At 41.8% G+C, this 144,179-nt stretch overlaps 3 protein-coding genes and 1 pseudogene across 9 annotated transcripts; 2 read left to right on the top strand and 2 right to left on the bottom strand.

Moving 5' to 3' along the window:
• Window positions 1-68,321: 68,321 nt before the first annotated feature.
• Window positions 68,322-68,771, bottom strand: LOC138377378 (S-phase kinase-associated protein 1 pseudogene; annotated as a pseudogene).
• Window positions 68,772-81,903: 13,132 nt separating this feature from the next.
• On the top strand, window positions 81,904-110,775 carry NFE2L3 (NFE2 like bZIP transcription factor 3). The gene is made up of 4 exons (XM_069462036.1): window positions 81,904-82,783; window positions 101,820-101,999; window positions 106,576-106,659; window positions 108,748-110,775. Exons 1-4 carry the CDS (start codon window positions 82,208-82,210, stop codon window positions 110,020-110,022), a joined length of 2,115 nt encoding a protein of 704 aa, XP_069318137.1. The 5' UTR covers window positions 81,904-82,207; the 3' UTR covers window positions 110,023-110,775.
• A 3,752-nt stretch (window positions 110,776-114,527) lies between these two features.
• Window positions 114,528-124,812, bottom strand: HNRNPA2B1 (heterogeneous nuclear ribonucleoprotein A2/B1). 5 transcript variants are annotated; one of them, XR_011231787.1, is made up of 13 exons: window positions 124,623-124,811; window positions 121,720-121,755; window positions 121,512-121,622; window positions 121,197-121,343; window positions 120,721-120,931; window positions 120,446-120,547; window positions 120,284-120,364; window positions 119,711-119,773; window positions 118,265-118,384; window positions 117,911-118,033; window positions 117,106-117,188; window positions 115,603-115,738; window positions 114,800-115,071 (listed from the first exon to the last, which is right to left on the bottom strand). XR_011231787.1 is itself a non-coding variant. In XM_069462350.1 (12 exons), exons 1-11 carry the CDS (start codon window positions 124,626-124,628, stop codon window positions 117,127-117,129), a joined length of 1,062 nt encoding a protein of 353 aa, XP_069318451.1. In that variant the 5' UTR covers window positions 124,629-124,811; the 3' UTR covers window positions 114,528-116,949; window positions 117,106-117,126. The 5 variants fall into 5 exon arrangements, 4 of the variants coding, with proteins under 4 accessions (XP_069318451.1, XP_069318453.1, XP_069318452.1 ...); XM_069462350.1 differs by having other exon boundaries at window positions 114,528-116,949; XM_069462351.1 differs by lacking the exon at window positions 115,603-115,738 and having other exon boundaries at window positions 114,802-115,071.
• A 387-nt stretch (window positions 124,813-125,199) lies between these two features.
• Window positions 125,200-136,249, top strand: CBX3 (chromobox 3). 3 transcript variants are annotated; one of them, XM_069462354.1, is made up of 6 exons: window positions 125,200-125,605; window positions 127,040-127,091; window positions 129,849-129,991; window positions 132,197-132,359; window positions 134,622-134,716; window positions 135,042-136,249. In XM_069462354.1, the coding sequence occupies exons 2-6, from the start codon at window positions 127,068-127,070 to the stop codon at window positions 135,166-135,168; spliced, it is 552 nt and encodes a 183-aa protein (XP_069318455.1). In that variant the 5' UTR covers window positions 125,200-125,605; window positions 127,040-127,067; the 3' UTR covers window positions 135,169-136,249. The 3 variants fall into 3 exon arrangements, with proteins under 3 accessions (XP_069318455.1, XP_069318457.1, XP_069318456.1); XM_069462356.1 differs by lacking the exon at window positions 127,040-127,091; XM_069462355.1 differs by lacking the exon at window positions 125,200-125,605 and having other exon boundaries at window positions 126,967-127,091.
• The last annotated feature ends 7,930 nt before the right edge of the window (window positions 136,250-144,179 follow it).

Genomic DNA, 144,179 nt, shown 5'->3' with positions numbered 1-144,179 from the left:
TTTATAGAAATTTTGCTTTTCATAGCATATTTCTTTTATACTTTTTTTTTTACAATGAGCACAAACAAGAAAAAATAGAGATATGTATCTTATGCTGGTCTATACTTTGCCTCATTTGATCCTGTAACTACCTGGGGAGGTATGCAAAACAGGAGAAGAAACTGAGGCTCAAAGAAGATCAAATGATTTATCCAATGTCACCAGCTGTCAAAGAGCCACCTCAGTAATCCAGTCCAGTATATCTGACCCACAGTCAGTGCTGCAGTATACTATGTCTCTGAACTAAACTTTTAGCAATAACATTAGCCCACCCTTATATGAAGTCATGATATATCTTTACCTGGAAAACCATACAAGAGTTATGTGGTTAGACCCCAGAAATATGTTAAAGAGTTGGAAAAGGTTCAGCGAAAAGAAACCAGAACAGTCAAGGGATGGTGTGATTTCTACACATCAGATGGATAGGGCTTGGATTTTAAAGCTCAGAGTGTTTAAGACTAAAATTTAAAAACCATGGAAGAAATATATGCATAGGTGAGAGAGATCGATTCTCTAAGTTCCAGGACTCTAAAATGTGAAGACACGATTTAAAGCTTGAAAATACTAGCTTTGAGTTCCATGCAAAGTTATTATCTGTAGAAAGCATTTCACCAAAGCTGACACAGGTGAAAATAAAAATAATTGACATTTATATTAATTCATAAATGCTATCTCAATAACTACATAATCTGAGAGTCCACGGCCAGGCTTGACCTGCCACAAAACACCTCTCAGAGTGACTGCTGAGACAGAATTTGGGGCCATGGGCCACCAGTATGACTCAATGCCACATTTATGATTATCTTTTTATTCCTTTTCCCTTCCCTGAGAGCAATAAGACTTCTTTTCTAATATTTTGAATCATGTGTTTGGGTTTAGATTTCTTTCTTCAAAATAGATCATTTAAAGCTATTTGAATTTGCTTTCATGTTGTTGCTGAAGACAATATCCCATTTTATCCGTCAGATTGCTGGCCCCTCTCCTATTTGGCATTCAGCAAATCTTATGACCTTCAGTTATTCTTCTCTTGGATATTGCTATTTATTATGTTTATTGCATTTTCAAAAATTACTCTTAACATTGAACATAGTAGAGTTAACAATATCATCATCCTAAAGATCTCAGACTACACTTTATTTTATATTCAGCTTTTGTTAATTTAAACATAATCTAGGCTTGGTTAAATCCATGTATCCCACAATCTGTCTGGAATTTTCATCTACTAAAAGATTAAATCCTGGATTTACTAATATATAAATTATATGTTAGACTCTATTAGTTTTTGTTTTGTTTTATTTTTTATTTTGCTAGACAAAGTCTCACCTTGCCACCTGGGCTACAGTGTAGTGGTGCCATCGTAGCTCACTGCTACTGCAAACTCCTGGGCTCAAGCGATCCTCCTGCCTCAGCCTCCTGAATAGCTGGGACTACAGGCACTCACCACCACACCCAGGAAAAGAAGACTGCACAGTATTCTGCTTTTTTTCTATATGTTGACAAAGACAGAAGTAACATTTTAAGGGACTGTGGAGAGAGGGATCAGTGATAGGCTTTTTTTTCACTTTGATTCTGTCCTGTCCAGATCCTCCAAATTTGAATTCTCATATACAATTTAGAGAAATGTATAATGACATACATCCACTATTACAGTATTGTACAGAATCTTTTGACTGCCCTAAACATCCCCTATGCTCTACCTATTCACCACCCCCCAACCCCTGCCAACCGTTGATCTTTTTATCATCTCCATAGTTTTGCATTTGCCAGAATGACATATAGTTGGACTTGTACAGTATGTAGCCTTTTCAGATTTGCTTCTCTTACTTAGTCATACCCACTCAAGTCTTCTCCATGTCTTTTTATGGGTTGCTAGCTCTTTTTTTCTATTATTGTGTGTTTGCATTTTGTTGCTGTTTGATCAATTCTTTTTTTTTTTCCTTTTATATTTAGTTGGCATGTAATAGTAGTACATAATTATGGGATACAGAGTGATATGTCAGTCCATGTATACAACATATAATGATCAAATCAGGGTAATTCACATATGTCCATCACCTTAAATGGTTATCATTTCTTTGTGTTGGGAACATTCAAAATCTTTTCTTTCAGTTTTTAAAAAATATACAATAGACAAATATTGCTAACTATATTTATTCTTTAGTGTTATACAACACTACAACTTACTCCTCCTATCTAGCTGTAATTTTGTATTCATCAACCAACCTCCTCCCATTCTCTCCTCCCCCTTGCCTTTCACAGCCTCTGCTAACCACATTTCTACTCACTGCTTCTATGAACTTAAAAGTTTTAGCTCCCACATATGAATGAGAACATGCTGTATTTATCTCTCTGTGCCTGACTTATTTCACTTAACATGAGACTCCAGGCTCATCCATGTTGCCAAGAATGATAGGATTTCATTCTTTTTTATGGCTGAATAGAAGCCCATTGTGTATACATGCACCACCTTTTCTTTACCCATTCATCTCCTGATGGACGTTTAGGTTGATTCCATATCCCAGCTATTGTGAATAGTGCTGCAATAAACATGGGAGTGCAGACATCACTTCAATATACTGATTTCCCTTTTTTTGGATAAATACCCAGTAGTGGGATTGCTGAATCACATAGTAGCTCAATTTTTAGTTTTTTGAGAAATCTCCATGTTTTCCATAATGGCCATGCTAATTTACATTCTCACCAACAGTGTATAAGAGTTCCCTTTTCTCTCCATCCTGAATAATATTTCATTGCCTGAATGTACCAGTTTATCCATTCACCTACTGAAGGACATCTTGGTTGCTTCTGAGTTTGGGCAATTATGAATAAAGCTGTTATAAACATCCATGCACAGGTTTTTGTGTGGACATAAGTTTTCAGTTCATTTGGGTAAAAGCCAAGGAGCACAACTGCTGAACTATATGATAAAAATATGTTTAGCTTTGTAAGAAATTGCCAATCTTCCAAAATAGCTATACCATTTTGCATTCTCACCAGTAATGAACGAGAATTCCTGTTGCTCCATATCCTCGTCAGCATTTGGGATTGTCAAGGTTCTAGAATTCAGCCATTCTAATAAATGTGTAGTGGTATCTCATTGTTATTTTAGTTTGCAATTCTCTAATGATATATGATGTTGAGCATCTTTTCATGTACTCACTTACCATCTGTGTATCTTCTTTGGTGAGGTATCTGTTCCTATCTTTTGCCTATTTTTAAATCAGGTTGTTTGTTTTCTTATTGTTGAGTTTTAAGAGTTCTTTGTATATTTTGGATAATAGCCCTTTGTCAGATATGTCTTTTTCGAATATTTTCTCCCAGACTGTGACCTGTCTTTTCATTTTGTTGACAGTGTCTTTCACAGAGCAGAAGTTTTTAATTTTAATTAAGTTTAGTTTATCAATCATTTCTTTCATGGATCATGCCTTTGGTGCTGTATCTAAAAAGTCATCACCATACCCAAGATAAAACAGATTTTCTCCTATTTTATCTTCTAAGAGTTTTATAGTTTTGTGCTTACATTTAGGTCTATGATCCCTTTTGAGTTAATTTTTAGTGCCAGAGGTTCAAGAGGGACAGAGGGAGAGCTGAATAAGTGAAGGACAAAGGATTTTTAAGGTGTGAAAATATTCTATATGATACAGTAATAATGGATACAAGAATGAATTTTGCTTTTGTCAAAACCTATTGCATCGTACAACACAAAGAGTAAAAAGTTATGTAAATCATGGACTTTAGTTAGTAATAATGTATCAATATTGGTTCTTTTTTTTTTTTTTTTTGAGACAGAGTCTCACTCTGTTGCCCGGGCTAGAATGCCGTGACATCAGCCTAGCTCACAGCAACCTCAAACCCTTGGGCTCAAGCAATCCTACTGCCTCAGCCTCCCGAGTAACTGGGACTATAGGCACGCACCACCATGCCTGGCTAACTTTTTCTATATATTTTTTTAGTTGGCCAAATAATTTCTGTTTTTAATAGAGACGAGGTCTCGCTCTTGCTCAGGCTGGTCTTGAACTCCTGACCTCGAGCGATCCAGACGCCTCGACCTCCGAGAGTGCTAGGATTATAAGGCATGAGCCACCTCGCCCAGCCTTTGGTTCATTAATTTTAACAAATATACAGCACTAATGCAAGATGTTAATAAGGGGGAAACTGGGGGAGAGGGCTCTAGGTGATTTCTTTGTACTAATGTCTTCTCAATTTCAATTTTTTCTTAAATCTCAAACTGTCCTAGAAAGTAAAGTCTATTAATAAAAAAAAAATTTATATATCTTTCCAGCATGAGGATGCTGCTGCCAATGCTCTGAGTCCTTCCTCTAGGAGTGAAAGTGAAGAATTAATGCTTTTCTTTTTAACTCTCAATTTCTTTTCTTTGTAAATTACCCAGTTTTTAGTATTCTGTGATAGCAGCACAAAATGAACTATGACACTCATTTGTACCAATTTCTAACCAAGTGAAACCATTGGAATTAGCCAGAAGAGAAAACGGGGGATGAGGAAGCAGCATATTGCTGGTGTTTAAGGAATGCCTGCTGTGTGCCAGGCTCTGAGCTGGGCACAGGGGTGCAGAGATGAATATGATGCAGGCTGTTTTCAGGGACACAGAATGATCAGATGTATAGAGTGTAGGCTTGGGACAGACCTGAGTTCCCATCTCTAGTCTGCTCTTACTTCCTGTGGGCCCTTGTTCGAATCATTTAACCTCCATGTGCCTCAGTTTCGTCATCTCAAAGGAATAAAAAAAACCCAAAAACCTACCTTTCATCCTATTGCCAAAATTAAAAATAATATGTACAGCCCTACTAGGGTGTCTGGCACAAAGCAGATATTAAATAGATGATGGTATACAATGGATAACAATTTTCTATTTTTAAAAAATTTTTCTTATAAACAGTATCAAACATATACAAAAGTGTATATACACACACACACTACATATATATATAACTCTGATGGCCCTCTGCCAGCTTTTGTATGACTCACAAGTTAATGGTTTTACATTTTCAAATAGGAAAAAAACTAAAGAAGAATAATATTTCCTAACATGTGAAATTCATATGTAATTCACATTGATGTCCATAAATAAAGTTTTATTGGAACATAGCCACACTCAATCTTTACCTATTGTCTATGGCTGCTTTTATGCTACAATGGTAGAGTTGAGTACTTGTGACAGAAACTATATGGCCTGCAAAGCCTAAACTAGGTACTCACAGGGTCCTTTGCAGGAAAAGTTTGCCAGCCCTGCCTTAAGAAATGGAAAGTTACCATTACTTTTGAAGCCTCGGGTTGGCTGCTCACCCCAAAATGCCTCTTCCCCCTTCCTTTCTTTCCCACAGAGTTAATCTTTACCATGTCTTAATACTTTGTTTTTCTTTTTTAGGTTTTCATTTTAGGTTTTTCATTTTAGGTTTAATATCTGTATCCTAAACAAACTACTTCTTGGTTTCATCTGCCTTTGACCTTCAGACAAAAGGACTCATGTCTGCCTTTTCTCCCTCATGCGGGGGCCTTCCTTTTTTCACTCAACATCCATGTTGACCATGTAGCTACAGTCCATTCATTTCATTTCACTGCTGAATGGTATTACGTTGTACAAGTATACCTCAGTTTAATTCTGTATCTATTCTCATGTTGATGGTCATTTGCATTGTTTCCAAATCTTTGCTGTGAACATTCTTCTGCAGGTCTCCCGGTGCTTAGCTACAAGAGTTTCTCAGGATCTATGAGTGGAAGTACTGGATATGCATGTATTCAACTCTACTTAGGCAGTACCAACTTGTTTTCCGAACTGGTTGTACTAATGTGTGCTCCCATCCCAGATGTGAGAGTCCCTCATTGTGCCCAACACAAGACATTGTCAGACTTTTAAATTTTTAAATTTTTGCCAATTTGATGGGTGTAAATAGTATCTCACTCTGGGGCCCCAACCCAGCTAGAGTGCAGTGGAGTCATCTAGCTTACTGCAGCCTCAAACTCCTGGGCTCAAGCCATCCTTCTGCCTCAGCCTCTGGCACAGCAGGGACTACAGGCATGCGCCACTGATACTCAGCTAATTTTTCTATTATTAGTAGAGATGGGTTCTCACTCTTGCTCAGGCTGGTCTCGAACTCCTGAGCTCAAGTGATCCTCCCTCCTCAGCCCCCCAGAGTGCTAGGTTTACAGGAGTGAGCCACTGCACCCGGCCACCTATGTCAATTTTTATATTAAGTAGTTTGTTTTTCTGCTCTATTCTTAGGCATACTGTTTACATTCTGGATACTAACCTTTTGTCAGTTATATGTGTGCAAATATCTTTTCCCAATTTGTGGCCTGTCTTTTCAATCTCTTTATGGAATCTTTTGATGATATAAGTTCTTAAAGTCAGTGGAGTAAAATATATTCATCTTTTCCTTTATGGCATAATTTTTTAATGGAGATAAATATTTTTTAATTAACTCTTGATGCATCTCCCTTAATTGATAAGTGCTTTCTTTTCCTGCAGCATAATATTCTCAAGGCTAAGCCATGAGGCTTAGTGTCCCAGGGAAGAAAAGGGAAAGTCCCATCTAGGACAGAGAAAGAAAGCAGAAGGAAATGACATTAAGAGAGAGTTCCCACCAAGGAGAATGGGGACTCTGAAGCCCTTCCAGGAGAAGTAACAGAGAGAGATTTGGAGATGACTTCACCTGAATCTCTCAGAGACTCGGCACTGCCTCGTCCCTTGGGCCTTACGCGGGCCATGAGAGCACAATGCAGAATAGGAGAGAAGCTGGAAGTAGATAGGGCTTGTGCCACTTCTTCTCTGGAACTATGGAAGAAGGCCAAATTCCCTTGCCAAGGCGTACCACAAAGAGTTCGAAGTCTCTCCCAGCTCCCTTGTAGCATGAAAGGGATTGAGATGACCCAGTGGCTCTCTCAATGGGTGACACAGAAGCTAACTAACCACCAAGGGCCAACAGGACTGCCATAGAGCTGGCAGGGCTAGTGTCAAAGTGACCATGGCAGAGACCACAGAATGGATAGAGTATCTGCAGAGCTGGCAAGGGTCAATGTGGAGCTCAGCCAGCAAAAAAGAAGCCTACCAGCTCCTGATCAGGCCAGGAGTCAGGCCGTGAGTTGTGCCAGCTGCAGCCTTTAGCAGGAGGTGCCAGCAGGATGCGTGGAGATGAGGAGAATAATTCACAGTTCTGAGAAGGCCGCACGAACACAGATCACAGCACAAGAACCATCACCTGAACCAGCCATTCTGCCCCATCGCCATGAGGATGTGTGAACCTTCCCTGCACCTGACAAAATTTGGGGAAAGGATGGGAGGAAAGCTTTAAAAGGAGAGAAACAGCTCTGCTAAGGGAATTTGGTTCTTGAATTTGACTAACTAAAGACCAAGCCAACCAGACACAGTTTGAAGAGTTATGTTCATTGTCACGTTTAAGTAACTCCTCTTCCTCCTTCCCCCCACCACACAGCCATCATCACAATGGGGCCTTGGGACTAAGGTGAGAGCAGTTAGAGAAAATAAAGGAAAGCTATTTTTTTCTTTTTTGCACATTTGAGAGATTCAATGTGCATTTCTAATCTGTTTCAGTGATCATGATTGTGGTCCTCATTGTATATGGGGAAGCCAGACATGCAAAAATAAAGATTACAGTACAATCTAAATACATTAATAGAGCTTTGTACCATATACGCAGAGCCCACAGAAGAGGGAGAAATTAGCTATATCTGTCAGTTTTTTATTGGTTTGTAACAATAGTACCACAAATTTAACAGCTGAAATCAATACACTAGTCCCGTTTTATCCATGTTTTCAGATACCTGCAGTCAACTATAGTCCAAAAATATTAAGTGAGAAATTCCAAAAATAATTCACAAGTTTTAAGTTGTGCGCCATAATGAGTAGCATAATAAAATCTTGCACCATCCCATTCTAAGCTGCCCAGGAGGTGAATCATCCCTTTGTCCAGTGTATCCACGCCGTATACACTACTACCCACCCACTAGCCACTTAGTAGCCGTCTTGGTTATCAGATAGAAAAAGCATAGTTTATATAGAGTTCAATACTGTCCACAGTTTCAGGCATCCACTAGGGGTCTTGGAAGATATCCCCCACAGACAAGAGGAGACTTCTGTACACATTTTATAGACAGTGTTTATGGGTCAGGAACCCAGGCCTAACTTAGCTGGGTCCTCTGTAAGGCTACAGTCAAGGTATTGACCAGGGTCCTCATGTGAAGGCTCAACTTTTAAGCTTACGTGGCTGCTAGTAGCATTCAGTTCCTTGTTGGGTGTTGGACTGAGGGCCTCAGTTTCCTGCTGGCATCAGCTAGAGGCCACATGGGCTTCCCCAACATGGCTGCTCCCTTCATCAAAGCCAGCAAGGGACTGAGTTGCTTAGCAAGACAGACATTAGAGTCTTACGTAATGTGAGCATGGAAGTCACATCCCATTCCCTTTGCCACATTTTATTTATTTTGTTGTTGCTGTTGAAACAGAGTGTCACTCGGTATCCCTGGGTAGAGTGCAGTGATTGTAGTCACCGCAAGCTCCAGGTCCTGGGCTGTGAGCGATTCTTTTGCCTCAGCCTCCCGGGTAGCTAGGACTACAGGCACGCGCCAGAACGACCGGCTGGGTTTTGTGATTTTGTGTATTTTTTTTTTTTTTTGTCTGTTTTTGTTTGTTTGTTTCTTGTCTCTAGAGACACAGAGTCTCACTGTGCTCAGGCTGGTGTTGAACCCCTGAGCTGCAGTGATCCTCCTGCCTCGGGCTCCCAGAAAGCTAGGATTACAGGCGTGAGCCACCACACCCAGCCTGCCACATTTTATTGATGAGAAGAAAGTCACAGGTCCTGCCCATCCTCAAGGGGAGGGGATTACTGAAGGCCTTAGAGTCTGTCTGCCATACTCTGCAAGGTGGGAGGGAGAGAACATGCCAGATGTAACTTCTCAGAGGAGACACAATCTAAGCTAAGTTTTGAAGAAGGTTAAGAGCTCAGGAATTGCTGGGCAGCCCCAGAACCTAGACTGTCTAACGCCTTAGGAGGTAAAAATAAATGTTCATGAATGACAATACTGACATCAGAAGAAAAGTCTGACCACCCCAACAAGAAAGAAGATAGTGTTTTACATAAGGCAGAACCAAAAATAATTGTCAAATCTCATCTCGATAGCAACAAATAACATTCAAGACCTTCTAACATATTAAAACAGGAGAGGCCACTGCATTAATGTCTCAGCAAGCCTCACCAGGAAGCATAATGAACATCAAGGGCACTAAAAGGACAGGAGATGACCTAATGCAGGAAGCTCCCTCAATACGGTATTTATACAAATGATAAATAGGCTTCCAGAAAGGAGAAACCAACTAATGTTGATGACTAGGGAAATAAATAATATTAGAACTTTACACTGCAGTAGCATCTTTCATCTGGGCTCCTAAAAAGGTTTAAGAGTAATTAACATTGGGTGTTGCATAAAAGCAGGCCCATTTTTTTCAAACAAAAATATGGATTTTTATGCCCTTTAGCAAAAGGAGCACATAATGCTCTCCCAGATAATGAAATGAAGACTGGCTGTTAGCTTCTTTTGAAGAATGTTTTGTAATTGTTTCCGAGGTTCTAAATTCATAACGAGCTGAGTTTGAGGAAATGCAGGGTGGAGCCACATTTTTTTCTGCATATCGGAAAAGAGGCAGCAGTTTTAGCTCAGCTGGAGTGTGGGGGAATTAAGGGTTAGAAACAATCCCCAGTGGAAAATCCGCAAGGAGACAGGAAACAAACTGCTGGTGAAGAGGAGAATTGAAGGAGGCAGAGAAGGGATTTCAGCAAGGGTAGGTAGAAATGGTAGTTACAGACTTACCAAGGGAAAAACCCAGGTAGGTCTGTGACTCTACATCTAGAAAGAGATTTTGGAAGAATTCAGATGGAATAATGACTTATTGCAGCATGACTGATGGACAGTGAAAGCAAGTGGGTACTCGCATAAACGCAGGAACAACGATTAAAACTGTGCAGTAATCAGGTTGTTTGGTGATGGCTACAGTCTACCGGCAGTCAGCAAAGTCGGTTGCTCCTGTTTCCTATCAGACGGTTTAACAGAATTCTGCAGGGATTCCAAATACATAAAATGGGTACAAAACTATACGGTTTGGGAAACAAATGAATTAGCATTATGTTGAAGTGAGGTAACACCTTGATTTATTTGAAAACACGAATCATTGAAGGGCATCAGTCCTAAGGGGACAGGAGCAGTAAACTCTCTGTAAAGTTGCCCTTGACACGTGAAGATGGCATTGATGACATTCGTAAAGCATCCAGTTCTTGTTGAGCCCTTTCCTGGTTTTGAAATATTTTTGTTAGAGTCCTTATGCATCTCAAAAGCTCTCTGCTTATCATACCACTTCCATGTCAGAGACAAGTAAGTCCATTTTTAGCTACGTGGGAGCAAGCATCTATTCCTGGTGGGTGGCCTCACTGTGCTCCCAGATCTCCCTCGCCATCTTACCATTTTGTGTAAAACGAGGCTCCTTGTGGCAATATCAAATCCACTCACAACCTGGGTGTGTCTGTGGGAAGCCTGAGTCTCACAGGGACACTAACACCTCTGCTGGGAGGCTTAGTGGTTCAGACAGGAAGTTCCATCCCTCAAACCCAAGTATCCTTCGCCGCCTTCCATTTTCTACTTCTCCCTCCAGTCATGTGAATCAGTTTGCTGCTTCAGCAGCTGGCCAAGGAGACAGCTTCCAGTACCCAGTTTTCCACATGACAGCGTAAGGACCATCATGTGAGCCAGTGGTGCAAAAGCATAAAGCTCCCAGGCCATCATTCTGTTTAGAATGGGGCAGTGCCATATCCGTAAAAAGGCCCATGACCTTGTGAGCTTGGGTGACAGCTGTCATCATATACAAGGAAGATACAAAAGAATTTGGGGAATTAGACACCATTTATTCACTAGCTCCTACTAGAAGAAATGACTTTTGAATTAGTGAACTAAAATATCCTGAAGAAATAATACTGATGTTTAGACAGGCAGAGGAGCATGAATGTGGGAAGATGCTTGGCTGATGCTTGGAGGGTCAGCTGACGTCTTGCATTTGATTTACCAATATAGAGTTCTAGCTGGGCATCTGATACACAAACACAGGGAACCAAAGCTTCAGAACCTGCTACTGCTTTGGACTCAGCCCCCACCCATGCCTGTCTCCAAAGGGTTCAAGTCCTATTTGTCCTCTAAGATCTGCCTGCCATTGACAGCTTCCCCAGGCTAAGTGATCCACCTTCCTCTGAAACCTCTCACTTTCTACATACCTTCCTCAAGACATGCATCCCTGCGTCTGTCTGTTCTATTTCTATGGCGTATGTTCTTTTCAATCATAAATAACTTGAGGGCCCTAGCTCTGCACTTTACACATAGTAGATGCTCAGTAAACACATTGGAAAGTAGATGAACTGCCATTTAATACATACTAAAATACAAGGACCTACCTTCTGACCTGTCCAGATGTCACTTATGGAGTGGTGCCTTTGCGCTCAGGCAGGCTGCCCTGTTGCTGAATTCTTTTGGCTATACAGTACTGTGGTGTGCTTTCTGAAGACTGCATATACCCAAATTCAGCCCACTTTCAGTTTTAAAAAATGGGATCGAGACCCACATTTTCCTGAAATAGATGAGTCTGGGTCACTATTACTAGTATCATGCTTTGTAAGATGTTAAAGCTCTTTCAAGTGCTCAATACACTCCATGCACAGTTTTATAACCTCTCTGAGGGCAGGAATTGTGCCTATTTTGTTAATGTAATTGTTGCCTACATATTACCTGGTAAGGCTCTCTGCCCACGCTGGGCAAACATTGACTAAGCGTATCATTTTATTTTAACACAGTTAGATATGAAGCTTTCCCTTCCAAGGAATCCCTTTAACAAACAGCTGCTGAGTTAGGTCACCAGACTCAACATACACCTTTCTTTACCTGCCTTCTAAGTCCCTGTGAGCCATAGGATTCATTTTCCCCTGCCTAGAGTTGGCAATTTTGGTTATTTCTTTTCCAGGAAGAAACCAAAATATCTGGGCTAAAATAGATTTACAGTTTGGAAACTAAGGTTGCAATGACGGATTCTGTTTGTTAAAAACACCCTGATAGGCAGCCTTCTCCGTAGAGGTAAACTGTCCATTCCCATGAGTTCTTCTTTGCTCCTTCCTCTACAAGAATCCATTTACTCTGGTTCATTTACAGACGGTTACTGTGGTTTTTCCAGGAAACCGCTGCCTGGCGAGGGAGGCAAACTTTCTTGTGTACAAAATTAAGGACCATTTGTACAGAAACAGACATGAGTAACAGACTATAAGCCATATTAATGTCCTTATGACTATACCTGGGCCTTCCCAACAACAGCGCAGTGTTGCCAAACTCGCTTTACTTTGTGTTGGCAGAGCCAGAGCCATAATATATAGTTCTTTTTGTCTTGGCATCGAGGCTGGCACTCCTGCCAGAATCTACTCTAAAGGAAATGGGCGAGAGACAATAAGTCCATTCAAATGCACTAGCAATTTCTTCCAGTGGGGATTTTTCGATTTCTAAATTGATACAAACTTTAAAACCACCTATTTTAGAGAGGGGGGGATTTATTCCCAAAAGAAATATCAATGTATTTCTGACATCTGTTCCCAAAAAGATATATTATATTGCCAGGTTGTTGAGGAGAAGGTGTTCAGAAACAAACAAAAAAAAATCTAGAGAGAAGTGTCTCCCTTTCAAAAGGATATAAACACACAATATAATTGATTGGCTTCATTCAGTCAGCTGTTTAATCCGTGGGGCTTAAGGACTTACGTAAACTTACATTACTGCTGTGCTACTGTCTCACTGGTTCTATACATTTTTATTTATGACCGTGTGTCTTTGTGAGTGAATAAAAAGGTATGGTTTCTAGCAGCAAACCTTACACCTTCCAAAAAGCGAAACCGAAAAATCCTTGAAGGACCACCTATAAAAAGCAAAACTTGTTTGTTAACACAAAGTTCAATATTTGCCTGGGTTGGCACAATCCTCCTTGGAGGGGAAGAGGGAGGAGGTGGATATTTCTGGTTTTATGAGGCAGAATTTCAGGTAAACCACAATGAAGGTACTTGTATGCTCTTCTGACTTCTAGAGAGTAGTGCCCCCTGCTGGCTGAAGGAGCGAGAGCCCTGAATGGACACAATGGCCGTCATTTTGAGACTCCCTGCTTTCCCCAATTCATTCATTCATGCAGCGGATATTTGTTGAGGCTTACTACGTGCCAGACACTGTTCTAGGCTCTGGAGATAATCTGTTAAAGAAGGCAGACAGGTCTTTGCCTTATTGGAGTTTACATTGTAAAAGGAGAAACAGAAAATAAAGAAATAACTATAAAATATAACGTCAAGTAGAGACTGATAGTATCAGAAGAGCTATGAATCACAACAGAGCAGGGGAAGGAAGTGGAGAATGATAGTAGGAGGATGCTATTTTAGACAGAAGAGGAACATGAACGAAATGGAGAAAGCAAAGGAGGGGAGGAAAATCAGTGGGAGGAGCTGCCGGGCAAGGGGCGGAGCAAGTGTGAGAGCGGGGGCGTGGTCAGGGTCAGGGGCGGGGATGTTGGGGGAAGGCATGGGCATGTCAGCAGTACAGAAGGCCAGGGTGGCTGAGTGATGAGGTTGAGAGTTACAAAGAAGCCTGATGATGCAGAGCCTTACATGGTGACAATTTTTGATTTTACAGGAATCCACTGGAGAGGTTTGAACAGGAAATTAATTAAATCTGCTTTCCATTTTAAATAGCTCATTCTGTGTGCCACATGGAGAATTAACTGCAAGTGTGAAATCTGAGAGGCCCATTAGGAGGCTATTGATGTGGTATTTCAAACAACTCAATCAATGCATTGCACCAAATTCCTGTTATTTACAACGAGGTTCAGAGAAGAACAAGACATGATCTCTGCCCTCAGAAAGCTTTCAATCAACTTGGGGAAATAAGATATAGACACACCTCAAATTAATCTTACAGGAAATAGGAGGCAGTGAGTGATTGCTAAGTCTCTTATGCACGAGTGATAATGAGGAAGATGAGGAAGATAATGTGACCAGCAGTCAAGCACCAGCCTGAGGCTGTTTAGCTTACTGGTTAAGAGCACAAGCTCTAGGGCCAGGCTGCTGGGGTTCATAGTTCTGGTGCTACCACTTACTAGCGGTATGACCTCTAACATGTTATTAACCTCTCTGTGCCTTGATTTTCTCATCTATAGAATGGGTCTGATTATAGTACCTACCTCATAGAGTTATGAGAAATAAATGTGTTAATGTTATACATAATGTGCTTAGATCAGTGCCAGGCACTTTATATAAGAAATACTACAGAAATGGAAGGAATGTCTCCAAAGTCTTTATTACTGCAGTAGTTCAGATGTGATGTGATAATGACTGGAACAAATATCAGTTGTGAACCAGGACAAAAGGGGCAGATATTTCTGACAGATGAACTCAGAAGGTTTGGTGACGATAAGAAGGTACCTGAGGCATATGAAGGGGTTCCAAATGAACAGGAGATCTCAAGCATAACAGTTAGGAAGACAGGAATTGGTTTGAGAACCAGGGCAAGCTGGATTTGAGGCATGCTGAGTTTGAAGTGGACAGGTGATTTGAAACGCCAGACTAGAGCTCAGAGGAGAGATCAAGGGTATCCCTACAGATTGGCACCCTCCCTATGGGCGCTATCTCTGAAGCCACAGAGATGACTGAGATCACCAAGAGAGAAGTGGCTGAAAAAAGAGGTCTAAGAATGAAATTCAGGAGATGTGACCATAGTTCTGGATTAGGAGAGAGGGAAGCATCAGACCATTAGGAAGAGATGCACATTATTATATTTTAGCGAGAATATTGAGAAAGATGGAGAAGTTACTGTCAAATGCTACTAAAAGATGAAGGATGATTAAGGATGCCTCTGGATGAGATAACTATGAAGTCATTGATGAAGTCGAGGAAGGGTTTCCAAAGTGCAGTTTATCCTGAGGACCCCTGCTAAATGTCTGTCACGGACGCTAAGCTGTGCCACCTAGATTTCCCCATCAGGACCCAAGGTGTTCTTCCCCCAGGGAAGGCTGTAGGCTGAAGGCTCCCAGCAGCCTGCCTGAGGAGAACCAGCTTGTCCAGAGTCAGGGCCCTGTCCTGACATCCCTGAGCAGCCCGCATCAGTGACTGGTTGACTTGGGGGTATAAAGGCCCAGTCCTTTCCCCTAAATAGGGACAACTCAGGGGGCCACTGCAGCTTCAGAGCTCACTGTGGAATTGGCCGAGGCTGAGTCACAACACCCTGCGACTGCATTGCTGCCACCTCCCCTTGCCCAATCCTGCTGCTCCCCATGCCCCCATGCAGCGTTGACACCAATGAGAATAAAGGAATCCCACGACACTGAGCAGAGTGTGCTATCTCTGAGTCAGAGTCGCTTCCCCAGGCCCCCAGCGGCCACAGTGTGTTATAAAAGTCAATAAAAATGAAAATGATAACATCAGGGAAGAGTTTGACACAAAGAGATCAATATAGAAACAGTATTTAACAGATGAATGAAAATAGTCTTTTAGAAATAGAAATTCTGCAATTTAAAGGAGTTAGATCTGAGGAAAGAGAGTAGGAATGGGCTTTTCTCCAGGACCCAAAACCCATCAGACTTGCAAAAATGAGCTGGTGCCACTTACCTTTGGTGCAAATAGAGTGCCGGGTTTCCTAACCCGATTGATGGTGCTGTCACCCGTATGACCTCACAATCTCTTTTAATCTCCGCACTCTTGTCACTTTGCTGCCATCTGGAGAGAGGATTAATTTCATTTGTCCCCCAAGGAGATTAATGTATCCAATTGGATTCCAGCACACAGAGGGAGGCCATTCCCTGACCCATCTGCACCATCCACGCACAGGGTGCAAAAGCCCCTTCCACTGCCCCCAAGAAACTCTGAGGATCCGAGACGCTGGAGAGACGATGCCTGCGAAGTTCCCTTGCATAGTGGGCCGTCTCTCTAGTCTCCCCGGAGTTGAGAGATCTCACCATAAAACCAGGCGGTGGGCGGGATTACAGTTAAGTAAAAGAATGTTCCTTCATACAACTAGACACACTCTCCAACGCTTCCGGTGCTGGGAAAGGCAGGGATCCACGCCTGTTTGCTCACCGCTGCACCCCCGAGGAACCAGTGAAGTGTCAAAACACATAGTAAGTGCTTGATTGTTGAGTGAATGCCTTAAAAACTGGTGCAAGGCAGATTACTAATGAAATAAATAAAACAATCAGTAAATCTGGATTATAAAGATGGCTAGAGACAGTTTGGCTCCTTGTAAATGCTGCCGATGCTGGGCTCCTCTTGCCATCACCAGTAAACGTCTAACTCCATAGCTCCCTTGGTGACCAAGTTGCCCAAGGTAGATCCTTAATAAAAGCTCTTTGGATTGAGTTAAATTACAATCAAACCTCATCGATGGAGGCCCCAATGCCTAGGCTCTTATAAAAAGGCATATTCATTGGTGCAAATACCCCAGGGGAAAGGGAATTATTGAGCACAGGGGATATGTGAGTTACAAGGAAGAGAAAGACAGGGACAATTTCCAATGATGAGAAGAAAGGAATCCAAAGGGTAAGAGTCTAAGGAAAATGATCAATGTTCCACATTAATGGAACTATTCTGTTTAAAGCTGCAAGAGTTGGCCCGCGGGACCTCCATAAAATTTGCTATCTCAATGAATCCCCACAAAGTGAAAATAATGCATGCTAGCTGTTCTCCTTGCCATTCTAAGGACTTTACATGTATTCTCACGTGACCCTCTCAGTAACTCCTAGTGTTGGGTTTACTAGTACTGCCATCCCCATTTTACAGATGAGGAAACTGAGGCTGGAGAAGTAAAGTAATTTGCCCAAGGTGGCATAGCTAGTAAGTGGAGCCATGGATATTTGAACCTGGACAGTTTGACACGGGGGGCCATGCTCTTAGCCTCTTCACTGTACTGCCTTCAACAAGGACAAATATTCCACCATATTTCCACCTCAATCTATGGTCAAGACCAGTATTGTTTGGTTTTTATACTCTTTAGAAAGAATGCTCTTCGAAAACCATCAGATGACACTTTATTTATAAAGTGCAGTTAAGGCTGGATGTGGTGGCTCACACCTGTAATTCTAGCACTCTGGGAGGCCAAAGCAGAGGATCACTTGAGGTCAGGAGTTCAAGACCAGCTGAGCAAGGGTGAGACTCCATCTCTAATAAAAATAGAAAAAATTAGCTGAGCATGGTGGCACGCACCTGTAGTCCCAGCTCCTTGGGAGGCTGAGGCAGGAGGATCACTTGAGCCCAGGAGTTTGAGGTTGCTGTGAATTAGGCTGATGCCATGGCACTCTAGCCTGGGCAACAGAGTGAGACTCTGTCTCAAAAATAAATAAATAAATAAATAAATAAATAAAGTATGGTTAATATCTAAGACTCTACCTCAACACTGTGGTTCCTAAGGAACAATATTTTTAACACTATGGATGTTTAAAACAAAACAAAACAGTGGGCCATATTTGAGAGTAATGTGGAGGGCTTTTTGTCTGTTTCCTTCACAGCTAAATCTCAAAGGCCTAGAATAGTGCCTAGCACATGGCAGGCATTCAAATATATTTGTTGAACTTGTGATTGAACCAAAATGAGATAAACATCCCCTACAGGGGTCCCGCATAGACCTTATGACACAATTGAGATCCCACCTCCAGGGCCTGTGGGTTCTAAGGAGAACCCACATTACTAAGTCTCACCTCCCATTTGCCTTGATATTTATATAGGAATCATCCTTTGAGCAGTTTTGTGATGGTTAAAGAAAATCACATGACTTGCTAAAGGAAGAAATAAATAGGACTAGAACAGAGATCTTCTCAATTGGCCAAGCAAAGATGAAGGTGTAGTAGAAGTTTTCTTAGTCCCATGAGGCCAAGTTCAAGAGTTGCTTCCTTAATCATTTGATGACTTTGTAAGTGCATACTGAGGCAAGATTGCCTCATGGTTAAGAGGCATGAGCTGAATGACCAGGCTTGGGTATGTTTCTTAACCCCTCTGAGGCTTAGTTTCCTCATATGTAGAATCTGGGTAATATAATAACTAACTGTATCAGTCAGGTTCCAGCCAGGAAAGAAGAAACCACTCCAGGCATTTCAAAGAGAGGGTATTTAACATGTGGAATTGGTTACCTAGGGGATGGAAGGGCTGAGAAGCCAAATGGATGGTGAGACAATCTGGAGATTAGCTGCATCAGGAAGCCACTACCACACACAGGGTTGGAGAGACAACCAGAGCAGGAGGTGATACTGGAGTCCAAAAGCCAGGGCTAGTAGGAGCTAAATCTGTGGAGAAGACACAGCTGCCACAGGAGCCAGCTCAAAGAAGGGACAAATACCCTCACTTCGTCCCTCTTCCTGCCCTCCAGCCTTTGCCATCACCTCTTAGTGGCTGAACCTAGTGAGAAGCCAGAGATTCTTTGAAATGTTGAGCCCTGTGACGCAGACCAGAACAGAAAAGGGGCAGAGAATGGAACTGAGAGCAGATAGGCAAATCATCAGCTCACAACCTTATGTCTCTGGCATGCAGTAGTGCTTGATGAAAGTTATCATTGTTACTATCTACAACAGGCCCTGGGCTGGGGTAATAAAAAAGACATAGATTCTGCCACCAAAGAGAAGCCAGTCTAGTCATAGTAGCCCATTTTTTAGCTAAGATACATTCCATGGGCCTCTGAAGGGAATCTTCTAGCAGGCTTTCTCCCACCATATTGGTTCAGGTAACCAACTTCAGAACATGAATATTATCCCATCAGGCATCAATGATTCTGGAACAAACAAAGGCCAATATTGGCCTATAAATGTTTTCTCTCCTAGAATAAAAGGTGTCATTAAAAATGCAAACTATTTTTCTGTGACATATAGAATGATCTCAATAAAACAGGCATTGGCTCACTCATCTTACCTGATAAGGGGTTAATTTAGTGAGTATATCACTTATACGGCTGACTGCATGTCTGATTTTAAAGTATTTGATGCTTTCCTAAAAAGGCAATGGCTTTACCATTGGAAGCTCATTTTAAGAATTGTTTTAGGAAAAAATTTTCTCAAATAAAACAGGCTCCTCACTCTGATGACATGAAACCTTGGATGAAGGGGTTCATGACTCTGGTCATTAGCAGAGTCCATGGATGCTGCCAATTACAGACCAAGAAATCTTGGCTCTCCCTCTCTTCCTCGTTGTCTCTGGCCTTGGAGTCGCAGAATATCAGAGCTGGAAGTCTGAAAACACAGCAACGTGCTTAGCTAAGACATAGAAACTACTCTGAAAATGCCAATGCCAAGTTCTGCTGACATTCATAGTTTATAGAAGGATAAAGTGGAAATTGAGACAGTAACTTGACCATGGCAATGGGGCCCCACTGCACCAGGAAAGCATCCAATATTCCTGCCTTCTCATTCTGTCTTCATCTACTAGGGGACATGTAGAAAACTGGCTGTTGGGGGAGATTTATATTTTTCGATTTTGAAGTAATGATGCCATCTTAAATATCAGACATTCTGGAGCATTTTAACTAGGAAAGACACCAGAGGGTATAATCTGTATCTTCTGTAGGATGACTAAATAAAATAGCTGAGAGCTTTAATCTCATCTTTAAAGAACATGAATGAAAATAATATTTTACACAAAGAAAAAAAGGTGAAAAGATGGAATGAAGCTCCAAAATTAGAGGTAAAATGGAGCTAGATTAATGGCCTCTTTCCTAGACAAAGTGAATCAGTTTGACAACTCAATGAGTCAGAAGTTGCTGAAGACAATGGAATGACTTGCCATTCTCAATGCTGATCCAAAACCTTCCAAAAAGGAGAGTTCCTGGACCCAACAAATTCCATCCTGATATTGTTTCCTGGTTCTGTCTTTCTGGTCCTGGGTATAAATGATGTTGCAAGTCCCATTAGTTAGGCATGAGGTACTGCCAGCCCATAATTACAAATGCTTCCCCTCCCAGCATTCTGTTACATCGAGCTGTCAGTGAGTTTCATCTCCAAATTGTAATGGCACTATTTGCTTTATTTGGTCTTAGGTGATATAGGATGGATGCCCTTCTAGAAAAGCATGTGCATTTAAGATGGCAGAGCAAGAATGATTTATATGGGGCATAACTCCTTAGTCTGTCAAAAACCTGGCAGAATCTTTCTGGGAAACTAATTGCAGCCAGTTCCTTCCACAGCTCAGAAATGAACTATCGGCATCTCTGCCAGCCATCATAAGATGCAATCTACCAGCCATAAGAAGACAGGAAACCAGATTCCTCCTTCTCAACACTTGCACATGCCTGATAATGCTAAGTCGCTCGTAAGCCAATTGTTGAGATTTGAACCTCCCCTTTACAAACATTCACTAATTTCCTTTAATCACTACAAAAATCACATTACCTTTCTGAACATTGATTGTGCACACAAAAATCATTACAGCCACCCAGGCACAGCTGCTATGAATGTCAGGTCTGTGATGCCCTTGTGTTTTCATAAAGGACATGGAACAGGTTGCTGGTTCAATGGGAAATGGGAGAGGAAATGATCTGTCCTAAACATCAGAGACATTTTGCATTCAGAGTTACCCTGTTCACTGAATGTTCTCACTGTTTTCTTCATCGTGGTTCTTTCTCCCGTGTCTCCTCCCCTGACCACCCTTCGATTAGCATGAGAAACACACTGAATTCCCTGCTTGTCCATGAAAGCTAGTGGCACCAAAGCTAAGAGAAGGGGCACAGTGCAGAGTAGGTCTCCCTGCAAGACCTGGAGCCTTCAGAATATCTCTAGGAAAGGCCCAAATTCAATCTTGTCTGATTATCTAGACCAGTAGTTATCAAGGGGGGGTTCTTTGTTTCCCCCACAGACATTTGTTATGTCTGGAGACATTTTTGGTTGTTACAACTGGGGGTAGAGGGTATTACTGGCATCTAGTGAGTAGAAACCAGGGATTCTGCTAAGCATCCTACTATGCACAGCTCAAGCCCGATAACAACGAATGGTCTGACCCAAAATGTCAATAGTACCAAGGCTGAGAAGCCCCGATCAAGATTTTAATCAAGGTTTGCAAGTAAGAGGATTTTTAGGCAAGTGGCTCTCTCTTCCAATTGGCACAAATCCCTCATGTGAGCTACACCCCAAGCAGAAGCTCTGTTTAGGCCCTACATTTGCCTGATTCAGCAGATCACACTTTAATCATGTAATTCAATTTTTCCTCATTTTTTTAATGTCATTTGGGCCCTTTAATATAATTTGGCAAGCTATTATAGTTGTTACAGCTGCTAGTTTTGCCCTCAATACTGATTTCACTTATGACCTCAGCCGGAATAAGATTTAAAGTTTGAGATGATGTAAGTGAATAAGGATTATTAGATTTATTCGTATGGCAATTTAAATAAGAAACTGCCTGGCTTAGAATAAGTGGTAAATGAAAAATGCTAGTGATTTATAGACCTGTCCATTTTAAAGATTTATATGATGTGTGGGATGATTAAGTAAGAGACAGGCCTGATTATATGAAATATGTAATTTTTGTAAATGCAATATTGGAAGCAAGCTGCTAAACAGTGCTGCATAGCAACTCTCAGCTAAGCAATTTTTATTACACGATTATTGTAAACTGGTATGCAGAGTCATGTGTGAATCACATACAGAGTCCTTGCTGTAATTCTGTTTAGCCGGATGGGAGTGTGTTCATAGGAAATACATCTAACTTCAGCCTTGAAGCATCAGTCATATCAGTACCCCAAAAGGCAGGGCAGGCTGGGGATTTCAGACTGTCAGGCCTGAGCAATCCTCTTTTGTAAAGGACGTGGCCGCCCTGCTCAAGTCTCAGCACTCCAACTTAGGAAATGGAGATGGTCCCGTTGTCGTATTTTAGTGACACACTGTGGGGGAAATACTCAGGACTCCAAAGTACTGCAATCAGAAAAAGAAATGAAAGACACTGAGATACAGTGTCCTTTCCCCAGTATGAATCTTCCTCTAACCTGAAAACCCAGCTGGCTCGGAGGGATTCGCCCATTTCTCAGGTTGCCTTCTCCTTTCCAGAGCCTCAGAATCCTATGCAGAGAGTCGAGGCCAGGTGCCTCCCTGAGGTTTGTATACAGCTCCAAAGTCAGCCCAAAGATGGCGTGGAGGAATGAGCAATGGTTCAAGTCTTATCTCTTAGGATTGGGGAATATGTAAGAAATATTATTAGTATTTAAATTATTTTGACAGTTGCTGGTTCAAACAAACAAAAAACACCTATTTTAGGAGAGCAGTGAGACCTGGATAGTAGTCATATGTCGTCCACGAACTGAGTGTGGGAACTTGGGTAAATTGTCCGCCTCTGTAAATTCAGGGTCATAACTCCTTTAGCCACATCTCAGGGTTGGAATGAGGTGCTAAAGGGATAATTGAAAGGAAAGCCCTTTACAAAGCACAGGGCAAAGCTTTAGAAGACAAAACAGAGGCCAAAGCAGGAAACACCTTCATTCATAGACATTTAGGGAAGCCCTGGAACCCTGCAGAGCCTTAGGGCTGCCAAGAGGAGCAAGCCACCCAGTCCTTGGGAAGCTCAGGGCTAAGTTTGGGGGTGATCTAAACTCTGAACACTGCAGTGTTTATACAAGAGATTAAGTGCAGAAGATGAGGTGCAGTGGTGAAGGTGAGCTGAATTCAGCTGTGTGGTGAGGGGGCAGCTGGTAGCAAAGTAGAAAACTTCAGGAAAGAAATAACATCTAAACCTGCTCTTGCAGAATGTAGAAAAATTACACAAAGAGAAGGGGATTCCCAGTCAATCCAGATGTATGACCAAGCTGGCCCTGAGACCACCATGAGGAGGTGGAGATAATTGCCAACATGCATCTGGTTCGGTATCAGGAACCAGGGACACACACATAGTCAAGCTTCCTGGAGGAAAGTGACCTTTTGAGGTGGCAGGGATCAGAAACTGTTACTTAAATTCCAAGCTCATATTGAAATTTAGTATACTTCATAAAATATATGGAATCTTTAACGAATTATAGCCATCATACCATTCTTTCTCTGATATAATGTTTGTATCATTTACTGATCAAATATACTACTTTTTAACTTTCAATGGAGCCATGGATTTTAATAAATAATCAGAATTCCCCAATATAGTGATTTTAATAAGATAAGTATTTTCTTTCATTTAAACAGTAAATGTTTTGGTCCAGAGTCCTGATGAACTGATTATTATTTCTGAAAGACTCGTGTTGCTTATCTTGATTAAATGTGATAGCATAAAGGAAGAAGGAATTTTATTTAGGCCAAATGAATTGAATTTTTAAAATGCAAACTATATCTAATTGGTTAGCTTAGAATTTATTTAATAACCTAAAAATCTTATGTCCAACTTCTCCAAGACGAAGACAATAACAACAAAAGGAACCCAGCCTGTCAGATTATGGTTATCTGTGCTCAGAAAGGAGAAATATTTTTAGCTGCTAACAGGAGACATAATATGGAGCAAAATTATAGGTCAAGATGGAGAAGAGCAAATTAAATAATAAGATGCATTTGTTTGTTTGAACTTTATCCCCATTCCTTTTTAAAACTCTATTTGTCCAGCAAAGGTAGGTTTTGGATTTATTTTCTGACTACTACATTAACAGATACCCTAACACCTTCCTGATCAGTTTCATGAATTGATTAATAAGGCAATCATGGTTTGGGAAAGCTTTTATATGCCACCTGATATTGATGCCATCTATAAAAAGACGACCAACTGAGCACCTGATACACAGTAAAGGCAGGTTCAAAAATTGCAGTCTTAGAAAGATAATGGAATGACCATGACCTCAAGTACTTTGAGCTAAATAGCAACTGTCAACTCTTGATAGCAGTATTTGACCTCAGAGGCAGGTGACAGAAACCAACCTGAAACAGCCATTTTCTCAAATTCTGTTAAGGATAATAAACCGTGATGGGGGAAATCACCCACCCTCTTGTAATCAATGACCTAGAAACGGGCACCGCAATTTGAGCAGAAAGCAGCAGGTCCAGGAATTCTGGGAGTTTGTGAATTTATACTGAGGATCCACTAGATTTTGGCTGGGTTTTTTGTTGTTGCTGTGATTTTGCTTTGTTTTGATCATTTTTAGTTCTTCTCATGGAAAATGTCAACATACATAAAAGTAGACAGAACAGCATAATAAGCCCCCACCATGGAGTTTTAACAATTACCAATGCAGGGCCACTCTCTACTCAGACATCATATCCTTCAGCCATAAATTTTATATAAATATTTAAGTGCACATTTCTTAAATATCTAAGTATATATTTCTAAAAATACTTTCTTAAAACACTAATCTAAAACCATTATCACTACTATTAATAACTCTTTGATTTTATCAAATGTCCAATGTTTACTTTTCCCAATTGTCTTCTAAAAGCTTCTTACAAATAAGGTCTGCCTAAGATCCACATGTAGCAATTGGCTGCTATGTCCCCTTGAGTCTTTTTCTAGTCTAAGTTTCCCTCCCACACACTTTTATTTTCCTGGTTATTCATTTATTGAAGACATGAAGTCATTTGGCCTAGGGTTTCCCACATTTTGGGCTGTGCCCCCTGTGGCCTATTATTTTCTGGGAAGTGGTAGTTAGATGGAGGCTCGATTAGATTCAGGCGTGATGTTTTGACAAGACTGCTTTATTGGAGGGGTCATGGCCTTCCACGAGAAGTGTCCTGGAGTCTGTCTGTCTCTTTTTATGATGCTAGTGGCCACTGATGATCCATGGGCTCTGGTATTATAGGCTGTTTAGGGGAAACCATTGACCAAAACGTAAAAAAGGTTTTGTTTTTTAAAAAAAAAAAAAAAAAACTAATAAAAATACTTTTCCTCTGTGCTAGGCACTGTTTTGCAGCTTACAGTGCCTCATTTAATCATTATAACGCCCCCATGAGGTGGTGATGGGGGCGGGTTTGAAGCCGGTCGGTGAGCCTCCCAAGCCCATTCTCTTAGCTACACAGAAACAAATCACCTTGAGAAGCGTATGGGCTACAGAGGAGAGGCCCTTTTGACCTAGGTAGTATGAATAATTGAAAGAGACAGAGGTGAAACCCTAGCCAAAAAATGGTTGAATCTGAAAACACAAAGTATACGTTCTTACAAGACTGATCAAAGTGCCAAATAACTGTTAATTAACTGGCAAACACAATCATTGGAAGTGCATATCATTTGATAGAGGATGTGAGTTGAACCGTAACAGAAGCAGCAGCCGTATAAGACAGCCTGCATCAAATAGGGCTGAACTTGCACTACGAATGTCACCAAAGGGACTAGAAGCTATGATGCTCTGTTCAAAGTCTACTCTGCTCTTTGCACAAATCAACTTAGAGTTACGTTACCCACTCTCAGTATACAAGGGTTGCCAAAATTAGAGTCCTTTCATTAATCTCTCATGCCAGGGAGAGGTGGCTATATATCACTCCAGGTTACATTGACAGCAAGACAATACCATTACATTTCCACGGTGCATCAAATAGCATTTCTCTCAATTCATTTGCTATCAGAGTCTCTATAAAAATGCTTTACAACTAAAATATGTCTCTCTGTCTCTTAGACTTTAACAAGACTTGTGTCAAGGTAAAAAAAAAATTTTTTTAGTATAAACGAAGAAAAGTATGAAAGCTTCACTTTAAATGGCATCTCTGAACAAATTTTAAAAATTAATACCAAAAATAAAATGCTTGTCTCATTCCCATCAGGGAAAGGTGCTTTGTGATTAGAAGGAGAAAGAAGAGGAGAGAGAGGGAGAAGGGAAGGAAGGACAGAAGGAAGGAAGGAACAAAGGATGGAGGGAAGGAAAAATGGAAGGAAAGAAGGCAGGCAGGGAGGGAGGAGGGAGGGAGGAAATGGCCTAAATTCACAGTATGTAGGATGCTTTTATTTAGAGTACTTAGGAAATTTAAATGTGTCAAAATGAAGTAAAACTGGGGGAAATGAAAACTAAGTACCTAGGTGGAAAGTGATGCTTTGTCATTAAATGTATTTTTGAAAATAAAATGACCAAGCAAACTCAAAATTCCTTCTTCTTCCTATAGGTTCATCTCTCGCAGTTCACTTTAAATCACTGTGCATTTGTTTATGATTCTAACTAGAGACCGTGGGTAATTTATAAGTTCTCATGGAGCACCCCCCCTACTTCTCTTGCAGTGTTTACCAACAGGAAATGATAGAGATTTCTGTAAGCTGTCTTCTGAAATAATATTCTTTCCCAATTATTTTTAAAGTAATGTAAAATTAATCATGTTTGATAGTAAAAGAATCATTTTTTAAAAAAAAAATAGGATGCTGCATTTTTTGTAAAGAAAAATAGCAACAAGATAAAAAAAGTCGGACGCCTTGTAAAAATAAAAATCAGGGACGGGATAAAGTCAAGAGACTTCTGCTATCATCATTTTACAGCTTTTGCTACAGCGGAAGAATGTCTTTCCATTGCCCAGATTCACACGTTTGGTTCTTTCATCTCACATAACTCGTTTTACGAGGTGTTTCTGTAACAATTCACTAAATGTTCGTCCTTGCAAACAGTTCTGCTGCTCTGTTATCCAAGATCCGGAACATAAATTTCGATAAAACGATATGTCTCTTAACTGCACTGAAGACACCATCCAGGGAGGAGAGGTCTCGCCAACAATGCAACAGCAGGAACACAAAGCCGCGCGGTTCAGACAGGGCGCGCCGCCCGCCCGCTGCAGACAAAGGAAGGACGACGCGCCCACCCCGCCCGCGCATGCCCGTGGCGGCGGGAGCAGATGTCGCAGCCGCAGGGCTGCAAGAGCACAGGGCTGCAAGAGCACACAGGGCTGGAGGCTGCCAGGCCTGGGTGAAAATGTTGCTCTGCTGCTCGCCAGCTGTGTGATTTGGGGCAAGTGGAGTGATCCCTCTCAGCATCAGTATTCTCATCTGCCACGCGAAGAAAATACCACCTTGCAGAGTTATTGTGAAGATTAAGGAGAGAACACAGGCACAGCTGCTTAGTAGGTGGTAGATGCCCAGTGAACTGTGTTTGCTGTTCCATATAGCATCATAGCTCTAGTCATCTTCCCAAATACCTAAGGGGTAGCACCATAACAACATCGCTGTCCTTACATCAACGATGTGGAAAATTAAATTGAATCACAAATTTAAACAATACTCATCCCTCTTTTACATAGTCTTCTAGCATTTGGGCTGTCTGCGAGTGGGATGCTGTAAGTGGGTTACCCACTCATGTACCTGGGTATTCAAGGCTCCTTTCCTCTGTTCAGACAGGAGCAGAAATGTGAATCTGTGGGTGTAGTTAATGAGCACAGGTCTTTAAAAAGCAGCACAGAGTGAATGGAGCCACCAAACTGTTCGACAGCGGGAAGTATATATAGAGCTCCAAAGTCAGAACCATCCAAAGTTTCATTATTGAGCTTAACATTATGTATTAATCAATTCCATCCTAAATCCCCACCTCTGAGGCAGATACGGAAGCCAATTATAATGCTTCCCACACACCAGCCAATTTGGGGTGTTGTTCAAATATTGATGAGGTTCAAAGTCTGTGTGCCAATACGAAGATATTATAAGCCACATCTGAAAACAAAACTTGACCCTGGAGGGAAAAAAAGGTCAAAGACACACATTTATGATATACATTTCCTTTCTGAAAATACAGGGGAATGTCAAATAATATCACTTAACTATTCATTTTACCTTTTCTTTCCTTCCAAAAAAAGGAAAAGGAAATTTCTGAGATTATAAATGGTCTACCTATATATTGATAAAATCTGAGAACAGAAAAAAAAACCCTAAGAAAATAAAAACACAACAGGGCATTCCATTGTTTCTCCAGGTTTGAAAATACAAGCATACACGCTTATCTAGCAAATAATAATCATAATAATGATAATAGCCTTTTGACAAGGAAAGATATTTCCTTGGGAAAATTCTACCTTAAACATGGGCCTGCCAAATATTCTTCTTCCTCCAGCTGCCGTTACCATGAGAATACCACAGAAGCAGCTCTGGACAGCTGGATCTACAAAAAACAGAATCAGGTGTCCTCCCACCTTTCCAGAAAGACATAACTTGGGCTGAAAGTGAACACATCTACATGAGAATGCATCCGATAGGCCAGAAACATCTACAATAATTAACACAAGATTAAGTGTCCTTAATGTATATTTGGGGAGGAGGGCAGACAGAGAACAACCACAAGACACAGGAAGGCTCAGGGGACACAAACAGCTCAGGAAGCTGCACTCTGTGAGAAGACTGGCTTTGTGCTCCTCTGCTGGGTCCAGGGGCTCAGAGTCTCAGCTGAACCACCCATTGTAACTGAAAAGACCTCGGAGCCGATGCAAGGTCTTCCCATTGGCTATATTCCACACAGGGGAGCACCTGGCATGGTTGTTACTTCCAGGGAACTCTGAGTGGGCCAAGGAAGGAAGTCATCTCCTGCACCCAGCCCTCAACTCTTCTGTCACAGCTGTAGGCGAAGAGCCCCGGGGGACATCCCACATGACATCCACATCCATCCCCTAGCCACATCCAAGCCTAGTCCAGGGGGCTTGGGAAGCCCCGGGGCTCTCTGGTCAGGCCAGCCTCCCCTATGGCTCTCTTCAGGTGTGGCTGAATCTCTCTAGTGCAAAAGTTCTTTCTCCCACCTCTCCAAATGCACTACACCCATCATCCCAGGCTAAATGCTTCAGGGTCCTATCTTTGAATTGCCCTGTCCAGAAACATCTTTTAAAATACAAATACATTAAGGCAAATTTTGACAATGCACTTTAGCTTGTGCCATTCTCTGAGGAGATGGGAGGCCAAGGGAGAGGAAGAAAGGAAAACCACCCAGGGAGGGGCAGTCTAAGTGGGGGCCCAGGAGAGGCTCTGAGGGCTGAAGAGTAGATTCCAATGAAATGTGACAAAAAGGAACTTCAAGTGTGAGAAGGAAGCTCTGGCTAAAGTCCATCCAGAAGGATCTAGAATAGGTTGGGCAGGCCTCTTATAGGGCATATTCCATTCTCCCATAATTTGTCCTATTTTCAATGAGCTAGATCAGGGCTTGGCAAACTCTGGCCCACAAGCCAAGTCTGGTTTTGTACCTATGAGCTAAGGATGGTTTTTACATTTTGAAATGAAGAGGAAAAAGAAGAATAACATTTCATGACACACGAAAATTATATGAAATTCAAATCTCACTGCCTATAAGTCAAGTTTTGATGGAACATAGCCACGCCCATTCTGGTACCTATTGTCCCTAGTTGCTTTCTGCTTTAAGACATTTCCACAAAGCCTAAAATATTTACTGTTGGGCCCTTTACAGAAAAAGCATCTGAGTCCCTGATCTAGATAATGGTTAAGAATATGTGCTTTGTGGCCAGGGCTCTGGCTGGGAGCTCTGGACCCTCACTTCCCAGTTAAGCCACTTCATTTTTCACCTGTAAAATGGGGACAAGTCCTTGTAGAATTAGAGCGAGAACTAAACTACGTGTTTCACACAGGGGCTGATGCATAGTAAGTGTTCAATACGTGTTAGCTATTATTGTACTTATGTGGTTAGACACTGGCAAAATATTATTCTTCCACACCTCCCTGTCTCCCATTCCAAGTTAGAATACATCTTGTTCTTGAATAAGACTCTGGAAGGTAATCCGCTTCAGTATGGCCACAACTATCAAAAGCTTTCAGGCAAATATTGAATAACAGGAGTTGACAATCGCTTTGCATCAAGCTCTAAGCTCTAGAAATTCAACTTTCTATTTATTTCCCATGATTTAAGCAAAAGCAAGTAAATTATCTTATAAACACTTTAACAGAAAAAGTTAATTGGGGCAGAGAATTGATATGACTCACAATAATTCTGAGAAATTTACACAGGAGCGAAAATAAATCACTGTTTACAGAGCTCCCTCACTGGGGTGAAAACAAGAGGTACCTTGGGGTAGAATCTCTTGTGCTTTCATTCAAGAATTTCCAGTTTTTTAAGCGGCTCATTAGTGTCCTCTGAGGCACATATGAGGGATTAAGTTAGAGAACAAACATTGGGAGGAACAAAGGTTAGAGAACTGTGAGGGCAAGAAGGAAAAGGAAGGATTATTGAGGGGGTGAAATGAAGAGGAAGCCAGGCCCTAGCACAGGAGGCTCGGTTACACTGCCCTCAACCAGATGCTGACCTTGGCCCTGTCACCAGATACTGCGACAGGTCAGGAACGCAGGCTGATGATGGTTGTTACTCTCCATGCTTCTAGCCTTTGGATTAAGATAAGAGAGCAAGGGACAGAATTCTAAGTATCTGGGTAGGGTAACAAAATACTAGCAACCATATCATGAACTAAAATACAGAAAATGAGCCAGGCCATCTGCTAAGTACTTTGCATGCATTATCTCATTTAACCCACCTAATCCAGTCAAGTAGCTGTCTTAGCTCCATTTTTAAAAGGAGGAAACAGGATTAGGAAAATCAAACTTTCTAGAACTCATACAGCTAGTGAGCACTAAAGATGGAATTTTTAATTTAAACTTTCTAACTGGGCAACACATGCACATGAAACTAAATTCAAAAGATGTCTAGTGAAAAAGAAGCAAATAAATCTCCTTCCTTCTCTCCCTCCATGGAGGAAGTTGCTACTACTCGTTTCTTTTGGATTCATCCAAAGCAATTCCATGCATTAACAATCAAGTGTGTACAAGCTCTTTCACTCACAAGTGGTGGCAGAATAAACACGCTGTGTTACAGCTTGTTTCTCCCCCTCAATGCCTTAATAAGATTTGTTTAGAAAACTTTCTGCACCAGCATATGGAATGCTGGGACCTGAACCAGACCACCCAGCACCCACATGTGTGCCGATGACCATTTTGCTACAGCACCGCTGGGCACTAATGGGGAGGTAGACAGCAGGTGCTGGGGCTAACCTCAGAGTCTGGGCTTGCAGGGGGGAATTCTCACTGAGCACCTGCTGTTTCTAGGGCCTGCAGGTAAATCCAAAGAGAGGCAAGACCTAGTCCTTCCCCTCCATGCATTTGGAGTTAAGATACATACACCTAACATCAATCATGCAAGCAGAGAGTTACCCAGTACAGATGGTGTCAGTGAGGCTCAGGGTGGGAAATCTCGGAAGGTGAGAACCACTGGCAAAGGAAGGGGGCAGCCCAGGTGAGAAGGGAATGGCATGAGAAGAGGGGAAGCCAGCAGCTGGGAAGTGTGTTTGGAAGGCCCACAAGGAAGGTGCAGCCAAGTTAAGCGAAACCAGCTTTTCAGCCGTGGTGTGACCACACACTGTTGGTTGTGGATTGTATTGCAAGTACTTTGCTATTAATAACAGAAAGATTCTCAGCTTTTTATCCACTTTAACAATACTAGGTGGGGTTTAGTGCTGCTGTCAGGGAAGTGGCTCCCAACTGCAGTGATTTTCAGAGGGTTTGTGCACCTCCCCGCCCCCGGGACAGGTGGGGAAGGTGAAAAATTCATTTGAAGGGCTACTCTTCCAGGGGCTGAGAACCCTCTCGTTGCCCCAGATATTCTGAAAGTACGTTAGAGGGAAGCAGCATATTTTGAAACTAATTCTACGTCTACTTCTGGAAAGCCCATCCTAGTCACCTTCCTTCGAGAGCAAGGTGGTATGCTCTCTGCTTGCATGAAAGTGCCTCAGCTGGGCTCTGTACCTGGTTTGGGGAGATGGACTCTGAAATCATTTGAAAACGATGAAGAGTAGAACTGCAGCTTTTGTCAGATTCTTGAAAGAGACTCTTAACCTGGATTTTGCACCTAAAGACTTCATTTTTGATGAAATAGAACAGAAAATGTCAAAGAGCAAAAGTATGATGGGTATGTTTGTTTGTTCACTGGGCATATTTGTGGGGTGTGTGTGTGTATGTATAAGTAGCCTGAGTATCAGTATAACATGGAGACATTACACTGAGCTATGATTCAAAGAGTTTTAAATGTACTGCTCTAAAATATGCTACTCCTCAGAATACAGCAACCTAGTCCTGAGAAATCCAAGCAACTGGACCACACCCAGGCGTGCAAATCTCATGGCCAAAGAGAGTTCAACTGTTAGGTACATAGTGAGGGATTCCAGGTCGCCTAGGAACAAAAGTGGGTGTTGTTGCCCCCATTGTGGTTCTGCCCAACCCTAATTCTCCATACCTGGGGGAGGAGGGAATACCCTACGAATCTGCCAATCAGAACTTGGTGTGCCAGCTGCAGAAGAACACAGAGGACTCTCTAGCCCACAGGCCAAGCTGCATGAGTACCATAAAGTCCGAAAAGTGACCTAGAACCCACATGTGTAGTTAAGGCTCAGGTCATGTGACCCCCCCCAACTGTCCAATCAAAGTAGTTCCATGGTGACCTCTGAAACATCTGATAGGGAGGTCCCTATCCGGGCACTATAAAACAAGACCCAGACCATAGCCAAGCTCTCTCTCTTTGCCCCTCCTTTCCCCGCCGTGCTGTGACAATGTGTCCTGTCATCATCTGTGACGTATGTACCATGCTCTGTAAACCTATATCTTGTTCTTGCCCTACAATCCTACTTTTCTCTCCTCAATAAACCTCATTTTCCTGCTTGCCTAACTCTGGCATGTCTGGTCATTCTTCGTCCATGAGCGTGCCAAGAACTGACGGTTTCAGACTAAAACCTGACACAACTTCATTCAGGAAGCCACAATGATGAAGGCTGAGAAGGCAAGGGAACGACGCGATTGGTGGCTGGGGCCACTGAGGGAGTGCGTGGGAACACCGTGCTGCAGGACTGAGAGACAGGGAGTTGGCGCCTAGCAAGTCGGCATTGGTCACTCAGGCCAGACCAGCCAGAACTGAGTAGCATCTGCTGCCTCTTTCCGTGAAGCCGAAATTCTGAACCAACAGGGAATGGGCATCTGTAGTCGAGTTGGGTTTAACACAGGTGGGCCGGCCTCTGTGGGCCCCCAGCTTTAGTGTGCAGAGGTATCCCTACTAGTGAGACATCCGGGTTTCTGAGTCCTGGCTCCAGAAATTCTGACTCCTTTGAGGAGGGGGGAGAAGAGGATGTTCACAACCTACACAAACTTGGAAACCTCTGAAAAAACAAAGCATTCCATTTCCATGATGGCAGCTCTGGCAGTTTCCATCTGTCAGCAAGAATATATTAAGAAAGTATACAGGACTAGGAGTATGCTAGACACCGACAGGCGTGTTTGGGGGTTTTTGAATGTATCTTAGGGCCTTGTGTTAAGGAGTGTATACATGAGCTCTGTGTGTGTGTGTGTGTGTGTGTGTGTGTGTGTCTGCGCACATGCACATGGGTAATTTAATTAAGGAAGGGCAGGAAAATAGGGAAATAAAAGAGGGAGGTGACAAATAGATAAAGGTACACACGTCCCTCTCCTATAACATTTAGGGAGCAAGATCACGTTCTCCTCTACTCATCTAAAATAACAGGAAGGGTAGTGAAGTAAATGAGGTCGGGGAGTTCCTCAGAGGCCCTTCCTTACGCCTTTGAGAGTAGAAGGTGAGTAACCAACCGTCACAGCACAAGCGAGAGAAATGTCAGATCAGGACAAGGAGATCACATATGCAGGCCTGGGGGGAAGCATGGAGAGAGGGCCCATCTCTGCCTGGCTAACATGTGACTTGAGCCGTCATTGGTTTCTCCAACAGATAACAAGATAGAGAAACGGCCTTTAGAGCTCATTATACAGCAGAGGAACTAAAGCCCAGATGTGGTCAGTTATTCACTCAAGGCTTTTTGGATGGGCCGGGCGCGGTGGCTCGCGCCTGTAATCCTAGCACTCTGGGAGGCCGAGGCGGGTGGATCGCTCAAGGTCAGGAGTTCGAGACCAGCCTGAGCAAGAGCGAGACCCCGTCTCTACTAAAAATAGAAAGAAATTATATGGACAACTAAAAATATATATATAGAAAAATTAGCCGGGCATAGTGGCGCATGCCTGTAGTCCCAACTACTCGGGAGGCTGAGGCAGGAGGATCGCTTGAGCCCAGGAGTTTGAGGTTGCTGTGAGCTAGGCTGACGTCACGGCACTCACTCTAGCCTGGGCAACAAAGTGAGATTCTGTCTCAAAAAAAAAAAAAAAAAAAAAAAATGGCTTTTTGGATGGAGCCAAAACTTGAACTCAAAGCCCCTTTGATGACCACATTTGACCTATACTATTTTGGGGGGATGTGAATGGCTGGGTGGCCACATATATAAAAATAAACAAAACTAAGACCGGCACCTACAGCACAGTATGTACCTGGAACATGGTAGGCGCTCGATAAATATTTGTCAAATGAATTAATGTCCTGTTTAAAAGATACACAGTGTTGGCCCAGATGTCTGTGAAGGGCTCCAGTCCAGCGCCTGATGGCTTCTCTACGAAACACACCTGCTAATCGGACAAGCTGTATTGATCCCTTTTTTATGTGCCCAGAACAATAAAAATTACTAACACGCACTTGCTCCACATACGCTGACTGACATAATCTTCACAATGATCCCATGAAGCAGGAACTTTCCTTATCACCATTTTCACAGAGGGAAACTGAAGCCCAAAGAGGCAAAGTAACATAGGCCCTTACTTTATAGAACATGTAAGAAAGATTCTAGAACAGTGAAATTCTAACTAATGAATGCTGCATGGGATTTATTATTCAGATAGAAATGTGGATGTATTAGAGCAATAGGAGTTAGCTTATAGGAAAAATCATGACAGGCTATTGGAGAAGGCTCATGGTGGAGGTGGGATTTGAGCTGCATCTTAAAATACAGGCCAGACTGAGGGGTGAAGAGGGAGGCGTAAAGGATGAGGGAGACGGCATAAACCAAGGCACAGGGCCAGAGAAAGAGGGTATGCTCAGCGACCTCCTGCCTGGAATGGAGGTTGTGCTGCAGAGAGTAGTGAGAAGGCAGTTGGGATACGATGGGGTAGAGTCAGGTTCGAGAGGCTTAGACCCAGGCTAGGGAATTGGGTTGTTAAGAAGCCCGTATAGTTTCTTGACCAGGAAATAACCCAACAAGAGCTGAACTTCAAGGACATTAGCCTGGCAACAGTCTGTAAGAACAGTGGGAGAAGGCGGCAGCTTGAAGGCCCAGAAACCACTGTGGCAGTGGCCATATTAACCCAGGTCTGGTGACAATAGAACTGGAGAGAAGCAGGCACACCTGTGAGACTGTACTGTTAAACATTTAGGAACCATGCTGAGTCGCTCCTCTAGGCCAGGTCCCATGCTAAGAGCTTATAAGCTCACCTTGTTGCATCCTCACAGCGACCCTGGGAGGGGGTGTTATTGACCCCACTTTAAAGAAAAGAAAACCAAGGCCCTGACTTCAGAGCCTGTGCTTGCACTGACATAAACAGGCTCCGGCGACAAACTGGATGCCTCCACTTCTTATCAGATACACCTCCTTTTGGTTTCTTCAAAGCAGGGAGGCCATTGGAGGCCATGAACTCTGAGGTTTGCCATGTCTGAGCTAACGGTGGGACGTGTTTGTGCAGGGAGTTGAAAATACTAGATGGAGAACAGAGTATGTCTGAGCTTGGAGGCTCCTGCCCAACTGAAAGATGGTGAGTGTGGCCAGGAGGGCCCTGCGAGAAGAGAAGAAACAAGCCTTTATCAACCATCCTCCACCTTTGCATCCCCAAATCTCATTCGATCCTTATGACGTCCTAGAAGTGGGTACTGCTTAGGCCCTTTCAAAGGTCACACACTGAGTGTACAGTAGCTAGTACGTAGAGAGGCTGGGCTAGACTCCAGCCAGACTCTTTCCACCCCGGAAACCATACACACACATCAGGATGCCTGCTGGCTGGTCGAGGAATGAGGACTCCTCACAGAACTGCTCCCAGTGGGCCTTTGGCTGCAGACTGTGAGTTGCAAGGAGTAAGCAAAAATTCGCCTTCTTTGAAAGAATCCTGGTTCTCCAATCCAGGTGTAGTCAAGGAAAGAAAGTCATCAGTAGATGGCATGTGTAAGTTTTCTTCTCTTTTATTGAACATTGTTATTCCATGATTAGATAACAGATCTTTTTAAAAGGAGACAGCATAAATTGTGACAGATTTGTCCCTGTCTTGCAAATATTCAGGGAGGGGCCTTTGGAACTTCTGGAAAAGTAAGTCTGCCAATCCACCAGCAGATGTCTCTGTTTTGCCTAAATGAATAGGGCTCCCTCTGTTCTCAGCCACTACATTTCAGATCCAGTTAAAGAAAACCCTTTCTTAACTTGTCCCCAGAGGTCCCAGCGTGCCTTTGCCTAAAAGAAAACAATTTCCTTCCTCCTTAATTTTTAAATGGAGAAACATAATGAAATAATTTCTCTCCCTCCTAAAATTCAGCATTCAAATCTCATATCTATTTCTTATAAATCTTCTAAAACCAAGCTTATTTAAGTGGTTGCCAGGGGGTGGGGGGAAGGAGGAATGGCGTTATTATTTAATGGGTATAGGGTTTCAGTTTTATAAGATGAAAAGAGTTATGGAGATGGATAGTTGCACACATTATAAATGTATTTAATACCACTAACTGTAAACTAAAAATGGTTAAGACGATAAATTTTATGTTTGTGTATTTTATCACAACTTGAAAATTGGGGGGGGAAACTCCAACCTTATACTAAAGAATATGCCACCCTCAACTTCAGTCCTTTCTGTAAATCCCACTCATGAATTGGCAAGATTCGCTTACGGAAAATAGATTCATCCCAAAGAGAGAAGTTTAAATTCTGGATGCTCAAAGTAAAAATTTCTGAATGGACCACCCTTTGTGAATAATTAAATAAGCTCATCTTGAGTGGAGACAGAACACCTCCTCCTGGAAGTCCTTGTGATAGAAGAGATTCTGGAAAAGAATTTAACCTTATGATGGAAGTAATTTTTCATTTAAAATATTCTTACCATCTTGATCCACAGGTTCTGTTGCTTTCTTCCTTTTATAGCTTTTCCCCTCAAGAACTCTGGATTTATTATAAATATTAAGTAAAAATAATCACTAATATTGACTGAGTTTTTTTTCTCCCTAAGCAAACTGGGACCCCGTTTTCAGTAGATCCAGGTGGGCCTTGAAAACTGGCTCCACCCCCCCGTTAAAGCAAGCCCAGTCCTGCTGGAACTCTTTTTCAGTAAGCGTGACCCTCTTGAGACAGGGAAAACTTCTCATCCAGGACCTCTGAACTTAAAGTGCCAAAACTAAAAACCTGCCCCAAGCAAAGTGTGCCTGTCAAGATTCAGGTTTCTATGGTAACAACTTTTTACATCCTGACCCCTAAGCCAAACTCATCAATTCCTATTTCATCACTTAAAAATACACGTACACATGAAAGGAGCACTTTAGGAATAGGCTGACCTTAAGGGAAATAAAGCCTCAAGAACTTCCAGTAATTATTCAGAAGATCTCAAAATTCCACTTAAAATTCTAATTCAGTTCAACAAAGCAACTTATATTGAAAAATACATTTTAAAATGGAAGGGACGTCAGGAGTCTCAGCCCAAACATAGCTCTGGTCTTTTTCCAGCTGAGACTCTCATTACTTACCTCTTCTGTGTGTGGGAGAGAGTGTCGCGTTCTTTGATGCAGCATTGATCCAATTATCCTATACTAAGCGTGGCTAAATTTCACTTATGCACTATCATTTTCCTTTGTATTCAAGGAAGACGCTGCTGATTGGTGTTATTTTCTTGCATAACCCCCTGTTCTGGCTCAAACTGTACTAACGAGGGACCAGAATTTACTGCCTTGTTGGATGACAGAGCCTGCTGTGCTTTGGATATTTCCTTCACTGGAAATAACAATGAGAATGTGTCAATCAGCTGGTATTCCCCCACCAATGGCATCTCACTATAACTCTCCTTTTTTATTTTTAGCTATAATGTGACAGGTGAATACCATCCATCTATTCCAATGTTGCTCCCCTTATTGAAGCCCGTAGGGGAATTTAGAGCTGGTAAAAGTTGCTAGTGACAGAGAAGGCGGCAGCTAACATGGTAGAGCTGCTCACAGAGTGAGAACAGGCCTGAAAAGTCCTGGCTGGCAGATGTCCCCCACCTCCCTTCTGTACTTGAGGCAGGAGGAAGGCCCTCGAGCTCTGTAGCTATGCTGTCCAAAGAACACGTTTTTCCATAGAAAACTCTGCTGTAGCCAAAGGGAAAAAAGGGTGGAGACCTGGCAGGGAGCAGGGGAAGGGTGTGATGTCGTGGTCCTGGTGGCCAGACAGGACTGCTTAGAGTCTGTCACCTGTAGCTGTGTAGTCTTCAACAGATCACTTAAACCCTCAGACCTCAGTTTCTTCATTTGTAAAATGGGAATAACAGAATCCATCTTACAGGCATAACAGGGACACTTTTCTGCAAATAGCAAATGTATACATCATTTGGTAAACATTTTAATGGAAAAACACACAAATTATAAACCCTGAATTTTCACAAAGCAAACACACCCAGATCAAGAAACAAAGCAACCAGCACCCCACAGCCTCCCAAGAGCAAGCACATCCTGACATCTAACACCGCAGACTGTTTCGTCTGATTTGGAACTTGGTATAAATGGAATCATACAGTGTGCACTCCTGTGTCTGCCTCTGTTCACTCAGCATACCTCTCTGAGAAATATCCAGGGGGTTGTGAGAGGCAATAGATTGCTCCTCTTCATTATTGTATAATATTCCATTGTATGAATATACCACAGGGGTTTCTTTAATCCATTTAAATAATATTCCCTTGTAGTCTACTTCCTCCAAGGCCAAGCCATGTGGCTTTTTGTAAATAGCAGCTTCGTGAAGGTATAATTCACATGACATACAGTTCATCCATCCATTTAAAGTATACAATTCAATGGCTTTTAGTAGCTTCACAGAGTTGTGCAACAATTACCACAATTTTGGAACATTTTCACCACCCCAAAAAGACACCTATACCCTTTAGCACTCACTCCCCGGCCCCCAGCCACCCACTTCCAGCCCTGGGTAACCACCGATCTACTTCCTGTGTCTAGACATGGGCCTATTCTGGACACTGCACCTTGTGGCTTTACACTGCAGAGAAGATGGCAGGTGTTAATGTATTAACGTGCGTGCATTTGCAACCCTGATATAAAAGATGTTTTAGGAATGAAAGTGTTAAAAACACCTGACACATAGGTATTCAATAAAAGGGAGGTGTTACTATTAGTGTAATTATTTCACCATCCTCATCGTTGTTATGACTACAATAACTCACACAACCCAAAGCAATTCTGTTGTCTCGGGCACATTAGAAGAGCACCTGGCGACATAGTCTTCAGAGAGCCTGTGCATGCTCCCTGTATAGGGGCAATTAGTGACAGCTGTGCCGACCCCACAGCTCACCCCGAGGCCCCACCCTCACCATCCCCCTTTCTGCCTCTGCCTTTCTTCACCCATTCCAACCAACTCCTCAGCCCAAAGCATCTTGGCTGTTTTTTTCTGGGAAATATGGTAGTCTACAGCTAGACCACTCAGTTGAAGAACCCAGAGGGCCTCCAAGAAAGGGCAGCCAGATGGAAATGTTCTTTCCAAAAGTGTGTGTGTGTGTGCGTGTGTGTTTGTGTTTGTGAATATAATCACAAAGGCTTCTAGAATATCTGCAAGTGAAGAAAAAATGATGGTTAACTTACTTTTGAGCATCGATGTTAGGCAAAACCCAGAAAATCTTGAATCACCCACAGCTAAAATGAGCGTACTACACACCCTTGCTTAAGTAAGTCATCACACACATGCCGTGATTGTCACTACCTCCTCCTCACTCCGCCACCAAGCGTGATGGATTTGCATTCCTTCCAACTCCTTTCCTTTGGCCTGGACTTTGAAGGTCACCCTGTTTCTATTCCCTGCCCCACATCACCACCAACTTTTGCTGGGATGCAATATTATTCACAACGGTGGATCTAAAATCTTACCTATTGTTTATACCCCTTGTTAAGCCACTTACACTCCTGCGCCTACAGTTGATGGGTGTTCAGGATTTTCCACTACAATCCCAATTTTGAATCTCTCTTCCATTGTTCCTGTAAATTCACTTATAATTTTTCACACTGTGTGTCCCAATTATGGGTTCTGCAAAATGGTCTATTTCCATTTCAAAAGAGGCTAGAGCAATTTCCCAATATCTTGCATACAAAGAGAAGGGGAATATTTATGAAAGGATTTCCAAGACCTCATAACAGTTTCCTACTATTTCCTAGGTGGGTATTTTAAAAGCCCACTTTGGGAACCCAAATGGTCAGAAAAATGAAACCAAGAAGCCAGAGTATCTAATGCACTGAGCTGTTACACTAGAGTAGATTGAGTTACTTGGTGCTTTTTGGTTACCTACAGACAGAGCCAGCTCAACGAGCCATAGGCATCATTGCTCCTTGGTGGCCCCTCTGTAAGCAGTGGACTCTTGCTCCACCTCACTCGTCCCCATCAAATGGGACTAACAAGGGTGTTACGAGGCATAATTGCTGTCTATAGAGAGAGCCTTGGCATCTTGGATGAAAGGCATTAGTGCCAGGTAAAGCTTGTCCAAAGCAAGTTAAAGCTTTGATTGGTGGAACTGAAGGAACAAAAATACACCCCATTTCACCTGAGAATGATCCTACTTGGTGGGAGAAGCAAGGTTTGACTTTACACAGGACTGGTGGGGATTTTTTTTGTTCTCTTTTGAATGGTGTTCACAATCCTTGAATTTCACTCTGGGCTCGAGATTAGAGGAAGTTCTCAAACACAAAGGGAAATCTAACTCATTAGAAACGTGAGGCATATAAATCATTCCTCCCACATAGCCAAGCACATAGTAAGTGCTCAGTAAAGATTTACTACATGGCCAAATAAATTACTTTATTTGCTCAAATCTGCCCTAATATCCATGAAAACAGGTTCCAAGAATTAGATTGTCATAAAGTTTCAAATCACAAAAAGATGAAGAATCCAATGATATACACTACATAATCATTTTGAATTATAGAAAATAATTAAGAGCAATTTAGAGTCTCAATCCTAGTACTTTGGGAGGCCAAGGCAGGAGGATCACCTGAGCCCAAGAGGTCGAGACCAGCCTGAGCAAGAGCGAGACCCCGTCTCTACCAAAAATAGAAAAATTAGCCAGACATGTGGCGCGTGCCTGTAGTTCCAGCTACTTGGGAGGCTGAGGCAGGAGGATCACTTGAGCCCAGGAGTTTGAGGTTGTAATGAGCTATGATGATGCCACTGCACTCTAGGCCTGGTGACAAAGTGAGACCCTGTCTCAAAAAAAAAAAGAGTAACTTAGAGGGCCGCTCACATATCCCTATAGGCTGAAGACTATGCATGCAAACAGCAGCAAACTTGAAATACATAGTTCAAGTTAGTTGTATTATGTGAGTCTATACAGAGAGAAGCTCTGAAGTTATGTGACAGATTTTCAAACAAATACATCAGAACTTACACATCCCCGTGAGTACAAACCTCAGGAGCCTACATCTTTATTCCAACAGTGATACTATTGCTCAAAGCATTTTAAAACTCCTTTTTAGAAAGTCTGCACAGAGCCTGAGTCCTACCCTTTTTAATGTCTGTTATAGTGGCAAACCTTCATATGGGGGGGGGGGTAAATTTGATTCTTTTAGAGAGCTAAAGTGTATTAGTAACAGGTCAGTGATCAAGTATTCTAGGTTATGAACCAATAGAGAAATATGATACGATGTGATGAGAATTAACTTTCTTACATGGTTTTCACACTGGCTGTAAAAGCAAATCCAAAGAAGCAGTTCCAGAAATGCTTCTTTGAGGGTTGATTTAGTAAATCTATCCACTCCCACAGAGTGACCAAAACGAGCAAGAACACATCATAAGTGTCATCGTACCTAACATCTGTGTCCTAGGACTTAGCATTCACAACATGCTTTAGCAAACAGAACCTCATTTGCCTTTGGATCTGCCCCATCTCAGATCTGATTGCAGACCCGTGGTTCATATAGCCCCAAGAGGCATCTACAACATATGAGACAGTTTTTTTGTAGCACTCTACAATTAATAAAATATATTTTAAATTCTTAATAATGAAAATATATCAATAGTCCTCCATTTTTATAAGTCTATCAGTTAAATGTGTCTCCCCAAGTCCACAAGGGCCTCAAGATAAAGATTGCTATTTGGAGGTCAAGGTCCCAAGGCCACATCAGGAACAGAGATGTGATCTTCCAACTAGGGGACATTGTGGTGGGTGAAACCTCTTTATCATATTCAAAGACCAAACTAACAGAGCAAAAGGGCAAAATAGGAAGTTAAAGGACCACAAGAAATGTGAGACCATAATTCCAAATTAAATATTTTTGTTATTATCCTTAGAGTCATCATTTCTTAACATTTCTTACTACCAATCCCTTTCACCCAGACATAATGCTTGTGTCAGAAAATCTACAAGCTACGAGACACCTGTAAGCAACCAGAAGAATTTCTAGGCCAACAATACTTCCCTAAGCCGATTTTGAAAAGTACTGGAAGTGAGGATTTAAGTGTTTTCTGGTAGCACAGGGTACAGTGGTGCACGTGGGAAGGAGTCTACACCACTGGGTTAGTATTGTCTTGCAGAGACAATTCATTCCCCAGCGATTGTCAAAAATACACACCAAATATCACACTCATAGCTCTTTGTGTCTGTAGCTGTTTGCACATGGAGTTCAAATGCTGGCCATTTACTGTGGGCGGTAGGGTCTAAATGTCTTTTAACTGTCCCAGTTTGCCTGGAACTGTCCTGGTTTTAGCACTGGAGGCTCCAGATCCCAGGAAACTCCTCAGTTCTAGGCAAACCAGAACAAACCATTGGTCAGAGGATGAGGGTGCCCACCTGAAGCCACAGGATATATTACAGCTGCCCATCGGGATGGCCGCCAGCTCTCCTGACATCATCCATGAGGTCATCTTGTCTATTTCGCTGGTGCTCGCCTCCAAGAACTAACTTTCCCAAGCTCATGACCCAACACGGTAAGAGAAGCAAATGAAGGCAAGCCCTAGGCCCCAACCTCAGTGTGACTCCTGGGCCATGCCACATCACCCTCCTGGCCTCGGAGCTTTTGTGTGCAAGTGAGGGGCTGGACCCTATCAGTATTTTCAAACTCCAGACAAATGTTTGATTTCCATGGGTCAGGAATTTAATTTAGTGGATTGCAAACAGCATTTTAAATTAATAGAACAAAACAAGTAGAAGATGTTAGAGGACGTTGCACGTGGCAAGGAAGTACTGTTTGTAAAACATGTTTCAGTTGCATATCTACCTCCGTGCATACTGGGTCTCAGTGTAAAGTCTATTGCTTAGTGTGGTTTACAGTCAAACATTAAAAGTCCACATATCGAATAATCGCCAAGTTTCCTGCCAGCTCTAGAATTTTATAATCCTACGGAAGTCATTTTAATAATCCTTCCCTCGTGTCGTGAGAGTTGGCGAGCAGACAGAGTGGTGGAGGTTCCATAGCAGTTCACTTCCATGTGAAAGAAGCGCCTGGCACTTCTTTCACTGGGCATTGGGTTATAATTATTTTTGTAAATGTTTTTCTCTTTCGTTGTCGTAAAAAAACCCTAGAGGAGAAGTCACCTTCACCAATTTGCATTGCCCAGCGCCAGGTCTTACAGTTAGTTCACTGTCAGTAAATGTTTCTTATACTCCAGGATACTCACAAGAACACGCTCCAACGTGATCATTGGTGCCATCTTCCAGCTCCAGCAAAACCAGAAGTATCAGGGCTGGGTGGTTGTCCCAGCCAGCAAAAAAAAAAAAAAAAAAAAAAAAGGCCTCTTGAATACTGTTGCCTTTCAGCTGGACAGAACACAGAGAGCCCAGTAAATGCCACAACGATGTGAGCCGCAGCCATTAGAGACAGAAACGTTGACCCCGTGGTGGGATGCTTGTTTCAGGAACAATTTGATTGAACTGCTGGAGAGATGAACATACTAGCAAGGGAAATGCAAAGGAGAAAAAAGAAGGAAAAGTACACACTAACTACAAGTCAGCAATGACTTCCAGAAGCATGAAATCTGACAGGCACCGCCTGCACATTGCTAAGGAAAAGCACGGGAAGTATAATTTCATGGACTGTCACAATAGCCCGGTATAGAAAGAATGAAGTTCAGCAATATTTACAACAGGAATCACAATTAGGAAATCCTTCTGTTGTCTATCTCCACCCCCCCAACACACACACACACAAACACACTTGTGCAGGAATTTCCATATAATCAGGACTTCGAGTAAAAATTTCAGCAACCTGAAAGAAAAGTATCATTTCCTCTTAAATCACATTTCTTTCCACAAGTAAGTGTGAAGTTTGTTACAGGAAGGGAATAGAGAAGGTATGGCTCCCAGTCCTTAAAATATTAGGAAGTGATATTGCTTTTCCAAAATACAAGAACAGATCAGAAATAAAAACTTAACGTTTACAAACCTAAACACAAGGCCACATCAGGAACACGGCTGGTCATGGGCTGGGCTCTTCCCCAAATGAGGAGCCTGGGCCCTGGGGCCATATCCCACACAGGCAAAAGAATTCCATCCCAGTAAGAGAAGAGGAGTGTGCTGACTGGTGGGTGGCTGTCCAGGTAGGTGAGGAGGGATGGAGCGCAGAGGCAGGTAGAGGAGCTGTTCTAACCAGGGCTTGTTGACTTGGAAAAACAAGGTTTATGGAAAGGACACACATGCTGGGAATCCCAGGCTCAGCCGAGCAGCCGGACCTCAGGAAAGGTAGAACTGATGCGGTTGAGAAATGGCCATTCTCTTTTCTGCTATCTGTACTTTTTATTATGTTCCTTAAAACCAGTTGCTACAGGAACTTAATTTATACCAACTATATAAAAAAATCCAACAGATCTACAAAACTAGCACCTAAGTTCTCCCTGGTCTTCCAGCACCCATCACTAGACTCCAAATTCCCAAATCCCCAAGAAAGGAACCAGGTCATCTCTCCCAGCATCACACACCTCCAGCCTGCCCAGGACGGGATGTCTTTGGGTCAGCCTCATCCCAGCAGCTGTGGCCGGGCAGAGGCAGCAGCATGGCTGCTTAGGCAGTGGGGCCGGGGGCAGGCGAGTGACCCCTGCAGCTTCTGCAAGTCCGACAGCAGGGAGCAGGCTGGGCTCGCAGGGGACCCAAGTCCTGAGGGCAGCCTGGAAGTCCGATTCCAGAGGAACAAAGAGACAAATACCAGCACGGATTCTGGCACAGGGGAACAATACAGGTGTCCAGTGAGTAAAACTGGAGCACGAGAGGAGGGCTTAATTACAGGGAAAAGATAGCAGGCACCGAATGTGGGGCACGAAGTGAGGGGCGGGCTGGAGACACAGCTGAACAGTTGCCTCTCTTGCCAAGACCCAGCACAGAGTCCTGCACATGGCTGGAAATCAATAAAGATCGTCCGGCTGTTTAATTAATTAACTCGGCAGCTTATTTAGTTTAAACCAGATCTGCTGAGTCTTTAAAGAAACCATGGATCAGCGTGTGTTAAGGCAGGGCCACAGCCCTCCTGCATCGGAATCACCTGGGGGAGCTTGTTTAAAATGCAGATACCACGGCTCTGAAAGAGACTTAATGAATCTTAACCTCTAGGGGCTGGGGCCCAGGAATCGGCATCACACTGTGGGCCACATGGCTGTAGATATGGGCCACCTTGTTTTATGGGGGAAATTGTTGTGTATTGGAGTCTGTGTCCCCTGAAGTTCAGGTTAAAATTAATATTTCCCCAGTTGAACACCATGGACTCATATGAACATATCTCGTGTGGTTTGCCCCACTGCTCAGGCAGATGCGGTGCATGGGTGGAGGTTATCTCACTCCCTGTCTCCACACTGGACTGGTTTTCCCAGACTCTGCTTTTGCCCACGGGCCCAGCAGCAGGGCCGGGCAGCCCCAGTTTCTGGTGCAATCCCAATGGCAGGATCTCGACCCCACCCTCTGCTCACTGTGCTGATAATTAGGTCATCCTTTCCAGACCTGACACCCTGGCCCAACCATCCCTGCTCCTAATTGTTCCCAGAAGGTGCCCCTGAGCCGGAGTGCCAAAGGTGAGCCCCCGAGATCCACAACTTCTCACCTGTCCAGCTTCTCACCTGCCCCTGCCATATTGGCCCCATCCACAGGAATGGGCAATTGCCTTCACTTCCCTTGCTAGAGTCTTTCCCCCATTCAGAAACTAGTATTTAATGAACAGCCCTTGTGTATACACCAGGTACTGGGTTACCAAAGTGAGAGAGTCTTCGGATTCCCAGGGGGTCTTCATTTCTCCACAAGACTGTCAGTTTGGTTTGCTTTTTTTTTTAATTTTCTGTTTTTATTTTGATGGTACTCTTTCTTTAAAAAAATGATATTCTGCCATATAATTTAGATATAGATTCATAAATACATACTCACCACGTGAAGGCCAAATGATATCATGTGATAATGAACAATGAAGGGTCCAAAATAATTTGAATAGGTCGAAGTCTTTAGAATGCCCAGTGTTTTGGTATTTAAACTCAAAGGAACCTTGTAGCAATAAGAACCACATTCTCATTGTGTCCATTTTGAACGTACCACCTTGTAAAAGCATTTTTTTTTCTTGAGACAGAGTCTCGCTCTGTCATCTGGGCTAGAGTGCTGTGGTGTTATCATAGCTCGCTGCAGCCTCAAACCCCTAGGCTCAAGCGATCCTCCTGCCTCAGCCTGCGGAGTAGCCGGGACTGCAGGCACTCACCACCATGCCTAGCTAATTTTTTTCTATTTTTATTAGAGACGGGGTGGGGGGGTGGGGGGGTCTCACCCTTGCTCAGGCTGGTCTCGAACTCCTGACCTCAAGCGATCCTCCCACCTCAGCCTCCCAGAATACTAAGATTACAGGCGTGAGCCATCGCACCCAGCCTAAAATCTTATTTATTATGAATGTAGCAGTAAAGGAACAATGAAAAACTTTTCTGTTCCTAGTTCTAATTATGCAATTACACACTCAATGAGGCCAGGTTTCCAGGACGCAGCAATGCTAACTTTACTTTTGAGTGAACAAGACTGTTCCACAGTTATCAAGTAGCATTTCATTAAAATCAGCATGTCAGGAATGCTTAAGGGCAGAGGTTTTAATTAACTATGAGGTCTGATTATTTTGAACCAGCAAACAAGACCAGGCTAACAGATATGCTCTGCTTTAGCGTTGAACCCAAAGACCAAAGACAGTAAATACAGAACTGAACCTGAGACTGTATCTTCCAACTGTTAAACCCAACATGACTGATTAGTTTCAGGACAATGGCATCATTTGTCATATTAAACTGGTGTTGCTTACTTGAGCAACATTGATTTTGCAGTTGTGTTTGGGCTTCATTCATACATTGGCTTTGTTTTGATGATAATATAACAGCTCACACTATTGAGTGCTTGCTACATGCCAGGCACTGGGCTAAGCATCTTTCATGTATTAGCTATTTAATCCTCACAACAACCCTATGACATAGATACTGTTATCTGCATCTTACCAATAAGTAAACCGAGGCACTGAGAGATTAACCTGCCTGAGGTTACACATCAACTAAGTGATAGGTCTAGGATTTGAACCCAAGTAAGTCATGCTCCAGAACCTGTATTCTTAACACAACACTATACTCTTTTGTCATTATATATAGCTCTATGAAGTTATGTAATACCATGTGCAAAAGTTTATAACTTTGTATTTTTACGTATTTAAGTAGTTACAATAAAAACCATTTAATCCAATATTTAACTTGTGAGAATTTCTTTTCTGATAATAAAAAAAAAGATCTATATGCTATTCAAGTGAAAGAAATGCTGGTTTAATAGAGTTTCCACTCATAGTAACTGGAACCCACTCTAAATCCCAGTGGTGACACGCAGGAGGAAGAGGCTCCAATACTCGGCGTAGCTCTGCAAGGCCCCTGGTCCTCTGCTCACACCCCAGCACCCCCTCCTCACTAGGGACATCCTGCTGTGTAAGGACCAAGAGTCCTGAACATTCCCAATGCCTAGATTTCCTGTGACGTGCCCTGCCGTTAGGCCAGCTCTCCTGGTATGAATGGAAGCTGAGGGCACAGCTGACATGGCCGTCTTTGAACCTAACGTATTGCTCATCCCACCCCATCCTTACCCCAGCCCCTGCCTACTTCAGGGCAGGTGAGTCCCCCCAACACGCAGCTGACATCTGACTGTGGAGTCTCGATCAGGAATAGCTTCCTCATCCTCCTTCTCTCCCTCCTCCCTGCCAGACTCATGTCGCTGGGGTCCAGAGGCTTCTCCTTTGGCTCAGGCCCAGCCTCAACAGCATATGTGATCCCGCTGCCAACTGCCTGGCACCAACGCCGGTTCACCCGACCAGTATCACAGAAGCGAATTTCACTATTATAGCTGGATTTCAAGGGAGTCAGTAGGATGCAAGCAATAATTGCTTCTGTTCTGCTGGAGGACCCATGAATTACAGGCCTCCTCCTTTGCAATCACAGAAGATAATTACAAGTTAATGGAACTGTAGTGGGACCGATTTTTGTTGTGACTTGGGAATTATAAAATTATAGAGCCGAAAGGCTCCTCAGAGTTAGATCATGCAGTTTCAAGTTGCATCACTTGTTTACAAAGGCAAGCACTTTGACTGGTAGCCATTGTTTCAGCACTAAAAATTGAACCTTCATAATCTCAATGGTCTTGGGTAGAGTACTGTCCACGGTCCAGTCTCCAACTCTTGAGTGATGAGAGTGGTTACCGTAGCAGACGAGTGGCTTCTGGGTCTCTGGGTCACAGCTATGTTATTGCGTTCTTGAAGTCAATCCTGTGATGTAGAAGTAGACCTGTGATGGTCTACTAATGCCCTACCTTCCCAGAGGTGGTGCAGGAGGCAGCTCCCCGCAGGCCAGTTCAGAAGTGTGCTCCAGGAGCCATTTCTCAGCCAGGAGCCTGTTTCTCTAGTCTGTCATTGGTTTTTATGTTCCTAGTTCCATGTACAATTCCTTTTCTGCTTAGAATACAGTTAAATTCCTATTTAAGAGCTTTAGCTGATATATTTGCATTGATTATGTAACAACCACCCTGGGAAGGAAGGACTAGTGTCCCGTTTTTACAGTCTGAGGAAACTGAGGCATAATGAGGTTAATAAGGCTACCCCAGGTCCTATTTATAATAACAAGTGTCAGAGCTGGTTTCGAACTCAATCCAGCTCCACAGGCCACATTCCGAAGGCTGCCTTGACACTGTCTTTTTCTGTATGGGCTGCTATGACATACACCATAGACTAGGTGGCTTAAATAAATAACTTTAATCATTACATTTGTTGTTATTCTTTTTTCACTGGAAAAGGAATAAATGCACATGATAAAAAAAAATTCAAACACAGAATAAATTATCTCAGATCCCCAGACTTCTGTCCTTCATCAAGAAGCAAACACTAATAATGTATTCTGTGTCCTTCTAGAATTTTTCTTTGTGTGTATTATATATGTACATATTCATATGTGCATGTCCCTTTTATTGTTTACGCAAATGAGAACACACCCTGTATTGCACTTGCCATCTGTACTTGACCTCAGCTCTCAGATTGATTCATCTTTGCATATATAATCTGCTTCATTATTTTTTAAAGAGCTGCATATTTTTATTCTACATAAAAGTGGTATAATTTATTTAACCATTTCCCTATTGAGAGACATTTTCATAGTTTCTAGGAATTTTTTTTTTTCATATTACAGATAATGCAACCACATTTTTTGATAGATTCAGGGCTAAAGTCTTAAATTTACTGAACAGTCTTAGATTAATGCAAAAAATTATTTTTAATCAAGTAATTTGTAGAGATGCCAAAGAGGCATTTGACAAAACTTATTATTTTATTCCTAATTTTTAAAAATCTCAGCAAGGAAAATTTTTTTTTTCATTTTTATGCTTAATAGGGAAATAATGGAAGCTTTCCCATTAGAGGCAGGAAAAAGACAAGGACATGGACCCTCCCCATTATTGGTTAGCGTTACTCTAAAATTGCCAGCCAATGCAAAAGAAAGAAACAGAGGTATTAAGATTGGAAATGAGATAAAATTATCCTGATCTGCAGATGATATATAACTTGAACAACACACAAACAAAATCAACAGAAAAGCTTTTAGAAACAATGAGAGCGTACAGCAAAATGGCTCTCGTAAGCTATTGGTGAATGGTCAACTGGTGCAACCCCTCCAGGGCAATTTGTACTAGCTATCATAATGCTCTGAGCCAGTAAACTCACTTCTAGAGATTTGTCCTTCAGATATACTGTCCCATGGGTTCAGAGACACAGGTTCAGGTACGTGTAATATATGTGTACATGGATCTGTTCATTAGAGTATTTTTTTAGTAATAGCAAAAAGGCTGAAAACACCTGGTTTTTTAAGGGGATGCTTATGTATGTATGAGCTAGTATAGGATATGCATATAAAATATTTTTCAAAGAATAACCAAGAAACTGAGATTAGTGAGTGTCTCTAAGTAACAAAACCTAGGAAGGATGAGAAGGAACTTTATTTTTCAACATATGCCTTTCATACATTTGCAATGTGTCCCCAAAATGCACACCTTCAAATGCACGCTCCCAAAATGCATGCCTAAAAATATGATTTACTTTTTGTACCACAGGTTAAGATAAATTTTCTAATAGATAAATTTATTTGCATAAAATCCTTGATCAAACCAGGAGATTAATTTTTAGTTCAAAATAGATGGATGGCCTTTGTTCAGTCGAGAAAGCCTCTTCATTGATACTAAGGGGAAGGAAACACCACCTAAGGTTTTTTTTGTTGGTTTTTTTTTTAGTGCTTTTGTTGTCATTGTTGCGATTGTGGTTTAGTCTTGATGGATTTGAAATGGTATAACTATGTCTACCCATCAACTAACTTTACAGGTCAGTATTTATCAAGTCCTGGCTCCAGGTATCAATTCACATCACTGAGCAAGGTGCTGGGTACATAACCCAAGACCAAGCTCGCTTTTCTGAAGGTCTTCAGGGACCCAGTCAAACAGAGCAACACTGACCCAAAGAGCGTGGGCCAGACCAGGCCAGCAGGAGGGAGAGAGAGAACCTCATCCTGTGTCTGTTCTGCCTGCTCTAGCTGGCTCCTCTGGTCACTGTGACCACTGTCAGTGACAACACAGTTTCACTCTAAACCTCTTTAATCTCTTGTGTCCTCTGATGTCCACTTCTCACATAGGGAGGAGAGCTTGGGCGATTCTAGTGGGCAGGAGGATGAAAAGAATGAAGGACATGTGGTGTTAGCAGCAGAAAATTCTACATCTAATGACAATAACATTTTACCTTAAAATTATCTGAGACTAAACTATGTTGATCATTCCCAAACCTTAGTCCACCAACAGAAGCAAGGCTGCTGCACTTGAATCACCAGGGGACATCTCTAAATGGAAGAATTCCCAGGTTGCCCTCTGCTTCTCTGGGTCTGGGGCAGGACCTGGTAATCTATATTTTTAAGACATTCCCTGGGTAATTCTGATGGGCAGCCAGGCTTGGCAAACACAGGCATAAATTATTCAGTTACATCCAAATTATCACGACCCATATAACAGTCTAATAAATTTGGATGTGACCCTTTGGGGGGAAAAAAAATCCCAGAAAAAATTGCTATCATAAAGAAATTAAATTAATCCTCAAGGGTGAGTAAATTAATCCCAGTAAACACATTATAGTCACTGCATTAACTAAAAATTTTATCTGCCTAATCAATAATGAAATAAGCAGGGAGAGGACATTTTAAAGCCTGTAGGAGATATTATAATTCAAACACTAGCCTAGATCTGATAAATATTTTATAGACAATCAATTTTATTTTATTCTACTTAAGAAATGAATAAGGGTCTATGTTTCTATTTGGCGACATCAGGTTTTTTGAATTGAATTGGAAGCATATGGTGTTGGTAAAACTAATGTGAATTTCTCCCGCAAGGTGAGTATTAGCAACCTCATTACTAAAAGACACCAGGTCATTTTCTCTCCTCAGTGTAAGCCACTTCGCCTGACTTGGTCTTTTGACTTTGGCTTAATGATCCTGCAAAATGTACCTGTTCTCTAGAAAGGAACAGATCTGTAGATCTCTCGTCCTGATTGTCTTTAATTTCCTCCTGCTGAAAACCTTGCAAAACCTCACTACAAAGTAAGCCCCAAAAAAGTGGAAAAGTAGGTTCTTTTCATTCATCAACTTATAGGACCACAACAAAAAGTATCTGCAGACAGTAGATGAATTTACGGTAAACACCTAAGGGGGGGCAAAAGTTTGTCATGAGTTTGTTTTCCCATCCTAAATTGAGTAAGATGTTTTGTAAAAGATAAAATCATACCAGCCAAGAAAGCCTTCAGGGTTTGACAAACTTATGGAGAGATTCTTTTAATACAAATAAGGAATCTAAACTGTGAAAATTAAGTGTTCTCAGGTCTCAAAAGTTGCAGGGCAGGTTAGTCCTACTTCACAGGAAAATGTACTAGAGAAACTAGAGTTGCCCAGAGAAATTGGTTGCTAGAATTTAAGCCAAGATTTTCCTTCTAACAGAAATAATAACTTAAAAAGATCTTTTCACCCACTTCGCTGCAGGCGGCTTACATTAGATGCTTACATCTGGTGTCAAGACCGAGGGGGGACCCCATTGGATTTAGTGGGGATGTCACAGCAGGACTCTAGAGGTCGCATTGCATGAAAGACTTTAGACTTCCTGGAGGGAAAAGGGAAGGGTCCAGGGATCAAAGATCAAGCCCCCAGACCACAAGATTAAGACCCCTGAAAGCCACCTTTTTGGAGACAGTGTCCCCAGAAGACAGAATACCAACATACAGGAAATTTGAAAGCTATGTGCTTTATTTCAAGACCAAAGAGGAAGGTAAAGGCAACTACACAGGGGTGTGCCGTGCTAAAACCCCCAGCCCAGCCTCTCAGGAGCTGCCGACCCCGACTGAGACAGGACTGCTTCTGGGCAGCTGTGATCACATTCAATGCAGACTGTCCGCTGCTGGCTGAAAGCACTTCTGCTTGAATAGAGTATCCTATTTTCGGATGGGAAGAGAAGAGTCTCTAAGCAAAATGTTTAAAGAGCAGTGTTGCAGTGCCTCTGTCTGAGAGTGGAGTCACAGCGGGGAGCAGCAAAGCGGACAGGCACCAGCAGCCTCCAGGTCCATCCACAGCCAACCAGGAAGGGATTGGGACTGAGGATTACAACCCCCCAATCAGCACGTTTGCCCATAAGAGAGGACACCAGCCACCAGTGGAAACTGCCGAGATTAGCGTTCCAGTAACCAACATCTTTTTTTTTTTTTTTTTTGGTCAGTATCTCGCTCGCTCACTCCGAGCTCTACTTTTGCTGTCACTTCTTGGATAAACTTCCAGCCCGTTCCCAAATATCCGCTTAGCTAAATTATTTTCAGAGCTCAACTAAAGTCCCCCTGCCTCTATGAAATCTTTCACTGCAGCAGGAGCTTTAGCTCCCAGTGATGTTTTCCTTCTCTAGATCACTGTTAGGATTTTAGTCCACACCTGCACCACTTAGGTTCTGATTACCTTCTGCCTTATATTGATCTTTAATCATTACGTGGGTGTGTTTTGTCATCTCATCTAAAATAACACTCAGGGTATTTTGCTTCCAATAACTGCAGGAAAAACCTGTATATATGAAAGGGAGATAGAAGTTTGCATTGGCTTTTTTTTTTTTTTTTTTTTTTCTTTTTGAGACAGTGTCTTACTCTGTTGTCCAGGCTGGAGTGCAGTGGTGTCATCAGAGCTCACAGCAACCTCAAACTGCTGGGCTCATGTGATTCCTCCTGCCTCAGCCTCCCGAGTAGCTGGGACTACAGGCACTTACCACCATGCCTGGCTAATTTTTCTACTTTTTATAGAAATAGGGTCTCACTCTTGCTCAGGCTGGTGTCAAACTCCTGAGCTCAAGCAATCCTCCCTCCCTGGCCTCCCAGAGTGCTAGGATTACAGGCATGAGCCACCTCAACCAGCCTGTCTTTACTAGGATAATCTTGGCCCTCGAGATTGGTTGCTCCACTGGGGAATGTGTATGTGGAGGAGAAAGGCATAGACATAGGTTGCTAATGAATTTCTCATAGTTCTGTATTTATAATACACAGGAACACACAATTGAATACATTGGATACAAATAATTCATGGTTCTTTAAGAATTCTATCAGAATTCACATGTAAGAATTATATGAAAATTCAGAGCCTTGGCTCTTTATTAAGCAAGAAAAATTACTGCAAGTTAGTCAATGCACTGTAATCCTAGCACTTTAGGAGGCTGAGGAAGGAGGATTGCTTCTGGCCAGGAGTTCGAGACCAGCCCAAGCAAGAGCAAGACCCTTGGCATGGTGGCACACACCTGTAGTCCCAGCTACTCGGGAGGCTGAGGCAGGAGGATCATATGATCCCAGCAGTTTGAGGTTGCTGTGAGCTCTGATGACACCACTGCACTCCAGCCTGGACGACAGAGTAAGACTCTGTCTCAAAAACAGAAAAAAAAAAAGCCAATGCAAACTTCTATCTCCCCTTCATATATACAGGTTTTTCCTGCAGTTATTGGAAGCAAAATATTTACCCTGAGTGTTATTTTAGATGAGATGACAAAACACACCCACGTAATGATTAAAGATCAATATAAGGCAGAAGGTAATCAGAACCTAAGTGGTGCAGGTGTGGACTAAAATCCTAACAGTGATCTAGAGAAGGAAAACATCACTGGGAGCTAAAGCTCCTGCTGCAGTGAAAGATTTCATAGAGGCAGGGGGACTTTAGTTGAGCTCTGAAAATAATTTAGCTAAGCGGATATTTGGGAACGGGCTGGAAGTTTATCCGAGAAGTGACAGCAAAAGTAGAGGTCAGAGTCAGAGGGGCCGTGTGCAGGATGATGAAAAGATGTCTGCCTGGCGCTTTCTCCTTCCCATGACAACGCATGGCAGCATGCCCACGTTACCTATTCACTATGTGCCAGCCCCTATGCCAGACACATTCATTTATTACCCCGTTACATCCTCACAGAAGCCCCAGGAAGCAAGTCAAGTGTTACACACCAGAAGAGAAGGGCTCAGGGAGATTCAGTAACTTGTCCAAGGTTACTTGTTAGTAGGTGGCAGAGCCAGGACTCCAGCTGAAGTCAGCTGTGTCCAGAGCCTGTACCCTTAACTCCAACACTCTTATATAAATCTGTGCTTGGGTGGCCAGTTGGCAGAAGTGAGCCGAATAAAGCCTTCAGACATGTCCCCTTGGCCAGCACAACGTGCAGAGATGCGGAGTGACTTGGCTGGGCTAGGTTGGCCGCCTAATCAGCTCACGCCCTAGCCTCCCACCCTGGCTGTTGCACACATCCGTGCCCCTGCCCAGGCCATCGTACTTGGGACTCCCAGCTGACACTGAGGCAGGCCAAGGGGAAATGGAAAAGAAAGAGCCCATTTTTGAGATCCTTCTAAAAAAAGGAATTTGAAACCAAAGACAAAAGAAAGAGTTAAAGACCCAAATCTACAAGGTTTTTCAAGGTGTGTCCTCCAGCATAAGAATCCCCTGGGGAGCTTGTTTAAAATGCAGAGCCCTGGGCCACAGCACTTCTCCTGAGTCTAAGGGATGGCCAAGGAGTCTACATTTTTTAACAGGCTCCTAGAGGGAGTCTATATTCACTAAAATTTGAGAACTATTGAATTGTACTTCTTCCAAAAATAAAACCTCACACTCATCTATTTTCCCCTTCTTGCAAATATAATTCTCAGTCACATCTACTCTAAATGAAAAAATAGTATTCACTGTCAGCTTGTAAAAATACTTCACATATGTCTCGGAAAAACCTTGAATCACAACTTTGAGCACTTCTTTTTATCTTTGAGCTTTGGAGCACCAAACTGAAGTCAGTCCTAAATCTTTTTTTAATCAACGCTAACATCAAGGGGACTTCATTGCAATTCTGCTCACCAGAGCCATTTTCACCATTCATGTTCATCCTGTTACTACCAAGGGGCTGATCAGTGGCATTGAGAATTTTTCACACTGACCAAATGCTGGAGTCCACTGAGCCCCAAGATGTGCTTTGGGGGCCATAGGTGGCCACTTAACCTCCTTCCCCTGAATGTCCCCTGGGAAAAGTGGGTGACAGAAATCCCTCCAAAGCCTCTGAGCAGTAAGGATTGTCCTGGCCCTTCCCCCTGACCTTGGAAAGAGTTTTCGCAGCTCCAGGCCTTTCCCTCTGAATGAAGCTCAGTATGCCTGGAATGACCTTCCCTGCCTGCCACCCCGCCACCCCATAACTCTAACTCATCCTTCAAGTCCTGGTGCAGAAGTCGTGATAATAGTAATAATATTCATAAATCATATTTCCCTATTCTATTCTGTCTTAGCTTGCTATAATTTCCCTTTCTGGTACTCATCAAAATCTGTAGTGATATAATTGTGTGATTATTTTATGAGCATCTATCTGTCCCACTTAACTGAAAGCTACATGAGGGCAGAGGCCATTTGCTTCACTCACACTTGTATTCATACCCTATGATCACGTCTGGCAAACAGTAGAACACAATATTATTGAATGAGTTCATAGGTTCACATTAATTGAGTACTTACAATGTGTCAGGCACTGGCTACATGCTCCTGATACATGATCTGTTTCAATCTTCCCAACAACCTTCTGAGGTAGGTATTATTATTACCCCTGTTGTATAGATAAGGATGTCTAGGCTTTTTGAGGTCTCAGGAATTTGTCACAGTTGCACAGCTTATAAGTGCAGGTGCTGGAATTCAAATATGAATTTGTCTACCTCTAGAACTCAGCTCTCAGCCATGATATTATACACCTCCTGTTTGAAATGGTCAGTCTCCCTGATGTTGCCTTTTTGGACACCCGCCTGCTAGAAATAGTTATGTCCTTTACCATTTTTTCACAAAACATTTCAAGTATTCCTTTATTACCACACTATTACATTGCATCACCAGGATTTAAATATTTGTCTGTGAGCTCCATGCGCGCATGGACTGTGCTTTATTTATTTATTTATTTATTTTTTTTTTTGAGACAGAGTCTCACTTTGTTGCCCAGGCTAGAGTGAGTGCCGTGGCGTCAGCTTAGCTCACAGCAACCTCAGACTCCTCGGCTTAAGCGATCCTACTGCCTCAGCCTCCCGAGTAGCTGGGACTACAGGCATGCGCCACTATGCCCGGCTAATTTTTCTATATATATTTTTAGTTGTCCGTATAATTTCTTTCTATTTTTAGTAGAGACGGGGTCTCGCTCTTGCTCAGGCTGGTCTCGAACTCCTGACCTTGAGCGATCCACCCGCCTCGGCCTCCCAGAGTGCTAGGATTACAGGCGTGAGCCACCGCGCCCGGCCTGGACTGTGCTTTATTAAAGTAGCAATTCTAACCACACAGTCCATACACAGGTGCAATTATAGTACTGGATGATAAGTACCCACTAAGCCAGCATCAGTCCCTCTCAACACATCATTGTCACTTCACGGTGAAGAAAACAGATGCCATTAACCTAAGCGGACAAATTAACCAAGTGAACAGATAGACAGCTTATACCCACCATGTAAGGCAAGGTGACATATGAGAGAGGTGCACCGGGAAAAGGATGCAGCCAGCACTCTCAGTGACCCGGGTAAAAAGGAATGAAATTGGACCCCCTACATACACCGTACATAAAAACTAATTCCAAATGGACTAAAGACTTTCCTGTGAAAAACAAAACTTTCAAACATACAGAATGATGAGTACTCATAATGGTAATCAGGGAAACAAAAATTAATAATATGGCCGGGCGCGGTGGCTCACGCCTGTAATCCTAGCACTCTGGGAGGCCGAGGCAGGTGGATTGTTTGAGCTCAGGAGTTCGAGACCAGCCTGAGCAAGAGCGAGACCCCATCTCTACTAAAAATAGAAAGAAATGATCTGGCCAACTAAAATACATACATAGAAAAAATTAGCCGGGCATGGTGACGCATGCCTGTAGTCCCAGCTACTCAGGAGGCTGAGGCAGGAGGATCATTTAAGCCCAGGAGTTTGAGGTTGCTGTGAGCTAGGCTGATGCCACGGCACTCACTCTAGCCCGGGCACAAAGCGAGACTCTGTCTCAAAAAAAAAAAAAAATTAATAATATTATAAGATAATCATTTTAAAGTCACTAAATTGACAAAAATTGAGAAATCTGATAATACCCAGTGTTGGCAAAGATATGGATTGCTAGGAACTCTTAATACACTGTTGGTGGGTATATATGTTAGCCATTTTAGAAAAATGTTTGGCAATATCTAATAAATTATATTAATGGTTATACTTTAAAATAGTATATGCAGTAAAAAAAAAAAAAAAACAGGTACATCCACTATAAAAAAACAGTGTGATTTCTCAAAACTTTAAAAATTGAATTGCCATACAATTCCACTTCTGGGTATATACCCAAAAGAAGTGAAAGTGGGGACTAGAACAGGTATTTGTACACCTGTGTCATCGCATTATTCACAACAGCCAACAAGTAGAAGCAACCCAAGTGTCCACCAATGGATGAATGCATGAACAAAATGGTGTGTGTGTGTGTGTGTGTGTGTGTGTGTATGTGTGATGGAATATTATGCAGCCTTGAAAAGCTAAATGGATGAACCTGAAACATTATGCCAAGTAAAGTAAGTCAGTCACAAAGGGACAAATATTTTATATGAGGTACCTTGAATGGGCAAATTCATAGAAACAAAATGGAATAGAGGTTGCCAGGGGCTGGGGGAAAGGGAGAATGAGTAATTACTGTTTAATGGGTACAGAGTTTCAGGTGATAGTAGGAGCCTGGATAGCTCAGTGAGTGGAGTAGTAGAGCATCAGAGTTTCAGGTGAGGATGATGAAAAAGTTCTGGATATGGATGGTGGTGATGGTTGCACAACAGTGTGAATGGACACTTAAAAGTGGTTAAAATATGGCTACTCAGAAGGCTGAGGCAGGAGGATCACTTGAGCCCAAGGAGTTTGAGGCTGCAGTGAGCTATGATGGTTCTACTGTGCTCCAACCTGGGTGACAGAGTGAGACCTTGTATCAAAAAAAAAAAAAAAATGGTTAAAGCAGTAAATTTTACATTGTATTTTACTACAATAAAAAATAGGGAAAAAATGAATGAACAATATATTTACCCATTCTTCTATCAGTGGCCATTTGGGATATTTCCAGTTTTGTTTGTTTGTTTGTCTTTGTTGCTATTAAAGACAATGCTACTATGAACATTCTTTTACCTGTCTCCCGGTACCTATGTGCAAGGGATGCTCTACAGTATGTACCTAAAAATGGAATTGCTGTGTCAATTTTACTATGTCAAATTGTTTTCTGAAGTGATTGTACTGTATGACATAATTTACATAATAAAAATAATAATTTATAAAAGATGTTCAGGAAATGTTAAATTACAGCCAAAAGGAGGTAGATGAATCTCTCAACTTTCCCAACCACCTAGAAGTATACTGCCCAGAGAAGGGGGCTCTGACCAGACCATGCCTGCCATGTTTCATTCCTGTGCTGGGCACCCTTTTTAAGAGCATTGGCTAATTGATGTCCACCTAGTGGTGGACCTCGAGGACGTGTGATGCAGGTTCACTGTGCACTGGTTACCAACTTGTCAGATTCCAGCGAGACAGAACACTCACACACAAGTCCCATGAAGCGGGTTTATTAATGAATACTTACAGATAGGCAGTAAGGGACAACAGAAGCGTGGGATTCATCATGAACTGGTCCCCCAAGGCTCAGAAAAGCTGCCTGGGGCGGATAGAATCTTGCCTGCACGTGCTTCCCTTGCACTGCAGCTGAAGGTCCCCCCAAAAGTAACCTGCCCTGGGTTTTATACCCCAGGGAACATGAGTTGCTGGGATAAAGCGTTGAAGGACATCCTGTTTCTAGGGAGGAACTAGAACAGAATTCAAGCTGCTCCAGCTGGTCCCTCCCTATCAGGGTGTTGCATTCCCAGCACATTCTGCAGTTATTCTCGAGAATTATAACTGAGAAAGTGGGGAAACTGGGTCAGTCCAAGGCCACCCAGACAACTGTCCTGCAGGTTGGTGAAAGGTCTGGAAACTGCCAGGGAGGAACAGCTGAGTGAGATTGGGTGATGGCCTGGAAAAGAGCAGCTGGGCCTTTTGGAGAAGCACAGCTACTGCTATTCGCCGGGTTAAAGCACTCTTCTCTTCTCCATGGCAAGTTCATCCCCTTTGATTAAGTGAGAAACCTCAGAAGGATCCAGATCCACAGAAGCAGACTTGAAAAGGAAAAGGGCAAATCAGGAGACACATGAGACCTGACTTCAAATATTAGAAAGCCCGTCTTGTAGAAGGGAGATCCATTCTGGGAAGTTCCAGAGAGCAAGCCAGCGGTTAGAGGCCACGGGAGGACTTTACAACCTTAGAGCTGGACAAGCACCCATGAGCTAGGCTGCCGATGGAGTCCTGGGCATGTTCAACCCTCCAGAATGTCAAAGAATCGATTCCAGGACTGGAGGCTGGGGAAGCTGGAGGAGATGCCAACTCAGGTCCTCACCCACTCTGTGATGATGATTCATATGCACCCAAGTGGCAGACACCCCACCTGCCAGGAACAGCTCTCAGTCAACATTTATTTTGAATTGGATTTTCTAATTATTCTATAACTCATTTGGATCTTGCCATGAACCCAAGTAGCCCTTTTCACATTTGTTGCAGTCCCTGGAGTATTAAAATGCTGCCAAGGCTTAGATTTTACTATTTATAAAGTAAACCATGATTACACTAATAAAAAGCTGCTTAAAGTAGATGCATATATCTTTTGTTCTATATTCCATAAAGTCCATTGTTTACCACCTCTCCTAAAAACAGATCTACCGGCCAGGCAAGCTGGCTCACATCCATAATCCTAGCACTCCAGGAGGCTGAGGCAGGAGGATCGCTTGAGGTCAGGAGTTCAAGACCAGCCTGAGCAAGAGCGAGACCCCCGTCTCTACTAAAAATAGAAAAATTAGCCGGGCATGGTGGTGCTCACCTGTAGTCCCAGCTACTCAGGAGGCTGAGGCAGGAGGATTGCTTGAGCCCAGGAGTTTGAGGTTGCTGTGAGCTAGGCTGACGTCATGGCACTCTAGCCCGGGCAACAGAGTGAGACTCTGTCTCAAAACAACAACAAAAAACATCTACCATCTTCTCAAGATTTTCTCCCACAAGTGCTTGAAAGCACTTTCATATTCTGCAAACAGAAGCTCTTCAGTTACCTTTTATGGAAGCCATTAAGATACTGAATTTAAAGATTTATATAAACACCTGCAGGCAAATCTCTTTTGATACTGTCCAACACACAGTCATGAAGAAGGGATCACAAAATAAGTCAGCTAATTACATGTCACTTTAAAACCACTGGCTGTAGACTAAAGGCTGGTGAAAGGTTTTGATCAATACTGACTCCACCCTAAACACCATGAGTAATGTGATGCACAGTGCTGTCTTTTCCGGGGCACCTAAGTCTGGCAACTTCATTTCTAAGCAGTAACTAAATCAGAGAAAATTGTATATAGTCATGTGATTGGCTCAAATTTTTTTAGCAGCAATCAAGAAACAAAATCCCACTGATACACTTTAAAAATCTCCAATTGGCAAATTTTAAATGTCAGATTCATGCTAATTTATTTTGCAGGCTACCCCAGGGAAGCCTGTCTTCCCTGTTGTTAAACGAAAGACTCTCTCTTCCCTTCCCTGGCACCATTTAGGTGGTATCACTGTGAAATATTCTGCTTCTGCTGCTGGTACTGACATCCTGTTAAATCTTCATTCAGCACTTTATCGTGAGCTGAGTCAGAACAGGTGCAAGAATTAGGTAATCGCTTTGTACCCACATTTGAATATTTCAGCTCATGAGCAAGTTGGCTCAGGTGTGCTTCCTCCTTTTATCAGCCACTGGTTTTCTCAACCCAGGAGTGGTTGGTTACCCAGCATGAACTGGACTGGTTGCTTCATCACCTACTGACAGCATTTTTGAAGTCGTCTTTTTATTCTTATGAAGCAACTTCTTTCTGTGGTGGAATCACTTCTCCCATCAGAAGGTAACATTTGGGGCAGTTCCTAGACTTAGCCCTTGAGACCCTGTCTGGAAACTATCATGAAAGGGAGGCAGGTCATGTATTTGGCCTTAGTAGCGACTCACCACCTTTCTCCTCACCCAGGGTGCCAAACACAGAGAAGCAGCACATACCTCCTCTAGAGACTGAGTAGGGAAAATAACAAGCTGACTCAGATTCACAAATGACTTAGCAACAAATAGTAAGAACTTTAGCATCTCATGCTTGCTAAGTGGGCAGCTCCAAGTATATCCTGTACCTACTTTTTTTTTTAAGGGATGGGGTCTCACTATGTTGCCCAGGCTAGAGTACAGTGGCTATTCACAGGCGTGATCATAGCTCACTGCAGCCTCAAACTCCTGGGCTCAAGCGATCCTCTCAAGTAGCTGAGACTACAGATATGCAGCATTGTGCCCAACTTGTACCTACTTTTTAAGGTTAGCAATGATTATGAATTGGGAGGTCAGACTAAGGGTGTAATTAGAGAATGCCATAGCAGTCTGCTAGAAACTACCAAGGTTTACTAGATGCCACTGAGATTTGCCTTTAACACACCAAGCTGCTCTGTGACTCCACAACAGACATGTCTGAACCCAGGGCTGAGACTCACACCACACTGGGCTGAACTGGTCCAGAGGTGGCGCTGCGAGAAGACAGAGGGACATAATCAGAAGTGAGAGTTGAGAAGAACTAGATGCTCAATATCCAGGATGCTTTTGTGCAGAAGCACAGGGCTGAGGATGACCCAAAGAGGACATGGGGAAGGTGAGACAGAAGAGGCAGGAGGAAATCGGACGTTCTGAGCAGAAGGCAGTGGGCACTGGCAGAGTTAGAGGAAGGTTGTTGATTGACTTTTAAAAATTTTTAACAAAAACCAGAAGTGTATTTCTAGAGCCCAAAGTGGAAAGGAACAGATTTAAAAAAATAATAATAACAATAGGTGGGACAAGGAAGGGGGCAAAAAGCAGCCACTTGGCCTGGTATTAGCCAATGATATAATGAGACGAACTAGATCCCCAGATCACCATGGAGGGTGGGCAGAACTGGAGGCCTGGCTGGCACAGAAGGGCGGTGTCCTCCCTTGGAAAGCTGGGACAGCGACTGCACAGAGCCCCAGTGCAGACAGGCCAGGCAGCTGGCTGCCACGGAGGCCTTTGACCCTGGGACTTCCAGGCACTCAGCCAAGCTTGCCTGGCAGTTTCGAGGTGCTCCCCTTACCCCACTTCACTAAACTATTATCACCATTATTATCAAGGGAAGACATGTTTAAGGATCTCAGGGAAGGTTTCCCTTTTTTCCAGAATGAGCCCGAGTCTTCTATTCTCATGTAGACAAGAGAAAGGAAAAATAAGCCGAGTGATCAGAAAAAGAAAGTTATAACCTGATATTAAGTGTAGCTGAAACTTTTGTGATTGTTCAAAAGAGAACAGGATGGGAGACACCTGGGAGCAACTAGAGAAGGCCAGCAGGGTACATCAGGCAACCTAGGGACACAGATGTGAGCCTGGCCGTCATCTCCTTTTTACCTGGAAAACAGCCGCAAACCATGATTGGGGCCTGTTAGCCTGGGGGTGGGATGTCTATAACCCTCCTTATCCCCAAACAGCTGTGTCTGGGGGGGGTGGGGGACAAAGGCCAGCTCTCCCTGTGTCTCCCGCAAGCTATGTCCATTCATTCCCTCCCTGCCTTGGCTGTGGTCCACCTGCCCTGGAGCACCCTCCCTCCTTCCCACTGTGCATCCAGCTCACACTCAGATCCCCGAGGCCTTACTGAAGTTCTGGTCCTTTCCTTGAAGCCCAGCAGACCAAAATCACTGATCTGTTTTCTAAGCCCACAGCTTAATAGTAACAGGTAACACTCAGCACCTTATCGTGTGCCAGGCACTGTTCTAAGTGCTTTTACGCATCTTAACTCCTTTGATCCTCGTAACAACCCTATAAGGGAGGTATTATTTTTAATCCCCATTTTACTGATGAGGAGACTGGGACGCAGGGAGATGGAAGCAACTTGCCTAAGGTCACACAGCTAGTGAGCAGCAGAGCTAGGATTTGAACCTGGAAGTCTGGCGTTAGCGTCTACTGTCTTAATCACTCCATCAATCACTCAATTCCAACCTGTCTGATAATGTTGGATGTTAGATTGTGTCAGTTAATTTCTAGGCCCTATTATTTTAGCCAAGGGGGCCTCCCACAAACACACTCAGTACTGCCAAGTTTCTGAGCCCATCAAGACCAAGGCAGCTCATAGCAGGGATCCTGGCCCGCTGCCCAGCTCTTCCCCTGGGGATTGGCCCTGATTCTGTATCCCCAGCTACTGGCTGGGATCCTATCAAGATGAACCTCTCACCTGGGACCACCATGCTGCATCCTGGCTGACTTTGAGTACCACCAGTTTATGGGATCCCAGACAGAGCACACACCAGTCACAGGACCAGACCCTCTTAATGGTGAGACAACACGGGGTCTCCACTTTCCCTCACACTGGATTGCTCCCTACTCATGCTTTCCCCAGCTTCCCCCCACCTCCCTATAAGCCCCTACTTCCACATGGGCTCAGCTAAATCATAACCAGTTTAAATATCCCACAAGGGAGGGTAGGGCCATCGTCTGCCTCTGACCACAAAGGTGCAGATCAGAAGTCAGCACCCTGCACAGCTAACCGACTGGTTGTAGCTCTTTAAAAGCAAGCAGAGGGCGGGTGTGGTGGCTCACGCCTGTAATCCTAGCACTCTGGGAGGCCAAGGCAGGAGGATCACTTGAGCTCAGGAGTTCGAGACCAGCCTGAGCAAGAGCGAGACCCCATCTCTACTAAAAATAGAAAAATTAGCCATGCATGGTGGTGCGCATGCCTGTAGTCCCAGCTACTTGGGAAACTGAGGCAAGAGAATCATTTGAGACCAGGAGTTCAAGACCAGCCTGGGCAACATAGCAAGACCCCATCTCTAAGAAAAAAATTAATTAAAAAATTTTTTTAATTTAAAAACACAAATTTTTTAAATTAAAAATAAATAAATAAAAGCAAGCTGGTAAGTGAAATATAATTAAAGTGGACACTTCTTCCTCAAGGCCCTTGGAAAATTAATCAGGGAATCTGCTGGATCCTCTCCTCGTCGGGACCTTGTATTTGCCATCCCCTAACCACTCTGACTGCGCAGGTAGTGAGACAGAGTCCACAGCAGTGTGACCCAGGGAAACGTAAAGGGGAATGACCCCCTAGACAGAGTTTGAGCCTGTGTGGGGGAAAGCAATGAAGAGAGAGAGTGACTACGTCTCGCACTGGCTGCCTACGGAGCACACCAATTCAGCATTTCTCAAGGAGGTGATAAGTGAAATTGGTAATTTCTTCCTTGGCTCACACATTGGTTCCAGGGACATAATCTCAATTCAGAGTTTCCAAAGGAAGCTTTGCCAGAAATACTGCCAATTCTGCTACCCAAGGCTTTTCTGAGAACGCAGGCAGCTTATGGCCACTGCGTGAACATGGGCTTCAGAAGACTAAGTTGGTTCCAGACAGCCAAGAAACACATGCATATATTAATTAGGCGGTATTGTTTTGAGTAACCTAGATACTAAAATGGTTTTTCTCCAAAGCATGTTCCAGTGGACAGTAAGAAATATGATAAAGAAAAAGTTGTAATCAAGTAAACTCGGAAAATACAGAGTCACACGAAGCCAAACAGGCTGCTTTCCTGCAGGACGCCCCAGAGGCCTTCAATGTGGGCCTTGGAACCTGCAGCAGGAGAAGCCCATGGTAGGTGGCTTTTTCCTAACTTTTTGGACACCAATCTCTCCTCTATCCACCCCAATGTTTTCCCCTCAGAGGATCCCATGAACTTTGTTGCCGATAACAGTACTGTTTTGATGTTAACAAAATGCAAAATGATCAAAGCACCGTACCTCTGTGAAAGGCAGGCTGTTGGAACTCCATTGGAATAGGCAGTAACTGCGGATGGCAGATAGAACCACCAGACGCAAAGGCCCATAGGGAACTTTACCATGGATGGATCAGGCCGACACCAACTGAACCCACCCATCAATCCTAACATCACAAAAAGAGAGGCAACAAGGCAGGAGGTGCCTCCAGATGGGATGCAATGGGAAGTTCTCAGCACCTCCTATGAGATAGTCACCAAAAAATTCCTACCTGGTTATGCCTCCAGAGCTAGCTGCTGTCTGTAGGGAACAGGGGGGAAGTGGAACATATTCAACAACTCCATGGGGATACATTCAACAAAACCCAAAGAACAAATGACTGGATTTCTTTAACAATTAAATGACAAGAAATGGAGAGAAAAAAAAAGATGAAGGGCAAATAGTCAGATTTAAAAAGATTTACAAGGCCAGGCGCGGTGGCTCACGCCTGTAATCCTAGCACCCTGGGAGGCCAAGGCGGGAGGATGGCTTTGAGGTCAGGAGTTCAAGACCAGCTTGAGCAAGAGTGAGACTCTGCCTCTACTAAAAATAGAAAGAAATTAGCTGGACAACTAAAAATATATAGAAAAATTAGCCAGCATGGTGGCACATCCCTGTAGTCCCAGCTACTCGGGAGGCTGAGGCAGTAAGATTGCTTGAGCCCAGGAATTTGAGGTTGCTGTGAGCTAGGCTGATGCTGCTATGGCACTCTAGCCCAGGCAACAGAGTCTCAAAAAAAAAAAAAAAAAAGATTTACAAGACCTATCAACCAAATGCAATATTTGGATCCTGATTTAAACAAATCAATTATTTTTTTTAAAAGGCATTAATGATACAACCAGGGAAATGATGACTGACTGGACTCTTAATGATTTTTTAAAATTACTGTTAAATTTTTAGGTGTGATAATGCAAAAAGGTAATGCAAAAAGGAAAAGATTTTATTTTTAGAGATATACACTGAAGCATTCATGGATGAAAAGATATGATGGGGATTTGCCTTAAAATAATTCAGTGTAAGGAAGGGGAGGAAAACGGATGGCAGTATAGAAGAAATGAGATTAGTCTTGAATTCATAATTGCTTGGAGCTGGGTGTTCTATCTAATTTTGTATTAAGTTTGAAAATGTTCATAATAAGGAATTAAAAAAATACTCCTGCTCTAGTCAGCAAGCCAAAACTTTTTTAAAAGGCAGGGAATTTTTATTTAAAAAAAATTAAAAGTAAAAAAATACATTGCTGAATAGCAGTATGTAGAGAAATACCCAAAGTCTTGGAGGGACTTAATTTTCTAATAATCCAACCTCTTAGAGACATAGGATATTAAATTGGACCTAAAGATTATAAGATCAGGATTTTTATATTTGCTTTCCATCTTTTCTGCCATATTTTAGAAAAGAAAATATCATTCTTTGGGGGGCAGATATTAAGTGTCTTTTATAATTGAAAAGCTAACAAATCATCCAGTTACATTTCTCCCCAAAAAACCCACAAGCTGGGAAGTAACTGGGTCTCTAGGCAATATATTCAAAGTGAAGAAAATTAAAAATACAAAAAAACAAGTCCTCAGATCCAACTGGGGGAGCCCTACTACGTACAGGCTAATCAATACCAGTGGTGCCCCTTGACTATAGGAGGCTGAAAGACATTCCCATGACCCCACTTAGAATGTTTACTTCAAGCAGCCTTTCTCCTGTTTCCAATTCATGAATTAAGATAATATTTCTGCACATATGGAAATAACATTCGTCGGAAATCAAGCAGCTGGGAGGTGGGAGGAGGGGATGGGTAAATTCTCACCCAGTGGGTACAATGCACACTCTCTGGGGGATGGGCACACTTAACTTTGACTCAAACAGTACAAAAGCAATTTACATAACCAAAACATTTGCTCCCCCATAATATTCTGAAACTTAAAAAAAGACAACATTTCTGAACTAGAATTTGTTCATTCTATTTCAGAAAACTTTTTGCAAGTTGTTTTATATACAATGCCAACTTTTAAAAGGTCACTAAAGTTAACTGGACAATAAACTAGGCAGAAATTGCTTTACAAAAAAGAGGGGAAGCCCAAAATGCCACTTTCTATAGAGAACAGTTCAGTTTTATTCAGAGCAAAGAAAAAAGAAACTTCTGATGGTACCAGAAGAAAGTCAGCCATAGGTTTGGAATCTGCACTCAGACTACACATGCAGTGAGGATGATCCTGCTAATACAATTGATTTGGTGTTGCATTTGTCTACCGTTTGTCTAATATTAATAAGTATAAACAGAGCAGGGCTACTAGTATTTGGAACAATCCTTAGGGTTACAGTGTCAGGCACAACATTTCACTTCTCTTCACACCACTGGTTCTCTTCGCCTACCTGGGCTTCCTCCTCTTCGGTAAAGAGTTTTCCCTTTGACCACATTGGCAACAGTCTTGCATGTGACAACTAGCGAACCTTTGATGCCTAAGTAGTTTGCAGCCAGAATACGTTTGAAAAGAGCTCCTTGGTCAACTTTCAGGAATTCTTGGTTCCAAACAGGGATATTCTCTGCTTTTCTTTGTTCTCATCATCCTTGGGAGGAGAAGCATCATCCTTGTGGTGGGCTCACCACTGAATGACAATTTTTAAATATTGCTGTATTAACATTTGTAGAGGAACTGGGTCATCATCTCCTTCATCATCCATTCCCAAATCTTCCAACATGGTCTTGATAGTCACAGAATGTTTGGCAATTTCCATGTCAACTTCAAACATCTCGTGGTCAGAACTCTGCAACTTAATTAAAGACATGGTGTTCCATCTCAAAGAGATGGCCGTCCAGCCTCTGACAAGAGCTGGGCCTCATAGTGCAAGAAGAGAAAGATGATCGCTCTTATCTATGGCTTTGACAAAACAGAAAAAGAAGAAGAAGAAGAGAAAGGCAGAGAATAAGGCCATTCAAAAATACCATTCCTATAAAGCAGAATGGCGATCTCCTTTAGAGTCAAGGAAAGTAAAAATAAAAGCTAACGTTTTCTGAGTACTTACTGTGTGCGGTGTATTGTGTTTTGCATGTATTAATCTCTTGTTCAAAATCCTCTAATAGCTTCCATGCATCTCAGAGTGAAATGCAAATTCTTCAACCATAGTCTGTGATGTTCAGTATGATTTGGTACATGGCACTGCTCTCCCCTCCTACTGCACTGGTCTCTGCACTGAAATAGTTGGTACTAGGGCTGGGCCCTGCAGCCGAGCTCACAGCAACCTCAAACTCCTGGGCTTAAGCAATCCTTCTGCCTCAGCCTCCCGAGTAGCTGGGACTACAGGTATGTGCCACCATGCCTGGCTAATTTTTTTCTATATATATTTTTAGCTGTCCAGATCATTTCTTTCTATTTTTAGTAGAGACGGGGTCTTGCTCTTGCTCAGGCTGGTCCTGACCTTGAGCGATCCTCCCACCTCGGCCTCCCAGAGTGTTAGGATTACAGGCGTGAGCCACCGCACCCGGCCTTTTCCCATGTGTCTTTGGATGCTGGAATTATGTAGTTCCATGGTGGCTAAGATCCTCAGGGATTAGCTGGATCTAGTTAAACTGGCTAAGATGTGTTCAGGACAGCTGATTGCCTTGCAGTGAGAGAAGGTCTATTCCAACCCAAGGGAGGGACAACTGGAGGAACTGGCCTAGAGCCCTGATTGAGGCTGGGACGACTGTTCTTTTCTTGGGAAGAGGGAGATTAGATGAAGGTCCAAATGAGGGGTGGCAGTATCCGTTAGAAATAAACTTGGAAGCAATGACAGAGCTAGATGGAGTGTTTGGGGTTGTAAGAGTGTTGTTGAGTCAGACTCTACAGATGGTTTGAGGATCCCAAATTAATTCATTTTCAGGGAGAGCTGGACGAGACACAGATGGATAGAAATTCTGAGTGGCTAACATCCCCCTAAGCAATATACTGGAGGAGGAGAAATGGGCTCCGAAAGCTGTCTCATATATTTTGAAGAATTTCACTGTGTTGAAGTCAAATAAAATACAGAGAGGAATCTCTGAAGTTAAAACATTTTATTTAGGAAGAAAGGATTGCAATTTGGGGCATATGTGCAGACTGGGTGGTCTTGGGTATGCCTAAAGAGCAAAGAGAAGATTAGAGGTTTTATTTTAAAAAGAGAGAGAAATATTATGCAGTGTTTTTTGAGAAAGTTTATTGGCACTGGTAAGGTTTTCGGAAGCTGGCAAGTTTTGATTGGTAAGTGACAGCAATAGGGAAAACTAGTCTTAGGAGGTTGTTCCAGCAGCTGTTAAATAAACCTGGTTTCAGGTTACAGCAGGCATTTTCAGCAGCCAGGCTCTCAGAACTTACATTCTTGGAGCAATGCTATGTGTCCTAAGTGCTTTTTCCTTTTGGCCTCTCAACTCTGTTCTAGTTGGGTGTGACAAAAATGACCCAATTTGTATGATCAACTTTTACAACTGTTACCCAAGATGACCTCTTGAATTACTCTTCGGGTTTGCTGTTGGAAGGAATCTTGAGTTTTCTCCAAAGGAATCCAGGTAGCTAAGACTCTCCTTTGGAACTCAGACCACATAAGTGACCATACTCAGAAGCGCGTTGGACACACTTGCCTCCTAAAAGAAGCGCTACTGGTATTGGGGATGAGGTACCAGCGTAGACCTGGAGACTGCAACTGTAATGTCCTGGACTTTGTGTGCTACGCTTCAGCCTGAAAACTGCAACAGAGCTGAGTCTCCGTAGGTAACAGGAGAAAGTAGTGAGCTACTTGCTTCAGAGGCAGCACGGCTGAAGTAATAAAACTATGAGAGGGGACTCATGTCTCACCTTATCAACTGCTCACTTCCTAAAAATCTGCACAACAAAATAACTTGTGAATGATCCAAATGTTTAAATCAACTAGGTAACCCTGCTGATTAAAAGATTCTTACAGGAAATACTCTGGTAAAGTAAACAATTCCTCATTTATAGTTTCGAAAATGAAGCACATTTCTACACTTCCCGTTTCCACATAGCAAGTAATCTGTTTACATAAGCCAGTTTCTGATCTGTAAGCCACGGTGCTGAATGTCAGTGTCAGTTATGCCAAATAATCGTCTCTTGGCTGGGAAAAGATTTTCCGGCAGGCCCTCAAAGACAAGGACAGATGGCACTCCACTGGGGGTACTTTTTGTTTTCACAAATATTGACACTTTTGCGGGAAACAGATCCAGATCCTGTTTCTTCCTAACTCATCTCGACAATCCCAAAGGTTTGAAGAGATATAGTTCACTAGAATTGGGGAAATGCACTTACCACTGAATTGTAAAAAGACATACATCATGGAGAGTAATGTTCACAGTGAATTGGTGCTTATAAAAGTCACAAAGTAGTAAATAATACTGGGACACTGTGATCACAAAGCACTTTCAGACCGAAATGAGACAGGATATAAAGGTAGGGAGGAGAAAACAGAAGAAAAATGCTCTCCAAAAAAGTTCAAATTACTATGCGAAACTGTCTTTGAAAGATCCTTTCTAATCTAGGTGTTAGTAACAGCAAGGTTATGTTAGTTTTACTCAGATAATCAGGGAATATTTACTGCAATTCAAAATTAGGATATACCTGTTTTTAAAAAGTACTGAGAGTCACCATATACTATCTTTTCTGGGAAGCAGTTGGCAGAATATATCAAACCCTCCCCCAAAAGTTTATATTCTTTGACTCAGAAATTTTGGGAAGTTTACACTCTATAAAAATCAGATATATACTCAAAAATATGTATAAGCAAAATTTGACACAGAGTGGTTTATAATAGCAAAACTTTGATAATCTAAACATTTATTGGTAGCAATTTGTTTAGCTAAATCAACATACACACATGGGGTACTTTGCAGCCTATAAAGAGAACAAAGTGGAACTAAATGTGTTTATGTGGAAGATGAACTCAATATAAGTGGTTTTTAAAAAGCAGTTACTAAAAGCAATCAGATACAAAAGCAAACTATTTTTATAAAAATTACACAATTCATATGTTAGTATAGAAATTTATTTAAAAAAATAATACATATGCATATGTTTCTATTACACAGAAAAAAGTTACCTTTGGGTGGTAGAATTCTAGGTGATTTTAAGTTCTTGTTTCCTTTCTGTGGGGTCTGTTGTCTTACAATGAGCGTATATTACTTCTATAATCAGGGAGAAAACTAAAGTTATTTGCAGTTTGTAAAAAGTAAGTCACAGATAACTTTTAATCAGCTTCTCGTATAAAAGCCTGAGGTAGTGCTTTTCTGGGGATCTGCTGCAGGTGGGAGGAAAGGATAAAATAAGGATCAGCACAGATCGGGCCTGGAAGGCAGGACAGGGACAGAGTACAGGATTCAGGTGGGCTCCTCAGACAAGCCACTGCCCATCTGAGCCAGACCTCCCCGTGTCACTCGCTCCACTGTGAGGACTGGTGCTGCCCCTGGAGTGCCAGGATCTGAACTCTCCGCTTCAGCAACGCTCCCTCCCACGCCTTTGCTCTGAAACCGTCTCAAAACTCAGGACCCAGCGAGCCCCGTTTTTACCCAAGGCAAGAAGAGCTCCTTTTCCCCCCACCTTTATTGAGGTATAATTGACAAATAAAAATTATATATATTCAGGGTGCACAATGTGATGATTTGACATATGAATACATTGTGAAATGATTACCACATCAAATTAATGAACATACCCACCACCACAGTTAGTTACCACTTGGGTGTGTGTATGCGTATGTGTGTGTGTTGCGGTGAGGACACTTAAAATCTACTCTCTCTGCAAATTTCAAGTAAATGACACAATATTATTAACGACTGTCGCCATGTTGTACATTAGATCCCCAGAACTCACTCATCCTATAACAAAATTTGTTCGCTTTAACCAACATCTCCCCATTCCCCCCACCTCCCAGCCCCTGGCAACCACGGCTCCACTCTCGGCTTGTGTGAGTTTGACTTTTTTCTTTAGATTCCACACGTAAGTGAGATCACACAGTATCTGTCTTTCTGTGTCTGGCTTATTTCACTTGGCATGACATCCTCCAGATTCACCCATGCTGTGGCAAATAACAGGATTTCCTTCTTTTTATGGCTGAATAATAATCTATAAAAATAGTTCTTATATAATAACCAGAACAAAAAAAAAGGGACACAAAATAAAAAACAAATCTCTATCAGTTTCTCTGGAATGCCATAACAAATGACCACAAACTTGGAGGTTTAAGACAAAAGAGATATATTCTCTCTCGGTTCTGGGGCCCAGAGGTCTGAAATTAAGGTGCCGGCAGGGCCGTGCTCCGTCTGAAGGTTCCAGGGAAGGACACTTCCCCGGCTCCGCTCACTCCTGGCCTTCCTGGGCCGTGGCAGCATCACTCCAATCTCTGCCTCCGTCTTCACGGCATCCACTTTGCTGTGTCTTCGTGTGTCCTTTTCTGCCTCTTATAAGGCACTTTCAGTAGATTTCAGGCCTCATCTCGAGTCTTACCTTAGTTACATCTGCAAAGACCCTATTTCCAAATAAGGTCACATTGTGAGGTTGAAGTGGATGTGAATTTTGGGGGAACACTATTCAACCCAGTGCAATATCATAGACACATTTATTCAGCACACTAAAACTTAACTAGTATTTACCTTTCTAGAAGGTAAGTAGAAGGCAGACAGAGGTTAGAGGGGCTCTGAAGTGGACATAGACAGCTGAGGAACCCACCTTCTAGCAATCAGAAAGCTGCTGCCTAGTTAAGATCAGGTAGAGATCCCAGAACGCAGGACAATAAAACCAGGAATTAGAGAAAACCAACATAGGCAAAGAAACAGTTGAAAAGGAGTTGTTTGATGTGAATTAGTAAAGAGAACATTATAGCTGCTACCAAAAAATACAAACTTGCTTAAGGGAGATGATTAAACAAATAAGAAAATTCAAGTGCTAAACTAATGGTAGTTCAGGCAATAAAAAACCATCAACTTTATACTTTATTAAATAATGATCAGGGCCATTGGCTTCAAAACTAAAGTTTCTTCTAGCAAAGGAGCAATAAATTTGGCCTCTGCAAACCATGCTTGTATTAATTCCCAATTATGGGTACTTGGATTTGCTACTTTGTGGATAATTAGTGACTTTGCCTACAATCCAATTTACTCATGTGCTACTGTCTTACAGTCAAGTAGTGTGAAGTTAGGGAATACAGATCAATATGAGTGTTAGACTTTCACAATGTCATCAGGCAGGCGCATGTACTGACAAAAAAGTGAGATAATCCTGAAGTCAGAGAGATGCCTTTTAGAATCTTCTTCCAGATGGAGACTTAACCAAGAGTAGAGTGTGCTATATTTTGCTTTCTTTTCCAAAGCCACGTGGTGATGCTTTGAGGGCTGAAAGACACATAGCTGAGCAAAAACACTAAAGTTTGGTCATAATCTAACATAATTCCTCAGTTGTTTTCAGTGACTTCAGAGACCCTCAGGGTGAGAGGGGAACTTAGAAACCTGTCTGGTTCAAGCCCTCACTGTGCAGGTGGCAGGCCCTGAGGTCCAGAGATGTAGGCATCCTTTCTCAAATGACTTGCTTGGGCCAAACTAGGATTAGACCCAGAAGTCCCTAGCTCTTTCTGTGATATGTGCCACCTACTCTGACCATTCTCACCAGGCAGCAATTCCTAAACATCAACACTGTTCAGGGTAAAGTGCTTCTCTACCATGAACAAGCCACTCTAGTATATTAATTCACTATGAGTGGCTAAAAGAATATTCCTAGTCAAAAAGAGTGAGATACTCAATAGTTGCTGAATAAGTGATTTTTGAATGAATGGCATACAGAATAAAGCCAAGAGACAGTGGCTCACCAAGTGTGACAAAAACAGCTATCTATGCTCTCCTCTTGGTCTTGGCACAGTTAGGTCCAACTTGCAGCCTCCCTTGCAGCTAGGTATGGCCACACAGCCGGGCTCTGGCCAACGGAGTATGAGTGGAGTTCATGAGCACCACTTCCAGGCCTGGCCCATAGAATCTCCCCATGCTTCTTCTTCTCTTGCTCCATCCACCAGCTGAACGGAGAGGACTCTGAGGATCTAGAAGAGGACAGAGACACAGTAAGGAAAGAGTCTGTGTCCTCAAATGACCTTAAGAGCATAGACTTCCTTTGTCTCACACCCTTTTTGTGAAGTGTAAAATAAGCAAGAGATAAGCTTTCATTGGGTTAAGCCACTGAGATTCAGGGGTTGTTAGTTGCAGTGATTAGTCCACCCTGACTAGCATAGTAGATTTCATGTGAGTGGTTAAACAGAACCAGGCCCAGAATCATTTCTGGGTCCAGCACTTTGGATCTGACAGACAGGACGACAGCTGGCAAAGATAGTTCCCCTTTTCTCCCAAATGTGTATGCTGTAAACTCGCAGACTTCGTAGTCCCTGTTGATCAGCTTGACTCCAACGTCCCCTAAACCCTCCTCTTTCTAATTCCTTTATTGTCCTCTGCAACTCCTTTACACACACACATACACACACACACACACACACACACACGGCAACTACTGACTCTGGACCCTGAACCTGAATGTAAGAATTCTAATTCACACCACAGAGACTAGGTGGGAGGCAGCAAGCCTATTTAGCCTGTGATTTCTCTGGCATAGGCCTGGCCTTAAACAAACATATTTCTTGCATGAGGAGTTCAGTCTCCTAAGTCAGTGGTGAGCATTCCACCCTGTGCACATTCTGCTTCCCTAATAAGACTGCAAGCTCTTGCCTTGACTGTCTTTGTATCCCAGTGGCTGTCACCAACGGGTGCTTTATGTATGTCATTAATGGTAAATGAAGTTGGCATGGATCAATAGGAACCAAAATTGTGCAGGAATCCCCAGAGCCAAGCAACGAGATAAAGGGCTGTAAATACAGAGTTGGTTGTTTTTCGTTTCTGAAAGATCAAGAAAGAGGGATCATGCAGACGGACAAAACCAATACTTCATTTCTTCTGAAACTTTGCAGGAAAGAAAAGAAGATTTTAGCCGATTTTACACTTTCAAAAGCTGTGGGAAGAATGTATTGATTGAAGAAGGGCATTCCCTCTTGCAGGAAGAGGAGGATGAGTAATGCAACAAAACATTAATGCAAGCAAAGCAGTGCGGAGGAGAGGTGGACCGCAGTGGGAAGTTGACGGATTGTGGGTTTAAATTCTGGCTCTGCAATCTACTGAAGGGCATGTTTTGGGGCAGAGAGTGGCATGTCCCTGAGCCTCAGTGTCTTCCTCTAGACAGTATAAAATGGAGGTAATACCTACTTCATAGAGTGGCTGTGAGGGGTAAATGCAGGAAAAGGGCCCAGCACAGAGCAGGGGTTAGTACACTGGAGCTGCTATGTATTGTGAATGCTACATGTGAGTACGCAGATGGTGATCATCATCATCATCACAATGTCCAAAGCAACTTTAAAGTCAAATTTGCAGAAGATTATAGACTAAGAAGAAAGCAGCATAAACTTATCCTCTTTATTAAGTATCTGTTGATTCATCATCACCGAGATTGGTATTACACAACAAATTAGGCCATTCATAAGCCTATTCTGTTTTGCGGAAGCTTTTGGCAAAATGTCTTAATGATTACAGACTCTTTTAAGTTCTAGTGACTATGCCTGTTTTGAACTAGCTATACTTAATTCTTCCTCCTAGATAATACAGATTATATCTTAATTTATGTCTTGGACTTTAATAAGCTATTTTGCTTAATTACTAGGATTTCTAGCACAAATTTAAATTTCCTATGGCTAATATTAACAGGTACTTTCTAAAAGAAGGATGCCAAGATCTTTGAATAAACTTTCTACCCCCGTCTCTCTGTCTACCTCCTCTTTAAGGCCAATAACTCTTAGATTTGCTCTTTTGAGGCTATTTTCTAGATCTTGTGGGCACGCTTCATTCTTATTTATTCTTTTTTCTTTTTTTCTCTTCTGACTTGTGTATTTTCAAATAGTCTGTCTTCAGGCTCACTAATTCTCTTTTCTGCTTGGTCAATTCTGCTACTGAGAGACTCGGATGCATTTCTCAGTCTGTCAATTGAATTCTTAAGCTCTAAGATTTCTGCTTGATTTTTTTTAAATTTCAATCTCTGTTAAATTTCTCTAATAGGCTTCTGAAATCCTTCTCTGTGTTGTCTTGAAGTTCATTGAGCTTCCTCAGAACAGCTATTTTGAATTGTCTGAAAGGTCACCTATCTCCATCACTCTGGATGGATGCCAAGATCTTGACCTGTTTTCTTTCTTGCTGATTTTGGATAGATGCTATGATATTGTGATATAATAAGAAATGTATATAACTGGCCTTCATCCCTAGCTCCTGCGAAGAGCTCCTAAAACCTTTATAACTTCCTAAGTAAGAAGAATGACAGGAGCATCTTTTGTTATGTTTGGTTTATGTCACTGGCTCCCCTCCTGAAATAGCTCTGGACGAATACAGGTGCAGGGAGCATCCTTTGTTATTCATGACAAGCCCCTGTCAACCACACCTGAGCTTATTTATGTTAATGAGGTGACTTTTGGCCTGCCCCTAAGGATGCGGTGCTGGTTGCCAGGAGAACCAACTATGTGATTAAGGGTTGGAACTTTCAGCCCCACACCGTCCCCTACACCCCACCTCCAATCTCAGGGGAGGGGAAAGAGACTAGTGATGTAATCCATCATGCCTACATAATGAAGCCTTCATAAAAAAAACAAAAGGACAAGGTTTGGCGAGCTTCTGGGCTGCTGAACAGGTGGAGGTGCTGGGAGGGTGGTACACCTGGGGAGGGCAGGGAAGCTACGTGCCCCTCTCCCATACGTTGCCCTGTGCATCTCTTCTACTTATTGTATCCTTTATAATAGATAGACAAACATGAGTAAATGTTTCCCTGAGTTTTTTGTGCCATTCTAGTAAATTATCAAATCCGAGGAGGGGGTCATGAGAACCCCCAATTTACAGCCCATCAGTCAGATGTTTGGGAGGCACAGACCTGAGATGGGGGGAGTCTTGTGAGACTGAGCGAGCCTCAACCTGTGGGGTCTGCTAACTCCAGGTAGATGGTGTCAGAATTGAATGGACTTGATGGACACCTGGTTGGTGGCCACAGAGAACTGGAGAATTGCTTGGTGTGGAAAACCCACACATTGGTTGTCAGAAGTGGTGTGTGAGAACACAGAGAAGAGAAAAAGGTTTTCCTATTTTGGCCAGGCACAGTGGCTCATGCCTGTAATCCAGGAGTTCGAGACCAGCCTGAGCAACATATCGAGACTGAGTCTTTACAAAATAAATTTGAAAAATTAGTTGTGCATGGTGGTGAGCTGTAGTCCCAGCTACTTGGGAGGCTGAAGCAGAGGGATTGCTTGAGCCCAGGAGTTTGAGGCTGCAGTGAGCTATGATGATGCCACTGCACTCCAGCTTGGGCAACAACAACAAAAAAAGTTTTTAGATGTTTACAAGAAATTGCCATGGTGTGCTCACCTCACACCAGCCAGGGGTAACTATGTTTTTGTGGTAACTATGGTTCATGGCAAGTTATAATGTTACATTTAAAGAGTTAAGCCAGATAATTGCATCTAGGGACCAGAATGTACTACTGTAATGTCATTTTATAGTTATAAATTATTCATTACACAACTGCAGTTGCATTTTTAGTTTTTCCTTCAACTTGTCTGATGTCCACCTCTAACACAGGGTATATTAGTTATCTAGAACTATGTAACAAATTGCCCCAAAATGTAGTGACTTGAAACAACATTTATTATCTTAGATTCATTTCTGGGTCAGTGAAGATACATCCTCTGGCTCAGGGTCTTTCCCAAAAGCTGCAATCAGGGATTCAGCTAGGGCTACAGTTATCTCAAGCCTCACCTAGGGAAGGATCTGCTTCTGAGTTTACTCAAGTGGCTGTTGGCAGGCCTTGGCACCTCACTGGCTGTTGGCCAGGGACACCGGTTCCTTGCCACATAAGCATCTGTGTAGGACTACTCACAACATGACAGCTTCCTTCTCCCAGAGTGAGGGCTCCAAGAGGAAGAGTAAGAAAGATGGAGAGAGAGGTAAGCATGACAAAAGCCACTCCATCTTTTTGTAACCTAATCTCAAAAATGACATCCCATTATTTTTGCCATATTCTATTTGTTAGAAGCAAGCCACCAGATCCGGCCTACACTCAAGGGAAAGGGAGGAAGTCATCGTACAAGCCGCCCACCTACCAAGGATACCATTTAAGGCGGTGCTTCTCCAACTAACTCTGATGCAGGACCAACTTTTTTTTTTTTTTTTTAATTTTCAATTTGTTGCAAGTTAGTACTTTTGTGAAATAAAATAGAAATCCATTTCTAGAAAAATAAAATTACAAAGGCATAAAAAAGAAACAACCCCACAGATGATGTGCTGGATGTTGCAGCGATGTCAAATTGCTATAAAAATTTCTAAACACTCTCAATTCTGTTACCTCATCTGGATCAGAAACAAATAGTTTGCACACTGGCACCAGCTTCAGACCATTCTTCGAATAGTACAGATGTAAGGATTTCATAATTGTAGGTTCTTACAAGACAATGGTTTGGACTTTTCACTTGGCTATTCCTGGATGGAGGGGTTCTAGACATAAAACTAAATATTATAGAAATCTTTCCTTCTAATGTCTGTTCTCTCTATCCTCCTAAAATGGGACCTTTTGCTGTGATTAAGGTCAAGGTATGCAGGACTGATTATGAGTCTCTTGTGTGGCCTTTTACGTGTCCTCCTTTCCACCAGTCTGGAAGTTACAGAGTTAAAGCCACACTTTTGAAGTGTGCAGTCTGACAGGTTCTATATAGTTATAGTTCACACTGTAAAATGGTGAGGGGTCAGCCCACTCCCCAACTCATGTTAGAAAAGAAGTTTGAATGTTCTTCCTGTTCCTAGTCTACTGAGACCCCTCAAACACATCTCAACTTTGATTTCCTCAATGTAACTGAAAAAAACATTTTCTGAGCATCATCTGTGTGATTCTGGAAGATTCTGGAAGGCATCCCCTTGAAGAAGGTGTCACCTCTGCTCTCAACTGGTTTATTGTACTTCCTATATAGACCTCGAAGTAATTTACATATCAATATTTGGTGTTTTTTTTTTTTTTTTTTTTTTGCCTACAACATCCAGTATTCCCAGGCAGTCTCCCATCCGAGTACTAACCAGGCCCAACCCTGCTTGGCTTCCAAGATCAGATCCATCTCAATGTTTTGGCATTTGAGTATATTCTCTCTCTTATTTCAAAGCATTTCACAACTTTATACTTACTCTCCCTGAGGAAACCATAAACATACTGAACAAAAGTACTCCATTTCATATACTTCATGCCTCCAGCACAGTATGTAGCAGTTAGTAGGTCCTCAGTAAAAACCTGAATGCAGCAGGCATTTACTGAGCCAAATCACCGAGTCCCCTGTTCAGAGACTAAGTGCTGTGAACAGGGCTTCTGTCCCAGATTTTGCTAACCCGGCAATCACCTCTCTTCATCCTCTTTACCATCTTTAGCCCATTCCATCCTCCAAGGCCTAAAGCAAAAGCAACTTTACGAAATCTGCTTCTTCTTAGATACATAAATGTATGGTGGTCAAACTTAATAATGTGCCCTGGCCCCAACAGGCAAACTGAAATCTCTTATCACACCAGCCCCAGGAGAGAGAAGAGAAAACCAGGTAGAAGAAGGGGTTTTTTAAAATAACTCTTGCTCAACTTCTTACACAATTGCCAAGCCTCAACTGGGCATCCCCCCAATGAAGCGAGTGAGGGTTAGTAAAACCTACATTTGCAAGGCCCAGTGCTGGGTACTGTGCAGGCACAAAGGTGAACCAAACAGGTTCCTTGCCCTCAAGAACTCATAATGGGCAAATCAGACCCATTCTCTACTACAGAACAAAGTAGAATGGGCCAAATGTTGCAATGTTGGCATATGGAGAAAGAACTGTGGGAGAACAGATGCAGGAGAGATTAAACCCAACTGGTGAAAATTCAGAGGATGTAGCTTTGGAGCGAAGCCTTGGAGGATGGGTAACACAAACAGTAGGTAACAGAGAGCACTTCCTACCCATCCAGTCCTGTGGTTAGTGGTCTACATGCATTATCTCATTTGGGGCTCACAAAAGGCTGCTGGGGAAGTACTACTGTTAGAGTCTCATTTTACAGTGAACAAACTGAGGCACAGAGAAAGTGACAGATTTGTTCAAGGTCCAAGCTGGTAAGTAGTGAAGGGGGGGATGTGAACTCATATGGGGTTAACAGTAGAGCTGGAACTCTTAGCCCTTGCTTAAGGAGCAAAGGATACAACAGGCAAGGCCTAGCAACGTGCAGAGCACGCGGGGAATACTGATAGTGAGGAGTGGGGGGGGGGGGGGGGCGTGAATACTGTTTGATCCCAATAGCCACTGTGGCATTTATATGTCAAACTCTGGACTTTACATGTAATCTCTCATCTGACCACACCACGTCCCTATTTGACAGGTGCTATCATTCCCATTTTACAGATAAGGGAACTGAGACAGAGGTTAGTAACTCATCAAAGCGGCGGGTGGTGGGCCTGGGATCTGAATCCAGGGGTCAAACTCCCCAGCCTACTGTTGCGCCACCCAACTGTCCTCACGTGGGTGGAAGCCCTTTGCAAGCTGCCAGGTACCCCGCGGCGGCTGCCCAGTAACTTTCTCCGCTGTCTACAAATCCTGTCCCATCCCACCCACCTACGGCCCCCCCTCCCCCCCCCCCCGTCCCCAACTCCCACTCCCAGCTTTCAGCTACGGTGGCCGAGCTCCGGGCCACAGGGTTGCAAGGCGGGGGGGGGGGGGGGGTCCCGGTGCCCAGAACAACTTCTGCTCCCAGAAAGCTTTGCGTTCCCCCCGCCCCGCGCGGCCCCTCCCACGGGCGCGGGCCCTGGGCGCCGTGGGCGTGTTCCCGGCAGCTGCGCCCGCGGCCGGGGGCGGGGCTTGGCCGAGGCGCGGGGCTGCGGGGCGCAGGGGCGGGAGGGCTCCGCGCTCAGGTGGCTCCTCCCTCGTTTCTCCCGATCCTGGGCCGCGCTAGGCACTGTGCCGGCTTCCGAGGGAGCGCCTTTGTGCCCGGCTCCGGGAGCCCGCGACGGCCGCTGCGCGCCAGGGTCCATTGTTTCGCTTCTCTGTCTCTTCCAGGCAGGTGCCGCAGGCGCGCGGGTCCTCACGTGCCATCGCGGCGGCTGGAGCGCTGGGACCCGCGGGCGCCAGGAGGGGCGTCCGCGGGCGCGCAGCGGGAAATGAAGCACCTGAAGCCGTGGTGGTCGGCCGGCGGCGGCCTCCTGCACCTCACCATCCTGCTGAGCTTGGCGGGGCTCCACGTGGACCTGGACCTCTACCTGCTGCTGCCGCAGCCCACCCTGCTCCGGGATGAGCTGCTGCTTCTGGGCGGCCCGGCCAGCTCCGCCCACGCGCTCAGCCCCTTCCCGGCCTCGGGAGGGTGGGGGCGCGCGGGCTGGCTGCACCCCAAGGGCCGGGAGCCGGACCCCGCAGCGGCGCCCGAGGGCCACCTGCTCCGGGAGGTGCGCGCGCTAGGGGTCCCGTTCATCCCCCGCACCCGGGTGGATGCGTGGCTGGTGCACAGCGTGGCGGCAGGGGACACGGACACGGCCCACGGGCTGCTCGGCGCCGCTGCCTCGTCGGCCGGAGGAGTAGGCGCCAGCTTGGACGGCGGCAGCCAGGCTGCTCAGGGGGGCGGCGGGGACCCGCGAGCGACTCAGAGTAGCCCCTTGGCCGCCGAGGAGGAGGAGAATGAGGAGAAGGCACCCGCGGAACCGACGGCTCAGGTGCCGGACGCTGGCGGATGCGCGAGCGAGGTAACCGCAGAGCGGGACGCGAGCGAGGTGCGGCGTCTACACCTGCCAGGAGCCCTCCAGGCTTGTGACGGACCTAGGCAGAGGGCACACCCGCCCTGTCCTTCCACTCTTAGCTCCTGGGTAGTTGTAGGTTCACAGACGATGCTGCTCCTCCTTTTTGTGAATCCAAATGAAGGCTATTGGTGCTGTCGCTATGGTTTTTAGGTTCTTGAACAAGAAGTGGGTGAAATTATCCATTTGGTTGTAGAGAACACCTTGTGTTTGATGGCTGGCAAGAGCAGTTTGGGAGTGGAGTGGGGAAAAGGGAAGGTGTTAATTTTCTTCCCCACTGTCTTCGTTCATTACCTAATGTACACTGAGATGTCTATCTCTGGAACCTGTGCCCGACCTCGAGGATACGAAGGAGGCCTTGGCCGCTGGGAGGATGTACGTTTCTCTTAAGACCTACTCTCATCGCCTAACGCAGTGACCCTCGCCCCGATTTTAACCTAACTGCAGTTCGTTTTTGCCGCTTCCCAGGATTAAGGAGCTGTGGGCAGTGTCCACTTCAAGGCCAGCCGGCAGACAGTCCCTCTGTGACCTAACCATCCCCCTCACCTAACAACTCTCCCTCCTGGAACTTGTGTAACCCCCTATTAGCATAAAGAAAACAGGTACTCTGACGGTCGCTTAGCGACTAACAAGTTCCTTTTGGTTTATGGAGGCAAGCCCTCCTCTGGCTTAATTTCTTGTTACAAAGTTTTCCAAGGTCTGTTGACTGAACTGTCTGGTGCTGCCGTGGTGCCTTAGAGTCAGTTTCTACAAAACCACCTTCCAGAGCATTTTTAAAATTCTTTCTTGGCCCAAATTAGTGTTAACAACTGGTAGTGAACAAGTGTTCCCCGGATGTTGTTTTTGTGGAGTTCAGTCTTTATGCAAAATGGGAATTGGGGCTAAACTGGTTTGTTTGCTGCTCTTCAGAATTGCCGTTTGTGTAGGCAGTTGCCGGACGAGCTTCTCCACCCTCTCCAGGAGGGGTCATTGTGTCAAAGTGCTAGGTGATTCACTGTTATGCTAATCTGATCCCTTCCTCTTCCTGGGGACCACAACTAATGGGGTGGGGGTTAGTGAGGGAGTCTTGGTGGGCTCTCTCACTGACTCCTTGGTGGAGTAGGAGGCTCTTCCCCACTTACTCATCCCATCTGGAGCCTATAGGGTCTGTCTCACCTGAATCTTCTGCCTCCTAATGAGTGCATACCTGCTGTACTTCCACCTTTCCTGCTTCTGTAACATACAGGGTTGAAACCTGGTGCTGGATGCTGTACCAGATGGCACCCTGCCCCCCTCACAGTTGAATGCCAGCCTGCTTGCAGAGTGTATGGCGACCTGGAGGGAGGGAGAGAGGAGGCTGTTTGCTCTTCAAGAACTTCCTTACCAGCATCACCTGGTTAATACCTATTTAGACAGGCAGGCTTGCCTTGGAGGTAGCTCTGGGGGCCAGGCGAAGCCAGATCACCTTGAGTTCAGCTTTCCTAGGGGAGAAAGTGAAGTTCACACAGGGCCATTCTCCTGGCGGTGCCTTCTCCGGCTGGGCTGCCATGTGTGCACCTGCTGGATCGTGGTAGCTGCTGGGATGACCTGGTTATGTTCAAACCGGCAAAGATCATATGTCAAGCACCTTACTCTTCTCCAAGCTGATTCACCGTTGTTGGTAATGCTTTTTACATCAGCCTTGTGAGGTACGCAGGCCAGGCACCCTTATATCCAGTTTGTGCTTAAGGAAAATAGAAGCCTAGCAAAGTTAGGGCACTTGGCTAAAGCCACATGTTAATTAATGCCAGAAGTGGGACCAGAACCTGAGTCTCCTTGCTTCCAGATTGGCACATTAATTAAGCACCTACACTATACACAGGCTCTCTGGACACACGTGGATCTGAGGTGGGGTGACTCAGCCCCCAACTCCCCAGGATAACTACTCTCCAATGCTAGATTGACTTTTTTTTTTTTTTTTTGAGACAGAGTCTCACTCTGTTGCCCAGGCTAGAGTGAGTGCCGTGGCGTCAGCCTAGCTCACAGCAACCTCAAACTCCTGAGCTCAAGCGATCCTCCTGTCTCAGCCTCCCGAGTAGATGGGTCTACAGGCATGTGCCACCATGCCCGGCTAATTTTTTCTATATATATTTTTAGCTGTCCATATAATTTCTTTCTATTTTTAGTAGAGATGGGGTCTCGCTCTTGCTCAGGCTGGTCTCGAACTCCTGAGCTCAAACGATCCGCCCACCTCGGCCTCCCAGAGTGCTAGGATTACAGGCGTGAACCACCGCGCCCGGCCTAGATTGACTTTTAAAAGCAGATTGTACTGTTCATAATGCAGAGGAAACACTTTGGTTACAATGACTGTGGGAGAAAATGGGCTGGGAAAACAACACCAGTCTTTGCACTCAGCCAAACCTGGGTTTGGGAGCATCACTTGCAAATGCGCCCTCCCACGGGCTACTGGAATCACTCCAAGCCTCAGTGTCTCATATGTCAGGTGGGAGAGTATTGTTTGCCCCAGAGGGGAGTTGTGCTAATTAAATGGGGGAGGCCAGCACAGGGCCTGGATTATAGCTGCTCCATCCTCAACCTACCCACCTTCACTTGTCCCCACTCATTTTATCCTTTTGGCTTGTTTGTATGTCTGGCTTTGGCTGTTAAGAGAGTGAGGTGTGTTGGAGTCAGACTGCCTGGTTTTGAAGCGCGGGGCTCTGCCACTTGTAGGTCTGTTACCTTGGACAAGTTGCTTGGCCTGTGCTTCATCTGCACAATGGGAATATTAAAAGGTGCCTACCTTATAGGGTTGATATGAGAATTGAAAAGTGTGTCTTAAGTGCTTAGTAAATGTTAGCTACTATTAATTTTGAAGAGAGGGAGTGCTTTGCCTCAGAGAAACATCATAGGTCTTTTTTTTGGGGGGGGGGAATTGTTTGTTTGTTTGTTTGTTTGTTTTAATAGATCGTTCCAGTAGCCTACATTTGAGTTGTAGGCGATTCTGGTTTTGTAGTATAATTTTCCATATTTTTGTACATGTGCAAAATTATTTTACAGTAGGGGATTTTCCACGTGTCAAAAGAAGTCTGGCTTTGGTTTCACTTCTTAGTGGGGCCCATCAGACTCCGGAGTTCCCCAGGGCCGGCATGCTTCCCTTCCTAACCACAGCCATTCACTTACAACCAAGGAAGCACGTTTTCTTCAGAGTAACACTAAGTGTGTGTGCGGGCTAAACAAAGAAATGGACAGCTTTTGTAGAATGGAACGTGCATACATATTTGAAGTTGTGGCAGCTCCCCACAGACAGCTTCAGTATTTAGAGAGCTGTTGCCACTTTGGAACTGAGAAAGCCTCTAGTCCTCTTGATGTAGTTTCAAGCTCCGTGACAGCCACCCTCTGCTGGGTGAGGGGACCAGGAGGGCCTCCTGAGTTACTGCTCATTTGGCTTGTTTCTTCAGGTGACAGAGAGAATCTGACACAGTCAATATTTAATTCTAAGAGTAAAGGGAAAAGAAAGAAGGTCCCTGATTGTTAAAGTAAAATTATTTTTCATTTCAAAATCAGAGATAGCCCCTAATGCCTGGGCTATTGCACGGAGATGAAATTTCAGACACTACCTGTTTGATATAGAAATAGTCTTATTACATACATTGCAGTATGGCAGAGTTTCACAGAAGGATTTTCATTTTGCTTACTAAAGGATGTTGTAAAGATACACTTATAGTCTTCGTATGGGAAAGGGTGGCCTAAGTCATTGTATTAGTTTGCTAGGGCTGCCATAACCAAATGCCACAGACTGGGTGGCTTAAACAGAAATTTATAATCTCACAGTTCTAGAGGTGAGAAGTCCAAGATCAAGGTGCTGACAGGGTTGGTTCCTTCTGAGGGCTGTTAGGGAGAATCTGTTCCACAACTCTCTCCTACCTTTCGGTGGTTTGCTGCAGTCTTTGGCATCCCTTGGTTTCTTCTGCGTCACTTGATCTCTGCCTTCATCTTCACATGGTGTTCTCTGTGTGCATGTCTGTATGCAAATTTCCCATTTTATGAGGGCATCAGTCATACTGGATAAGGGTCCACCCTACTATCTTACCTACTTACATCTGCAATGACCCAGTTTCCAAATAAGATCTCATTCTAAGGTACTGGGGGTTAGGATTTCAACATGAATTTGGGGGAACACAGTTGAATCCATAATAGTCATTATCTCCCTTCTGTCAAGTCTTGAGGTGTTCAGCTTGCTTAGCAAATAGGCGCCAACCATTAAAAGCTAAGTCAGCTGTTTCTGGAAGCACCTGGTCTATGTGTAGGATCATTTGCAGCAGGACTTGGTATATGCTCATGAGGAAGTCTGGGATTTTGTTGGCTTGATGTGCAACCCTGGAGGATCTTTGCTCAAACCATCTTTTTTCAGTCAATCCTTCCCCTTAATTGGTAGGTTACAGAGAAATCATCTTTGCAATGTCTCTTGTATCACTCAAACAGTGGGACATCAGCATGCAGAGCCCAGGCCCCGACTTGGAGGCAGGCTGGTCTGGTGGTCACATGTGCCAGCACTGGAGTCAAACCCAGTAGCTGGGGTGGATCCCAGCTCCACCACTGTCTGGTTGTGCGATCTGGGGCCCACTTCTTAACCTCACTGGGCCTTAGTTCCCTTATCTGTGAAATGGGATGGTAAGAGTGCCTTGGGGAGCTGTGAGAATTAAATAAGAATAATGCAAGTTAAGTTGAGCAGGTTTGGTACATGGCAAGCCCTCAACAAAGTTAGCTACCGTTAATTCAGGTGGGGCTCTGTAATGCTCCCTCCCCATGTTACTCCCATCCATTCTGTTGCCACGTGCAGGTTTCCAAAGCTCACCCTAGTTCGTCTCTCCACTTTTGTGTGGGGAACCTCCACTAGCTCCCCATTACCTGCCAATTCAGTATTTTGTCATTCAAGGTCCCCCATGTGGCCAGTGTGACCCAGCCCTCCGGCAGCCTCTGCTGAGCTCACAGCCTACTGATCCTCTGCCTGCAGCCTACTTTCCAGCTAAAAACTTTCTCCCTCCCTTTTTCCCAAACAACCCTGTGCTTTCCTGCCTCTTCCTCTGTTACCTTTGCCTGGAATGCTTTCATCTCATTCTTCCCAAGTCTGGTACTGTTTCTCAGACTCAGCTCAACTATCACCTCATCTCCAAAACATTTCCTCTTCTTTCCTTTGAGCCCTGTTGCACTTTGTGACATTTCTTCTATAGGACTTGGCGTCCTCTACTTTGAACTGCATGGTCTTGAGTGTGGAAACTGGGTCTTAGATTTAACTTGCAGTAGCACCCAGGGACAGGATCAGGAGCAGAGGTCAGTTCAGCCCGTGTCTGTTTGCTGAGGACTTATTCCTCACCCTACATTGGCTTTGCAGAACTTCCAAGGATACCGTGAGCGTGCATATGTCTTGGGTCCTTCAAGGCCAGAGGCCGAACTAGAAAGTAGGTCACATCTGAAATCCTGAGGGGCCATCTGACTGTTTGATGCCAGCTATTTGAGTGGATGGGGGCAGTGGAAAGCAGACTTTCAGGTTGGCATTGTAATAAATCAGGCGGTGAAACTTGGGATTGCCTGAAGTTATATAGTAAGTTAGTGACCTTGCCCAGAATAGAACAGGTCACTGTTCTTAAGCACTGAGTAAACCGCACCTCCCGCCCACTACAAAACTTCAAATGTAAAACCAGAAGCCTCTCCCATTCATGGCAGCCTTGTGGTAGGAAGAGTCTGTTCTCAATATCTAGTTGTTAAGGATCTACATAAATATTCAAATACATTTGGGCACAGCTGAAGCTTGCTGTCTGGGTGGTTTCTGGTCGAGATGCAGGTGACAGTTGGCAGAGTATGGACGAGACACAGACGCAAGACACATTTCGAAGTTGAAGAAAGAGGTTCCCATCTCTATCAGTCAGGGTTCTCCAGAAAAACAGAATGATTAGACTATGAATAAATAAATACACATATACAGATTTATTTCAAGGAAGTGGCTGACGTGATTTTGGAAGTTGGCAAGTCTAAACTCTGTGGGGCACCTAGAAACCCTGGAAACTCAGCAGGAGCTGGGATGCTGCAGGCTTGAGGCAAAGTTTCTTCTTTCTCAGGGAGTCCTCAGTTTTGCTCTTAAAGCTCTTCCACTGAGTGGGCGAGGCCCACCCAGATTATTGAAGATAATCTCCTTTACTTAAAGACAGCTGGTTGACTACAGATGCTAACCACATCTACAGAATACCTTCAGAGCAACACCTAGGCTCACATTTAACTGAATAACTGCATACTATATAGCCTAGCTCTTTGACATATGAAACTCACACCATCCAACTCCTCTTCCTGGGCAACTTCTGTGAACCTTGGCTTCCCAATTGGCAAAAGGAAAAAATTAACGTCTGTCTTGGCAAGTTCTTGTGAGGATTCAATGACACTGTATGTTAAAGGGCTGGTATAGTTCCTGGTGTATTAATAAATGTTCAAGAGATGATTTGCTTTTGCTCCTGAGCTCCAGGTCCAACCTCCAGGACACCCCTGTGTTCTAGAGGAAATTACCAAAGATTGAGATTCACTTCAACATGAAAGGAACCCTTCCCTCCCCAAGGGGGGAGAGCATACTGTCAACAGAAAAGAACCCAAACTCTGTAGAATAATTTAAAGAGTTTTATTTGGAGCTGAGTATGTGTTACCATGGCCCAGAGAGCCACTCCCAAGAAGCCTTGAGCAAGTGGTCTCTGCGTGGTTGACAGTTCAGTTTTATACATTTCAGGGAGACAGGAATTACACATACAATCATAAATCAATACATAGAAGGCCTACATTGGCTTGGCCTGAAAAGGCAGGATATCTGGAAGCAGGGGATTACAGGTTATAGGTGGGTTTTAAAGATTCTTTGATTTGCAATTGGTTAAAGAAATGAAGCTTTGTCTAAAGGCTTGGAATGTTTTGAGATAAGGAAGTCTCTGCTAAACATAGACTAAGCCACTGGACACATACCCAGACTCAAGTTATCTGTTAAGTAAACTGATGACCTTTATCTTTAGATGGCCTTAGGCTTGTTAATGATTTTGTATCTTATTGTTACAAAGAATAACTCCAAAAGAGACAGGGCATAACCAGGTGTGTCTGACCTCCCTTCTTTTCATGGCTGGCGACTCAGCTTTAAGGGTTTTTGGGGGGGTTCCCTCTGCCAAAGAGGGGAGCCTTAAGATTTTATTTTAGTTAACAACACTGGAAATGGTTGAACGAACTGGGGCTGTTCCATGCTGAGACATCAGACTAAGGAAGGAACATAATCACTAACTTTAAATTTTGGAAGGGCTGTTATGTGAGGGAGGCAGAACCCCAAAGGCAAACTGAAACTCAACTGCAGGAAGACCCTTTTAGCCCTTTTTTCTTTATTTCCTTTTTCCTTCCTTTAGAGTTTCTCCCAGGCTAGTCCAGTGACTGTATCAGAGTCCCCTGGGGTGCTTGTTAAAATGTAGATTGCTGGGCCACCCTAGACTTCCAGAATCAATACCTGTGGAGTTTTCCAGACCCCCAGGTGGTTCTTATGGCTGCCCCAGCTTGAGGATCTCCTTGAGGAGTGCCTTAGCACTCCTCCTCCCCAGACTAACACCCCCTGCACTGGCTCCTAGGTGTCCAGCAACACCGGAATGGAGGAAGGGCCTGGCTGAAAGCCCTGCCATAAATTTAAGACCCAGAATAGCTAAAGGATTGGATCAAAGTCACATGCTTGGGTAGCCTGGCCAGGGCTAGTGCTGGTTTACCAGGTGTTTTAAAGTGGAAGCCCGGATTTCTCTAGCTCCCTTTATTATTTCCTCACATATGCTAAAGAACATCTCTCTGGATGGGGACGGTAGGTAGGTCGAGGGATGGGGAACCAGCTTGCAAAAAAAAAAAAAAAATAATGAATGCTGAACTAGTTTATACATAAATGCAGTTTAAAATTCATGCTTAAGTTCTAGAACTGGCAAAGCTGAGGTAAAAATACCAGAACAGGAAAGAACTTTCTGAAATGTTCCATATCATGGTTGGGGATTGAGTTACGTGGGTGCCTCCATTTATCAAATTGTACAGCTAAGGTTTCTGCACTTCTGTGTGTGTGTCTTACCTAAAACCTGTGAAAGAGGCCAGCACGGTGGCTCACGCCTGTAATCCTAGCACTCTGGGAGGCCGAGGTGGGAGAATTGTTTGAGCTCAGGAGTTCCAGACCAGCCTGAGCAAGAGCAAGACCCCGTCTCTACTAAAAGAAAAATAGAAAGAAATTAGCTGGAAAACTAAAAAAAATATAGAAAAAATTAGCCGGGCATGGTGGCACATGCCTGTAGTCCCAGCTACTCAGGAGGCTGAGGCAATAGGATCTCTTGAGCCCAGGAGTTTGAGGTTGCTGTAAGCTAGGCTGATGCCACGGCACTCTAGCCCGGGCAACAAAGCAAGACTCTGTCTCAAAAACAAACAAAAAAACCTGTGAAAGAATAAATTAGTGGGGAGGGGTGGAGGTATTGCTATAAGAATGTCGGTCGTTGTCGAAACTGGGTGATAGGTACATGGAGAGTACACTATATTCTCCAGTTTTCTGTTTGTAATACATGTGAAATTTTTCGTAATAAGGAAAATGCCAAAAAATCATGTCTTTTGAGGACTAGTTGGCCTATCCTGCCTGTGGGGTCATCTAGCATTAAATGAAAGAATCATAAATGAATCTGTACTGCTATCCCCGTTCTGCCCCCTCCCCCCCCCACCCTCAGGCTGTCCAGGGGTTACTTGCACAAGAAGCAGCTCCATTTGAAACCAGAGTCTGTGGGTTGGAGCTTATGTCCTGTTGTCATAGGTGGTGTGGCTTCTGTTTGGAAACACTGGTTCTTTTTACGCCTGACCTCTCCTGGTGGGGAGTCACATTGAGTATGGGCCTCTTTTATCTTAGCTCCAGCCACCTGGAGGATGTCTACGAATTTTTTTAGCTGTCTCCCTGCCTCCTCCAGGGGCCTTCAGAAGTGAGTTTAGCCTGTATCACATTTTGTCACGGAAAATGCCGAGCACACATTACAGGTGGAGAGAATGGAGAATAGGATAATGAACCCCATCCCTGTCAGGTGGCTTCGGCAGTTACCAGCTCATGGCCAGTCATGTTTCATCTGTGATGCCTGTCCCCCCACCCCAGCTATTTTGAAACAAGTCCCAGACATCATTTCCTCATTTCTTGTGATTCTTGTGCCAGCTCTTTGCAGGGACTTAGCAAGGGGGAGAGAGAAGCCCAGTATTGTTCCTTTCTTATTCTCCCCACACCTTCATTGACTCAGAAGACCTTCTGTAAATATTTCACTGTATATCCTCAAATCATAAGGACTCTTCTAAACATAACCACAATACCATTAGCACACCTAAAAGAGATTAACAAGAATTCTTTAATGTCACATGTTCAGTGAGTGTTCAAATTTCCCCCAGTTATCTCATGAATAGTTTTTTATGGTTGATTTTGAATCAAGATCCAAACAAGATCTATACCTTACATTTTATCCTGCTGTTTTTGCATGATAAAGTAATATTCAAGCGGACAGGGGCTTCATTTGATTTGTATGCATCAGCTCCTGCCACCCCTGCTGTTGTAATCTGTGTGATACAATGTAGAGCCAGTGTGGGGGGTGGCGGTAGCAGGAATTCACCCTGCCTGGCTCAGATGAAGAGATTTAAAAGAATGGCTTCTTACAGCCATGTGGACAGGGGCAGGCAGGGACACTGAGGTGCCCAGAGACCACGAGTGGGAAGGGGTGGGAGGAGTCTTGGGGCCCTGGAGGAGGGGCTTTCATCATGGGGCTTGGGGTGAAATGCCTTGACTTGTCCTTGGTCCACTCCGTGTGGGCTCCAGCCTCCCACTGGTGATCCCAGTTGGGTGCCAGCCAGTACTGGAGTTTGCAGGGGTCATCTTCTGGGGGCCACACATGGGTCTGGAAAGGCAAACAAGGACCAGTACAGTGGCTAAGTAATACAAATGCTTGGAGCCAAATCCTGGTTCTGTCACCTACTAGCTGTGTGACTTAAGGCAAGTTGCTTGACCTCTCTTTGCCTCGGGTTCCTCCTCTGTAAGAGGAGATAATAGCAGTACCTACCTTATACAAGGATGCTGAGCAACTTAAAGTGAGATAATGTATGTGGTGGCTGGCCCACAGCGAGTGCCAAATAAATGTGAGCTGGAATAATTATGAACTTCTATCAAAAACCACCCAGGCCAAACAGGATACAGTCCCTCTTTCTCTGGCTCCTTGTTTCTCTAGCCCTGATGACTCCAGCTTGCCTCCAGCCTAGAGACAGGCCACAGAATTCCTCACCACTCTCCCTCTGATGTCATCCTTCCTGTAGGCACCACACTGTTCTTTGTCTTTGAAGGTTCACATCCAACCCTGAGGTCAAAGCTGGTCCCAGTCCCTCCTCCTCCAGATGAATAAGTGAAAGGCCCATCAGTGCCAGCTGAGACTGTTCACAAAGGATGTTTTCAGGGGCAAATTCTTCCATCTCATTATTCAGGTCCCAATACAGTATAAGCAGTACATGTGGCCACTTGACAGGGACTTCCGAGACTTTGCAAGGAAAAGGGAAAAGCCCAGCTTTGCTCCTTTTCCCCTTCCCACTACTTTTACTGATTCAGCAAACCTTCATGCAAGACTCTACTCTGCCTCTTGCGTGGGTGGCAAAGGTGAATAGCGAGAGGGCAGGAATCCTAAGATAACAGCCCATTGGGAAAGAAAAGACCCAAGTACATGTTATTTTATATAGAATAGGAGAAGTGCCGTAAGAGAAAACCTAGAAGCCGTAAGATTTAGAGACAGGATAACCCAGTTTTGGCTGATGGACCCAAACTGAGAGGGTTCTGGATCCTTGCAGAGGATGGATGGGCCAGTTTCCAGCAGGTGCCATTTCTGTGCAGGTCACTGGGTGTTTAGTTGTGATTAAGGGCCCCAGCTCACAAGTTTATGATGCTTCCTGTGGCAAGCCTGGAAACTTATTTTTTTTAATTGGATCCCAGCTCCACAAGGGTAAAAATCATCTGCACGCAAATAAAAAGTGGCTTAATGATGGGTTTAACTTACCTGTTCCTTAAATTAAGAGGATGAGCCATACGCCTCCAGTATGTACAATGTACTTGTAAAACACGTACTCTGTATCTCAGCTCCATGTCACTGAGTTGAGAAAAACAGCAAAAAAAGAGAGCAGAGATAGTAATTACTGGCTACCAGGGCTGGCTAGGATCGCTTTCTCTCGACATTCAAATTGAGTTGTTAGCAGTTAATCATTATTTGTTAGTCTTCAGAATCAAAAAGCAGTAGAAAGTAGTAATTATGTGTATATAGTATGTTGAAATGTATGAAGGGGCTTTTTTTCCAACTAATTCCTTAAAATATGAATTAGATAATATTAAATATTATCCTCTCATTTCACAGATGGGGAAACTGAAGGTCAAAGAGATTAGGCATCTGGCTCAAGGTCACACAGTTGTTGGGGTAGGATAGGGCTTTACTGGGCTGTTTTGAACCGGAACTCTTCTAGCCACTGGCTATTTGGGGCTTTTGCAGACTGTGCCAATTATATTTCAGATGCCATAGGCCTTTTTCACTTTGTAAATATAAATATTATAATAGTGAATCCTCCACCCCTCCCTGCCTTGAGACTGGTCTCTCCTCTCTCCCCTCAAGATAGAATAATTGTTGCCAGAAGTTGAGTTCTTGGGAAGCGGACTCTGAGACTGTGTTTAGTGTGCAGGGGGTTTATTAGGAAGAGCCCTTGGCATCAACAACTGGAAGGGAGGACAAGAACAGGATCGGATGGAGGAAGTAGAGTCGTGACACAGGCTAACAAAGCCAGGCGCTCTGGGGCTGATGTGGTGCGTCAGGATGGTCCCACCTTGGGCCAAGATGGCCTGGCTGCTCTACCCTCACCGGGCCAGTCACGCAATGTGGGCGCCCTGGGAAGGGTGTGACCTCAGGTGAGGCTGGCTGCCCACACGTCCCCAGGAATTGCCACAAGTCCTTTGAAGGGGGTCCAGGCTGCACATGTCCACATGCATCATGCTAACCTGGGGCCCTTCCTATAACATGTGTTCCTGGTAGCTTCATAACAGGCTCTCCATAAAGGAGAGTGGAATGAATACGTGAAGGACTGTCTAAGAAGATACTTATTAAATACACAAGGCTGTGCGAGGTGCGGTATTTCTCTTCCCTGGGTCTGTGGAAGTCAGGCAGCACGTGTCCATCTGCCATCGAGATTCTGGAGCATTATGCAGTGCCCTCTCGCCACGGTGGCCTCAGCAATAGGGTGACCAAACAGAACAGTCCTGGTTTGTGCTTGTTGCCCAGCTTTCTTATTCATATCATCCTCTTACCCTCTAAAAAGTCTACTGGTTTGGTGATAAATTATTTGGCCACTTACTCATAGACCCTGGCGTGTCAGAGCTGGAAAGAGCCCTCCCAGGAAACCAGGTTTTCAGCCCTGAAGTGACTGAGCCCAGGCTCGCCATCTGCCTCTCTTGCCTCTGCCTGCCTCTCTCTGCCTGGCGAAGAGGAGGAGGAGGAGCGCCTGCTCTGGCCACCCTTTCCTCCCCTGGGCTCCTTCAGCTCCTCATCTTTAAGAGCACTCAGGCACCCACTCACAGTAAGGGTCTCCCCCTCCGTGCGGAGCTCCGCGCCGACTGTGTCACTCTCACCACTGGCTTCAGACATACATTGACATCTGTGAGATGGTGGCTGCTGATGAGCTGCCTTTCAAGCCTTTTAATTAGCAAATATTAAGAAAGAAACAAACCCAGGGTAGGTGGGGTGTGAGGAAATAGGTATGCCCAAATATGGTGATATAAGTTGGAAGTTTTTGGAGGGCTGTTGGTTTCATGATCCCATGAAGTTGAAAAAGTTGTCAGAATAGTTTCTTCAAAAAAAAAACCCAGACAACTGATCCAGACAGAATTCAAGGGGAATGCTTTCAAACTTTATAAGAATAAGGAATTATTATGTGAAAGCTTTCCAACCAAAACCAACATGACAATGATACCAAGATCTAAAAAAAAAAAAGAGAGGGAGAAAAGAGAAAGCATCAAATAAAACCACAAATCACTTTTAGGAATATTCATATATCCATGCAAAATATTAAATATAGCAAGGTATACGAAGAATATAGATGCCAAGAGCACTTTTTTTTTTTTTAGTTATCCATTGCTGCATAACAAATTGTCCCAAAACTTACTGGCTCCATGCAAACATTTATTATCCCACAGTATCTGTGGGTGAGAAGTTCTGGAGCACCTTAGCTGGGTGGTTCTCATTCCTGGTCTCATGAGGTTGTAATCAAGATGTTGGTTGGGTTGTGGTCATTTGAAGGCTTGATTGGGGCTAGAGGATTCACTTCTGAGATGGGTCAGTCATATGGGTCTTGGCAGGAGGCCTCAGCTTCTGGCCACATGCCCTCTCCACAGGGCTGCCTGAATGTCCTTACAGCATGAGAGCTGGCCTTCACCAGAACAAGTGACCAGAGAGGAAGGAGGAAGCCACAGTGCTGTGCTATCAGTTTCACCAGATTCTCTTAGAAGCAATTCACTAAGTCCAGCCTCCACTCAAGAAGAGAGGAATTACCTCTACCTCTTGAAGAAAAGAGCATCACATAATTTGTGGCATTTTAAAACCAACTTGGTGTTCAATATCTATTCCTACTTTTTAAAGATACTCTTCAAAAATAAGAATAGATGGATCTTTCTACTACCAAATCCTCAAATATATTATTGTATCCACCTTCTCCTTATCTTGAAATAAGGGCTTTATTTCTTCCTTCTTTCAAAATCGGTCCTGCCACTTGTACTTTGGAGTTTGCCTTTTTTGCTTTCTGAAGGATTATGCTTTGCAGTTATTTTGTCCTCAATTATTTCCTTACAAATATGCCCTATTATTTTTCATCTTCAAGACAGAACAAAACAAAAAAAACCACTGCTCCTTTCTTCCTCTCACTTTCGTGACAATTCTTGGGAGAATTGTCTTTACACAGATTCTGATTTACCAACTCCCATTTACTCTTCAACAAAGTATCATTTGGCTTCTACCCTAAGTTGATTTTTTGAAGACCACCAACAGCTTTCTTATTGCCAAATCCAATGGATACTTTTCCATCCTTACTTTGTGTAACCTCCAAGCAGCATTTCAACACAGCCAACCACTCCCTTCTTAATTCCAAGACACTATTGTCCCCTGGTTTCCCCCAGACCGCACCCACCGCCTGTTTTCAGTCTGCTTTGCTGGCTTCTCTGCCTGACATCTTCATGTTGCAGTTCCTCAGGGCTCATTGCTAAGCCCCCTTCTTGCTCTGTACTCTTTTGCTGGAAATCTCATCAGTTCCTGTGATTTTATATTTATATGTGTGTGTGTGTGTATAATGTTTCCAGTCTACACCTCTGGTTCAGATCTTTACTTGAAATTCCAGATTCTCATCTCACCGGTATAATTGATACTTCTACTTGACTTTTCACATCTCAAATTTAACATATCCAAAATAGAAGAACTCTTTATTTCCCTTTTAAACCATTCTCCCTACAGCTATCCATCAAGTTATTCAAGTCAGAAATCTAGGAATCATTCTTAATTCTTCCATTTCTTTTATTCCCCCATTTCTTGCTTGTCAACAAGCCCTGATTACTCTTTGTCTGAAATATGTCATGACATCCTCCACTTCTCTCTGTATTTGTTACCACCACCTTTTCCTAGACTATGGTCTCTCACATAGCTAGCTCTTTCTCTTTCACTGACCGTAACTTGCAATCATTTTTTAGTTCACTTGTGTTTGTGGTGCCCTTTCCCTTTAGAATGAAAGACCTGAAGGGTCTGAATGTACTTTTTCACTATTGTATCCCCAGCTTTTAGTGTAGTATTTAGCACTCAGTTTAAAAGTGACTGACTCTATCTCAAATAAAAGTCCACATGTCATCCTTATTTGGGAAACATTAAAAACATTCCCATTAATTTTATGAGCAAGAATGTCACGTTTCACCATAATAATTTAACATTATTCAAGAAGCATAACCAAAGCAATTAGGCAAGAAAATGATATATGAAATTTAAATGTTGGAAAGGAAGAGTTGAAAATAATTATTAAAGTAATTTATATGTCTATATACTTTGGGGGAAAAATATGACTTAACAGAAAATTTAATGTAAGAATTGTTCTGGGCCAATCCTTTGCTGTTGCCTTGACCAAAGTGATTTTGGTATGCAGAGATTTTTAGGTTAACTTTTTAGTTAAATATAATTTCAAACATTAAAAAATTTGCAAGTATAGTACATACATCCTTTACCCAGATTTACCTATTATTTACATTTTGCCCCATTTATCTGTATTAACAACTATGTTTCTCCATGTACATATGTAATTCTTTTTGTTCTGAAACATTTAAGTGAGTTGAAGCTATTGCATCCCCCAGTAGCCACACACTTTAGTATATATTCCCTAAGAATAAAGATTTTCCTTTCTGTAGCCAGTTATCAAAATCGGGAAATTTAATATGAATCTAAGACTGTTATCTACTATGGATTTTCAAAATATGTTGCCCCAATAATGTGCTTCATAGCTACTTTTTCTCCTGGATCAGCATCTAATCCAACATATGTTGCATTTAGTTGCCAAGTCTCTTTGGTCACCTTTAATCTGGAAAAAGTTCCACAGTCTTGGTATTTCTTGACCTTCAGATTTTTTAAAAGTATCAATCAGTTATTTTGTAAAAATGCCACCCAATTTTGTATTTGGTATTTCCTCACGATTAGATTGAGATTATGAATTTTTGTTGAGAAAATTACAGAAATGGTGTCCTTCGTATCAAGAAACAGATGATATTGGTTATCTCCATATTTTGGTGATAGATTTGACCATTTGGTTAAGATGGTGTCTGCCATGTTTCTCCTGTAGTATTGTTATTTTTCTCTTTATAATTAACAAGTAATTTGCAGAGTGATACTTTGAGACTATTTAAATATCTTGTTTCTCATCAAACTTTCATTCCCTAGTTTAAGCATCCATTAATGATTTTCTAACTCCATCATTCTCTTTCTGTATTTATTAGTTGTATTCTACTGTAAGGAAGGGATTTCCTTTTTTCCTCATTTATTTGATCATATATGTTTGAGTAGATTTACTGATTATTTAACTCATTTTATTCAATGAGTTATGATCCATTATTATATGATAGGATTTTTAACCTATGTTTGGCTTCATAGGTGTGAGTTTTGGTCTTATAGAATTTCTGTACCTTTAATTCTTCTCTCCAGTTTATAGACAGGTCATCTTACCTACTTGTGTTGCCGATCCATTACATTCTAAAAGTTTTCCCACAGAAAAAGCCTTCCCAGACTAAAGTTTACTTGGTTGATCTCCTTATGAGCTTGATCTAGTCCTGTGTGCCCACCTGTTTCCCTCTGTTATTGTTCATTCATGTAATAGTATAAGTAATATATGCTCGTGTTTGCATGTTCATATGTGTGTCTATGTCTGTTGTATTAACACACATTACAGATTGACTAAGGGGACCTTGCTTCATGGTTCTAAAATAGATCATGTGATTTACAGATTAGAAGTTCTTCTGTCCACTAACAGCAAATTTGTGAACAAATTTGTTAGCTGCCTCAGGAAGCCAGAATTTTGAATTTTATTATCTTCAGGTTTCGCAAAAGAAACCTTGCCTTGGCAGAAAATGAGAGGTAAAAAGAGTGGTGATCAGTCAGTCACCTTTTCCTGTCCCCCAGTTTAGATAGGAATCAGTACTGTAATTGCAGGAAAGAACAATCATCAGCAGTAGGCTCTCTACCAAAGTCTTAGGATATTATGTCTAAGAGTTCAGCTATTCAACAGATTTCTAATAAGGGTCTATTACGTGCCAAGCTCTGGGATAGGCAGTGGGTATACAGCAGGAACCAAGCAGACAGAGTCCCTGCCCTCAAGAAACTAGCATTCTTTGGCTGGTCCGAGTGCAGTGGTGTTTATAACTAATTGATCACAACCAGTTCCAGGTTCCTCTGTTCCTTCTCCATTCCCACTGCTGCGCTTGACCAGCCTTAAAAAATAAAAATAAAAATAAAAATAGCATTCTAGTGGGGCAGACAGCAAAAAAAAAAAAAAAAAATAAGGTAATATATTAATATCAGCTGGTGCTAAATGCTATGAAAAAAAGCAATATAAAGGAGATGGGTATTAATGAGAGAGGTACTTTTTAATAGAGAGGGGTCAAGAAAGAGAAGTAAGATGGTAAATATTTGAAGAGAGACCTGAAGGCGGGAGGTGGAGGGCAGAGAGAGCCCTACAGGCGGAAAGAGCAGCAAACACAAGGACTGCAAAGTGGGAGAGTGCTTGGTGGGCCTGAGGACTAAGTCTTGGAGCATTGCTACATTTAAGATCAGAGGGGTAAGGAATCTGCAAAACAGAAGTGCCTGGTGAAGCAGGAGAATAAAAAGAGAGGTACTTGGATGCCAGGTGAAGAAGCTATTTCTAGGAGGAGGTGGTAACTAAGTCAGATTCTGCTGATGGGTCAAATAAGGTGAGAATGGAGAATTGCTGGATTTGGGAGACCCTGATGAGTTGTTTGAGTAGAGTGGTGGGGACAAAGTCCTTATTGGAGTAGGTTCAAACGAGAACGCCCTGAGTCCAGATAACTCTGGAGGATTTTGCTCTTAAGGGGAGCCGAAGAATGATATGGGATCTAAAGAGTAGTGTGGGACCAAGGGATGGTGTTTTTTTTTTTTTTAAATGGGAGGTATTAGTGTATGTTAGTAGGCTGGTGGTAATTGTCCAGCAGCCGGGAGACAACTGTTTACACAGAAGAGAGGGAAGAGTTAGAGTAGCTGAAGCAACATCTTGAGTGCATGAGCAGGGTTGTGATGGAGTATGCAAATGCAGAGGTAGAGCTAGGAACAAGACAGTCATCCAGTGTTGGAAAGGAAGTGTGTCGTATAGTTAGGTACAGTTGGACAGATGGAGAAGCAAGTAAAACCAGCAGGCCACCAGGACATCCGCTTCCTTTCCTTTTCTTGCTTTGATTTCTCTCCTTGCTTCTGGCATCTGCGGATTTACATTTCTTTCACCTGCATTTTTTTTTTTTTTCCTGTGGTTTGGTGGGATGGGGCTGCGGTTCTTGAGTTAGTCCAGTGTGTCATGTTCCTGGAAGTCAGAAATTAAAAATGGATCCTCTGAAAATTTGAGAAGCCTGATGTTAGAGGAAAAAAAATTATACACAGAGAGCTTTTAACATCATGATTGAAAGTATTAGTATGTACAGTGCATGCTAAATGGTAACATATATTTGAATGTTTAAAAGAATTCTCTAGCCTTTTAATTACTTAAGCCTTCTTAGTTATAAAGTAAATTAAAAGGTGGAAGGACTCATCTGGGTAAATAAGCATAGATCTGTGGAAATAGTAGATTTATTTGTCAAAATAAAAATATATTTATCATTTTTCTAATTGTAAAAGGAGTACGTATTTATTGTAAAATGTTCCAACAGTTACAGAAGTCCATAAAGTGAAGTCAACTCTTTCTTACTTTATCCCCAACCCATTCCACCTTACAGAGAGAACCACAATTAATAGTTTGTAATAATACTTCCCAGATTCTTCTGTGTATATTTGATCAGTGTTTGCTTCCAACTTAGCTGTTTGATCTGTTTTCAACAGAGAACTAAATAAAAACTGCCTGCTGGCAACAGTGATTTCCAAATCTAATCTAACTTGCAAGTATTTTCAATTCAGGGGCTTTATAAAAATGCATATAATTTAAATTCTGCAGATTAGAACAGCCTGTCTCAGAGTGAGTACTTAAGAAGGACAGGACATAAAACAGACCTTTGTTTCAGAATGTAATGTTCCTTTGATACTGAAATAATGAAATGTCAGTGTTAGCTTTTGACTTGCGGGTCCTCATGATCACTGAACAGTAAGTACATTGCAGTTTTAAAGACTGTTTGCTTATTTCAGGAAATACAGATTTCTACTGAGCACATTTTTGGGTACTTTTATAGGAGAGTGAGGTACTAAGAGAGAAGTGTGAAGCTGTGGATCACAGTTCTCAGCAGGAGGAAAATGAAGAAAGGGTGTCAGCCCAGAAGGAGAAATCACTACAGCAGAATAATGAAGATGAAAACAAAATAGCAGATAAACCTGACTGGGAGGCAGAAAAGACCACTGAGTCTAGAAATGAGGTAAGCAAGTCCAAATAGTCCAGCCTTGCCCTTTTGGTTTTAATGTAGATTTTGTGGCATTGACAACTTGTGTTGAGAATGAGCATGTAATTGTGCTCTACTCTTAGCAAGTCTCATATATGAAAATATATGAAAATATATGTGTCTTTAAATTGTGGGAGTAGTAATTTGATTTACAAGCAAATCAGCCCATAGAAGTGTTTTCTCTGGTTAAACTCAAGATTTTGTGTGGGTATCCGCACACATCCTTCCAGGAACTTGATAGCAGGTTTTGCTAGTTCTGTTTGCCAGAGCAAGGGATAAAGAGATGGCGGCCATGCTGAACCTACTCTTCTTCAGCCAGCTACCTGAACAGGCAGCCAGGCTGGCCAGGTCCAGGAGAGCAGGCCAGAGGACCAACTCTCCAGGCAGATCACCCATGATTCCAGCTAAAGCTGGGGCTCGAATCTTTGTTCAGGCTCCCAGCAGGCCAAGCTGAACTACTGGACACCCAGGAGCCCATTTTGTACCTCTGGCCTAGACTAAGGGCCAGGCCTAGTGGGACCACATCCTTGGCTTCTCATTGTCTAACCACACTCGCTATCTGTGAGAAGAGGTATAGAAAGATGAACTCCAGGAGCCAGGCTGGTGGGATGCATTCTTCCTACAGCCTGTGCTTCCCCCTCTCCTTTGACTTGGGCCATACTCTGGTTTCCATTCAGCCCTGCTGCTGAGGTCCTGCCCACAGCCTGGCAAACAGGTGCTCCAGAGACAGGCCTGCACTTCCCACAGACCTTTAACCACATGGCACTTCCGCCTGCTTCAGCGTGTCCCCTCCCCAGGAGGTGGAGTTCGGGCCCTGTGCCTTGAACACCCTTGGGCAATAGAGAGTGCCATATCCTGGCCCTTCTCAGACAGCCCATCATCATGGTAGCCTTGACCATGTAATATCACATCAAACAGTACTTGATTTTATGGCATGAAATCAGAAAACAGCTTTGTTCTCTTTGCCTACCCACCACTCCCCTGCCCTCTCCAGCCTGTTCTAACCTGTTTTAGGGGAACTAGTTGTTCCCTACCCTTTGGGTGCAATCTAGGGCATGCTCCATGACTTCTAGATACTCAGATAAAAATTCCCCTGGTCATCCCAGTGCAGCAATTGATACGAATAATCCAGTGTAATTCTCAAAAATTCTTCTAGTAAAATTCAGCTTCCTCCCTCCTCCCATCTTGTCTGCTGCAGCCTCAAGGCCTGCTCTATTTCCCCAATCCTCAGGTTAGGCTGCTCTCTCTGGGAGTGTGGGATGCTAAGAATTCAGGAAAAGTGCCACTGGACTGGCACCAGTGTGACATTGTTTCCATTGACTGTGGACTACATCTAAATAAAACTCTTTGTCTGATGAGCACTTTCATTTAGTAGGTTCTTTACAGACTGCTGCCCCCACAGCTGGGGAGTCCTTCACTCGCCTTTCTCTTGACAAGGGCAAATGCATCTCCCCGCTCCAGGTGGTCCTGTAGGACTCCTTCCTGAACATTCGGTGGCAGGTGGCCCTCTCAACCTCTTGCTGGCTGTCTAGCATCTGGCCCTGGAAACATGCCCTTCACACCTGTATCAGTTCAGTCACTTCCCTAACCACAGCCCTTGCCTGGCCTCTTCTTGCCCTCTATATTTCTCAGATGAGAATGGGACGGTAAGCTTAGCTCTGTCCTCACACTTCAGGGAGCACACACCAGGTTCTAAGTAGTCTCCTTGAGGCCCTTCTTGCTGTTCTTCAGGTGAGAGGAAGAGGCCGAGAACTCACCCCAAGGAGCCCTCACATTATCACTCCCAAACCTCTGCAGCTTCAACCCTTTCCTAACCTTCGCAGCCTAGCATTTCACTTTCAAATGCAGAAGTAGCTGGTTGTGCTTTTTTCCAGCTGGCATTCTCCCCAGCTCCTGTCACTTACCTAGGCTTTGTATTTCCTCATAATTCATGTACCCTTGGTGTGGCTTTACCACCTCTCCTCCCCACACCCTATTGTCAAATCAATGCCGATGGGCTTTTATATTTAAATAGTGAAAGAACCGTATTTATTTTGAAAGAGACAGCATTGCAGCCCACTTTCCTGAGTGCCTCACAGTTAACTGCTTTGAGGGAGATGTTTTACCACAGTGTCTCTACCACTTCTTTATGCTTAGTTGTCTACTGCCTTGTGCTGTTGGTTCATTTTCCTCCTGGGTATGTCTTTGTCTTTGCTCCCTCACTGGGCTTCCCAGAAAAGCAGGAACTGATTTCTCTACTTCTTTAAATGACCTGTAGTAACTAATTCACTGCTAGACACGTAAGACGCACTCATTAAATATTAATGAGGAGATAGGTGAAGTAGGAAGCTTCCTTGGAGAGAATTTAAACTAGATGTGATGTAAGACAAACATCAGTTTGGATAAAACTTTTTGGAAACACATCAGTCACACAAAGCAGCGTCTGTGCCTCAGCTCTTAACCAGGCCCGGCTTCTCCCATGCACCTCCGTGTTCCAGCTGTCCCGTGTGTTTAGTCAGCATTCACATCACATCTTTGTGTACTGCAGGCCACACGTTTCTCACAGTAGCTCTGACAATATAGTCATCGTCCGCTCTTTCATCAAGATATTACTTAGTAGGTGCTTTTACAGTTGAAATTTTTTTAAAAAATGAGTTATTGGCCAGTGAATCACTGGCATTTCCATTCTTTCAGGTGACAACTCTGGAAGAATATTTAGGAAATGGGGACTGAGATAATTCTATCCGTCCATTAGAAATCAACCCCAAAGCTAGATAGAGGGTCTGAATCCACATTACCATCACCAACAGGAATCCTGAGCCAAGAAAGTAAGTTCTAGAAAATGATATAAACACTGGTCCTTATAGAGAAAAGTGCCAGACTGTCTTACAGTTGGTAACCCTTGGCGTCTGGGACTCCTACAGAAACAACTCCCAACAAAACTCATCTTTTAAAAACAACAAATAAATAGCCAGTATATGCAAAAAAGATCAATATTCACAAATTCTCTGGAAAAGACTCTAAAATCAAGGTGTTTAAATTGTTCAAGGTAAAGGAACAAAATCTACAAGGCAAGAACAGACTATCATGAGAAAAGGGAAAGTGGATGTAGAAAAGAGCCCAGATGAAATTCTGGATTTGAAAAGTGTAGTCATTTTAGTTAAAAAGAGTAGAAGAGGTGAACAGCAGATCAGATGTGACTAAAGAAAAGGGTAAATTGGAAGACACAGTGAAGGAAGTTACTCAGGATGTACCCGAGAAGGATGCAAAATATGAAATAAAAACTGAGACAATGATAGAATGAGGAAATCTCAGAGACCCAGAAGGAGACTAGAAAATTTGGAAGAAAAGCAATATTTAAAATGAGTTTATAACAAAATATTTCAAGAATTAAATTAGTCCTCAGATTAAAGGAGCACACAGAGTCCCAAGCAGAGTAAATAAAAACAAATTAAGTTCCAGACATAGCAAAGTGAAATAGCAGAATGTCAAAAACTAAAAAAAAAATCTTTTAAATTACCTAAGAAAAGATTCACTATAAATAACACTAAGAACAAACTTACTAATAGTAATAAATTCTATAAGACAAAGTACTGAGAGAAAACATTAAACCTGATATTTTTACCAGTTAACCTATCATTTAAGCATGAAGGCAAAATAGTAAGTCTAGGTAACAAAAACAAAGGGAGTTTACTACTCAGATCCACTCTAAAAACTACTCTCAAAGGAGTTCTTTCAACAATAGAGAAGCTAAACTATGAATGCGGGAGTGAGATGTAATGATGAGTAAGTTGGTAAAACATTTGGGTAAATATAAAATAAATATTGACTGTAAAAATTATATAATTTTGTAACCAATTTGGAAGGGCTGGCTGTGGAGGGCCAGATAAGGTGAAAGCAAAAATACTAGCCAAAAATTATATATGGAAGACAGACAGGGCAGGAAGAGATATACTGATTAACTTTTTTTCCTTCTTTTCTCCACATGGTCTAACTGATTAACTTTTGACTTTAAGTGTGCATGTCGACCAGGCATGGCAGCTCACACCTGTAACTCTCCAGCTTTGGGAGACCCTGGCAGGAGGATTGCTTGAGGCCAGGAATTTAAGACCAGCCTGGACAACATAGCCAGACCTATCTCTACAAAAAATTAAAAACTTAGCCAGGCATGATGGCAAGCACCTGTAGTCCTAGCTACTCGGGAGACTGAAGTGGGAGGACTGCTTGAGCCCAGTTTGAGGCTGCAATGAGCTATCCACTGCAAGCCAGCCTGGGCAACAGAGTAAGACCTTGCCTTTTAGGGGGAAAAACAAGTGTGCATGTTAAAATATAAAGACACTAAAAGAAGCAGAATAGAATGTAAAACTTTCAAGACTATACTTCTAGGGATGATTTCTATAGTATGTTACTAGGATGTAAAACTTCCAATTGTAAGGAACTATATATAGGGATAAAAAATCCAGCAAGGAGTTAAGACCCGGGTATCCTTTAAAAATTAAGCCTAAGCCCCAGGCAACCACTTCATTCTTTTAATTTATGTGAAGTATGATGCACCTTTTATGTTATTCTACAGAGACATCTAAATGGGACAGATACATCTTTCTCTCTGGAAGACTTATTCCAGTTGCTTTCATCACAGCCTGAAAATTCACTGGAGGTAATTGGAGACTTGACTTTTTATCTTTGCAGGAACATATCTGCACTGACCTCTTTGTGAATAAATATAACCTTTTTACTTGGATAATACTGTAAAGTAATACTTATTAACATGTATCACATGTGTATTACGTAAGCACACAGACTTGTTTACTTTTTATAGAAACACTTCAACTTTGGAGAATTAACCAAATATATATTCCATTCCTCCTTCCAAATAATAATCCCAAAGGTATAATTAAATTTAGACCATTCATGGAATATAGTATGGAGGTTTCTCAAAATAGGGTCAGGTGCAGTGGCTCAGGCCGATAATTCTAGCAATTTGGGAGGCCAGGGTAGGAGGATTGCTTGGGGCCAGGAGTTTGAGAGCGGCCTTAGCAAGAGCAAGACCCTGTCTCTACAAAATATAGAAAAATTAGCTGGGTGTGGTAGCATTTGCCTGTAGTCCCACCTACTCAGCAGGCTGAGGCAGGAGGATCGCTTAAGCCCAGAAGTTTGAGGTTACAGTGAGGTATGATGATGCCACTACACTCAAGCCTGAGCAACAGAGAGAAACCCTGTCCAAAAAAAAAAAAATAGAACTACCATATGATCCAGCAATCCTACCACCACTACTGGGTTTTTTAATCTAAAGGAAAGAAAATCAGTATATCAAAGAGCTACCTGCACCCCCATGTTTATTGTAGCACTATTCACAATAGACAAGATATGGAATTAACCTAAGTGTTCATCACCAAATGAATGATATAGAAAATGTGGTATACATACACGATGGAATACTATTCAGCCATAAAAAAGAATGAAATCCTGTCATTTGCAGCAACGTGGGCTGGGCATGGTAGCTCATGCCTGTAATCCTAGCACTTTGGGAGGCTGAGGCAGGAGGATTGCTTGAGCTCAGGAGTTTGAGACCAGCCTGAGCAAGAGTAAGACCTTGTCTCTAAAAAACAACAACAAAAAAAATCCAGCAACATGAATGGAACTGGAGGTCATTATGTTACATGCAGTAAGTTAGATACATATTCATGAGTTCTAGCGTTCAACAGCACAAGAGAGGCCGGGCGCGGTGGCTCACGCCTGTAATCCTAGCACTCTGGGAGGCCGAGGCGGGTGGATCGCTCAAGGTCAGGAGTTCGAGACCAGCCTGAGCAAGAGCGAGACCCCGTCTCTACTAAAAAAAATAGAAAGAAATTATATGGACAACTAAAATATATATAGAAAAAATTAGCCGGGCATGGTGGCGCATGCCTGTAGTCCCAGCTACTCGGGAGGCTGAGGCGGTAGGATCGCTTAAGCCCAGGAGTCTGAGGTTGCTGTGAGCTAAGCTGACGCCACGGCACTCACTCTAGCCCGGGCAACAAAGCGAGACTCTGTCTCAAAAAAAAAAAAAAAAAAATAGCACAAGAGAGTATACTTAACCATAGTTTATGTATTTCAAAATAGCCAGAAGATTTGAAATGTTCCCAACACAATGAAATGATAAGTGAAATGATAAGTCTTTGAGGTGATGGATATCTTAAATACCCTCATTCCATCATTACACATCATATGCCTGTATCAAAATATCACACGTACCCCATAAATATGTACAGTTATGTATCAATAAAAAAATTTAGACTATTCATATTTAAGCAAAATGGTAAACATTTGACAAACTAAGGCATAGCTTTTTCTGGTAGCATTTATGTCTTACAGTTTACTGTGTTTATGGAGTTTTTTGAACAATCCCTCCCCTCCACAAACTATTTCACTATAGCTTATCTCTGACCCAACAGCTAGGATGAGACTTGCATCTTGTTATAAAGTATTAAATTACAACAAGATTATAAAAATGAGATCAAGTTTTATACTAACCTAGGCAAGCTTTCTAAATTTCTAGGTTATTCAAAGAAATGATTCTTTTCCCTAAGTATAGTATATTCTGATTTGGACTCACATCATGTATTATGTTGCTTGTATTTTAAGCAGTCATTTATAGCCAACAGCGTGTCCCTGTTTTGTGTAGAGGAATTGACAAAAGTGAGGAAAGTTGTATTAGGTTATGAGATATGCATATCTAAAGTGCTTTTATCCCTTCCTTTTTCAGGGCATCTCATTGGGAGGTATTTCTCCTCTTCTAGGCAGTATCAATGATGTCATGAATTCTTCAGCACATTATAATGTAAATTTTAGCCAGGCTATAAGTCACGATGTGAATCTTCATGAGGCCATGTTGGTGTGTCCCAACAGTACATTTAGAAGAGATCCAGTAACAAGGACTTCACAGGCACAAGAACCATTTCTGCAGTTAACTTCTCATACCATCAACGCTGAGCAAACCCTTAGTGGAACTAATTTGACAGGATTTCTCCCACCTGTTGACAATCAGACGAGGAATCTAACAAGCCAAGACCTACTATATGACCTTGATGTAAATATATTTGATGAGATAAACTTAATGTCATTGGCCACAGAAGAAGATTTTAATCCAATGGAAGTTTCCCAACTTTTTGAAGAACCAGATTCTGATTCTGGCCTTTCTTTAAATTCAAGTCACAACAGCATCTCTGTCACCAAGTCTAATTCTTCTCATTCTGTGTATGATGAAGAAGGTGCTATAGGTTATAGCAGTGACCTTGAATCTGTTTCTCATCATGACTTAGAAGGGGCTGTAGGAGGCTACTATGCAGAACCCAGTAAGCTTTGTCACATGGATCATAGGAGTGATTCTGGTTTCCATGGGGATCTTACATTTCAACACGTATTTCATAACCACACTTACCACTTACAGCCAAGTGCACCAGAATCCACTTCTGAATCCTTTTCATGGCCTGGGAAGTCACAGAAAATAAGGAGTAGGTACCTTGATGACACAGATAGAAACTTGAGCCGTGATGAACGACGTGCTAAAGCGCTGCATATCCCTTTTTCTGTAGATGAAATTGTCCGTATGCCTGTGGATTCTTTCAACAGCATGTTAAGTAGGTACTATCTGACAGACCTACAAGTCTCGCTCATCCGTGATATCCGACGAAGAGGGAAAAATAAAGTAGCCGCTCAGAACTGTCGTAAACGCAAATTAGACATAATTTTGAATCTAGAAGATGATGTATGTAACTTGCAAGCAAAGAAGGAAATCCTTAAGAGAGAACGAGCCCAATGTAACAAAGCTATTAACTTAATGAAACAGAAACTGCATGACCTTTATCATGATGTTTTTAGTAGGTTAAGAGATGACCAAGGTAGGCCAGTCAATCCAAATCAGTATGCTCTTCAGTGCAGTCATGATGGAAGTGTTTTGATCGTACCCAAAGAACTGGTGACCTCAGGCCACAAAAAGGAAACCCAAAAGGGAAAGAGAAAAAGTGAGAGAAGAAACTGAAGATGGACTCCATTATGTGGATATAGTAATGTTCAGAAACTTATCTGGATCACAAACCATTGAAATTGCGTCAAGTGTTACATCTTTTAAGTACTGCTACCTGAAGCACTCAGTAAGGCCACATTTTGAAGTTTATATAGACAGATATTTTGAACTTCAAGATGGTAACTTATGGGGAATTCATAGGAAGCCACAACTTTTCACGAAATCCTCGTACTGCATTGTATAAAAGATTCATAAATAGTTATGTTTAAAGAATAGAGTAATATGAAAACCTGGTATGTCTTACCAGTCACTGGCAACTTTTTTTTGTTTAAATAAGATGGTCTCTTCAAAAAGAGCACAGGGGAGGATCTAATTGTTTTAAGATGTATTTGTTTTTTATTACTTAAAATGTAAAGTAGCCTTATTTCCACCTTGTTAGCACTGCAGTGGGCTTTTCAAAAGCTATTTTAATTTTTATGAGTATTTAACTTATAAATTTTTCTTTCTGTGGAAATAAATTTTATATTTGAATGGATTAAATTTTTTCCCCTTTTATACAGAAATTCCAAGCAAATTTACCTTAGATATTTTCCCTCCAAAATCATTCAAGAATATGAGTGAACATCTTGCAAATAGGGCAGCATAGTGAAAATGTTTTAATTTACACAAATTGATCAGATTCAAGCCAGATTGATGTCAACAAACTATGCCAAACTGGTATGGCAAACTCCCCCCACCCCCAGACTTCACACACAGATTACATGAAATCAAAACTAAAAATGGCCAAGCTCTGAGCCAAAGTGCCAAAAACAAAAACTTTAAAATACTAGAGTGCATTAGGCCTGAGGGCAAAGACCTACAGTCACTGGGAATTTAGAGCACAGGCCTCTGTCCCCTGTAACCAGAGATAGAATGGAGCTGCCTGCATAGAAACAATTCCTTGTTGTGTATATTATTAAACCCATGGGGTCCTTGGCCAGCCCAATAGGGATGGCCTCACATCCTAGGATACTGAGATCTCACCAAAGTCACCAAAACATTACAAGCTTTACAAAAAAAAAAAAAAACCAACAGTAAGAGGAAGTCAATAGATGAACATACAGATTTTACAACCAAAGAACTAGAAATAGTGGAAGCATCTGAAAGGCATTTAAATGTTGGCTAAGAAGGGCAAAAAAACGATTTGAAAGTAAACCACTAGTGGTTAATCCTAGAAATAATGGTATGTGAAATGAAAACCATTTCAGAAGTTTACTTGAACAGTAAACAGGAGATTGTGAATTTTCTGAAGATAGCAATGACCTCACCCAGATTGTCAAGTTTGGGGAACATCAAGATTTTAACATGCAACGATAGTCTGATGCTTAATTTCCAAATTTTCAGAATTAAGGTTCTCAGATGTTATTTCTGCCGTAGAAATTGCTGACTTACAATGCAGAGTATCAGAAGTCATAAAAAGTATTACTTTGGTTCACAGATATGTACACAATATTTATAGTCTGGACTTCTATAGTAAAAAGTTCTTTTTCCTTTTTAAGTTGGGCATAGGCATCTCTTCCAAGCCCTAGGTTTTGCCAGCAAATACTTCTAGATGGAAACATTGCCCTTCCACAACCACTGCTTTGTTCAGTGATCACTTGGACTGTTGGCAGGCTTTCTTCCAAATGTCTTAAAAACTTTGGTTATTTACATTACTTCAGGGCACATTAAAACAAAAATTGTTTTATGTCTACAATGTAAAATCCTACAGTACCAATTTACTTTTAAGTTTCAAAACTGGTATAAGTCTATTCACATGAGTGCCTGCTTGCCAGACTCAGTATTCTTTTCAAACCTCTAAAAATATCAAGGAAAAAAAAAATACAGTGGAGAAAACTGGGAGTATGTTCATGATGATTGAAATTCAAACTATAAAATTTTAAGTCTAAGGTATTTACTATTATTTGTTCCTCTGTATCCCTGGATTCAACTAACTGCAGATCGAAAATATATATATATATTTTTTTTTTTTTGGGGGATAAAAAGATGGTTGTGCCAGTGATGAACACTTCTTTTTGCTTATCATTATTCTCTGAACACAGCGTAACTATTTACCTAGCTTACCCCTTGGATTAGGTATCAACCTAGAGGTGATTTAAAGTGCATAGGAGGACTGCATAGGTTATGTGCAAATACACCATTTGATACAAGGAACTTGAGCATCTGTGGATTTCTGCCCAATACACCAAGGGACTGCTACTGATGCACTGTGACCAAAAGTCAAGAAATCATGCTTTCAATGGCCAGGTCCACACGATCTAACTTGCCATAGAGTAGTTTGCTAACCAGAATAGGTCACCTCCAAACATACAGGACATGTAAACTGAAGCTGATCAACAATGCAATTCTAACAGCAGAGAAACCTCACGTTAAGACTTTAGTGTACACCGAAAAATTAATCTGAAAGCTAAGGGTTGACTTTTTTTATTGCTAGCCAGTACCTGTTCAACAGTGGTAATAGCCAACAGCCCACAACAGTGTTGTGCCCCAAGCACTTTCAAATCATGTGATGTGGGGCTTACACACAAAACAAGAACTGCAAAGACAGGTAAAAATCTGCAGTGTCTATCCTTGTATGTTAGTAGCCTTCTCTAATATGCACCTTTTCCCCTCCTGAATTTAGTGGGTGTCCCTAAGTGATTGCACTGCCACAAAATTACAATTGAACAAGGAAGTTAAAGTGAAATGGTAAAACCACCCACCATGTGGACATTGCCTTTATCAAAACCCTCAAATTTCCTTCTGGTAGCAGTCAGCAGACGGCCAAGTTGAACATCTTCACAGGTGAGACCAGATTAAAGGTCAACTATGTATGCCCCAAGCACTATGTATAAGGTCATACGGATACTTCAGGTTCCTCTGAAATGTGCCTTCAGTTTCAGCACTGGCCTTCAGAACACAAAATGTTAGCATGTGGGTTGTATGCAAGAGCATAATACCTTTGTTAAATATATCCTAAGTAGCTGGATCAGTTTTTCCCCATTCCTACTCATCTTCAAAGTTTGCTCTCTGGCAATCCAATTACCTGGTATGACTTGTTAACCCCATGCCCACAAAAAATTACAGCTAATCATTGTTAGTTGCAGCACTAAGTTGTGTTAAAATTGCATGGGGTGTATCAACCACGTGGAGACATCACTTCCAAACCTTAAAAGACTGAGGTTGGATAAAATTAAGCTGAGAATATACTTTAGGAGTCCTGAGATTAATCATGGTCTCTATCTTCTACAAAAGAAACCCACACTTTTCAACTACCGATTATTAGTAACCAACTCAAACTTCTTTTAAAGCCTCCATAAATTAGCTCCCAATACCTGAAATATTTAGTAGGCCAAGACTAGATTCTTAGACCAAATTTGGCTATAAAAACCTTGTAATCAGGTGAAAAACCCAGTTTCATAGAAGCGCATAAAAACCTAGGAACAGCTTCAAAAACCATCTATGTCAATTAGAGCCCTCCCACATCGTGTGATCATTAGAATATAAGACAGTGTGATTTCCAAAGTGTGGTCATGTTTGTCAGTTTTTCCTTGCTCTCTTCATTCACTGAGAGAAGGTAACAGCCATCCCTGTTACTATGTCATCCTGAATGTTAATTTCCACCCCAACCAAGTTTGTGACTGCAACCTTGAGGTTTAGCCAGAATCACACACGTTGTTCCACATGCTGAAGAGTATGTTGCTCTGAAGTGCTTTAAGTATTGAGGTAATGATAGCAATAATACACACAAATAGGTTTTCTTCTTTCAGTGTCTCAGATAATAAAAAAGTACCTTAAATTCAGCAAAAGGATCAGTATACACACAGGAAAATGTCTAATATTCAACATTACCTACATGGTTACTAAACCCTTATCTTCATAAACCAGTTCATTTCAGCCTATTGTGCATCACCCAATCTTTTCCTATTATTTGTAACATTCCCTTGACCTTGCTAGTTGAGTTAGGTATTTGAAGTGGTACATTATCAACTTATTTACTTCTTCAAAGTTCAACTTTGTGCCAGACATTTTTAAACCTTCAAAATTAACTTTGAAGTGTTCATGCAATAGTGATGGATGCAGCTACTATTTCAAACAGAAAACAGCTCATAGCCATTAGTTTGACTTACCTGTGAGATAACCTATTTTATCAAAATAAACTGCAATTGAAAAAAAGTCAGTTAACTTTGCCCTTGTTATTTTTCTGGTTTCTTTGATTTCAGGTAAATGTCCAAACAGGAGAGACTATTAAATTTTATCCAAGAAATTTAACCCTTATAAAAAGATGACCACTGATGTTCATCTAAGTGTAAAATGCAAAAGAACTAATTGACATTTGACAAACTTGTATGAGAGATTTTAACCTTTAGTGCTTTGCATAGCCAGATACTTTGGACCACTCTAGCTGGTTAATTTAAAATTCATGATTTCAAAACATCATCAGCAATGTTAAACATACAGGGTAGAGTCAGGAAACTGCATCAGTATTCAAACGCTGAATATACAGTGCATAAAGAATAGCATTTTATTAGGGACAGCCAATAATGTCCACAATGCTCTTCTTATTTGTGTATTAATATTGAAAGAAACTGTAAATATGCATAGCTTTGTGAAACTGCTTTAAAAATTTAGGGGATAGCGATCTTTTAGACAACTGTATGTTCATAGAACAAGACTGACACATTATGTGTAAACATTACACCAAGTATTTAGATACAAAAGTATTTATTTTATAAACTTTATATTTAAAATAGAATTTTAATCTATCTACTCACAAAACCTAACTTAAAACACGATACATTTATCTCTCTAGCTGATTTGATGTTACTGTTTTACAAACAACACTCATTTTGTAATTGTTTTATATCAAGAACCTGAACTAAATGAAATTTGTTTTATCAGAAAACATTTCCCTTTTATCTTAAAGAGTGCTTTTTAAATGAAGGCACCAACAAGAACTACTTTCAGATGGTACAGAATTTCTTATTTCTTGAAGACTCTGTGGTTGACCACTTCTTCATTAGTTACCTGCAGCAAGACACCTTCCTGCCAAAGGAAAAAAAAAGTATCTGAAGAAGTTTATCATGTTTGTCCAAAGAACCTAAATAACTTCAGTGGTGGTCTTAGGATCAAAGAAGACTCACTGGTGCATAGCCCTGAATATCACATTCCTGAAAAGGCAATAAAGCCAGGCAATCAAACTCCAATGATATTTAGTTTAAGAAATGAACTTCAGCAGCCAACCTACATCTTTCTTCGGGGTAGGACACTGGGCAAGAATTACTACATTTAAACCAAACTATTTAGTACTGGATACATACAAGATTTATAATGTAGAACTTTACTCATAAACTATTATCTGAAAGTAGATTCAACCATTTTGCCCCTACCTTCTCTTTCAGCCTCGTGATAAGCATGTAAAGCTAGAACCATAAAGTAACTGAACAAATGTCTTTATTTAAAAAAAAAAAAAACCTAATTCACTGGAAATGCTTGATCCAAGAAATGTGAATACACAAGGATGTAACGATGGGAAATCTCATGATTTATTGAACTTGCAGCCTAACTTTTACCTACCATTTTACTACCAACACCACTGAAGGAACCAAGAAAAGCTTTATTAATGATCACTTGGCTTGCCTCAGCTGTTGAAATGAAGCACTTTACAGTCTTTGTGGCAGCAGAATATACTTGTCCATGGCTCATATCAATGCTAAAATTCCAGCAGGGAAAAAAATGATATGTTAAGCACCTGAATCTTCATGGAGGGGGGAGGGGGTGGGAAAGAAGGAAAAAAAGGGAAAAACAACCAAAATAATTTAAGTAAATGACAGATTGGAAAACAGGGTTTAAAAAATTCTCTTGAGTTTATAAATTGTTAAACTCAATTTATAGCTATGTTAAACTACATAAGAACCACTATACTGAAAGACCATTGAAGAGTAGTATTAGTTTATCTTTTAGGGAGGAAAATTAAGAAAGGAAAAGTAAATAAGATCTTACCTAAAGAAGTTTAACTGAAGCTTAGAACTATTTTGCTCTACACCCTCAGCTTTCGTTGGCATCCTTATAAACTACTGTAGTTAAAGCTTTGTAGAAACAGCGCAGTTTTTTAAGACTGGCTGAACTTAGTAGCCGTGTCAAGAGTTCTCTTGTACTAGACCTGTGTCCCTGAAGAGTACCTCGCTGGGGTTATTTCCTTTCCTTGCATTGAAGAAGCAGCATCTAAAAGATCTAAAAAGGTGTTTCTCCTTGCAGAGATATCCCTTAAGTTAACTACATAATTTAATCCTGATGAATTGCAGACAACACACTTATATCTGACCAGCATTTATCTTATACAAATATACAACAGCTTTGCAACGGACCTTAATTATACTACCCACTCCTTAACTTATTTAAAATAAAAAGTCTATAATTACACAATTTCCTTTAGAATTATTTTATTAAATCATAAATGTACAACAGCTTCTTAACTCTACACACGCACTTAAATTTTTTAAAGGAAAAACGTTATGTCTTATTACACCATGATCCTGGCTAATAGCTTTTCAAAACTTTGAGAAAAATCTTAAAAAAGGTTTCACATGTCACCTGAAACTTACAAATTTAACATTATCAAAGAAGGAATGCTTCTACACTCTTACAAAGACCACTAGAAAGAAACAACAATTAAAAAGCTAAGAAACTGTCTCAAAGGCATTTTTTTTTTTTTACAATCCTTCCTCCACAGTAAGGTAATGTTATTAAATAATCCAATCCATTCACAAAATGGCTCTCTGCATCTGCTCTGGTGTCTTCTGCCATATCACTGCATATTTATGCATGACTGAGATAAGAGTTTCCTTAACATTGTTATTTCGATAACCTGAAGCTGTTCTGTTACCTCTGGGCTCTCATCCTCTCCTATTTATACAGTGAAGCCTGTTTCAACAGAAGTAAAGAGTAAAAAAAAAATAGGTTATGAAATTATCCATCTAACCAGATTTTAAGGAAAGATAACATGATCCTAAAAAGCTTTTACTCCTGCAGCTAAGTCTCCCAAGACAATAATAATTGTAAAACTCAAAAGCTACTTACCCATGGCAAATTGGAAGAAGCTCAATATCGGCTCCTCCCACCATAACCCCCACTTCCTCCACTGCCTCCAGGACCATAGTTTCCTAGAATTGTTGGAACAGCAAAAGAAAGCAATCTTACTTTGATTTCCCATGATCAGCCTAACACAATAGTTAATTCTATTTTATACCCATTCAGCCTTTAAAACAAGTAGATCATAACCTCATGTGCCCAATTAGCCAAATTGCTCGGGAGATAAATTACCCACGTTCGTAGACATCTTTTCCTAAAATCTTTAATACATTTTTCTGATGATATTTTTTAAAGGGTCCTCTCACCATTATTTTGGAGAAAGTAAAAATTTTAGAACTGTATCAAGAACAAAATACATATAAAATCGTTAGTCCTACTAAAAACTTTCTGGAAATTAAGCTAAACTGGTTTGAATAAAAGCATAGAACTATTTTTTAACTTTCAAAGAGGCTCACCATACCAATTTATATCACTTGCAATATGCTCAGTGATTTTGACTTTCTCCATAAGTAGACAAGGACAAAGAAAAAAAAAACCCACATCATAATTATCTAAACCACCTTCCTCAGTCCAAAATATTTCACCAGCCACCTCCACCCACCCCAATCCCTAATCTGATGTTACAATTGTTTGCTGATGTACTTGTAGAGATCTCTGCAAAATGCCTTTAATTCAGTAACACTGTATATAATGGGAAAATTACCCAAATATAAACATACTTAATATGTTTAAGTCATGAAAGACTAATCTTTTAATCACATAAAAATGTGAAGAATCTCTATTTATTAATTACCTCCACCATATGGTCCCCCCATGTTCCTGCTACCACCAAAGTTTCCACTCTTCATTGGACCATAGTTAGAAGGTTGCTGGTTATAATTTCCAAAATCATTGTAATTTCCACTTCCATAATTTCCTGTAAAAAAAATTGGAATACGGAGCATAATGGACCTCAAAATACAACAAACATTACACCACTAATACATGCTGAGTACTCAGAAAATCCCACATATCACAATATATTATGCAAAACACCTATCTACAGTTTTTAAAGGTATCTAATGACAACAGTGAAATGAAAAATCAAGTGTTAAAAGCCATTAATTCCACTCCAAATTCCCACAAGAATTGCAGGTGAATTTATTACCTCCTCCATAGTTGTCATAACCACCTCCGTAGCCCCCACCCTGGTTGCCATATCCAGGTCCTCCACCACCATATCCTCCTCTTCCTCCTCCATAACCAGGGCTACCTCCAAAATTGCCACCTATTATAAAATAAGCCTTTAAGTAATCACTTAGTATTTTCAATTCCATTTGAACTGTCTTATCACACTCACTTCCAGCTTTCCAAAATACATATTTTCATAAATATATTCCCTCCACCAAATCTCTTACAGGCTGAATACCTACTATCCTTTCCAACATTTGGGGGCTAGGGTGCCTTCCCACAGCCAACTGGGTAAATCATTGAGAGAGACTTTAATACCTATAATACCACACAGCATAAGCCATTTATAGAGACTTAAATACCTGTAGTACCATAGCTTTCCCCTAAAACTGAAGATATTAAGGATCCCTCTTGAAGGCATCTTGAAATACATGTGTATTTTGTGTAAGGATTGTGAGGAGCAGATTAGCAGTATAAGCTAGGGAGAAAGTAGAACAGCCACTTCCTTCCTACTGGTCCAAAATATTAAGCTCCCAATTCATGTTTCCCTATGAAATGAATTACTATGTCTCTTTCCTAAACAGTATTGTTCATACCCTCTCCAAAGTAAATCTGGGGAGAGGACCAGAAATTCGTGAACATTCATGTAAACCAAAACTTATTCAATCTAGCGCCTTAAAAAGACAAAAAAAACTTCTCAAAACTGGTACACCAAGTCTCAAATTATTTACAAGTTGTAATTGTAAATTAAAGTTTCCAAGTAACATTGGAAAGGTGAGATACAGAACTTAGTTATGCCTAGTAAGTGGCAAAACCAGAGCTAAAATCTACTGCTAGCTCAGTTTTAAAATGTCCCTTTTCTTATTAGGACGCCAGTCAGGAAGTTATCAACCTCTTTTCTGTACTCCAATGAAACTGATACATTTAGAGCTGTCACTATGTGTAACAGTGGCTCATAACCCTATCTGTAGCCAAGAGCACACTTACATATATTTTGAATTCCTCAGGTTACTTTTTAGATGTTCTTCTGGGAAACCCATTATCTACTTAAGGGCTAAGACAAGAATTACTCTTACATATCCTTCCCTTCATGTGTTGATCTCAGTCAATTCCCGTATTCTATACCTTTCTAGTACATAAAAATCACATTTCGGTCCAATTTGTTTGCTTGAAAAACAAGGGGATAGCATGATGGCACTTTTAAATTCTCATTTAAAATCCATTGATGATTTTGCACTACATTCCTTAAATTATAAAACAGCTAAGATGCAAATATATAAAGGAAAAGCAAAATAATTGAACCACTATCACCTAAACCCATTATAAGGGATAAAACACAGAAAACTTTAAAAGCTGAAGGATAAACAAACACATACAACGCAGTTAAGTTTAAGTCACAGAAATCAAAATAAAAAAAACTGACCTCCAGGTCCTCCTCCATACCCATTATAGCCATCCCCAAATCCACGTCCACTTCCATATCCATCTGTGAGGAAAAGAGATGATTATAAATAGTTCACCCTACTCAATTTTCAGAATTCATCCCTTCCACATTGTGTTAGTAACTCCAAGAGGAGAGGTGAGAACCTTAGGATGGAACACCCTTGTGTGTACCAGTTTATTCATAAAAAGAAAAAAAACACGGAAAACACATAATTAAATCTTATTACCAAGACAATGGTCTTCGGGCTTGGACTGAGCAAGCTCAATTTAAGAGATCCCATTTGTTTACACATAGGAATGACAATGGATGGGGCACCAAAGCTTTTCTTGTTGGCACTTCACTACCTTATTATCTATTCAGATAAATACACCTGGTATTAATCCCTTTTACCTTTTAACTGTAAGTTGGGAATTCACCAGGATTCAACCTATTTAAGTCTTAAGGACAGCCTTTTAATTTAGACTGGATTTCCTGATTCTAATCAAAACTTAATCACAGCAGTATTTTTAATCATGCACATTCAGCCTTTAAACACTTAGAAGCATAACTTACCGGATCCTCCTCTAAAGTTACTTCCTGGTCCTGGTCCAAAATTTCCACCACCGCCACGAGAATCTCCAAAACCAAAGTTGCCTACAATAAACATCCTAGTTAGTAGCAAGCATTTCCACAAATAAAAAGAAAGAAAAAAAAAAAAAGAATTAATGAAGTTACCTCCTCTTCCACTCCTAGAACTTTGAACTTCCTGCATTTCTTGTCTGGACAAAGCCTTTCTTACTTCTGCATTATGACCATTGATGGTATGGTATTTCTGCACTGGAATGAAAAAAACAAACAAACAAAACAAAACAAAAACCAGACTCCATTAATCAACACTGCAATAGTAAAAAAAACACAGAAAGTTCACCTTTTAATTAAGGTGTAGGTAACATACCCTAAGTTTAACATATGTTAAAAGCTATACACCTATAGCGCCTATAGACACTTACATACAATTTTATCCACAGGATCATGGTCATCAAAAGTAACAAAGCCAAAGCCTCTTTTCTTTCCAGACTGCCTATCAGTAATTATCTCAATGGTATCGATTTTTCCATACTCCTCAAAGTAATCTCTAAGGTGATGCTCCTCAGTATCTTCCTTAATTCCACCAACAAACAGCTTCTTCACAGTTACATGAGCCCCTGGTTTTCCAGACTCCTAAAACGTGGGGGTCAGAAGAAAAGTCATCTTGACACAAGAAACCACAAGCATGATTGAAAGCATACCACATTTGTACCACATATGGCTTCTATCTACCTTATGATAAAACACCAGGCAAAGGAAGCTTTTAAGAGCCCAGTCTTTTGAAAACTAAGTTAGCTTAAGGAGGCAAAGGTCCAGAAACCCAACATAGCTTTAATAAAGGAAAAAACTAATTATTTTAAAAACCACACTCAGATTTTCCACGTTATGTTTTGCTTACCTCTCTTGCTACAGCACGTTTTGGCTCAACCACTCTCCCATCAATCGAATGAGGTCTTGCAGCCATGGCAGCATCAACCTCAGCCATGGATGAAAAGGTTACAAAACCAAATCCTCGTGATCTTTTGCTTGCAGGATCCCTCATTACCTTGAAAACCAAAAGGTAAACTTTAATACTTGATCTTATTTTTGTTATTAAACTGCAACATGAATTACAGCAGTTTTACTAAAAACACTGCTTTATTTTCTGCATGATTCATTGGACATAAAGCAAAAAGACTAATGTCTGCATTCAGAATTTCATTAACTCACGTACCACACAGTCTGTAAGTTTTCCCCATTGCTCGTAGTAGTTCCTCAAACTTTCTTCTGTGGTTTCAAAGCTTAAGCCACCAATAAAGAGTTTACGGAACTGTTCCTTTTCTCTCTGCAAAGGAAAACACCATTTCAATTTTTATTTACATTTTCTCTTCGTATGCAGGAAATTAAATTCTTAAATATGAGGTGACCTGCTGGCAGAGTACCTTTTTCCTCTCCAAAGGAACAGTTTCTAAAGTTTTCTGGGGGGGAAAAAAAAAACTTACATCAAATTTAAACCATATGTTAAACTGCATATTAGTTGTGTTACACCAAAAAATTGCCTCAGCTGAACTATACAAGTTTCAAAGTCATTAATGCTTGATCTAATCTACGACATTAAATTATCTTGAACATATTTACTATCACTTAAATTTTTTAAAAAAACTTTCTGAGGATAAAGGAACAAATCTATCCTGTAATTAAAAGGTCACTAAAGAATTCTTATAAATATTTTCATTCAAGCCTATTGCCTAAAAACACAGTAGTTAGCTTTTACTCAATTTAGATTTTTTTTTTAAATATAAAAAGTAACTCTTGGTTCCTTATGACCCAAAGTCTACCATTTATTTCAGGATTCAGTATCTGAAAAGAGATTTTTTCCCCTTAACTGCCCCCTCTGGTGGCGACTCTAAGTTCTCTCAACCAAAAAAAAAAAAAAAAACTAGTAAGTTTCTCCATATAACTACTGTCAATTAAGAAAAAATTTAAACATTCAAGATACACATAACGACCTTAAAAATAGCCTCTTATTAACCCAAATTAATTTTTAAGACCAGCAGCACCTAAAGCTTAAAAAGTTTAACTAACATATTGGTTTTCTGGTAGGCACTCATAATTATTACTTAGGAGACAGTACAGAAAAATCTGAATTACTATTCAGCTAACTCTATGTACAGTAAAACACATTCACCTGGAGTAAATTCATTAAAGATAATCGATTCATTAAATACAGTGAAAGCTCACTCTTACTGAACTTAAGTGGCCATCTGGTGTAAACACAGCACAAGACAAGTGACTCAAATTTTACAAAGGAAAAAAATCTGAGCTGAAATCTTAATCTGCAAATCAGTAAGCAAATATGCTGCACTGAACAGCGCTTTATTTTGTGAAGGTAAAAAAAGAATGAATCAACTAGGTAAACTACCTCACTAGGTAATTACCTAGGTAAGGTAACTAGGTTTAAAAAATAAAAAATCTGTAACATAGAGTAGGACATGACATCCACAATCAACTGCTATGAATGCACAATGCAAACTAAAAAGGTCAAAGGTAATTCCTAATGCAAGAATTTTGTCCCTGGCAAGCAGTTTACTGCTCTAAATCCACAGTTCTAATGGAGGTTCTCCCTCCATGCATACTTTTCCAAGTGTTCAAATATACACTGGTAGGAACCAATTCAGCCAGATTTTTTTCCTGTATAGTTCAGAGTTTCAGGATTCTGAAAATTTAAAAAGAAAAACTGAAATTATCAAACTAGCTCCTATAAGACATTGAAATAACAGTCTTTTAAAATGATTACTTGGCAAGTTGATAATCTGGATTTTCCAGCTAATTTCATCTATTCTAAATATCTATACATAATGCTTCTCTAAACCCAAATAAAGATAAAGTACATCTACAAGTCTTACAAATCACTAACAAAAAGCAAAAACTCATTACTTACCTCACATTTTCCAAACTTACCCGACGTCCACTATCGATTATAAACAAAGTTACTTTATAAACGTGCTTAGGGTCAAGGGTCAAAGAAAGTTATCAGATAGACCCCCTTCGCTCGAGCCCTTATGTTTATCAATGATCAACCATGATTGCAAACACAAATGAGAAAAGCAAGTGACAAATTTCAAATACACAGTGGCCCAGGCCTGAAACAATTTTGTACATAAATATACACACATTATTAAAGGGCTGAGCCATGTTTTAACCACACAACTAAAGATAAAAATCATTTTTTCACCTTCCTCCTAACTTTATCTACAAAAATCCACGGTTTTGTTTTACCCAGCAAACATTAAACCTCCCAATAAAAATGTTACTTAAAATATGAATTTCTACAATTTAAACGGAATCATTCACGGCAATAAAGGATTCTGAGAGTATCCCTCCCCTCTAAATAGCCTCCCTTCCTCACTGCCACTCTCGTAGTCGGTACTAATTTAAAGGCTCCAAGTTTTTTCATTTCTAGTTTCCTGCGATTCAGCTACCCTTTTAATCACTGCAGATCCAGACAAAACCGTTACCCAAAGAAAGAACAGGAAAACATAAAATGGTTTTTTTACAATTTGTCTCGCGTCAAAAGCGGCCCAACGCCCTAGGTCGTAATACCTTGTCTTAAACCGCGCCAGCAAGCCCTGGAGACCCGCCCCCCCCCCGCCGCCCGCTCTTCTGTGTGGCTTCTGAACGCAATGGCGCCATTTCATCGAGGGGAAGGCAGAGCGCCTTTAATGAGGTGCGCAGGACTCTAAACATCCAAGCTCACAAAACACTCCACATCCACCTCGAAACGGTATGAAAACAGCCCGAGAAGAAAGAAAAATAGTTAACCACGTCTATGCTTTGATAAAGAAATCAAACTAGTAGAATTGAGAGAGTTAAAAAGAAAAACGCTTCGAGAAAGGAGAGACATGAAAATGGCGGCCGCCAAATCCGGTTCCCGGGAGAGAGGGGGAGGGGAAACTCCGCAGACTCGCTCACGGGGACCCGATGCCCGCCGAAAGGCTCAACGCGGAGACGCCGGGGCCCCCAAATCAGCGTGCTTTACAAAGGGAATAAGAATTCCCGCCTCCGCGCCTCACTTTTACTAAAGCGGGGCTGCGTCCGCCATGTGGAAGTTCCCTTCCCCCACCCCCAGTACAGGGAAATGGCGCCGGGAGGCTGAGGGTGGGGAAGGTGTTTATACAGTCAGGCCTCCGCTATCGACCCTCTTAAAAATATATCCAGACCAAGCGCTACCGAGGCGGCCCGATTTCCTGCCGCTCTCCCACGAAGGCAGCTGGCCGACTTCTACTGAGGCGCCAACGGCCTCACCATACCCTTTCCAATAACTCATTGATTTCAAACCCGTTACCTCCATCGCGGACTCAGTCGCTTCAGCCCGATTTCCCGCAGCCGAGCGAGATGAGAGAGATCTCCGCGGACGAACACGAACCGGACTCGTCCTGGCGCTGTAGTGAGAACTGCCACTGGTCGAGAAACAACGCCGCTAGGAGCACCTCCACACAGGACCCGGCGCTGCTGCTACTGCCGCTAGAGCCGCTGCCGCCGCTTTTCTAGAACCTTCCCCCCGACCAACGCGTCTTCCTTACGTCAGGCCGTTGCGTAAACGCCCTAACCGCCGCCAATGGCGGGAACGCTCTACACCCTCCTTACGCCAAGTACGTACCCCTCCCCCACTTGTGACCAATAACAGTGCTTGACGTCACTTGCGTAAATGGGATTAGTGAATTGCGGAAGGCTCGAGTCTTGCGTGTTGCTTCCTCTCTGAATTAGGTCCAGCCCCCGCTTTAGCGCAGGGCAGGTGAGAAACGGTCGCGCAGTTTGAAATAAACGCTGTCGGGAGGAGCTTAATCTGCAGCCCGGAGGTCCAGCCCCCTCAACCCGGGAGGTGGTCCCTGAAGCTACGCCTTTGACAATCCTCTTAGTTCTCCCGCCATAAAAATCTTTGTCGCCTTCCCCCTTCGTTTTCCCTCCCCAGCACAGGACTAACTCAGCCCCTTCCGGAAACACCCAAAGCGGCTTCTAGTCAACAAATTATTGTCCACGCTGCACCGACCTACCCCAGCCTTTGCGGCTGACCCTTCGGGGTCGAGAAAGGTGTTTCCAGTGAGTGACCCGAGAGGGGCGCTCGTTTTTAGCTCCCAATTCCCCCCTCCCCTAGCGTTTGGCGTATCCCAACCCCAGGGGCGAGGAAGTGGGCGGAGTCGGGTTTTGGCGCCAGCCGCTGCTGCTGCGAAGCTGAAAAGCATCCGCCGAGAAGACTCCGGTCACCGTTCTCGCCCCTCCTTCCCGATCCCTCCCCTCGGGGGACCAACAGGCGCCACGCCGCGAACGGTAAGTGCCGCAGTTGCCGCCGCCCTTCCCCCCTCGGGCTCCAGGTTCCCAGCCGACGAGTCGCGCGGCCCCTCTCCCCCGCCGGGCGCGCGCGCCCACGGCCCCGCCCCTCGCGGCCGCCCACCGTGGGCGGTGCCACTCCCCCCACCCCCCGCGGCCCCGTGCGCAGCTCCCCTCCCGTCTCCCCCTCCCCCTCCGATGTGGCTCGAGCCTGAAGCGCGCCGAGCCGGAGACGCCGTAGACCCGCGACCCGGAGCAGCTCAGAGGCGGTGAAGTCTGTGGCATTTTTTAATCTCTCGCTCTCATTCGGTGGTGGTGCTTAAGATACCACATGCGCCCCGGGCCCTCCTTTTCCCCACTTCCTGCGCCTCTCCGTCGGGAGCTGCAGGCAGGAGCAGAGGGTCGAGTGGAGGCCCTGCGACTGGCGTGGCGCTGGGCCGGCGCCGGTAGTTAGTTGGGCGGACGGCTCTGTCCTCGAGAGGGTGGAGAGCTGTGGCGACAGCCGCTTTATTTCTAGACAAAGCGCATTTCCTTCCCCCTCCCCCATCCTGGTTCAAGATGAGGGGCCGTTCTTTAGTCCTCCATGCGGGGTGGGTCGGAGAGTTGGGCCTCCAGGAAGGGCGCTGCATTTTCCCGCATCTGCGAGGCCTGGCGGCGCGCGCGGCCCGCTGTTCCAGGGCTGCGGCTTGCGCTTCGTTACGTGGGCGCCGCCGGGGTTTGGCGCGGGCCGAGTGGCGCAGTGCCCTTGAGCCCCCGCGCCGCGGCCTTTGTTTCTCCCAGCGGATGCGCTGACCACGAGGCCCGCGCTCCCGGGTGGGGGGCGGGCGCTTAGGCCTCAGTATTAAAGCAAGACAGGCCTGGGGCTTAGGAAGAGCGGATATATATGAGATGATTTCTTTTAAGTGTCAAGAAATGGGGCTGGAGCATCTCGGTGTGTTTTTCCTTCAGTTATTTACTGATTGGAAAGGGAGATGGTTTCTGAAAAGAGATCAAGTTAGGATTATATAGGAGCCTCTTTGAACGTTCAGAGGTATAGAGAAAAAAAAATGCATGTTTACCGTTGAGTTGAGTAATTGTGCGTGATTATAAATCAAAAAGTTTGTCATTTTTAAAGAAATTGAATATTGAATTTATTATAAATGAGATTTAGATAGGAAAAAATATTGTCCACTGTTTATCGCCATGTAAAGCTGTCTCAGGTACCTGGGTCCCCAGTAAGGCCTTTCTAGACTCACTTGGTTAAAAACACCGATGTATTTAGGCATAACCTGTCACTAACAGTTTAGGCAGCAGCTCACATCTGCTTTTCCAGAGTAGAATGGAGGTTTGAAAAATGCACTATCTACCTGGGGGTTGGAATCCAAACAAAACTTGTATTTAGCTACCTTTTTTGTGTCATACAAACTTCTTGTTAACTGTAATGTATTTTTCTAGTAATAGCTCTTCAAGTCTGCAATAAAAAATGGCCTCCAATAAAACTACATTGGTAAGTTAATGAAAACCTAAAATATATAAGGATTTAACTCAAGTTTTTTTTCCCCCAAAATTAAAACTTTGCATCTCTGTCGTTGAGAAGTTTACATCTACGTTTTTTTAGTTCTCCCAGTATTATATGGGAGGAAAATCAAGGACAACAATGAAAACATTACATTGAGATACTTACTGAGTTGGCTTAAGAGTGTCTTAAACCTAATCTTAGGACAACACTGTCTGGATTTTGCTGAGTATTTTTATCTTCAAATAAAAATGCACAAATTTACATAAGAGGAAAAGAATGTTACATAAACAAAGTTGTAAAGCCCTTGTTGGTTGGCGTAATATTCCTTGAATCTACTGAGTTCTAGTGAAGTCAAGTATTTACGTTAATGCCCAGTTTAGAGAACAGGTAGCTTGTACGCACTAGAGTGGAGCAAAATTTATTGAATCTTTCAAATTACTTTGGTCACTTTGTCCTACTTTAAACTTGCTTACATTTAAATACAGAAGAATTTTAAATTTAAAATAATCAATCTTTTGTTTTTTAATCACAAGGTGAACAAAATCACAAATATGATCAGGAAGGAGAGAAAGTTAGGTTTTTCTGCATCTTTTGAGTGCCTAATTTTTTTCTCTCCAGTGGTTTCTTAAACCCAAAGTTTGTATTCTTAGGGTTCTTAACAGGTTATAGAAATGTGTAAAAACATGTACCTTCAGCCATGTCAAGGTATAAGCTTAAAGAAGAATGGAATATTCATATAAAAATACGTAATTCTCAGTTATGGTTCTCCAAGTATTTAATTCTAACACATTGTGTTAATCTTAAGCACATAAAGGTGAGTGTTAACATCTAAGTAAAGCAGAATATTTGGTTTTGGTCTGTATATTCTCCCTTTGGGTTTCACACTGAAAAGGGGCAAGTTGGTGGTTTTTAATTTGAGCCATCATTAGATTTACATTAAGTCAAATGCCTTGGAAAATGATTGTGATATGAAATGTAAAGCCTATCTGGTGAGCCTGTGGTACAGATGATTCGGATACACTGTATGTATAGGTCAAAGCCATCAATGGGAAAAGCACAAAGTGTCTTCTGTGTCTCCTCAGGATTGAGCTGACCTTCAGATTCCATAATCATTAAACCAAAATGTAGATAATTGACTTTGCAGTTACCTGTATCCTCTTCCAAGTGTTAGATGGGAAAGAAATTAGCTGTCCGTGAGGCTTTGAGGATGAATATAATACAGAAGGCAAACAGATGCTCCCATTAAAATTAAACTGGCTTTTGCAGACAAATTGGTAGTCATTAATGTCTGTTATTTGTTGATATTTGTATTTTCTTGTATTGAAGAGGATCACAGATTGACCACTTCAAAAGTTTATCTTAGCATGTATCCTTTTCAATTTTGACATCCTTTTTATTTTGTTAGCCTCCTCCCTTTGTGGACAGTAGCTGTTTTGTTTTTTATTTAGGATTAGTATCTAATAAATTTTGTTCTAATTTCTCTTTCTTTTTCTCACCATCATTCTTACCTTCAAGAGGCAGAAAAACCTATTTGACTAGGCCTAGTACTCAAGTATTTTGACTTAGAATAGTAAGACCTAACTTGGAAATGGTATCCAACAAAATCAGATGTTTGCTGCATTTTTTAAAATTCTAGGGGATTTTTATTTCTCACGTGTGTTTGTGTGTGTGTGTGTGTATGTATGTACACCTATATGCTTTCATGGCTTGAAATGTCCTTTTGCAGTCTTGAGACGCTGCTGTTATTTCTTCTGCTTGCATGCTGTGGGGTAGATTTCATGACTGGGCAATTGAGTTTTGGTTTTTAATAGCACTGTTTTAAGATAAAAGTATTTAAAAATGCACATTACATTAGGAATTTTTCCACCCTTTAACCTTCTAATTAGCCATTTCAGGTTTTTAAAAATTTACCTATTTTCAATCCCTGCGGAATGAATCTGTTTGAGTTACTAGAAATAGCTGGTTGAGATTGGACTCCTTCTCTTAAATAGTGTTATACTAAAAAAGAGCAAACACCTCTTTGAAATGAATTATATTGGTTACCAACTTAGACTCTTTCTTTTGAGAAAGAAGGATTTTTTTTTTACATTAAAGAATTAAAATACATCTGGCATCTTGGCTTCTTTAAGTGACAGCATTATAGATTTGTTCCAAGTGGCAATTAGCTACAGGGATTATGGAAGAATAATCTTGACCTTTTTAACCTCCCCGTGGTCTCCATGGTTGACCTTATAATTGATACCAAAATTTTGAACCATGTTTTCATTCTGTAGTTAACTTTTTTCTGTATCATTGAGGCTTTTAGCATTAGTGTTTGCATTGGGAAAGAGGGTCTTACTGTCTGGCTACAGTTTGAACAAGTCTTGTAAATACCACTTATTTTCTACTCTGTATTGTTCTCTGACACTTTATACGTAGTCGTTTGTTGCTGTGTTGTGGTTGAAATGAGTGAAATCTCTAGTAAACTTAGTCTTACAGACTAGAGATAGGACTGGGAAAAGATAATTATTTTCCAGTTAGTGTTTTTGATTATATCATTTTGGTGAAGAGTGGTGGGTCATCAGTTGGAATTAAGTCAACGGAAATAAAGCATTCCTTTATTGTCCATTGGCTTTTTATCTTTTCAGAAGATACAGAAGTAAAAATTTGTGTCAAATATAACAATATAAGCAATTTATAGCCTTCTAAATGTACTCAAAATTCAACACGAATGTGTTTCTTAATTTCCTTTTTGTTTTATTTTAGCAAAAAATGGGAAAGAAACAGAATGGGAAGAGTAAAAAGGTTGAAGAGGCAGAGCCTGAAGAATTTGTGGTGGAAAAAGTATTGGATCGACGTGTAGTAAATGGGAAAGTGGAGTATTTCCTGAAGTGGAAGGGATTTACAGAGTAAGAAACCTCAGTGCTTGTTTATCATATGTTTAGCTGCAGTGAGATGGCTTTAAAGTTTGTTTTTAGCCTCACTCTTTTTCCCAGAGATCTCTTTAAAAACATTTTTAGTTTTAAGGTAGCTTATTTGAAGTCGGCTTAAAAAAGAGCCAAGTCTTTTGTCTACAGTTGAAACCAAGCAAATTGGAGACCATTTTATTACCCTGGGGAGTCAAATTTGTAAAATTGTGGATTGTAGTTTACTATATGGTACATTTTAATGTAGTTAGATAGTGTACTAACTGGAATATCTAATCTACATTGTTTCACTCCATACAGAGGACACTGGAAAACATTGAAGCTGTATAGTATAGACTAGTAGGTCTTAAAAAGAAGTATTCATCATAATCTAGGTCTTATACTAGGTTTATTGTATCCTAATCTCTAAAAGTAAAGCCTGGACATTTTTCAAACTCACTGGTTCCTTGTGTTCCTCCTTACAAATTGCTCTCATAATTACTCTTTATGTTAGCTGTCTTATGAATGATTTTAAACAGAGAGAAATTGTGCACTCTTAACACTTGTGTTTATTGTGCTAATCTACTTGGATTCTTCTACCTGACACCACAAAAACAGGGAGCAAAGCTCCATAGGCAGTAACGATTAAAAATGGATAGGTTGACATCAATAGTCTCTTGAGCATGGGACATACGGTAGTCCAGTGATGAGGCTTCAAATGTCTATTATCTACTACTTCCTCCACTGTTCACAAATAAAGCCACCTCCATAGAAATTTGGGGATTATGAATTGAATGGAAGATTTATGTTTCCCTATTTTATCCTTCAGTATTGGTAGTTAAGCCTAAGTATATATCATAAGTGCATAATTTACCACTAAAAAATTTCCTACAGATAGCAGAACCAAGCAAAATAAGTCTGTGAACTGTTTCAAAATTAGATTTAGCTAGTTTGCCAGAGTTGATTACCTTCAAATGGTTAACTTTTTTAAAAAATCCCATGAGACATTAAAAGCTATTTGTCTTTTATGTTCTACCCATCAAAACATTAGGAAATGGACTCCTGTTCTTCCAAAACTTAAAGCCTCTAGTATGATTGAGAACTTGCCCTGTGCAGCATAATGTATTAGGTAACGTAAAAGACTATAATGAATATAATACAGGATACAGATTCTTAACGTCGTCCTCCACCCACTAATTTAGGTTTGCCAATTTTGCAGTCTCAGGATATCACCAGACCAAGTTGTTAAGTACCAGAGGTTAATAGCACCTTTCCCAGCATCCCTAAAATGATTAATTTCATTTTATCTAGTTCTATAAAGTCTTTTTGGACCAGAGCACAAAAAGTTAGCTAGACAGTTGCTGTGTAGGATGATCTTACTTTCACATTTGTTGATTTATACTCATTTTCTTTACAGCCCTTCTGAAAAATACATGGAAATGGTCGTCTCAGCCTTGTATCAGGGGTTGGAAATCTTTTTTCCCCAAAGTGCCATATAGTAACTGTTTGGGCTTTGTGGGCCATAGGTCTCTGTCTCTACGTCTCTGAATATGTAGTGCAAAAGCAGAAATAGATAATATGTTAAATGAGCATGAATGTGTTCCAGTAACAGTTTGTTATTGGAAATATTTTTCTAATCATTTAAAAATGTAAAAAAAAAAATTTTAGTTTGTAGGCCATAAAAATGCTATATTTGGCTTCTGCTTTGTCAACTCCTGCTTTATATCATTTCCCAATTTGAGCGCCCAGCAAAAACTGAACTCATCTAACATTTGAGAATGACTTAATCATTGTTTTAAAACACCATGGTGGAGGTCCCAACCCTAGGCATGATATGATATAGTACTTCAAGTTGGGAGTTAGGAATCTGCATTTTTTAAAAGCTCTTTGAGAAAAATTCTGAAGTAATTGTGAGATTTGGAGAACTATTAGCTTCAATTACAGTGTTGGAGTGAGGCTCATTTAATTTGGAGGTAAAAATAGCAGATTGCCCACTTAGTTGGGGCTGTGAAAGCAGACACAAAAGGAAATCCAGGCAGATTCTCAAAAGAATGTAGAGGAAACGGAAGAAATGATTAGTATCTGCAGTACAGAGGACACTTTTTTCAGATACCTGTTAAATGGATCCAGATGATGGTGATGAACCGTGTTTAATTGAATCAACTTTTCTCTTTTTTTTTTTTTTTTTTTTTACCCCCCTGAACACAGTGCTGACAATACTTGGGAACCTGAAGAAAATTTGGATTGTCCAGAGTTAATTGAAGCATTTCTTAATTCTCAAAAAGCTGGTAAAGAAAAAGATGGTACAAAAAGAAAATCTTTATCTGACAGTGAATCTGATGATAGCAAATCAAAGAAAAAAAGAGATGGTGTAAGTATAAAACATTGCGCACCAGAATATCTTTTTGTAAAAGGCTGATGGTTTGATTTTTAAGTACTTTTAAGATATTTTTTAAAACGCAGATATTTTTAAAATACCATAAAGAAGCCTTTTATGAATGCTTGATGTGTAGGACAAAAAGGATGTGCATGATTTAGCCTACACTGTGCTTATACCACTTAAATTAAAACGTGCTAGTGTTATTTTTAATAGTTTCTTGGATGTGATCTGTGATCAAACCAATTACCTGTGATCCAAGGCTAACAGTCTTAAATACAAACAATACTAACTGGATCGTTGAAAGACTTTACAGTGAAAACAATCCAAATGATACGTCTGATTGTAGTTCATTAATGGGATTGACCACCAGAAAGTAGTTTTGCTTACGATTTCTGTATTGCCAAACAGTACTTTGATATGTAATCTATGATAAAAATTGCTATATATTTTTTGTTTTGGTTCTTGCTGAGAGAGGGTTTTACACTGTCGCCCAGGCTGGGGTACAGTGGTTCCATTGTAGCTCACTATAACCTTGAATTCCTGGGCTCAGGCAATCCTCCTGCCTCAGCGTCCCAAGTAGCTGGGGATACAGGTGTGCATCACTGCACCTGGCTAATTTTTTTTTCCTTTTTTAATTTTTAATAGAGACAGGGTCTAAGTGCTGTATGTTTTATTGACATGGATTGAGCCATTTGATTCATTCATTACATATGTACTTTGGTCCAGTCTTTGCTTCACTAATGTCTCTATAGCTTTGGGCAAGTCAGGTAACTTCTTTTCCATCCTTAAGTGTAATTATATTTGCTCTGCCTAGTAGCGTAATATGGGAATTTTGGGAAAGGTCTTGGTGCTGAATTAGTTTCTAGGCTCAGGCACTAAGCATATGATGCAGATTAATTGGTAAGGACTTTGGATTTGAAATTTGATCATTTGAACCAGATGCCAGGAACTTTGCAGATAGTCTGTGAAATCTTCATGGCAACTCTATGGGTATGATCCTGTTTTACAGGTGAGAAAACAAGAGTTGGCTGCTAACTTGGTTCTGAAATGAAATCACATGCCCAACAGAAGCACAACTTTAATGACAATACTTAGCACATACGTTGATTGAGTCCTTACTGTGTACCAACCAGTGTTCTAAGTAATTTAATTTACATGCAATATCTATGAGATAGACTCTAAATTATTTGTTCTATTGTAAATGAACCTGAACTGCAAAGAGGTTAACTTGCCCAAAGCCACACAGCTCATAAAGGGGGGATAGAGCCATTATTCTAACCCTTTATATTTATAAACAAATTTCAGGCCCAGTACGTTAGCTCACGCCTGTAATCCTAACACTTTCGGAGGTGAAGTCGGGAGGATCGCTTGAGGCCAGGAGTTTGAGACCAGCCTGGCCTATCTTGATAGCAAGATCTTCATCTCCACAAAAAAATTAAAAATTAGCCAGGTGTGGTGGCATGTTCCTGTAGTCTTAGCTACTCGGGAGGCTGAGGCAGGAGGAAAGTTGAGAAGAGTGGCATTTTACATTTTTACAAACCTCTTCAATGTCTGACTTAACAGAAGACAGCTCTACTTTACACATTGTTGTGGTATGTTGTTTTGGTGGAGGTATATGTGACCATCCAAGGTCTTGAATACATAAAAAGAGGGAACCTTGCAGAACTCCCTCCCAAAAAGGTCTCGGGGCCCCCAGGGGTTCTCACACTTCACTTTGAGAACCACTGGTTCATACTGAGTACTTCATAAAGTTTGTTATAATTCAGACCAATTGCAATACTAGTTTGAATTTTAAAATTTTTACTGTTTGTATTTTGTTTATGATTTTAACATAGGTGGATAATTTAGACTAATTCCCAGAATTTATTTGAAATACTAACTTTCAAGAGTTTATAATTATTATCATTACCAGAAATAAAGGGATTTATTTTTTCTTGTATCCCTGCACAGTTCTCTACCCTTAATGTCTTTAGATAAAGAAAGTTATTTGTCTGTTTTCTTGACTTGATTCAGAATGTTTTTAAGTATTCTACATTGGATATCAGATATCCAGATTTGTCTTTTCTGCTTTTAAAATTAATGGAAATTACTACGTATTTTAATAGCAAATACGGGCTCTTGCTCTATTCATTTTGTTTCATGTTTGGAAACTGTTTAAAAGCTGTGTATCATGAAACCAAATTAGAAGTTAATATCCTTAGTTTGCTGTATGGAAACATGTATGTAAATAATCACTCACCCTCTCCTAAATAGGCTGACAAACCAAGAGGCTTTGCCAGAGGTCTTGATCCTGAAAGAATAATTGGTGCCACGGATAGCAGTGGAGAATTAATGTTTCTTATGAAATGGTAAGTATGCAGGTGTTATATTTTAAGGATTAGACATACTGTTTATAAATTTATCTAGGAAAGGTTTTATAAATAGTTTTCATCATTAGGTAGAAAGTAAATTACCTGCTGAAAGGATGATTCTGGTTACTTTTGAGTATGACACACCTATTCGCACACTATGGCCTGCTTTGGAAAATTAAGTTTATTGGAACATAGCCACAACTAACATATAACCCCTCAAAACACTTAAATACCTTGTGATTGGATTATTCTTAAATGAATGGTGTTGTCAGTTGACATGGCAATTTAGATTTTTAACTGGATTTTTTTCCCCTCACAACAGGAAAGATTCAGATGAGGCAGATTTGGTGCTGGCAAAAGAAGCAAATATGAAGTGTCCTCAAATTGTAATTGCTTTTTATGAAGAGAGACTAACTTGGCATTCTTGTCCAGAAGATGAAGCTCAATAATTGTTTGCATTGCTTTTTATATATATTTATATATATATATACACAATCTGGATCTTGGTTTTTGATTTACAAGTGTGAAGAAATAACTACATCTAATAAATCAAGTTTGATACATTTGTTTTGAAAGTAGTATTGAGAGAATTGTTGGGGGGTGTGCATCAATAGCACTGGTTACTTTGAACAAATAAAAGCTTTCTGTAGTTGCTTCCTTTATCAGAAAAGAACATATGATACCATGGTATATTATTTCCTCTGCACTAGAGAACAGCTTTTCTAAATGCTAGGGGAAATTTCCATAGCCATTATTCAGTCAGAACTTGTGTTTAACTCATGCCTAAGGACTATTTTGGGTTTTTTAAATTTGTTTTTGTGTGTGTATACGTAAAATGCATATGTAAATGATTCTCTTTGTTTTTAAACATTCACCAAAACAAAAATCATGGGTGAGCCCATGTGTCTGCGATGCTATCATTCTGAGCAACCTAAGAATTGAAAATTTTCCTGAAGCCGTAACATTTCAAACTAAATAGTTGGTTCATAATTAATTGGATAAGTTAAAGGCAGCCATATTAGAATCCGTATCTACATGTATATTCATATAAATGCAACATTGTGTTTGTAAAATTCCTAAAAGGAAAAGCTTTATCGCTACCAACAATCTCCCCACCCAGATGAGGAAACTAGACAAATTCTGGTGTGTTCTAATACAGTAAACAAGACTTAGTTAAATGAACATTAAAGATTCCCCTAGTGAGCAATTCTTTTACAAAAACTTGAAATCCCTGTGCTGCGTTGACTGAAAATTCATGATTAATGGAATATCTGAGGCTTGGCCCATGGAAACTTACTCAGATGGTTAGACACGTTGGCAGTTTCAGACCTGCTGACATAAATGAGTAAACAAACTTTTTGTAATCTAAACTATTGACCTGCATGTTTTTTTCTTACCCCCACTCATTTCTTACATGTAGGCTCAATGTTTTCAGTATTTGGGTTACTGGTTCTGCAGGACCAGTACTGGTCGAGCCAGGAAAAACAGCCTTGTAGTAATCAGAATGTCATCCAACTGTATATTGTTTATTGTAAATACTGGTGAACAGTGGTCAATAAATAGTTTTATATTCCTTTATTCGATTAGACTTTTTTCTTTATCCAATTGCCTTTATGGTGGGAGTAGAAAGGCCCCCCCACACATGAACTTTATTGAATTATCTTCATGTTCATAAACTGGATGATACCACTAAGGCATTAGAGTACATGGCCTAGATCCTTTTAGCTTATGAATTTTAAACTTAACTAGAGTATGTATTGCCACAGGAATATTTCTAGTGGGAGATAAAAATTAGTTTCATTTGATTCCTTAGGGGAAATATACCACAATTAAGTGAAATTAAGTATTTTGGTAGGGCTGATTCTATTGATAGAAACATTTCTACTGATTTCGGTAATCCATACAGCAAAAGGGAAATGATATCTGTGCTGGTGTTTGTTGTTTTTGTTTTTTTTGTTTTTTTTTTTCAGCTTATTATGGGGGATACAAAAGTTCAGGTTACGTATGTTGCCCATGTACCGCCTGTCCCCCCAAGTTAAAGCTCCAGGCGTGTCCATTCCCCAGACAGTGCTCACTGCACTCATCATGTAGGTATATACCCATCCCCTCCTCGCATCCCCCCCATCCCCGAGTCAGCACCTTCAAGCCATTCCCCAGACGGTGCGCAACGCACTGATCATATAGGCATACACCCATCCCCTCCCCCGATATCTGTGCTGTTTATTAAGTATCTCCTTATGGACCTACCACTGCTCAACTGTGTTCACAGATGATACAGAACTTTATCAGTCAGCAGTTGATTGCTACATTAAATTTTAGTAAGGGTATTTCTGGAAACTTGTCCATGTATTACTTTTGTTATCTCAGGTGTTATATTAATTTCCTGTTGGTGCTGTAACAAACTACGACAAATGTAATGACTTAACAGATTTATTTTCCTACCAGTTCTGGAGGTCAGAAGTGCAAAGTCAGTCTCACAGGGCTAAAGTCAAGGAATCAGCAGGGTGGTTCCTTCTGGAGGCTGATGGCAGAATCCATTTCCTTGTCTTTTTCCATTTCTAGAGGCGGTTTGCATTCTTTGGCTCCTGGCCCCTTCCATCTTCAAAACCAGCAAGCAGTATAGCATCGAACATTCTGTCTGTGCCTTCTTCTTTCCCTCTTTTCTATCACTCCTGTCTACCACAGGTGTATTATGGAAAGATTGAGCCAAACAATTCTTTCAGGTTCTTGAATTCCTGAATCCTTGACTTGCAGCTGAAGAAAAAAACCTGTTTTCCCTTCATTTCTACCCTCTGATGTCTATAAAAGAAAAATATGCTGCTTGTAACAACTCAAATGCTAACAAAGTAAAGCCACATCATTGGTCTCTTCCCGCCTCAAACCCAAAGTTGTTTAGTTGAATGTACATTTCTTTATCTCTGCTTACACTTTATACATTTTAATACTGTTGTTTTTAATGAAAATCAGTATATATAATTTCTCACCAACTGGTTATCTTGGGCCCATCTTACCTAGTAAATATTAATGCGTTACAATGTAATAGCATACCTGCTAACCACTCCAGCCAAATTGCCTGGGTTAGAATCTGCTATTAGTTCTGTGATCTTGAACAAATTAATGTACTTCACCTCTCTGCCTCAGTTTCCTTATCTCTGAAAGACTATTCTTCAGGGACTGCTGGAAGAATGAAATGTAAGCATGTGAGACACTTAAAACAGTGCCATGTATTTATTTAGTAATCATGATGTTTTATCTATTTTTAATAGGGATATGGGCTATCATATGGATGGCAGGTCCCCAGTTTAACCAATTACTGAGTATGAGTTCTTAGGTGGTTGGTAGTATTTTGCTATTAATGTAGTGAGCATTCTTAATGTATACTGACACTTAGTAGATACAGATGGATTGTCAGAAGTCATTAGTAAAATCAAACTTGCACTGATTTACTCTTCCATCAGTAGGCAATTACTCCATAGCCTTACTAGTACTACAAATTAACGGTATTGATTTTACTAATTTTTAGCCAATCTGATGGCATCTTGTTTAAATTTGCATGTTTGATATTTTTGTTGAGCATTCTTTTCATGTTTAACAACTATTTGCATTTCCACTCTGTAAATTACAATCGTGCTACATAACATTTTGGTCAATAATGGACCACATATATGATGGTCCTATGAGATTACAATACCGTATTTTTACTACACCTTTTCTGTTTAGACAGACAAATACTTAAACCATTGTGTGACAGTTGCCTACAATATTTAGTATAGTAACATACTGTACAGTTCTGTAGTCTAAGATATATATCTCTCAATATATAGTCTAGGTATGGAGTAGGCTATACCATCTAGGTTAGTCTAAGTACCCTACAATGTTCTCACAACAAAATTGGCTAAGGTTCATTTCTCGGAACGTATCCCTGGCATTATATGATGCAAGACTTAATTGCCAAATTTTACAATTTTTTAAAAACTTTTTACAAGTTCCTTTTATACTAAAGATATTAACACAAGTTTCTTAAGTTGCAAAAATTTCCTCCCAGTATTTGTATTTTAGCATTGTTTATATCTTTTTGATGTACCAAATTTTTTTATGTGGTCAACTCATCAGTCTGTGTCTTCTGGATTTCCTGTCTCATTTAAAAATACCTCTCCATCCTGAGATTGAAGTTATACAAATATCTTAAATTTTCTTGTTTTCATTGAGTTGCTTTTTATAGTCAGGTCTTTATCTGGGATTTCATTGGCTATTATGATGAATTATTCTGTCCACAGTATGGACAATCCAGTACCTTTGCTGAAGAAATCAGATATATAGATAGCAAAGTTTCCCAAATACTATGGATCAAAGAGAATCATTAGGCTGCTGCAGAAAAAGTTGATCAATAGATTAAACTGAAGCTTTTCTTTTTTATAAAGTATTTGGAATCTGCTCAGATGCCTGGAGAAGTATTGATTGGTTTCACAAGATCCCTGAGTTTAATACTCTTGAGAACAAAAGCCACATTTAGTACCTCTGAAGTGTTCATAGTATGATCCTTCATTACCTTTCCCCTGCCTATGCTTTCCTTTTTGTAATTGAAAAAAAAAAATCTCATATCTTATTTATAGATAAGCCAGAGATGTGGTTCTTGGTAATTCTGACTGGACCTGCCAACAGCCTGGTTTTAAAAGGTTCGTTATGGGTAGGTACTGCACAGGGTGCTTGCAAGAGTAACTACCACGGACTGTAGTCAGAGATGAAGATTGGGGGGAAGTAACCAGGCATGGATAGCTCATGCCTGTAATCCCTAGCACTTTGGGATGCTAAGGCAGGAGGATCGCTTGAGGCCAAGAGTTGGAGACCAGTCTGGGTAACAGCAAGACCCTGTCTCTATTTAAAAAAAAAAAAATGGAAGTATTATTTCAAGGTAACTGTTAAGATATTAAAAATATTATCCCTGTCCTTTCAAAACTTTGAACCTTAACTAGGCAATAAAGATAGATGTTAGAAAGGAAAATGTGAGGAAATCATCCGTTTGAGCTTGATCATTTTTTCCTATTTCTGTCACACAAACAACAGCTCAGTTTTTTTTGTCTTGACCACTCTACCCTCAGGTTCCAAGCTGTGCCCATATGTATGGCTATATCACCCCACAAGGACTAAGAAAGAAAGGAAAGTTTTTAATTTTACTTTTAAATTTCTGTGTATGTTTTAACACTGGTCCCAAACCCCAGGCTGCAGACTGGTACGAGTCTATGACCTGTTATGAACCAGGCCAGTAGCAGGTGAGTGGCAGGCGAGCCAGCGAAGCTTTGTATTCGCAGCCGCTCCCCAGCACTAACATCACCGCCTCTGATAAGATACTCGTAAGAAGCCACAACCTAGATCCCTCCCATGCAGAGTTTACAGTAGGGTTCATGCTCCATGTGAGAATCTAATGATCTGAGGTGAAAAAAAAAAAATTGAAGCATGAGAAGGCACTTAGCTGAAAAAATACTGTTCAAAAGTCATTTTTTAATCTGATTATTTTTCTTGCTATTGAGTTGACTTCCGTATATATTTTGGATATTAACCCCTTATCAGATAAATGGTATGCAAATATTTTCTCCCAGATGGACAACAGGTATATGAAAAAATGCTCAATGTCATTAATCATCAGGGAAATGCAAATTAAAACCACAATGAGTTGTCACCTCATACCTGTAAGAATGACCATTAGCAAAAAGACAAAAGGTAACAAGTGTTGGCCAGGATGTGGAGAAAAGGGAACCCTTCCACGCTGTTGGTGAGAATATAAATTAGTACAGCTATTAGGGAAAACAGAATGAAGGTGCTTCAGAAAACTAAAATTTCAATTACTATGTGATCCAGCAATCCCTCTTCTGAGTATATATCCAAAGGAAATGAAATGTGTATGTTGAAAAGCTATCTACTCTCCCATGTTCACTGCAGCATTATTCACAATACCCACAATGTGGAATCAACCTAAGTGTCTGTCAGATGAATGCATAAGGAAAATGTGTGTGTATATATACAATGGAATATTATTCAGACTTTAAAAAGAGGGAAATGCTGTCATTTGTGGCAACATGGATGAACCTGGAGGACATCATGCTAAGTAAAAAAAACCAGGCACAGAAAGACAAAAACTGCATGATCTCACTTCTATATGGAATCTACTATACAAAGTCTGACCTCATAGAAGCAGAGAGTAGATCCGGGCACAGTAGTGTGCACATGTAGTCCCAGCTACTTGAGAGGCTGAGGCAAGAGAATCCCTTGAGCCCAGGAGTTAGAGGTTGTAGTGCTCTATGCACACCTGTGAATGGCCACTGCACTCCAGCCTGGGCAACATAGACACGTCTGGGGGGGGTGGGAAGCAGAGAGGAAAATGGGGGAGGGGGAGAGGGTTTAAAGGGTACAAAGTTTCGGTTAGACAGTATGAATAAGTTACGGAGACCACTTGTACAGCACGGTGACTATAGTTGATAATAAGGTATCATACTTGAAAATTGCTGAGATTAGATCTTATTCTCAACACCAAAAAATGTGAGGTAATGGATACGTTAATCACTTTGATTTCATCATTTCACAATGTCTATGTATATCAAAAACATCACATCAAGCACTGTAAATACATATACTTTTTATTTGTCAATTATGCCATATAAAACTGGGGGGAATTAAAAAATATAATTAAACTAAATTCTTAAAAAGTCATGCTTTTTATTTTTCTCCTTTCTAGATGCTTTGATTTGATCATGTCATTATTTTCTGTCATCTTCTTGAAACTTTCGTACTCTTGCTTTCACGTCTTCCCTTTCTCACATCCTTCTAGGGTGTGACATCAATAAAATAGTCATGTTATCCATCTTGCAGAATTAACAGGATGATTATGAAAGTGGTTGGTGCAGAATGGCCTGAGTTGGGTCAACACCTGAATCCTGGAATGCCTTTCACTCCACAAAGCTGGCCTGGGGATGAGAGACATTCTAACAGGCAGACATCCTAGTCAGTTATGGGGACACTGGACTTTATGCTATCTGATGGCTTATACCACAGAGAACCTACATACTGTGTATGGGTGCTGGCAAGAGGACTCAAGAGAAATTAATCCAGATGAAATGCACCTTCCAAACAATTCCTGAACTTTGGCAGAATTGCCAGCTTTTTGACAGAAAGCAGAGTTATAGCCCATATTTTGCTATCTATTTGCTGATTGATTTTTACTGGTTTATCTCTGGCGCCCCCGACCCCAGAAAACAAAGTTCACTTGCTAAATTCCAAAATCAAAATGCAAAGCAATCTTTAAGGTAACCCAAAGGAAAACCTCTAAAATAAATTAGTAAAGCCAGCTGGTGAGTTTTTAAAGTAATGTCTCCTAACATGTCAAGTTAACTATTATTGCCGACCTGTTCTTTTTTCTTTTTTTTTTTTTTTTTGCATACTGACAATGGATAGACAACCTGTTCTTATGCAGCAAAAAAGGCAGCAGTTTAATTCCCAAAAACAAGAAACAATTATCTTTAGGATAAAGACTCTAGTTCGAAGGTAAATCATAAAAGAGTCTTTAGAATTCGATAGAAATTTTCTTAAGAGGTCTCACATTTCATGCTCATAGAAAGGACTCCTGGACTATAGTGGTCAACTAAATATTACAAGAAAAACAAACAACTTCGTGTAATCATCACAGTGCTCTGAACTGTAGCATAGAAGATACTCAAGATGCTAAAGTAGATATGACTGCACTGAAGTTGTACAACAGAATGGCTACATATTCCCACCAGTGAACAGACAATTCCAGTAAGTGGGTAGAAGGTAGGTAGGGTGTGTTAAGAATAAAATTATAGGCCGGGCGCGGTGGCTCACGCCTGTAATCCTAGCACTCTGGGAGGCCGAGGTGGGCGGATCGTTTGAGCTCAGGAGTTCGAGACCAGCCTGAGCAAGAGCGAGACCCCACCTCTACCAAAAATAGAAAGAAATTATATGGAGAGCTAAAAATATATATAGAAAAAATTAGCCGGGCATGGTGGCGCATGCCTGTAGTCCCAGCTACTCGGGAGGCTGAGACAGGAGGATCGCTTAAGCCCAGGAGTTTGAGGTTGCTGTGAGCTAGGCTGACGCCACGGCACTCACTCTAGCCTGGGCAACAGAGTGAGACTCTGTCTCAAAAAAAAAAAAAAAAAAAAAAAAGAATAAAATTATATCTCTTTTTTTAACTGTCACTTTTTTTTTTTTTTTTTTTTTGAGAGACGGGGTCTCATTATTGCTCAGGCTGGAGTGCAGTGGTGATCATAGATAACTGTAACTTCGAACTCCCGGGCTTGAGCAATCCTCCCACCTCAGCCTTCCAAAGTGCTGAGATTACAGGCATGAGCCACCATGCCCGGCTTATGTCACTTGTTTTTCCTCTGTACTTTAAATAAGATATCACCCTAGATCAATAGTTTATATGTAGACATTGTATATTTTAAATTTAAATTGTCATAGCTTTATTGGTATATTAATCCTAAGGATTAATATAAATGTCAAGAGCAGGTGAGATATTTTTTAATCTCTCCTCCAACCGATGTATAAGAAATTAAATGTGAACTCCTTGTTCTACTACTTTCCCCCCTCCTCACTACTGCACTTGACTAGTCTAAAAAAAGAAAAGAAAAGAAATTAAATGATGTGTTTTTATGAAAATAATTATTTCATTGATACTAGCTCTAAATAACTCATATTATCATGTATGCCTTTTGATGCCTATTGGCTTATTCTAAAGCAAAATTGGCAAAATTTTTCTGTAAAGGACTACGTGGTAATATGTAGGCTTTTGTGGGCCATATGGTTTCTGTTGTAGCTACCAACTCTGCCAATATGGCACAAAAGCAGCCACAGCTGAATGAGCATGACTATGCTTCAGTAAAACTTGGCCAGGCGTGGTGGTGTGCGCCTGTAATCCTAGCTACCAGAGAGGCCGAGGCAGGAGGATCTCTTGAGCCCGGGAGTCCAAAGTTCCAGCCCGGGTGACAGAGTGAGACCCTGTCTTTAAAAAACAAAAACAAAAACACCTTTATTGACCCTGAAATGGAAATTTCATATAATTGTCACATATCATGAAATATTCTGTCATTGATATTTTTTCAACCATTTAAAACTTTTAAAACCATTCTTAGTTTTTGGGTCACAGAAAAACAGGCAGCTGGTCATATAAAAATAGTCAGAGGGCTGGATTTGGCCCAAATACTGTAGTTTGATAATCTTTAATTATCAAAGATTACCCGTCTCTACTAAAAATTTTAAAAAGGTGTGTAGGTAAACCTTTCCTCTAAAAGAACAATTAAGAATCTCTACCTTATATTATCAACTCGGCATACCTACTTTATACCATAGTACACCATTACCTTGGAAGGCCAATGTTTGGAAAATTGTGTGATTTCTTTTTGAGTTCCTCCTCCTCTCTTCCAGAGGTTTCCCTTCCCACTCTCTG

The sequence above is a fragment of the Eulemur rufifrons genome, chromosome 29 (assembly GCF_041146395.1).
Source record: "Eulemur rufifrons isolate Redbay chromosome 29, OSU_ERuf_1, whole genome shotgun sequence".
Classification (NCBI taxonomy): domain Eukaryota; kingdom Metazoa; phylum Chordata; class Mammalia; order Primates; family Lemuridae; genus Eulemur; species Eulemur rufifrons.
Note: the sequence above shows the minus strand (reverse complement) of the source record. Positions and strands in the feature narration are given on the sequence as shown.

Bases quoted from the DNA above. Each gene is read 5' to 3' on its own strand.
- NFE2L3 (XM_069462036.1), top strand. From the start codon at position 82,208: ATGAAGCACCTGAAGCCGTGGTGGTCGGCCGGCGGCGGCCTCCTGCAC. The intron at 82,784-101,819 runs GTAACCGCAGAG...GTACTTTTATAG, and splicing joins CTGGCGGATGCGCGAGCGAG to GAGAGTGAGGTACTAAGAGA. The intron at 102,000-106,575 runs GTAAGCAAGTCC...GTTATTCTACAG, and splicing joins CCACTGAGTCTAGAAATGAG to AGACATCTAAATGGGACAGA.
- CBX3 (XM_069462354.1), top strand. From the start codon at position 127,068: ATGGCCTCCAATAAAACTACATTG. The intron at 127,092-129,848 runs GTAAGTTAATGA...GTTTTATTTTAG, and splicing joins CCTCCAATAAAACTACATTG to CAAAAAATGGGAAAGAAACA. The intron at 129,992-132,196 runs GTAAGAAACCTC...CCCTGAACACAG, and splicing joins AAGTGGAAGGGATTTACAGA to TGCTGACAATACTTGGGAAC.
- HNRNPA2B1 (XM_069462350.1), bottom strand. The intron at 120,365-120,445 runs GTAACTTCATTA...TGTTTATTGTAG, and splicing joins TTCTAGGAGTGGAAGAGGAG to GCAACTTTGGTTTTGGAGAT. The intron at 117,189-117,910 runs GTAATTAATAAA...CAACAATTCTAG, and splicing joins GGGGGGACCATATGGTGGAG to GAAACTATGGTCCTGGAGGC.